General features: G+C 36.4%; 1 protein-coding gene across 1 annotated transcript; it reads right to left on the bottom strand.

The window, feature by feature from the left end:
* Positions 1 to 13936: 13936 nt before the first annotated feature.
* Positions 13937 to 91475, bottom strand: CASD1 (CAS1 domain containing 1). Its single transcript, XM_060157049.1, has 18 exons — positions 91127 to 91475; positions 83927 to 84023; positions 83259 to 83379; positions 66691 to 66735; positions 65602 to 65664; positions 61815 to 61859; positions 61265 to 61388; positions 59835 to 60049; positions 57543 to 57965; positions 56410 to 56499; positions 42076 to 42195; positions 40952 to 41108; positions 39500 to 39579; positions 37193 to 37294; positions 34409 to 34549; positions 33819 to 33896; positions 31144 to 31236; positions 13937 to 15400 (listed from the first exon to the last, which is right to left on the bottom strand). The coding sequence occupies exons 1-18, from the start codon at positions 91257 to 91259 to the stop codon at positions 15134 to 15136; spliced, it is 2394 nt and encodes a 797-aa protein (XP_060013032.1). The 5' UTR covers positions 91260 to 91475; the 3' UTR covers positions 13937 to 15133.
* Between the last annotated feature and the right edge of the window lie 44013 nt (positions 91476 to 135488).

The raw sequence follows: 135488 nt of genomic DNA, 5'->3' as shown, positions 1-135488 counted from the left end.
CAGACCTTTCCCGGACTCCCTCCCCGCTAGCCGTGGTGCACTAACCCCTTCAGGCTGTGTTCACGCAGCCAACCCCAGTCCTCTCCCTGCGCTCCGACCAAAGCCCGAGCCTCAGCTCGTAGCCCCGCCCGCCCCGGCGGGTGAGCAGACAAGCCTCTCGGGCTGGTGAGTGCCGGTCGGCACCGATCGTCTGCAGGAATCTCGCCGCTTTTCCCCCCGCACCCCTGTTGCTGTGCTCTTCTCCACGGCTCCGAAGTTCCCCCCTCCGCCACCCACAGTCTCCGCCCACAAAGGGGCTTCCTAGTGTGTGGAAACCTTTCCTCCTTCACAGCTCCCTCCCACTGGTGCAGGTCCCGTCCCTATTCTTTTGTCTGTTTTTTCTTTTTTTCTTTTGCCCTACCTAGGTACATGGGGAGTTTCTTGCCTTTTGGGAGGTCTGAGGTCTTCTGCCAGCATTCAGTAGGTGTTCTGTAGGAGTTGTTCCACGTGTAGGTGTATTTCTGGTGTATCTGTGGGGAGGAAGGTGATCTCTGCGTCTTACTCTTCCGCCATCTTCAGAACCCCCTCATTATAGTTTTGATTTGCATTTCTCTAATATTAGCGAAATTGAGCATCTTTTCATGTGCCTCTTGGCCATCTGTATGTCTTCTTTGGCAAAATGTCTTTTTAGGTCTTCTGCCCATTTTTTGATTGGGTTTTCTTGTTTAGTTTTATGAGCTGCTTGTGTGTTTTGGAAATATATCATTTGCAGATATTTTCACCCAGTCCATAGGTTGTCTTTTAGTTTTGTTTGTAGTTTCCTTTGCTGTGTAAAAGCTTATAAGTTTGATTACGTCCCATTTGTTTATTTTTACTTTTATATCTATTGCCTTTGGAGACTGACTGACCTAAGAAAACATTTATATGATTTATGTCATAATGTTTTGCCTATGTTCTCTTCTAGGAGTTTTATGGTGTCATGTCTTATATTTAAGTCTTTAAGCCATTTTGAGTTTATTTTTGTATATGGTGTGACGGTGTGTTCTAACTTCATTGATTTACATGTGGCTGTGCAGCTTTTCCAACACTTGCTGAAGAGACCCTCTTTTCTCCATTGTCTATTCTTGCCACCTTTGTTGAAGATTAGTTGATTGTAAGTGTGTTGGTTTATTTCTGGGCTCTCTGTTCTGTTCCATTGATCCATATGTCTGTTTTTGTCCAATACAACACTGTTTTGATTACTGTAGCTTTGTGCTACTGTCTGAAGTCTGAGAGGATTATGCCTCCTGCTTTGTTCTTTTTCCTCAAGATTGCTTTGGTAGTTCTGGGTCTTTTACGCTTCCATGTAAATTTTAGTATCCTAGTTCTGTGAAAAATGTCATGGGTAATTTGCTAGAGCTCACATTAAATCTGTAGATTGCTTTGGGTAGTATGGCCAATTTAACAATATTAATTCTTGCAGTCCAAAAACATGGGATATCTTTCCATTTCTTGGAATCATCTTCAGTTTCCTTACTGCTTTACAGTTCTCAGCATATAAATCTTTCACCTCTTTGGTCAGGTTTATTCCTAAGTATTTTATTTTTTTGCTGTGATTTTAAAAGGGATTTTACTTTACTTTGTTTGTTTTACTTTCCCTTTCTGATATTTCATTGTTAGTATAAAGAAATGCAACCGATTTCTGCATGTTAATCTTGTATCCTGCTACCTTGCTGAATTTGTTTATCAGTTCTAGTAGTTTTTGTGTGGAGTCGTTAGGGTTTTCTATATATAATATCATGTCATCTGCATATAATGACAATTTTACCTCTTCTCTTCCAGTTTGGATATGTTTTTATTTCTTGTCTGTCTGCTGTGACTAGGACTTCCAATACTATGTTGAATAGAAGTGATGAGAGTGGGCATCCTTGTCTTGTTCCAGATTTTAGCAAGAAGGCTTTCAGCTTTCTACCATTGAGTATTATGTTGGCTGTGGGTTTGTTATAAATGGCCTTTATTATGTTGAGATATGTTCCCTCTATAAGGAGGGAAGAGTTTTTTTTTTTTAATCATAAATGGATGTTGAATTTTATCAAATGCTTTTTCTGCATCTATTGAGATAATCATGTGCTTTTTTGTCTTTTGTTGATGTGGGGTAGCACATTGATTTATGTTGAACCATCCTTGTGGCGCTGGGATGAATCCAACTTTATAGTGGTGTATGATTTTTATGTGTTGTTGGATTTGGTTTGCTAATATTTTGTTGAGAATTTTTGCATCTATATTCATCAAAGATATTGGCTTGTAATTTTCTTTTTTTGGTATTGTCTGTCTGGTTTTTGTATCAGGGTGATGGTGGCTTCATAGAATGATTTTGGGAGTGTTCCCTCTTCAATCTTTAGGAAGAGTTCGAGAAGGCTCAAAAGAAGTTCTTTGTATGTTAAGTAGAATTCCCCAGTGAAGCCATCTGGTCCTGGACTTTTGTTTACAGGGAGTTTTTTTTTTTTTAAATTACAGATTGTATTTCACTTCTAGTGATTGATCTGTTCAAATTATCTATTTCTTTTTGATTCAGTTTTGATGAGGTGTGTGTTTCTAGAAACTTATCCATTTCTCCTAGACTGTCCAACTTCTTGGCATATAATTTTTCAAAATTTTTCATAGTATTCTGTTATTTTTTTATTTTTATTTTTTGTATTTCTGTTGTATCGGTTATTTATCCTCTTTCATTTCTTACTTTGTTTATTTGGGTCCTCTTTTCTTCTTGATGAGTCTGGCCAGAGGTTTGTTGATTTTTGTTTATCCTTTCAAGGAACTAGCTCTTGATTTTATGGATTTTTTTTCTATTTTTAAATCTCTATTTCCTCTCTGATCTTTATTCCCTTCCTTTTGTTTACTTTAGAAAAAGTGACAAAACCAAATTCTTTTAGGTGGTAGGTTAGGTTGTATATTTGAGATTTTTCTTGTTTTTTGAAGAATGCCTGCATTGCTATTAACTTCTCTCTTAGGACTGCTTTTGCTGCATCCCATAGATTTTGTATTGTTGTGTTTTCATTGTAATTTGTCTAAAGGTATTTTTAAATTTCCTCTTTGATTTCACCATTGAGCCATTGGTTTTTTCAGTAGCATGTTGTTTGGTTTCCATGTAATTATTTTTTCCCTCATTTCTCTTTCTGTGGTTGATTTCTAGTTTCATGCCATTGTGTTCAGAAAAGATGCTTGAAATAATTTCTATCCTTAAATTTGTTGAGGCTTGTTTTGTGTTCTAGTATGTGGTCAATCCTAGAGAATGTTTCATATGCATTTGAAAAGAATGTGTATATATCCAAAAAAAATCTGAAATGTCTTAATTGATATTTTTAAGTCTAACTATTCTATTGTGTAACTTAATATCTTTGTTGCCTTATGGGTTTTCTGTCTGGAAGATCTGTCCATTGATGTGAGTAGGGTGTTAAAGTCTCCTATATTATTGTATTCGTGTCAACTTCTCCCTTTATGTTTGTTAATCTTGCTGGGTAGAGTATTAATAAATATTATCATTTAGAATAGAAAGTGAGACTTTCTCAGACAAGCAAGAACTAAAAGAATATAGCAATACTAAACATATCCTAAAGGAAATAGTGAAAGGTTTTCTCTAAATAGAAAAGAAGCAAGAACCTATAGGAAAGAGAAAATAACAATTGGAAAGTAAATGACTTAAATAAGCCAGTATACAGATTTAAAAAGAAAATCAAAAAAGTTTTTGTGGAAGCAATGATAACTACAATGAAGAGCAAAAGGAAAACATGAAAATGTAAAAGAGGACAGCAAAATCACAAAATGTGGGGGAGGAGAGTAAGAAAATGTACTTTTTTTTTTAAGAATGTGTTTGAGCCTATAGGACTACCAGTCTAAAGCGAATAGATATAGTAATGGGTTAACATACTTGAAAAGCAGGGTTACCACAAATCAAAAACATACAATAGATTCACAAAAACCAAAAAGAAAACACAAGCATAATACAAAAGAAAACCATCAAACCACAAAAGGGAAAACAAAGAAAGGAACAAAGAATACAAAATCAACTGGAAAACAAGATATATATTTGCCATTTTAAATCTATCAATAATTACTTTAAATGTCAATGGACTAAATGCTCCAATCAAGAGTGGCAGATTTGATTAAAAAACGTAAAACAGAAGACTACAATATGCTGCTTACAAGAGACTCACTTTAGGGCAAAGGACACACATAGATTGAAAGTGAGGGGGTAGAAGAAGATATTTCAGGTAAACAAATGACAAGAAAGCGGGGGTAGCGGCACTCGTATCAGACAAAATAGACTTTAAAACAAAGGCCATAAAGAAAGATAAAGAAGGACACTATATAATGATAAAAGGATCAATACAAGAAGAGGATATTACATTCATTAACATATGCACCCAACATAGGAGCACCTAAATACATAAAACAAATATTAACAGAAATGCCACTCTTCTGGTAGTGGCGCTGGATTCCTGGGAGGCGAGTAACCTGAAGAGAGGTAAGCCACCACTGGGGAAGGAACAATGTGCTTACTGTAAGGAGGAAGGACATTGGATTGCCATAAGCTAAAACATAAGAATAATAAAAGACGGGAGCCTCTCATATGGTAGAAAGAGAGTGACACTGATGAATGAAGAGGCCCAGGGGCTCCCTTGGACTTGAGGCATCTAATTCCCATTTCCCGATAGGAGTCCTGGGGAATGAGTTGATTGACCTTCTGATAGATACGGGTGCAACGTAGTCTGTGGTAGACATCAAAGTGGCACAGAAAACATCTCAATCCGTCCTGGTCATGGGAGTATCTGGAGGAGTATGAAATCATTCATTCTTACAATCTCTAGAATGCCAACTAGGAGACCTCACCCTGAAACAAAAATTCTTATATATGTCAGAGTTTCCAATCCCTCTTTTGGGCCAAGATCTCCTTTGTAGAAAAGGACAAAGAGGGGGCCAAAGAATGGGGTTTCACTCTTGATCACATCTTGCTTGGCTGGAAATGTAGTGCACAAGGAATTGTTTTGATCCCTGAGACACTCTTGGACACTGTGCTGCAGCACATTCATAATAGTACCCATTATGAGAGATGCCACCTTACAATGGACTAAAAAGTATATAATGGGGTCTAACCTACAAAAGATAATCCAGCAAGTCACTCAGAATTGCATGATTTGTGTTTAAAAATAACCTGAAGACTGCTGTCAGACCTCCCCAGATGGGGACTCAACACAAAGGAACCTGCCTCACCGAGGATTGGCAAATAGACTTTACTCAAATGCCTTGAGCTGCAGGAAATTTCAGATACCTGCTAGTGTTTGGATACTTTTTCAGGATGGGTGGAGGTATATCTCACCCAGACAGAAAAAGCCTCCGAAGTGATTAAAGTCCTCCTTATGGAAATTATTCCCTGATTTAGATTCCCTAACACCCTTCAAAGTGACAATAGGACTGCTTTTGTCTCCAGTATAATCAAACAGGTATCTAAAGCATTGCAAATTAATTGGAAACTATGTTCATCCTGGAGACCACAATCAATAGGAAAAACCGAGAAAATGAATCATCCATTAAAAAAGAGCCTTGCTAAAATGTCAAGAGACTAATTTAACTTAGGATAAGGCCTTGACAGTTGCCCTGATATGGATCAGAGTGGCTCCCAGAAGCAAGCTTAAATTAAGCCCCTTTGAAATATTGTATGGTAGACCATTCCAGGTGTCTGCTGGGTGGGAGAATCTATAAATGCTCTAAAGACCTAGCAGTTGTCTATTATGTTAAAACTTTGGGCACTATACTAACCCCTGTTCATGAATTTGCCTCCAACCGGTCTGCCTATCCAACGGAAGTAGCCTTACATCCTTTCCGACCTGGAGACTGAGTCCTCCTTAAAACCTGGAGAGGACAATGGCCTGAACATCAGCTGACTGCAAGGTGGACAGGACCACACGTGGTATTACTTACCACACATTCATCTGTCAAGTTAGCAGGAGTACCGCACATTCATCTGTCAAGTTAGCTGGAGTAAAACCATGGATTTCATCACACTCAGATAAAAGCAGCACCACTATCGTCCACTACATGACCACTACTTCTCAGAAGTAGGGTCATTTTCGGATGATAGTCTTTAAACCCTTTAATCATCTTAAATATCTTTTAGTATCCGGAGTAAGAAAGGGAATTTACTGCCCCCACTCCCATAATTAAGCAGTTGTCTGAGGACCATTTAAAGACTATGTCTATCTTTCCTTAGTAATGTGAAATCAAATATTACCTTACTCTAATTGTTGGAATTAAAATGTTTTTGTTTCATATTCTGTCAATCTATATATTCTTGCATCTATCCCACACTGATAACTGTAGCTTAATGTGTCTATACATCTAATTGTACAAGTCCTACCCCTTTCATTACTCTATTTGAATTCTTTTTTGGATAGCCGTGCCCATGTATTACTTCTCTATAGTTTCCATTTTTAATTTTGTAGTCTGTAAGTGCTCCAGCTCTGTGTCCCTTGTGTACGAATGTGTTTTGAAAGTGCTGGACCCCTTGGCCTTCAACCAAATGTTTTTCCATCATTTTTTTCTCTCTTAGTGATAGTGTTCCTAGGTGGGGGTGAGATGGAAGGAGATGAGGTAGGAAAATGTGGGTTCTTAGTTCTAGTTTACTCTCTCTATACCAGAGATGGCTGTCACTATTTTTCTCCTGAATTACTTAGTTAAAACTAATCTTGCCACTCCAAACATTAATATCTAATCTAGTCTCATAGAGGAGAGTCTAATCCTTTTATTAGCAGCACCTTGACCCTATGCCTTATCAGGCAAAACAAAACAAAACAAAACATACCTAGTTATGAAAAAGCTATGGTCAAAAGTCAAGAACTTTGACTAGACAGAAAGTAGAATAAAGAAGGTTAAGAATTAAAACAAAAAATAACAAAACACAACTGCCAGATAGAGAATCAAACCTTTTTATTTTTAATGTATGAGGGTGTAAGCCTTTAATATAATATAAACATTTATAATATCGGAGATATTTTAAATTAGAAAATGGAAAATTTTTTCTTTCTTGGTTTACCTTGAATTTGGAAAAAGAATCTTGGGTACCATTCTTTACTAAGATATAAAGTGTCAGATATTTCCATTATGATGCTCAGTAAAATTTTATCTTTGAATCCTTTAAAGACAAAGTATTTCATTTTATCCTGTTTCATAGTCCCCAAAATTCTTCATAATGGATAAAATACCTGTATAATAGCTTTTATATTTTAGGACAACTATTCGTAGTATTACATAGAATTCAGGTATTCCAAAATTTTGTCATATTTAGATCCTGATACCATACTGAATGGCAGCCATATAAATTCCACTTTTTTCTCATATCTCATTTTTACTATCACTATTAACATGAAAAGGTAAAACATATAGCGCTTTTACATTTTATAAGATTTAAAACCAGAAAAAGTTTTCTAGAATTTAGTCGTCAACCCTATAATTTTGGGAATGTAGTTGCCAATCGTTCCTTCTCTGGAAACCATTTTTAGCATAAGAAAATGAACCAGAATAAATGTTGCCAAATACATTTCCTCAAATCACAATTATCCTGAGAATGAACAAATTGAGTCATATATTCAGTTTTGAATGTCTTTGCAGAAAAATATTCAAACTGGTAAGACAGATTGAACTGCCAGTCAAAATTGGCCATCTTTATTTCAGTCTTTGAAATTAGGCTAATGGTCATTTTCTCTTAAATTATGTATAAAATTGAATCTCTTTCAATAGTTCTAAAGATCTCTAAGTACAATGCCATCTAACCTCCTGTCATATAGCAGGCTCCCATATGGTACATCCAATCTATCAAACAAAACACTGACCTGTCTATAAGATAACCCACAAAACACTTCCGGTTTATGATATCAATGGCTATATCCAGAATGTATTCTATTTTTAAAATTTAGCATAAAGCCATTCCCAGGGAATGAAATAAGTGGACTTAAGTTCCATGTCCTTGCAAAACATCATTAATTTCAGTCTTATTTTGTAAGTCCATGGATCATCACAATAGCACTTTCTGTTATCATACTAATTAACTTTATTAATATTAGCCTATATCAAACTTTAAGATCTCCTCAATCAAATCAGTAAATCATTTGCTTATAATGAACATGACATAGGTATGTTTCTGAGTCTGTTACATTAGAATTCTCAGTGTAAGCAAAATATAATTAACTAGGTGGTTTGCTGATACCTGTGCTCTCAACTGCAATAGAAAATGTCACAAATTACACTTTTCATAAACTTCCTCTATAAGTTCTCAGCCACATCTTGATATACCAAGGGAGATAAGTTTTCCTAGTTAGCCTTCTATTTTCAAAAGCTTATTTTTTTGGCATGTAATTTCTGCTATATTCAATGGATATGCTTTTAAAACTTACCATCTGTTAAATGTTCTGGTACAATATTTTCACTTAATATATATCTGAATTTCACAGCATTATCATTTTAAAAATTTTCATTAAAGTCCTGTTGAAATTTCAGGTTTCCATTTAATTAATTAATCTGATTTTACTTATACTGGCACTCATATATACATTTCTAGGTACTGGCAATAGTTTTTAATATAGTTTATTTCATAACGGTTTAAGTAGTGTTTTTAAGTAGTATTTTATGACATAGTCACATTTTGTCTGAACACAGAAGAATATTTTTGACTTCCACAAAAAGCACAATCTTTTTTAAAAATACATGGCTTTCTTAGTTTATCTTTTCATTTTCCAATTTTGATAGAGATAGGATGCCAAAGAAATAATTCTCTCTACTATAACAAATAGTATAAGTACAATGACAAATTGCAGTTGACATTTTCCCCCAGCATAAAGCAAAAAAATGAAGAATGGTAGGACTCACAGCAAGTGAAAGCTTATGTTCTACCTGGTATGGCAAGCACTCAGGTCTGCAAGTAGTTTGCATCCAGGACAGAAAGACTCTTACCCTGCTGCGGAGTCACAGGTTACGTGCCATGTGACTAGTTAAACTCACTCTTTATCTGGCTGCATAAGTGGGTTAAATTTTTTATAACATTATTCAAATCAACATGCTAACAGCCAAATAAAGTATATCTGTAGCCTCCTGTCCAAATCACTAAGAAGGCAGTTGGGAAAATAATTTTCCTTTTCATCATTTGCAGGGCTGCCCACCTGCCTTGTATGGGGTTAGTACTTGACAGTTTCTGGAGCATTTATTTATTAGTTCATTCAGCAAATAATTGAGAGGTATTGTTCTAGGAGCTGCGGATACCATAGAGAGTAAAACAGAAAAATCCCTGTCCTCAGAAAGACTACATTCTAATGGGGGGAGATGGAAGATTAAAAAAATAGGAAAATAAAAAGTGTTAAGTATGTTGGAACTACAGAGAAAAATGAAGCTGACTAGTACCATAATCCAGGAAAGAGCTGGTGGACTTCTGGAACAAGGTGATCACATAGGGGATGATGAAAAGTGGTTGAATTATTGAATTATGGATATATTTTGAAGATGAAGCTGACAAGTTTTACTAAAATATAAGACAAAAAGTATGAGTCAAAAATTTTTTATTTGAGCACCTGAAGAATGTAGTTGCCATTTACTGAGAAAAAGACTGTGGGTGTTTTTGTTTGTGGCCAGTAGTGGGGAAGCTTAGTTTTGTTTTAGACTTGTTAAGTTTGAGATGTCTTTTAGATATTCAAATGGAGATGTTAAAGTACGCAGGTAGGTATCTGGATTTGAATTTTCGGGAAGAAGTTCAGACTAAAGACAAAAATTTGGTAGACATCAAAATATAGATAATGTTTAAAGCCATGTGACAATTCATACTCACTCCTTAAGTAACGTCACCTAAAGTTCTGAGAACTGACCTCTGGGAAATTGTTTAGAGACTGAGGGTGAAGAGGATCCAGTATCCAGGACTGTGAAGGAATGGCTACTGAGGTAGGGAGAAAATGGGAAATGGTGATGTCCTGGAAGCATAATGAAGGAGATGGTTGAAAAGGGAGGCATTAAATCAACTGCATCAAATACTGCCCATAGGTCAAGTAGGGTGAAAACTCAGAACTCATCAATGGATTTAGCAGTATGGAAGCTCTTGCTGATCTAGACAAGAACAGTTCAGGTCTGGAGGAGAAGATAAACGAAGCAGTAGCTTTGGGAATGCTAGAGATAGAGGAATTTTGTTTCTAAGATGGGAGAAAATAAAGCCAGAATCCGTTAGCTGATGGTCAAGCCTCTCTATACCTACTTTGTGTATAGCACCTTACTATATCCATCTTGACTCTGGAGTTACAGTCTTACTGAAGGAATGGAAGAAATGACAACATAATGGCACCAGGTAACTAATGCTAGAATAGTTTAAAAGATAAAGTATTGGTGTCACAGAAAAGGCGGAGTTTAAATTCTATGTTAAAGAAGTTGGATCTAGGTAGATGAAGAGTGGGAACAAAGGAATAGTATATTTGGGGAACAGTAAGATTGGTCTGGCTGGAATTCATATTAAAAAGACATAAACATGGAGAACTTTTACCACGTGCTAAATTCTAGTTTATTATTTTAGAAGTGGCGATTAAAAGAAAGAATCCATCTGTGGTAGCTATAGAATTTTAAAAAATTTGTTAAGTTTTATGATCCTTTTAAGTGATTTTCATTATTAAAAAATTATCTCAAATGTCTTCTATATAATAGGACCACTAGGTATTAGTGAAGTAAATGCTAATACAATCAGCTGAATTTAAATATCATAAAAGTTACTTTTAAGGATGAAGATTTTGCCTGCACATGACAAACACTTCTAGGTAAGCATAAATTTCCTTTTAAAATGTTGATCTACCCCATTTTTATGCTTTGGAATGGTATTTTAAAAAGTATTTTGTAAATAATTGTGTACAGTATCACGTCATCTGCAAACAGTGACAGTTTTACTTCTTTTTAAATTTGGATCCCTTTTATTTCTTCTTCTCTGATTGCCGTGGCTAGAACTTCCAGAACTATGTTGAATAAAAGTGACAAGAGTGAACATCCTTGTCTTGTTCCTGATCTTGGAGGGAACGCTTTCAGCTTTTCACTGAGTATGATGTTAGCTGTGGGTTTGTCATATATGGCCTTTATTATGTTGAGGTAGGTTCCCTTCATGCCCACTTTCTGGAGTTTTTCTCATAAATGGGTGTTGAATTTTCTCAAAAGCTTTTTCTGCATATATTGAGATGATCATATGGCGTTTATTCTTCAATTTGTTAATGTGGTGTATCACAGTGATTGATTTGCATATACTGAAGAATCCTTGCATGCCTGGGGTAAATCCCACTTGATCCTGGTTTATGATCCCTTTACAATGTTCTTGGATTTGGTTTGCTAGTATTTTGTTGAGGATTTTTGTTTTTATGTTCATCAGTGATACTGGCCTGTAATTTTTTTTTGTGGTGTGTTTGTCTGGTTTTGGTATCAGGGTGATGGTGGCCTCGTAGAATGAGCTTGGGAGTGTTCCTTCCCGTGCAATTTCTGGGAAGTTTCAGGATAGGTGTTACTAGAATTCGCCTGTGAAGCCATCTGGTCCTGGACTTTTGTTTGTCGGAAGTTTTTTAATCACAGAAATTTAAGTCTTATTTCTTAATGTTAGATGTATTATAGCTCATAATATGTTCATCTCTACTTTTGGAAAATAAGTCTCGTTTATACTACCTTACGGATCTTTTACGGAAGTTTTATAATTCTAATTCATATAATACAAGATGCTAGGAGGGATTTCATTAAAAGACCAATACAGATTTAAACGTGCTTTTCAAGCATGAGTATCTTAATATTTAGAATTTTTGAAGTTGTCAAGATCAATTCTGCAGGAAACTACCCAAGTTGTTGTTGATGTTTTAATCAAGGGAAACTGTTAGGTTGAGCCCTATGAAACTGCCATTTTTGTAGGTCAAAATGATAGCATATTAGTGATTTAATATTGTTCAACATAAAAATTCCAACTTGGCTCTCAAGTTTACTAGACTGCCTCTTCCCCTCTTATCAATCTAAAGGGGGAGAGGCATTCTCGTAGAAATTGCATGTTCTTTGACAAACTGTTCTTACTGAGTCTGTTTTAGGAAGGTTCTCCCCTAGGTCCTATGGTTTATTTGTTTAGGCTTAATAGTTTATATACTTTTTTTTTTTTTTTTTTTGCGGTACGCGGGCCTCTCACTGTTGTGGCCTCTCCCGTTGCGGAGCACAGGCTCCGGACGCGCAGGCTCAGCGGCCATGGCTCACAGGCCCAGCCGCTCTGCGGCATGTGGGATCTTCCCGGACTGGGGCACAAACTCGTGTGCCCTGCATCGGCAGGCGGACTCTCAACCACTGCGCCACCAGGGAAGCCCTATATACATATTTTTACAAGGTAGTAAAAAATATACATAATCAAACACAGACATGCTTATCATTAAAGTTAATTTTACCAAGCTCAAAAGCTTACTATGCTCACTAACATTTGAAATAATATTCACCCATCTTTAAAATTTTAACTGGTTAACTTATCTTACAATGGAATGGTAGGATATAAATGTTATCTTATACCAGCACCTAAAACAAATAATAGGATCCAGTTCATAGGTACAGAGAATGGTTTTAGGTGAAGGCTCTGAATTTTTAATGCTATGTTGGCTATCCATAAAAATGGGACCGTTTGACAAGGGAAACGGGGAAGGATTGGGTTAGAGTGAGTCAAGCAAGTACCTTTTGGGGCCAGATGATAGATTTTTCAACATGATTTATATTATAGAAAATTTGAGTTTTAGAGAATCTGTGGTTTTATCTAAATTTTAGCATATCTAAATATTCTGTTAAACATCTTTCTGAAGAATGGTATGATTAATGCAAATAATCACTATGTGAGTCAATGCAGAAAAAATATTAAAACATACCATAGATGCTATCATTGTGGTAACTAATACCACAATAACCTCTTATCCATAAAGACTCATTAAGAAAATCAAATATATTTTAATAACATGCATATTTTGATTTTAATTTTTATGTGCCACTGTTTTATTTTATACATATAAATTAAATGAGAACACGTGATGAAGAAATAGGGCTTACCAGTTCCAAGTTTTAGGAAAAAACTTTTTACTTGGCTATCACTATTAGAAGACATAAGTACTTTCAAAATCAAATAATGGTCATCTTTCTTTTTCAATTGTTTCATCAGGAGGAATCTTTCTCAGATGATAAAACTTACAAGCTAAATTAAAATGCACTCTACTCATTGGCAAGCCACACCAGCAAGAATAATGTGATCACAGTACTTGGAAGTTTTTGATTTATAACTATACTATTCTCTACTTATAAGCCTGCAGTCTAGGAGGCAGAGCAATGAATCATTACAATTGTCTATCTGGGAAATGTCAAAAGATTAAGTAAGGGCAGAAGAAGAGAGGAAAAAGAAAGACCACACATCTGTTTGAGAAATATTCCTCAATTAATGGAAATATATCACTAGCACATAAATCCAGTGCTAAAGAAATAAATTTTAAAAATCTTTAACATGGGGGGCTTCCCTGGTGGCGCAGTGGTTGAGAGTCCGCCTGCCGATGCAGGGCACATGGGTTTGTGCCCTGGTCTGGGAGGATCCCACATGCCGCGGAGCGGCTAGGCCGGTGAGCCATGGCTGCTGAGCCTGCGCGTTCGGAGTCTGTGCTCCGCAACGGGAGAGGCCATGACAGTGAGAGGCCCGCGTACTGCAAAAAAAAAAACCCAAAAAAAACAAAAAAAAAAACTTTAACATTACTAATAAAACAATGTTTTAACTCATGGGCAGAAAGGCAGATTATCCTCTGAAGCACTGATAACTAAATTCTTCTTTAACTGTCACAGTGACTTACCCATATATGCTAATAGATTGAAAAAGTAAATTTAAGCTGAGGAAATGAATTAGACATTTGAACCAAGCATTAATGGATCCAGCTTTAAAAAAAAAAGTTTAATTGATACTTTACAATACAAAAATAAGCATCCACAGAATGTTTATTTACTGTTTAAATTACTCCATATTTTCATATACCATGAACAAAAATATTTTACCCCATACACAGTAACAGCAAACAAATACAATCTTTCAAACATTAAAATTTATAATCAAATCTGTACAACAGATAAATAAATTTATACCTCTAACAGTTAGCTTGTAACAAAACCAAAAACATACATTGCCCAAGGTCACCGGTTTACTTAAAATTCTACTTATGGTTATACATCTCACACATAACTTGAATCTTTACTACACTGCACAAGTTTAGGTTGATAAATATTTTTTTAAAAATAGGAGGGAGTAATAGGAAATACCAAAATGGTTATAAAGAGCTTCCAAACATTGGAAATAATATACAAAATTAGATGGGGGAAAGCATATTCAATGGATCCACAGGGTAACTGGGATTACACTGGTATAGCTTAAAGAAAGGAAACAGGTGAATGTTTGGACTAGAAAGAAAAAAATGGCCTTTTTATAAAAAGCTACAACAGTATCAATGACAAAACCCTGTCATGGAGCCTAGAACAAATTTGAGACAAAGTGTACAAAGATTTTAGGCTTATATACCTGAAAACCATAGTTAGGAAGAAAACTCATGTCAGGAAACATAACAATCAGAACATGAACACAGAAGACATACTGTTTGTCATTCCACATCATTGCACATATAAGAAAACAATATTGCAGTCTTTCTTGAGTAAGAAAGTTTTCAACGAAATAGGAAGTTCCATGATGAATATAGGTGCATACAATTTTATTACCACAAATTTAGTAAATATCAAAACACTCAGTGGTGTCACTAAGCTAATTATCTGTATTTTTTACTGGAAAGGTAATTATTTCCCTGCCTTCATAGGTTAACTTAAAATCACTTATAAAAGGAAATACAGATCCAGTAGAAAAGACTTTTCACATGCAGTCCTATACAATGCACTCTGCTTCAATTTTCTTCAGTATTTCACATCATATATGTACATTTCCAAAATATACAACCACATATGTTGAACAGATGTCACTGAGCTATCTTCTTGTCACACAAATTTTTATTTACATATACATTTGTATCTTCAGATAGATGCTATTCTCCTCCAGGTAGACACAAAGTTAATCTGAAGAGTTTAAGGTTTTAGTATCCTAATGTCTTGATTTATCTTGAACAGATGATAAGATGAGGAGTCCACAAAAAAATGCAGCTATACATGCCAATCTTTTCAACAGAGATGAGTTATCTTTAGGAATAATAATCTGTGCAAGATCATTAGTGATCTGAGAAATTTCATGTGCCACACAAACAAATATGAAAGTGCTGACAATAATGTTGAGCATAGGGTTTCCAGGTATGAGTACCAAGATACCCCTTGTGTCTGCTGCCAGCCATATGTGATACTGACAAATAAATAGCTGAAAGGAAAAATATGTCAAGTCAGAAATGTTCAGAGGGTCCATGAATATATTACAGATTTTCCTAATTTAAACATGATAGCATAATTACGTCAGAAGGCTTTTCCAAAACCACTTAATTATGTTTCACTGTTGGCCTTGAAAAGTCTAGCGTCTAGTGTCCAGAACTCCTAATTGCTGAAGCACTGCTTCAAAGTCCCCAAGAAATGAACCACCAGGAACCTTGTAACTTTAAAAACATTTGTCAGCTGTCTTCTACATCATGCAATGATATATGGACTTTTGTATTCAGACGCCAAATAAAGAATTACTGTGTGTGTGTGTGTGTGTGTGTGTGTGTGTGTACACGTCTGTACTACATGTATATTTGTGAATATACTTATGTATATGTGTATATGTATGGGAAATGGCATGTTTTTTAAGATGTCCTCATGTTTGTTCTGCACCAGACAAATGTCTTGAATTGCATTTGAATGTTTCAAAAGTATATTTCAACTTCTATGTGAGTATACATATTAGAGGACACAATTACTACTTTTGATTGTGATTACAAATGTGGTTCTACCATCACACTGCTTCAAAATATCAAAGATTAGGAAAATGCTTAAGCTACTTCAACAAATATCAACATGCTGAAGAATGCTAAATTCTATACAATCTCTCTTTTAAAGGAGACTTAAAAAATAGGACATTCAGAGACAAGATGGCAGAGCAGAAGGACCTTGCTCTCAGGAGAACATCAAAAAATTAAAAAGACTGGAATCTTCCAAAACAAGATATTCTATTTCCAAAGACATAAAGAAGAAACCTGAGATAGTAGGAGGGACAGTCTCATGATATAATCAAATCCCATAGCACCTGGGTGGGAGGACCGCAAACTGGAGAATAATTGTATCACAGAAGTTTTCCCACAGGAGTGAGAGCTCTGAGCTCCACACCATGCCTAGAGGTTCAGCATTGGGAGGAGGAGCACCCACAGCAATTGGCTTTGAAGGCCAGTGGGGCTCAACTGCAGGAGCTCCACAGGATTGGGGGAAACAAAGACTTCACTCTTGGAGGATGCACACCAAGACCCAGGGCAAAAGCAGAGACTCCACAGGAGCCTGGGCCAGAATTACCTGCTGGTCTTGGAAGGTGGCAGGCATAGCGGGGACCTACGTGAACTTTGGCTAGAGGCAGCCATCTTGGGTCCTTTGACTAAGACCTGGTTGCACCCAACTGCCTATAAGCTCCAGGGCTGGAACACCTCAGGCCAAAAACCAAAAGGGCAGGAACACAGCCCCACCCACCAGCAGCCAGGCTGCCTAAAGACTTCTTGAGCCCACAGCCACCTCTAGACACGCCCCTTGACATGGCCCTGCCCACAAGAGGGCCAAGACCCGGCTCCACCCACCAAAGGAAGGCACTGGCCTCGCCCCCCCCCCCCCAGGAAGCCTGCACAAGCGTCTAGACTGGACTAACCCACCAGAGGGGAGACACCAGAAGCAAGAAAATTATGATCCAGCAGCCTGTGGAACTGAGTCCGAAAACAGGTCAGAACTACCCTGGGACCAGCTGGTCCCTGGCCCTTGGGTGACGAGAGGGGAGTGTAGTGCTGGGACATACAGGACATCCCCTATAGAGGGCCACTTCTCCAAGGTCAAGAAACATAACTAAACTACAACATATATAAAAACACAAATAGGAAATTAAAATGAGATGGCAAAGGAATATGTTCCAGATGAAGGAACAAGATAAAAGTCCCAGAATAACAACTAAGTGAAGTAGCAATAACCAGTCTACCCAAGAAAGAGTTCAGAGTAATAATGGTAAAGACGATCCAGTAACTTGGGAAAAGAATGATGTACAGAGTGAGAAGTTACAAGAAGTTTTTAGCAAAGAATTAGAAAGTATAAAGAACAACCAAACAGAATCGAAGAATACAATAACTGCAATGAAAAATACACTAGAAGGAATCAATAGTACAATAAATGAGGCAGAGGAATGAATCAGTGAGCTGGAAGACAGAGTGGTGGAAATTATTGCCATGGAACAAAATAAAGAAGAAAGAATAAAATGAGTACAGTTTAAGAAACCTCTGGGACAATGTCAAACACACCACCATTTGCATTAGAGGGGTCCCAGAAGGAGAAGAGGGAGAGAAAGGACCTGAGATAATACTTGAAGAGATAATAGCTGAAAAATTCCCAAACATGGGAAAGGAAACAGTCACCCAAGTCCAGGAAATTCACAGACCCATACAGGATTAACCCAAGGAGGAACATGGTGAGACAACAGTAATCAAATTGACAAAAATTAAAGATAATGAAAAAATATTAAAAAAAAAAGGAAAAAGCAACAAAAAACATACAAGGGAATCCCCTCAGGAGTATCAGCTGATTTTTCAGCAGAAACTCTAGGCCAGAAGGGAGTGGCACAATATAAAGTGATGAAAGGGAAAAACATACAATGAAAATTACTCTACCGAGCAAGGCCCTCAGTTCAAATTAGATGGAGAAATCAAAAGCTCCACAGACAAGCAAAAGTAAAAGAATTCAGCACCACCAAACCGGCCTCACAACAAATGCTAAAGGAACTTCTCTTGGCAGAAAAGGCCACAACTAAAACAAGAACATTATGAAATGGGAAAGCTCAGCAGTAAAGGCAAACATACAGGAAACACAGGAAATCATCTACACACGAACATGATATCTAAACCAGTAACTGTGAGAGAAGGAAACTACAGAAAAGTAATGCAGGATATTTGAAATGCATTTGATATTAAGATATCAGAAACTTAAAACAATCATGTATAGACAGGTATATCAAAACCTCATGGTAACCACAAACCAAAAAGCCATAATATACACACAAAGAAATCCAAACATAACACTATAAAAATAGGCATCAAATCACAAGAGAACAAATGAGGAAAGGAAGAAAAAAGACCTACAAAAACAAATCCAAAACAAACATAATGGCAATAAGGACATACATACTGATAATTACCTTAAATGTAAGCAGAGTAATTGCTCCAAACAAAGACATAGATTGGCTGAATGGATGCAAACACAAGACCAGTATATATGCTGTCTACAAGAGACCCATGTCAGACCTAGAGACACATACAACTGAAAGTGAGGGGATGGAAAAAGGTATTCCATACAAATGGGAATCAATAGCAATACTCATATCAGACAAAACAGACTTTAAAATAAAGACTGTTACAAGAGACAAAGAAGGACACTACAGAATGATCAAGGGATCAATCCAGGAAGAAGACAGAACAACTGTAATATGCACCCAACACAGGAGCACCTCAATATACAAGGCAAAACGTTAACAGACATAAAAGGAGAAATTGACAGTAACACAAAAATAGTGGGAGACTTTAACACCCCACTTACATCAATGGACAGATCATCCAGACAGAAAATCAATAAGGAAACACAGGCCTTAAATGACACATTAGCCCAGAAGGACTTAAATGCTATTTATAGGGTGTGCCAATCGAAAGAGCAGTAGGATACACATTCTTTTCAAGTGCACATGGAACATTCTCCAGCATAGATCACATGCTGGACCACAAAGCAAGCCTGGGTAAATTTACAAAAACTGAAATCATATCAAGCATCTTTACTGACCACAACACTATGAGATTAGAAAATCAATTACAGGAAAAAAGCTGTAAAAAACACAAACATGTGGAGGCTAAACAATATGGTACTAAACAACCAATGGATCACTGAAGAAATCAAAGAGGAAATAAATACCTAGAGGCAAATGAAAAATGAAAACACAACAATCCGAAACCTGTGGGAGGCAGACAAAGCAGTTCTAAGAGGGAAGTTTATAGGAATACAATCTTACCTCAGGAAAAAAGAAAAATCTCAAACAACCTAACTTTACACTTGAAGCAACTAGAGAAAGAACAAAACAAAACCCAAAGTTAGAAGAAAGAAAGAAATCATAAAGATCAGAGCAGAAATAAATGAAATAGAGATGAAGAAAATAATAGAAAAAAATCAATGACATAGAAGCTGGTTCTTTAAAAAGATAAACAAAAGTGATAAACCTTTAGCTAGACTCACCAAGAAAAAAGGGAGGGCTCAAATCAATAAAATTAGAAATGAGAAAGGAGAAGTTACAATGGACATCACAGAAATACAAAAGATCAGAAGAGACTACTACAAATAACTATATGCCAATAAAATGGACCACCTAGAAGAAATGGACAAATTCTTAGAAAGGTACAATTTCCTAAAACTGAACCAGGAAGAAATGGAAAATATGACCAGACAAATCACAAGCACTGAAATTGAAACTGTGATTTAAAAATTCTCAACAAATAGAAGTCCAGGACCACGTGGCTTCACAGAATTCTAGCAAACATTTAACACCTATCCTTCTGAAACTATTCCAAAAAATTGCAGAGGAAGGAACACTTCCAAACTCATTCTATGAGGCTACCATCACCCTGATACCAAAACCAGACAAAGACACCACAAAAAAAGAAAATTACAGGCCAACACAAGTGATGAACAAAGACAAAAAAATACTCAACAAAATATTACCAAATCAAATCCAGCAATACATTAAAAGGATCACAGAATCATGATCAGGTTGGGATTTATCTCAGGGAGGCGAGGAGTCTTTGATATCCGTAAATCAATCAGTGTGATATACCACATTAACAAATTGAAAAATAAAAACCATATGATCATCTCAGCAGCTGCAGAAACAGCTTTTGATAAAATTCACCATCCATTTATGATTAAAAAACTCTCCAGAAAGGGGGCATAGAGGAAATCTACCTCAACATAATAAAAGCCATATATGACAAACCCACAGCTAACCTCATTGGCAAAGGTGAAAAGCTGAAAGCATTTCCTGTAAGATCAGAAACAAGAAAAGGATGTCCACTATCAGCACTTTTATTCAACATAGTTTTGGAAGTTCTAGCCATGGCAATGAGAAGAGAAAGAAATAAGGGATCCAAATTGGTAAAGAAGAAGTAAAGCTGTCCCTGTTTGGGGAGGACATGAGAGTATACATAGAAAATCCTAAAGATGCTACCAGAAAACTACTAGAGCTCATCCATGAATTCAGTAAAGTTGCAGAATACAAAATTAATACACAGAAATCTCTTGCATTCCTATGCTCTAACAACAAAAGATGAGAAAGAGAAATTAAGGAAACTATCTCATTTACTACTGCAACAAAAAGAATAAAATAGCTAGGAATAAACCAACCTAGGGAGGCAAAACATCTGTATATTGAAAACTATAAGATGCTGATGAAAGAAATCGAAGATGACACACACAGATAGAAAGATATACTGTGTTCTTGGATTAGAAGAATCAATATTGTTAAAATGCCTATACTACCCAAGGTAATCTACAGATTCGATGCAATACCTATCAAGTTACCAATGGCATGTTTTACAGATCTAGGACAAAAAAATGTTAAAATTTGTATGGAAACACAAAGGACCTCAAATAGCGAAAGCAATCTTGAGAAAGAAAATGGAGCTGGAGGAATCAGGATCCCTGACTTCAGACTATACTATAATGCTACAGTCATAAAAACAGTATGGTACTGGCACAAAAACAGAAATACAGATCAATGGAACAGGATAAAAATCCCAGAAATAAACCCACACACCTATGGTAAATTAATCTACAACAAAGGAGGCAAGAATATACAATGGAGAAAAGACAGTCTCTTCAGTAAGTGGTGCTGGGAAAACTGGACAGCTACATGTAAAAGAATGAAATTAAAACATTCTCTAACATCATGTACAAAAACAAACCCAAAATGGATTAAAGACCTAAATGTAAGACCGTATACTATAAAACTCTTAGTGGAAAATACAGGCAGGACACTGTTTGACATATATCACAGCAAGATCTTTTTGGATCTGTCTCCTACAGTAATGGAAATAAAAATAAACAAATGGGACTGAATTAAATAAATGCTTTTGCACAGCAAAGGAAACCATACACCAAATGAAAAGACAACCTGTAGAATTGGAGAAAATATTTGCAAACAATGTGACTGACAAGTGATTAATCTCCAAAATACACAGCCAGCTCATACAGCTCAATATCAAAAAACAAAGAATGACTTCTCTAACATGGGAAACAGTCACCCAAGTCCAGGAAGCGCAGAGAGACCTGTACAGGATAAACCCAAGGGGGAACACTCCAAGACAAATATTAATCAAACTAACAAATATTAAATACAAAGAAAAAGTATTAAAAGCAACAAAGGAAAAGCAATAAATAATATACAAGGGCATCCCTATAAGGTTATCAGCTGATTTTTCGGCAGAAACTCTGCAGGCCAGAAGGGAGTGGCATGATATATTTAACGTGATGAAAGGGAAAAATCTACAACCAAGAATACTCTACCTAGCAAGGTCCTCATTCAGATTTGACAGAGAAATCGAAAGCTTTACAGACAAGCAAAAGCTAAGAGAATTCAGCATCACCAGACCAGCTTTACAACAAATGCTAAAGGAGCTTCTCAAGGCAGAAAACATAAGAGAAAAAATGAGGAAGGGAAGAAAAAAGACCAATTAAAACAAACCCAAAACAATTAAGAAAATGGAAATAGGAATGTACATATCATTATCAATAATTACCTTAAATGTAAAATAATTAAATCAATTATTACCTCAAATGTAAATGGATTAAATGCTCCAACCAAAAGACATAGAGTGGTAGAATGCATACAAAAACAAGACCCATACATATGCTACCTACAAGAGACCCACTTCAGACCTAAGGAACATACAGACTGAAAGTAAGGGGATGGAAAAAGATATGCAAATGGAAATCAAAAGAAAGCTGGAGTAGCAATACTCATATCAAAGTAGACTTCAAAGACAGTTACAAGAGACAAGGAAGGACACTACATAATGATCAAGGGATCAAGCCAAGAAGAAGATAGAACAATTCTAAATATATATGTACCCAGTATAGGACCCCTCAATATGTAAGGCAAATGCTATCAGCCATAAAAGGGGAAAATGACAGTAACACAATAATAGTGGGGGACTTTAACACCCCACTTACACCAATGGACAGATTATCCAAACAGAAAATTAATAAGGAAACACGAACCTTAAATGACACATTAGACCAGATAAATGTAATTGATATTTATAGAACATTCCATTCGAAAGCAGCAGAATACACTTCCTTCTCAAGTGCTCATGGAACATTCTCCAGGATAGATCATATCTTGGGTCACAAATCAAGCCTTGGTAAATTTAAGAAAACTGAAGTCATATCAAGCACCTTTTCTGACCACAATGCTATGAAATTAGGAATCAATTATAGGAAAAAAAACTGTAAAAAACACAAACACATGGAGGCTAAAGAATGTTACTAAATAACCAATGGATCACTGAAGAAACGAAAGAGGAAATCAAAAAATACCTAAAGACAAATGAGAACGGAAAAAGACGATCCAAAACCTATGGGATGTAGCAGTTCTAAGAGGGACGTTTAAAGCAATACAGTCTTACCTCAAGAATCAAGAAAAATCTCAAACAACCTAACCTTACACCTAAAGCAATTAGAGAAAGAAGAACAAACAAAACCCAAAGTTAGCAGAAGGAAAGAAATCATAAAGATCAGAGCAGAAATAAGTGAAATAGAGACAAAGAAAACAATAGCAAAAATCAATGAAAGTAAAAGCTGGTTCTTTGAGAAGATAAACAAAATTGATAAACTTTTAGCCAGACTCATCAAGAAAAAACAGGAGAGTACTCAAATTAGTAAAATTGGAAATGAAAAAGGAGAAATGACAACAGACACCACAGAAATACAAAGGTTCATAAGAGACTACTAAAAGCAACTATACGTCAATAAAATGGACAACCTAGAAGAAATGGAAAAATTATTAGAAAGGTACAACCTTCCAAGACTGAACCAGGAAGAAATAGAAAATATGAACAGACCAATCACAAGCACTGAAAATGTAACTGTGATTAAAAATCTTCCAACAAACAGAAGTCCAGGACCAGATGGCTTCACAGAATTCTAGCAAACATTTAGAGAAGACTTAATATCTATCCTTCTAAAACTCTTCCAAAAAATCACAGAGGAAGGTACACTCCCAAGCTCATTCTATGAGGCCACCATCACCCTGATACCAAAACCAGAAAAAGATATAACAAAGAGAAAATTACAGACCAATATTGCTGATGAACGTAGACACAAAAATCCTCAATAAAATACTAGCAAACAGAATGCAACAACACATTAAAAGGAACATACCATGATCAAGTAGGATTTATCCCAGGGATGCAAAGACTTTTCAATATCTGCAAATCACTGTGATACACCACATCAACAAACTTAGGAATAAAAACCATATGATCATCTCAATAGATACAGAAAAAGAAAAAGCTTCTGACAAAATTTAACACTGATTTATGATAAAACTCTACAGAAAGTCAGCATAGAGGGAACCTACCTCAACATAATAAAGGCTATATATGACAAACCCAAAGCAAACATCATTCTCAATGGTGAAAAACTGAAAGAATTTCCTCTAAGATCAGGAATAAGACAAGGATGTCCACTCTCACCACTATTACTCAACATAGTTTTGGAAGTCCTAGCCATGGCAATCAGAGAAGAAAAAGAAAGAAAAGGAATGCAAGTTGGAAAAGAAGTAAAACTGTCACTGTTTGCAGATGACATGATACTATACATAGAAAAACCTAAAGATGCTACCAGAAAACTACTAGAGATCATCAATAAATCTGGTAAAGTTGCAGGATGCAAAATTAATACACAGAAATCTGCTGCATTCCTATACACTAACAATGGACGATCATAAAGAGAAATCAAGGAAACAATCCCATTTACCATTGCATCAAAAAGAATAAAATTAGGACTTCCCCGGTGGCGCAGTGGTTGAGAGTCCGCCTGCCGATGCAGGGGATGCCGGTTCGTGCCCCGGTCTGGGAAGATCCCACATGCCGTGGAGTGGCTGGGCCCGTGAGCCATGGCCGCCGAGCCTGCACGTCCAGAGCCTGTGCTCCGCAACGGGAGAGGCCACAACAGTGAGAGGCCCATGTACCGCAAAAAAAAAAAATAAATAAAATAAAATAAAATATCTAGAAACAAACCTACCCAAGGAGGTAAAAGATCTGCACTTCGAAAACTCTAAGATACTGATGAAAGAAATCAAAGATGACACAAACAGATGGAGAGATATACCATATTCTTGGATTGGAAGAACAGATATTGTGAAAATGACTATACTACCCAAAGGAATCTACAGATTCAATGCAATCCCTATCAAATCACCAATGGCATTTTTCACAGAATTAGACAAATTTTACAATTTGTATGGAAACACAAAAGAACCCAAATAGTGAAAGCAATCTTGAAAAAGAAAAATGGAACTGGAGGAATCAGGCTCTGTGACTTCAGACTATACTACAAAGCTACAGTAATCAAAATGGTATGATAGGGACCTCCCTGGTGGTGCAGTGGTTAAGAATCCACCTGCCAATGCAGGGGACACGGGTTTGAGCCCTGGTCCAGGAAGATCCCACATGCTGCGGAGCAACTAAGCCCGTGCTACTGAGCCTGCATGCCACAACTATTGAAGCCTGTGTGCCTAGAGCCTGTGCTCCACAACAAAAGACACTGCAACAAGAAGCTGATGCACCGCAACAGAGTGGCCCCCGCTCGCCACAAGTAGAGAAAGCCCATGCATAGCAACAAAGACACATTGCAGCCAAAAAAAAAAAAAAAAGTCCCATAAAAAAACAGTATGACAGTGGCACAAAAATAGAAATATAGATCAATGGAACAGGATCGACAGTCCAGAGATAAACCCACATACCTATGGTCACCTAATCTATGACAAAGGAGGCAAGAATATACAATGGAGAAAAGACAGCCTCTTCAATAAGTGGTGCTGAGAAAACTGAATGGCTACATGTAAAAGAATGAAATTAGAACACTCCCTAACACCATACACAAAAATAAACTCAAGATGGATTAAAGACCTAAATGTAAGACCACATACTATAAAACTCTTAGAGGAAAACATAGGGAGAACACTCTTTGACATAAATTGCAGCAAGATCTTTTTTGACCCACCTCCTAGAGTAATTAAAATAACACCAAAAATAAACAAATGGGACCTAATGAAACTTAAAAGCTTTTGCACAGCAAAGGAAACCATAAACAAAATAAAAAGACTACCAACAGAATGGGAGAAAATATTTGCAAATGAAGCAACCAACAAGGGATTAATCTCCAAAATATACCAACAGCTCATGGAGCTCCATATCAGAAAAACAAACAATCCAATCAAAATATGGGCAGAAGATCTAAATACACATTTCTCCGAAAAAGACATACAGATGGCTAAAAAGCACATGAAAAGATGCTCAACATCATTCATTATTAAAGACCATCATCAAAAAATCTATAAACAAATGCTTAGACAGGGTGTGGAGAAAAGGTAACCCTCCTACTCTGTTGGTGGGAATGTAAACTGGTACAGCCACTATGGAGAACAGTATGAAGGTTCCTTAAAAAACTAAAAGTAGGGCTACCATATGATCCAGCAATCCCACTCCTGGGCATATATCTGCAGAAAACCATAATTCAAAAAGATACATGCACCCCAAGGTTCACTGCAGCACTATTTAGAACAGGCAGGACATGGAAGCAACCTAAATGCCCAGCAACAGAGGAATGGATAAAGAAGATGTGGTACATATATACAATGGAATATTACTCAGCCATGAAAAAGAATGAAATAATGCCACTTGCTGCAACATGGATGGACCTAGAGACTGTCATACAGAGTGAAGTAAGTCAGACAAAGACAAATATATGATATCCCTTATATGTGGAATCTAAAAAAAAGGGTACAAATGAACTTAATCTATAAAACGGAAATAGAGTTACAGATGTAGAAAACAAACTTATAGTTACCAGGGGCAAGGGAGGCATCGGGATAAATTGGAAGATTGGTGTTGACGTACACACACTACTATATATAAAATAGATAACTGATAAGGACCTACTGTATAGCACAGGGAACTCTACTCAATACTCTGTAATGGCCTGTATAGAAAAAGAATCTAAAAAAGAGTGGATATATGTATATGTATAACTGATTCACTTTGCTGTACCCCTGAAACTAACATTGTAAATCAAATATACTCCAATAAAAATTTTTAAAAAACCCATAAATGACCCAATGAAAAAATGGGAAGATCTAAATAGATGTTTCTCCAAAGAAGACTTACAGATGGCCAAAAAGCATATGAAAAGATGCTTAACATCACAATTAGAGAAATGCAAATCAAAACTGCAATGAGGTAGACCTTGGGAGAGGACTGGGGTTGGCTGCACGGAGACAGCCTGAAGGGGCTGGAGTGTGGTAAGGCTGCAGTAGTGGGTGTTCGAGGAAGATGCTTGGGCCTGCCATAGAAACAAAGGGCTATTGTTAAGTGGTGCGTGAAGGATGGGGCCACCATAGCAGCTCATGTGCTGGCCCCTGCCTCACCTTATTGGCCTCCAGGAGAGCGTGCCTCAGCCGCCGTTGCCTTGGCAGGCTCCCACACCAACCGCCACCTTGGCAGGCCCTGGGAGGAGATGTCACTGTGTTGCCCACAAGCAGAGGTGGGGCTGAAACCACAGCTGAGCCCCAGGGGCCATGCAACTCAGAAAGCAGGGCTGAAATCTCTCCCCATGGCTGTGTGAGCCATGGATTAACACCTCTGCCGCTGGCTTTGTAAGTTCAGTGCCTGCGGGACATCTGAACAGATAACAGGTGCCCTGTGGCTGGGAGGTATCTGGCCTTAGCAGCTGTGGGCTTTGTGGGTGTGTGGGCGTGAGGGCTTGGCCAGGCCAGGGTGTGAACTGCCTCCATAGCTCCCACAGTGGATTCATATGTGCGAGTACTGTGGTCCTGGGACCTAACTTCAGTCAATCTGCACTGGTGGCCTTGTGAAAACAACACCTGTGGGACACCAGGGCTGATTGCTTGTATTCCCAGCATTGAGGAGGGGCCAAGGGCAGCACCAACAACAGTTTACTCTGTGAGCCCGTACAGTAGGTGAAAGGTAACACAACAGAGCACATTCACTGGTGAACAGCTCCAGCAGCCGTGGAGGAAAACTCAGTGGCTCCTGTCCCAGTGGGAGTGCTCCAATCCTGACTATCTTGCACTGTAGCTCAGAAATGCAGGTCAGAAAAGGATCTGGGGGCTTCTACTCCCAACAACTAGGGAGTAGACCTTGTCCCAAACAGGGCTGTAGCAACCACAGAGCAAAGAGGAGGCCCACTGAATATCCAGTGCAGGCTCTGGTCACCACAACATCAGTCACACCTCCTGTCAAAGGGATAATGGCCAGCATACACTGAGGAAAGAGACAGCAGGCATCCATACTGAAAAGAGCCCTTGTACCAAAAAATATTAAACCCATGCAGGCTACAAAGGGATGTTCCCACATAAAAACAGCCCTCCAAGACCACAGCATATAATTGTTTCTCCTAAATTCATAGAGCAAGAGAAATATATGTAAAATGAAGAAGCAGAGGAACCACTCCCAATTAAAAGATCAAGAGAATTCCCCTGAAAGAACAAGCAATACAATAGACCTCTTCATTTAAACACACTCTGAGTTCAAAAAGGAGATAATGAAAATACTGAAGGAATTAAGAAAGGCTACCAACAGAAATGCAGAGTACTGTAAAAAGGAATTCGAAACTAAAAGGAGGAGACAAGGCAAATTAGAAAATTCATTTGCAGAGACAAAAGCTGAGCTAAAGGCAATGAAGAGCAGAATGAATAATGCAGAAGACAGAATAAGTGATCTGGAAGACAGAATAATGGAAATCACCCAATTAGAACAGCAGACAGAAAGCCAAATGAAAAAAAATGAAAGCAATATAAGAGACCTACGGGATAATATAAAGCATGCCAATCCACACATAATAGGGATCCCAGAAGGAGAAGAAAGAGAAAAGGGGATTGAAAATGTATTTGTATTGAATGTATTCTGAAAATTTTCAGAAATCATGGCTGAAAATTTCCCAAACGTAAAAAAGGAAGCAGATATCCAGGTACAGGAACACAAACAGTCCCGAACAAGATAAACCCAAACAGACCTACACCAAGACATGTAATTAAAACAGCAAAAGTTAAAGAGAGGATTCTAAAGGCAGTAAGAGAAAAACAAAGAGTTAATTACAAGGGAACACCCAAAAGGCTATCAGCTGATTTCTCTGCAGAAATGTTGCAGGCCAGAAGGGAGTGGCAAGGTATATTGAAAGTCCTGAAAGGGAAAAATCTGCAACCTAGGATATTCTACCCAGCAAGATCATCATTTAGAATAAAAGGAGAGATAAAGAATTTCTCAGACAAGCAAAAATGAAAAGAATACAGCAATACTATACCTATCCTAAAGGAAATATTGAAAGGTCTTCTCTAAATGGAAAAGAAGTAAGAATCTATAGGAAAGAAATAATCACAATTGGAAAGTAAATCTCTTAAATAAGCCTGTACACAGATTTAAAAAAAAATTAAAAAATTTCTGAGAAAGCGATGATAACCACAATGAGCAGCAAAAGGATGAACATGAAGATGTAAGAGAGAACATCAAAATCATAAAATGTGGTGGAGGACAGTATGAAAATGTAGACTTTTTTTTTTATAATGTGTTTGAGCCTATATGGCTACCTGTCTAAAGCAAGTAGATACAGGAAGGGGTTAACATACTTGAGAAACAGCACAATAGCAAATCAAAAACATACAACAGATTCAGAAAAAACAAAAAGAAGAGAACATAAGTATACAAAAGAAAACCATCAAACCACAAAAAGAAAAAGAACGGGACAAAGAAGAAATGTAAAACCAACAAGAAAACAAAGTTTAAAATGGCAATAAATATGTATCTATCAATAATTACCTTAAATGTTAATGGACTAAATGCTCTAATCAAGACACAGAGTGGCAGGTTGGATAAAAAAAGAAGAGCCTACAATATGCTGTCTACAAGAGACCCACTCTTGGGCAAAGGACACTCATAGATTGAAAGTGAGGGGATGGAAAAAGATATTTCATGCAAACAGAAATGAGAAGAGAGCAGGGGTTGCAATACTCATATGAGACAAAAAAGGCTTTAAAACAAAGGACATAAAGATAAAGAAAGACAGCATATAATGATAAAAGGATCAAGGAGAGGATATTACACTTGTCATATATGCACCCAATATAGGAACACTCAAATACATAAAACAAATACTAACAGACATAAAGGGAGAAATCGAAGGGAATACAATAATAGTAGGAGACTTTAACACCCCACGCATATCAATGGACAGATCTTCGAGACAAAAAATCAATAAGGCAACAGAGATCCTAAGTGATACAATAGAACACTTAGACTTAATTGATATTTTCAGGACATTACATCCCCAAAAAGCAGACTACACATTCTTTTCAAGGACCCATATGATCCTGCAATCCCACTCCTCAGCCTATATCTGCAGAAAACCAGAGAAGATACACCCACCCCAAAGTTCATTGCAGCACTGTTTGCAATAGCCAAGACATGGAAGCAACCTAAATGTCCGTCAACAGGTGAATGGATAAGAAGATGCAGTGTGTGTGTGTGTGTGTGTGTGTGTGTATGTGTATAGTGGAATATTAGTCATAAAAAAGGATGAAATAATGCCATATGCAGCAACATGGATGGACCTAGAGATTATTATACTAAGTGAAGTAAGCCAGACAGAGAAAGACAAGCATCATATATCACTTATATGTGGAATCTTAAAAAAAAAAAAAAAGAACTTATTTTCAAAACAGAAAGAGATTCACAGATATAGAAAACAAACTTATGGTTACCAAAGGGGAAAGGGGGTGGAGTGATAAATTAGGAGGTTAGGATTAGGATTAACACACTACTATATATAAAATAGATAACCAACAAGGACCTACTAAATAGCAAAAGGAGCTATACTAAATATTTTTTAATAACCTATAAGAGAAGAAAATCTGAAAAAGAATGTATGTGTGTGTGTGTGTGTATAACAATCACAGAGAAATTTTCCCAATTTTAAAGACAACTTAATAAATATTGTAACTCTAAAATGTACCTTTTATGATTATAGTATGAATTCTTCTGTTTTAAAATGTTCTATTTCAAATAATAAAACTCAGAATACTCAGAATGTATTTCATAACCTACTTTAAACGGATTCTGTAGATAATTTCGTATTAGGTATTGCACACAAAATAATGAGTTTAAAAATTTTCCCCAAACTTCCAATCGTAAGAGTGAATTTTTTTATAAGCATCAATAAACTAAATTCCAGTACTATAATATTTAATTATGAATGAACAAATCAAAATCCTCTCAACTTGATTTCATTTTTGTCTATTTACAAATTTCATTTATATCTATTTCATTTTTTTCTCTTCTGATCTCAGCATCTTGTTGTACTTGAAAGCTTAAGACAATGTAAAGAATATTTGAAAGTCATCTGTGTCTAGCCATTTAAATAAGGCTTTAAATAATGTAATGTCTAGCCATTACATTCTATAATACTGCTGTTGAAGTTCTAAATTTCTTTCCTATAATTTCATAAATAACATAGCTTTGATTAAAAAAAATGTCAGACTTACACACCTATATACTCATTCACATACACACCTGCATATAACACTTGGTTGTGTAAGACAGACCAAAATATTAATGTACCAACCTCTAGTGAAATTTTTCCAAACCAAGCAAAAAATGAACTGTAAACTGAACGGGCATATCCAGGGATATTCCTTATTAGGATGAAGGCTAAAATCTAAAGAAAAAACAGAGGCAAATATTAATAATCCACTTATTAAAATAATTTTGCTTTCTTTCAAGTAATAACTTTATTATTTGTTATTGAACTTGATACATCGACACAATGGTTTTCTTCAACAGATAAATGTTTTTTTTCAAGTTATTTTTTTTTGCGGTATGTGGGCCTCTCACTGTTGTGGCCCCTCCCATTGAGGAGCACAGGCTCCGGACACGCAGGCTCAGCGGCCATGGCTCACGGGCCCAGCCGCTCCATGGCATGTGGGATCCCCCCGGACTGGGGCACGAACCCGTGTCCCCTGCATCGGCAGGACAGGGAAGCCCCTCAAGTTATTTTTGATCCAGAGTCTACTCTAACTGGATTTCTCAGCATGTGGTCTGTATACTGCAAACAAGTGCAGGTTTTACATAGTACATGGCTGAACAGTTTTATTTTATGTATATCAGAAAAAACATAAACTCATCTTGAAGCCCTTTGTGTAGAAAATGATGTATTTATGTAGCAAAACTTAATAAAATTCCATAATACAATTTTGTATTAATGTACTAATCCATAAAGTATTTGCTTTTTTAGGAGCCGCCCACCCCCATCTTTTTGCTCTCTTCCAAAGTCTCCTTCTACTGGCAGCAATGTAAACGTGGGAAAAAAATAACTAAGGAAAGATGAGCATGTGGGGTGACTAGGAGAAGAGGTGGTAAGGCTCAGGAGTGCTCAGGAGTGCTTGTGTTAGTGTTATTCTATGTGCAGTCACTCTCTTCCTTAGCTCCCCTTATATTGTTCGGTATTAGTGCACTGTTAGTGGAACAACCCCCTTCCTTTCATGTCATTACAAAAATGACATCAGATATGATATACAAAGTGTTATATCTGGTTGTCTGCAGAAGTCATGAAAATGTTATATGAATATAGTACAATGTTTAAAATGTCATTATCAATTGTGTTTGGAGAGTCTGTCATATGCTTGGTTCTACTGACTATATAGAGGTTTAAGAGGGATAAAATAGCTTCTTCATTGAAGAGAACTTAAAACCTAAAACAAGATCCTCCAGAAATCCTCCCTGTTCCTCTTTGTTGAACTACTCATTTTTTAGGCCTCGGCTTAGACATACTTTCTCCAAGAACCCTGCCCTGGTATCAAGATGGGTTATGAAGAAATCCCATGTGTTTCCAAAGTATCCTGTACTTGACCATCACTACACTAATCACAATACCTTATGATTACCTGCAACCAGAGGTATCTCTGTAAAAGGTAAATCTGATTTGGGTTGCCCCTAGCCTCTGCCCACCTCCTAGGCACTGCGACATACTTCTCTCGACCCTGGGTCTCTGAGCCCTAGCCCCAATGGCCTTCATTAAGTTCCTGGAATGTGAATATGCTCTTTTCTACCACAGGGCCTAAGTTCTCACTGCCTGCCTTCATTCCTCCATTCTCAGCCTAATTTTATGAGGGAAATCATCTCTGAACCCTAACTACCTTCACTCCAACTCTAACTAGATCATATCCTGTATTATATTCCCTTGTAGCATCATGTACTTCTATTTATAATTACATGGTGATTATATGATTACTATCTCTAACAGAAGAATATAGGCTCTGTGAGGGCAGGGACCATGTCTGATTTGGTCACCACTATATCCCCCAGCATAATATCTAGCACATAGTAAGTATCAAATATTTGTTAAATGAATTTTAAAAATTGTTAAATGGGGCTTCCCTGGTGGCGCAGTGGTTGAGAGTCCGCCTGCCGATGCAGGGGACATGAATTCGTGCCCCGGTCCGGGAAGATCCCACATGCCGTGGAGCGGCTGGGCCCGTGAGCCATGGCCACTGAGCCTGCGCGTCCGGAGCCTGTGCTCTGCAACGGGAGAGGCTACAACAGTGAGAGGCCCGTGTACCACAAAAAAAAAAAAAAAAAAATTGTTGAATGAATGAATGAATGTTTACTGATCCATATGTCTATTAGACTGTAAGTTCTGTGAGGGCAGGAGCTACATGTACTTTTTACATGTAGCATGGTTCTTTTTTTTTTTTTTTTTTGCAGTACGCGGGTCTCTCACTGTTGTGGCCTCTCCCGTTGCGGAGCACAGGCTCCAGATGCGCAGGCTCAGTGGCCATGGCTCACGGGCCCAGCCGCTACACGGCATGTGGGATTTTCCCAGACCGGGGCACGAACCTGTGTCCCTTGCATCGGCAGGCGGACTCTCAACCACTGCGCCACCAGGGAAGCCCAGTTAGCATGGTCCTTAACACATAGTCTCATAGTTTTTAATGATCTTCTAAGTAAAAAAGTAAATGAAGAAATTTGAATAAATAAATGATGAAAAAGCAAACAGGAGAAAAGAATTAACACTTTCTGAGTGCTTATTAAGCAACAGACACTGATCATTTCCATACATTTAATAACCACCCTTTAAAAGAGATTTTTAATATCTCTGTTACAGTAGAGGAAGGTAGGCCTTAGGAAGATTAAGTAATATACCTACATTTAATAGAGTTTAATCTCAAATCTCGCTGCCTCTAAAGACTCTGTTCTTATCAAAAATTAAGAAGAAAACTTTCTCTAAATAAAGATAATTACCTGTACCACAGAAACAGATGGGTGGAGTTCATTGCACTCTGCTTTGTTTTTACAACTGCTAGCCCAGATGGAATAGGTCTAAAATAAAAAATATATGCATCAGTTCACAAAAATATATATGCCTTAAAGAGGAAGCACTCAACTTTAAAAATAGTTTTATTTATAACATTATACTTCATTATGCTATTAAAAAAGCTTCAGTAAAAACTGTCCACAGGTTTGCTCATCACTCTTTTTGGTGTGCTCAAATATCAGAAAGTAGAAAGAGGGGAACATAAGTCTGTGATTTTCTGGAAGTAGTGATCATAAGGCAGTGATGGCTCTTCCTGTCAAACACCTTATGTTATATTTTTTCCCAAACTTATTACAACTTTTAAAATTCTATTTCACTGAGATCTCAGTTATTCTTCATATTTAACATATATATATTCTCTTTAGAATTTATGTTCAATTAAAAAATAAGGAGAAAAAGAATTTCAAAAGTAAAGATTTTATTTACTAAAAACAAATGATTAAACTCCTATCTCTTAGAAGTTAATTTTCTGTACTGTGGATTTGGGAAATTTAGAAAATTACATTTTGAAACTTACCAAGAAAGAAACTACTGAAATAAATAATAGAAAATTTGAAACTTTGTTTGAAAAAAGAGGTTCACCCTTTCCTTCAGAAAGTACTTGGCGCTTCTGTAAAGCCAGATAAATGAAAGCAAACAACATCCCATGAAAGACTACCTAAAAAATAAGGAGAGAAAACCTGTTTTAAACAGCTACTTTTCAATAAATAGCAAATGTAATTGGTAAAGGAGAACAGTATGTATAAAAGTATGTAGGTAAAAAGCTTAAAGGTCCAAAGTTTCTATGAAGAACTTAAACTTCAAGAAATGAAGTCAATGATTGTTGGAAACAATTTGCAATAGACAAGCAAACATCTCTTGCAATGACACAGATAAGCTGGTTTACTCCAAGCAGTCTCAGCAGCAAGTGAAGAAATAAAGACAATTTATATATCTGGAGAAAACCATAATTCGAAAAGATACATGCACCCCAACGTTCATGCAGCATTATTTACAATAGCCAGGACATGGAAGCAACCATCAACGGGTGAATGGATGATGAAGATGTGGTACATATATACTGTGGAATATTACCCAGCCATAAAAAAAGAACAAAATAATGCCACTTGCAGCAACATAGATGGACCTAGAGATTGTCATACTGAGTGAACTAAGTCAGACAGAGAAAGACAAATATCATATGATATCACTTATACATGGAATCTAAAAAAATGGTACAAATGAACTTATTTACAAAACAGAAATAGAGTCACAGATATAGAAAACAAATTTATGGTTACCATGGGGGAAGCGGGGGAGGGAAAAATTGGGAGATTGGGATTGACATATATACACTACCATATATAAAATAGATATCTGGGACTTCCCTGGTGGTGCAGTGGTTAAGAAGCCACCTGCCAATGCAGGGGACACGGGTTCGAGCCCTAGTCCGGGAAGATCCCACATGCCATGGAGCAACTAAGCCTGTGCGCCACAACTACTGAGCTTGTGCTCTAGAGCCTGTGAGCCACAACCACTGAAGCCCACGTGCCTAGAGCCCATGCTCCGCAGCAAGAGAAGCCACTGCAATGAGAAGCCTGCGTACCGCAACGAAGAGTAGCCCCCACTCGCCGCAACTAGAGAAAGCCCACGTGCAGCAATGAAGACCCAACGCAGCCAAAAATAAAATAAATTAAATAAATTTTTAAAAATAATAAAATAAAATAGATAAATAATAAGAACCTACTGTATAGCACAGGGAACTCTACCCAATACTCTGTAATGACCTATATGGGGAAAAAAATCTAAAAAAGAGTGGATATATGTATATCTGATTCACTTTGCTGTACAGCAGAAACTAACACAACACTGTAAACCAACTATACTTCAATAAAAATGAAAAAATGATAAAAACTATTCTGAAGACACATGATAAAATTCAAATGTACTCAACCAAGATAAAATATATTCTATATTGGTACTTTCAAGCAAATAAACAGTAACATTACCAAGAGCATACTTTGAAAAAGCAGTATATGCACATAAGAATGAAAAAAAATGGTGGATCAGAAAGCACAATAGCTTTCTTTTCTTTTTTTAAAAAATTATTTATTTTTGGCCACGCTGGGTCTTCATTGCAATGTGCAGGCTTTCTCTAATTGCAGCAAGCGGGGGCTACTCTTCATTGCAGTGCACGGGCTTCTCATTGTGGTGGCTTCTCTTGTTGTGGAGCATGGGTTCTAGGCACACAGGCTTCAGTAGTTGTGGCACACAGGCCTGTGTGGCATGTGGGATCCCGTGGCATGTGGGATCTTCCCAGACCAGGGATGGAACCCATGTCCCCTGCACTGGCAGGCGGATTCTTAACCACTGCGCCACCAGGGAAGTTCCAGCTTTCTTTTTTAAATAAACACTTAGCATGAGCTATCGTAGTAGACTGCCCTAATGAGAAAGTTGAGAATTAAAAATTATTTTATGGCAAGGCTTTAACATAGCTTTTTATTCACATATGGTTTTGAAATGCAATGTACGATTAGAAAAATAAAAATAATTTTAAAAGTAAATATTTTATTTATTAAGAATAACTGGAAAGTGCATAGGTATTAGAAACCAGGAATAGCACAGAAAAGGCACTAAGAAAATATTTGTTGAATGAAAAAAGGGAAGAGTAAAAAATGGAAGTTAAAGGGAAAGAGTGAAGAGGGGTAATTAATATTTATTCAGTGTCTATTATTTTCCAAATGCTGTGCTAGATGTTTCATATTTTCTTGGCCAATTAAGTCCTAACCAGCCTTCAAGATAAAATTCATGGAATAATCCATGACATTGCTCTCTTTTCTTTGCACACTTCTATTACAAAATCCATACTGCAGAGTTTAGCACTAATTATAAGCAGTAATCCAGAGTTTTTGGGGTTTTTTTAGTAATCCAGAGTTTTAAACTAGATTATAAGGTTTGGAAGCCTGGTGGTATGTCTTCTTTCTCTAAAATATATCCCTCATAACACCAACATCTAGAGCATATATTGGAGCTTAATAAGTATTGTGTTGAATGGCTGAAGCATATATATGAGATCATCTCTAAGTCAAAATTATGACTCAAATAAAGGTCACTTTATAGATAACATTTTTATAGTATTTTCCTACTGATATATGTACACATGCATACCCTTTCTCCACTATAAAAACAGGGGAGGGCTGGACTGCTTTGATTTACCAAATCAACATGTTTCCTTATTCCAAAACTAAATAGATTAAAATTTTCCAAATAATTTTTAAAAGTATAATTTGAAATAGCAAAAGATCACAAGGTAAATACATACGTAACGATCTAACCTCCATCTGAACCACCATTCATATACATTGCCTTTCAGTTCGAAACACTTGGACAATGGCCAAAGAGAAAAGATCTTCTCAAATGCACCCTGAGAAGAGGAATCCAGAAAATAAATTAAGATGGTACAAGTTAATACTTGCCTTGCAATTCTATTACAAACTGTCATTTTCTAAAGTTAAAATTATATAAGGGTCATTCACAATTTTAAAATTCTACTTAAATATTTCATTTGAAAATGCCATTTCATTTGAAAATAAATATATTCTACTAAAGGCTATGAAAGATGATTTAAAACATTTTTGTTAACTTACTTTCACTGCATATGAAAGGCTACTGAGACTGAAAAATAAGACAAACAAACAAACAAACCAAGCTGGTAATTGGAAAATTATTCCATTTAAGGTTTTTAATCTAGTATACAAAAGAGTTAATATTTACTGATCAAAACACAAAAATACAAAATACTTCAGCCAACACAGTATCAATAACCTAAAGGATGATGGTTAAAGTTATAGTTTTTCTTTATCTAAATGTCCTTAATAATCTATAATTAACCATTTGAGTTAAAAGAATCCTCTGAATTAGTCACCTTACTCAATCAACCATACCCAAATTCCATTACTAGCCTTTGAAACGAAGTTTACAATTTTACTCTGGTCGAGTTAGTGAATGTACCCCCTTATTAATCTGACAGCCTGGAAAATCTGGGAATGAAGGGGCAGAAGTCTTGGGTACATTCCTGCACATTAATGAAGTCTTTCAAAAAAAAGAGAACAAAAACCTCAATCTCCAGACTAAAGAATGAAGACAAACTCTATTAAGGAAACTCCATTATTAGACATAATGCCACAGCATAAAAAAATGTTTAACATCACAACTTTTAAAAAGGCTAATAAAAATCAAAGCAAAATATGAAAATAGTATATTTTAGGTAATACCAAATCTTTAGGTCAGAAGAACTTTATTAACAAAATACAATATTCTCCATTTAACCGCAGAATTTAAAATGCTAATAGCTTATAAAAATAGGTTCTATTAAAGCTTTTGCCTCAGAAAATTAACGATGATTATTACCAAGACTTGCAATGTAAGGTATATACCTATTATATCATATTTCTATATTTTATCTATATATATTAGAGATACATGGCCCTGTAGATCATATATCACATAATGATGTATTTATAATTTAAAAATGTATTTCTCATTAAAAATTATTTTTTGATTAATAATCAAGTATTTAATGAGCACCCATTTTGTGAAAGACACTGGGCTATGTACTTTTTTTTCTTGTCCAGTGGTCAATACTGATCCTAAGCTGGAGAAATCTTCTTAATTCTTTCTATCGAACTGTTGGTCCGTGTTCCTTTCTCTCCCTCAGATGAACCAGGGGGTGTTGGGAATTTTAATGAATAATTATCAAGTAATGTGGCAGTTACCTGGCTATTTCTTTATACATTTGCCTATTGCTTATTATTTTATATATTTCCTGCAAAAAACCTTGTAAATCAGGCAGAAATAAATATGCTTTATTTCTAAGTATAAAAATAAGTAGGAAAGCCTATAACACAAACAAAAAAAACAGCTTTATAGGACTACACACACACACACACACACACACAGTGTTGGAGATGGGAGTAAACTACAGAGTATCTCACAACTATAGGCATTCAAATTACAATATTTTGTTATAAATATCATGCTGACCAAACAATATGTCTGTCTGAAGGACTGACCAGCAGGTAGCAATTTGCCATCCTGCTAAAATAGCTGAGAAAAACCTCAACCATCATAATAGGGGGACAAAAGTTTAGAGATAAGAAAATGACCAAAAGTTTTATTAAGTTAAATGTACTACATATATACAAACCCTTCACTCTGAAGCTGGTTTTATTAACAGCCAAAATTTTACTCTATGCAGTTATGGAAAAATCAAGTTAAATTTTGGTGCCATGAATAATGCACAAACCAAGTTGCAAATTCTCTCAAGAGAATTTTGATCTTCACTTAGTGTCTTATAAGAGGCATTCAATAAAAATTTGATTGATCAAAGTCAACTAAAATGGATTTTGAACAATTGCCAGAGGAAGAGCTTTAAATTGCTCTTACAACAATAACAGTGGTAACAAAAGTAGATAGGTCTCAAAAGAACCACACTGAGTAGTCAGCTACAGAGTGACACTTTTATTACAGTCATTAAAAAATGAGGCTTAAAAAAAGCTCTGACTCGTCTCTCATACTTTAATAGATTTGAAATTTACAATAAAATATAAACCGAAAAGACTATACAAACCTGAGAATATGCCAAAAAACATATACATAACAGCAAGAAGGCTAGTTTCAACAGTAAGCCAAAATGCCAGAAACAATTTCCTAAGAGAGAAAATGTTTAATTTACTAAGAAATGTAAATTTACATTAGAAAACACATTAAATATCTCTATTTAACATATTAATACCCTGCATAGCTCTTAAAAATAATTTAAGGCTGCCTACAGGATACAAAAAATATATCTAAGTAGTATAAATTACAAGTAGGACACGAAGAAAAGGTGGAGGGTCCTTACTAGGAATGAGGCTACAACATTAACCTGATACCCCATATACCTGCTATTTATCCACTATTTTCAATATATTTGAAAATACCTCCTAGATTCAATTATACTATTCATTATTGAAAGTTACAACAAAATTTGGAACAATAGGTTCAATGTAACTCTAACAAACACTCACGTTTAATATAACTTAGATAATACTGCTTAAACATTAAAGTTCTAAGGAGAGAGCTTAAGAACTCCCTAGTGGACTAATTTAACCATAAGATGTATTTTAACATATGCATATTTTAAATTATGTGTTCACAGTTTATACATACTGATTATCATTTTATTAATATGCTGGGTTTGTGTTGAGGAATGAAACTACAGAGCCTGTCCAAAGACACAAATGGACTTTATTGAACCCTTTCCTGAAGAATTATTTGATATTATAATAAAGTCAACAGAAAATGTTTTTTGATATACAATAGTTGATTGAAAGAGTTAAGTTAAATACATTATTAAAGATAAAAAATTTCTTTTTCTAAAAAAGGGAGGCTTTTATTTTAATGACATGATCTTGAGGGGAAAAAGCATTAAGATAAACGACTGTGACCTCACTTTGAACATTATCAGACCTGGCTATGTGAAATCTGAAGATGACACCTTCTGGGTACTTAGGTTTCCTTAAACAAAAAACAGGTTTATAATAACTGCTTAAAGGGTTGTCTAGAATATAAACTATATTAGTGATTTTTAAGCTTGTTTGACATAGTGTTTACTCAAAATCTCAATATATATATAAGAAATCAAATAAAGCAGAACTGCCAAGATTGAAGCAGGATGTATGGCCCTGGAGCCCTGTTTGGCTTTCCTCTCTTCTGGCTCTCTCCATTCTGACTCCATACAAGATAGTTTGAAAACGGCTGCACTAGTAGATATGTAAAATGGCTTTGAAAATTTAACTTTAAAAAAGAGAAAACACATACAATATAAATGCAAACTATTGTTCTGCACTGTTATACTACTTGAACTACTTAACTGTAAAATTTTAAAAACATAATTTAAGAACAAAATTTCAAAACGTCAATGCTACACATAAATTTAACCTGTCAACATGTCTCAATAAAAATAATAGCCCCTAGCAACTGAAAAGGAACTTACATTGAAAGAATATATTTATTAACATTAGTAAGAGAGTATATTTACCGTTTGCTTTCTTTTGGATTATCTGTGGCCATAGTGCTAAAGTAACATATATGACCATGAACCATACAGTGACCAAGGGGACAAAGTAATAGAATTGATAAGGCCGATCCATTACTATACATAACACCACTACCAGGAAATTGAGACGAAATAAGACCTATTAAAAAGGAGAAGAAAATGGTTTTCATTCCAGGTATGCATGAAAAGCAGACAGATTCTGACAGAGTATAAATGTTTATTTAAGACTAAAATAACTGTACAAGTATGTTTTACTAATCCCTAAAATCACATTTGTTTTAAAATCATTGTAAAGAGTTGAATATAAAATATTTATGCATCATTATATTAACTGAATCCCAGCAAAGCACCAACCTGAGCTGTCCTTTGGCTACAACTGCCATCTTGTTAAATGCAGCAAAAGAATTATAAACCTCCTTCCTAGAGCTGCAGTTCATAAACAGAGATTAGATTACCTCAACAAAAGGGTGTCCATTTCATCTCTGTCTGATGTTGATTTACCTCATTTGGTATTAAATTGAACATTTTAATAGGTACAAAATAATATTACTCAAATTAAAAATTGTCTTTGAAAAACAAAAGTTATCTTTGGGACTTTTGTAACAGTCATTTCAGACAATGTGATGTCAAAGAACACAGAATTTGAGCAGATTAATATTAGAGCTTTATCACTTACAGTGTGACCTTAGGCAAATTATTTAACCTCTCTGAGCCTCAGTGTCTTTGTCTGTAAACATAAAGATCACAACTCAGGGTTGTAATGAAGGGTAAATAAAATAATGTTTACAAACTTCCTAGCACAAGGTAGAAACAAAAAATATTAATCCTCTTCTTAGAGAAAACATAGCATGTTTTAACAATCCCATGTAACTGTACATTTCTATAAAACTAAAGTGAATCAGCAATGTTCTCCCTTTTGCTTTTATTATACATTCATCTAAACTCTATTTTTTCATCCCTCAGTAATGGAAATAACAAAACTTTAAAGTGCTATTTCATAAATTCAAATTATCCATGGCCTTAAAATGGACATATTTATAGTTTCTCCACAGTTAGGTACAAAAGCATGTTGAAATGAAAGAAAACAGATAACCGTGCATTCCTACCTGACATACTCTATGGATTCCAAAGTCTCCTTTGATCCAAAAGTATGAGAAATGCCCATACCCTGTCTGAAATAGATACGCAGCAACCAGAACCCGAATGTGCATGTACACAGGCAAAAACTGTTGACAAAAATAAACAGGTGAAATACATGCTGATACTAACTATACCTAAATTACCATAACCAGTAAATTTAACCAAGATAATGGAGCATCATTATTACTCAGCACTGGCGCAATGAAAAGATTTATTCTCGAAAATTAAGCCTTGTAGCAGGGGTTAAAAAAAGTAGACTTTGGAATTAGAGACCTAGATTCAAATTCTGGTTCTGCCACTCATTAGCTATGTGACTTTAAACTTAAATTTGAGTTTCTAAACTGCAAAATGAGACTATCTTCTCCTTCCTCAAAGGGTCTTGTGAGGAATGAATGAGTTAATAAATGTGAGGCGCTTTGTACATTTCATCCAATTTGAATTAAATATATTATATCCATAATTATTAATCACCATATATATGCTGAATACAAGGTCACTCAGGAGTTCACATTTTCTCAAGAAGATAAAAAACAAAACAAAGGGCTTCCCTGGTGGCGCAGTGGTTAAGAATCCGCCTGCCAATGCAGGGGACGTGGGTTCAAGCCCTGGTCCGGGAAGATCCCACATGCCACAGAGCAACTAAGCCTGTGCACCACAACTACTGAGCCTACACTCTAGAGCCCACAAGCCATAACTACTGGGCCCGCGAGCCACAACTATTGAAGTCCTCATGCCTAGAGCCTGTGCTCTGCAACAAGAGAAGCCACCACAATGAAAAGCCCGCACACCACAACGAAGAGTAGCCCCCGCTCGCCACAACTAGAGAAAGCCTGCGTGCAGCAACAAAGACCCAGTGCAGCCAAAAATAAATTTTAAAAAAAATCCTAAATAATTGAAAAAAAACAACACCCCCCAAAATCCTACATTCTTGGCCCCACTAAATATACAGAATTTAGACTTGTAAATAAAATCATCACATGACTACTTAAAATATTTGATTATTCAGCAAAAATTACATTTAAAAAACATGCACGCTTAATTCAGAAATATTATTTCCCTTCTAATCTTATTTTATAAAACAATTTTATTTTACACTCCTGCATGTGTTTCATCTTCACCATGAGTTTTCAGAGCATCACATCTTCACTTCTATCTAAGCTGAAAGAAATACAACATATTTCTAATCTATATTTTATGGGAGTCACTGGAAATATTATTTACAAGTCCTAACTCTCCTAACCTTAGAACACTGTCATGTGTTCTCCCCACCACCTATTAGTCCTTTAGGTGTATAGTCACGATCTCTACAACACAGGCAGTGTACTGCTTTTTAAAATGATCTTTAACAGGCTTGTTTAGTGACATCCAACCTTTGTAATTATAAAGCCATTCTTTTAGGAATAATTACTAAATCTATGTAAACATTTTTTTGGCTTCTATTTTATAGACTTATCTGATCACCTCTGTAATTATCCAGCATTAACACTGGTTATGGCCATTTTAGTTTAACATGTCTTCCCTAAGTGATACTTTGTAGGATAAAATAATTGAGCAGACGCCTTAAACTGACTTTATAAGGCCTCGAACATATGCATCTTCTGTATATATCCTCGAATGCATTCTTGAACACATCTTTTTATTTTCTGAGGGATAACATTTTTTTCTGGAAGGAAAACCCCCTGAATTATAATGTCATAAATTCTTCAACATAGTCTCCACTCTAGCCAAACTGTTAGATTCTCTGTCTCCTAAACTGGTCTTTCTTGTACTTTCCTGTCACCTCTCCTTTGTTTATCTGTTCTTTATACCCTGGAATGTTCCCCTAACCACATTTTGTTTATACAAATACTATCCTTCTTTAGAGCCCTGGTCAAATTTTCCATTCTTTTACTCTCAGATGAAAGTCATTTCTCCTTTTGAGTTCCTTTAAGCACCAACAATCTATATATTAGAGTTTATATTTATTGCTTTTCATCATTAGTTCTTTTTAAATGTCTTATCTCATCATTAGATCAGAAATTTTCAATGAAGGTGTAACATATTAGAATCACTGGGATGAAAGTGGGAATACAGTATTGAAATAGCCTCAAAACTTATCTAACCTAAACCTGTATCTTTACCTCATTCTTGAATGCACTCTAAAATATTCCCTTCAAGGGCTTCCCTGGTGGCACAGTGGTTGAGAGTCTGCCTGCCGATGCAGGGGACACATGCAGCAGAGTGGCTGGGCCAGTGAGCCATGGCCGCTGGGCCTGCGCGCCCGGAGCCTGTGCTCCGCAACGGGAGCAACAGGAGAGGCCACAACAGTGAGAGGCCCGCGTACCATTAAAAAAACCAAACCAAAACAAAAATTCCCTTCAAGTATTTGAGCACCTTTTAATAGCAGAAAACACACAAATTCCCAAGGCAATCCATACCATTTTCAGATGGTCATTAATTGCTATAAAGTTCCTTTTCATGAAAAGTTGAAATCAAACTCTACGTAAAAGCTACCAAATTAAGCTGTCTAGGGCAGTGCTGTGTGATGAAAATAAAATGTGAGCCACATGGTAAATTTTTAATGTGGCTGCCAGACATTTAAACAGTTAAAAGAAATAAGTGACTGCCAGGTTCCTGGGATCCAGGGACAACTTCCCCCGGAGAACGCACAGCGAGCCTCAGGCTGGTGTAACGTCATGCTGGCCTCTGCCGCCGCAGGCTCACACCACACTCTGCGCCCCTCCCTCCCCCCGGCCTGAGTGAGCCAGAGCCCCCAAATCAGCGGCTCCTTTATCCCTGTCCTGTCTGAGCAAAAAACAGATGCCCTCCAGCGACCTACATGCAGAGGCGGGGCCAAATCCAAAGCTGAGCCCCTGGGAGCTGTGAAAACAAAGAAGAGAAAGGGAAATCTCTCCCAGCAGCCTCAGAAGCAGTGGATTAAAGCTCCACAATCAACTTGATGTCTGTGGAATACATGAATAGACAACGAATCATCCCAAATTGAGGAGGTGGACTTTGAGAGCAAGATTTATGATTTTTTCCCCTTTTCCTCTTTTTGTGAGTGTGTATATATATGCTTCTGTGTGAGATTTTGTCTGTATAGCTTTGCTTCCACCATTTGTCCTAGGGTTCTATCCGTCCTTTTTTTTTCCTTAAATTTTTTTTCTTAATAATTTTAATAACTCTATTTTATTTTACTTTATCTTCTTTCTTTCTTTCTTTCCTTCCTTCCCTCCTTTAGACAACGAATCATCCCAAATTGAGGAGGTGGACTTTGAGAGCAAGATTTCTTCCCCTTTTCCTCTTCTTGTGAGTGTGTATGTGTATGCTTCTGTGTGAGATTTTGTCTGTATAGCTTTGCTTCCACCATTTGTCCTAAGGTTCTATCCGTCTATTGTTTTCTTTTACTTTTTTTCTTAATAATTATTTCTTAATTTAATAACTTTATTTTATCTTACCTTATCTTCTTTCTTTTTTTCCTTCCTTCCCTCCTTCCTTCCTCCCACCGTCCCTCCCTCCCTCCTTTCTTTCTTTCTTTCCTTCTTTCCTTCTTTCTTTCTTTCTTCCTTCCTTCCTTCCCGCCTTTCTTTCTTTCTTTCTTCCTACTTCTACTAATTCTTTCTACTTTTTCTCCCTTTTATTCTGAGCCGTGTGCAGGAAAGGCTCTTGGTGCTGCAGCCAGGAGTCAGTGCTGTGCCTCTGAGGTGGGAGAGACAACTTCAGGACACTGGTCCACAAGAGACCTCCCAGCTCCACATAATATCAAACGGCGAAAATCTCCCAGAGATCTCTATCTCAACACCAGCATCCAGCTTCATTCAACGACCAGCAAGCTACAGTGCTGGACACCCTATGCCAAACAACTAGCAAGACAGGAACACAACCCCACCCATTAACAGAGAGGCTGCCTAAAATCATAATAAGTCTACAGACACCCCAAAACACGCCACCAGACGTGGACCTGCCCACCAGAGAGACAAGATCCAGCCTCATCCACCGGAACACAGGCACTAGTCCCCTCCACCAGGAAGTCTACACAACCCAATGAACCAACCATAGCCACTGGGAAAGGACACCAAAAACAACGGGAACTACGAACCTGCAGCCTGCAAAAAGGAGACCCCAAACACAGTAAGAAAGCAAAATGAGAAGACAGAAAAACACACAGCAGATTAAAGAGCAAGATAAAAATGCACCAGACCTAACAAATGAAGAGGAAATAGGCAGTCTACCTGAAAAAGAATTCAGAATAATGATAGTAAAGATGATCCAAAATCCTGGAAATAGAATAGACAAAATGCAAGAAACATTTAACAAGGAAGTAGAGGAACTAAAGATGAAACAAACAATGATGAACAACACAAAAAATGAAATGAAAAATACTCTAGATGGGATCAATAGCAGAATAACTGAGGCAGAAGAATGGATAAGTGACCTGGAAGATAAAATAGTGGAAATAACTACTGCACAGCAGAATAAAGAAAAAAGAATGAAAAGAACTGAGGACAGTCTCAGAGACCTCTGGGACAACATTAAACGCACCAACATTCGAATTATAGGGGTTCCAGAATTAGAAGAGAAAAAGAAAGGGACTGAGAAGATATTTGAAGAGATTATAGTTGAAAACTTCCCTAATATGGGAAAGGAAATAGTTAATCAAGTCCAGGAAGCACAGAGAGTCCCATACAGGATAAAACCAAGGAGAAATATGCCAAGACACATATTAATCAAACTGTCAAAAATTAAATACAAAGAAAGCATATTAAAAGCAGCAAGGGAAAAACAACAAATAACACACAAGGGAATCCCCATAAGGTTAACAGCTGATCTCTCAGCAGAAACTCTGTAAGCCAGAAGTGAGTGGCAGGACATACTGAAAGTGATGAAGGAGAAAAACCTGCAACCAAGATTACTCTACCCAGCAAGGATCTCATTCAGATTTGATGGAGAAATTAAGACCTTTACAGACAAGCAAAAGCTGAGAGAGTTCAGCACCACCAAACCAGCTTTACAACAAATACTAAAGGAACTTCTCTAGGCAAGAAACACAAGAGAAGGAAAAGACGTACAATAACGAACCCAAAACAATTTAGAAAATGGGAATAGGAACATACATATCAATAATTACCTTAAATGTAAATGGACTAAATGCTCCCACCAAAAGACAGAGATTGGCTGAATGGATACAAAAACAAAACCGATATATATGCTGTCTACAAGAGACCCACTTCAGACCTAGAGACACATACAGACTGAAAGTAAAGGGATGGAAAAAGATATTCCATGTAAAAGAAAACCAAAAGAAAGCTGGAGTAGCAATTCTCACATCAGACAAAATAGACTTTAAAATAAAGACTATTAGACAAAGAAGGACACTACATAATGATCAAGGGATCGACCGAGAAGAAGATATAACAATTGTAAATATTTATGCACCCAACATAGGAGCACCTCAATACATAAGGCAAATACTAACAGCCTTAAAAGGGGAAATCGACAGTAACACATTCATAGTAGGGGACTTTAACACCCCACTATCACCAATGGAAAGATCATCCAAAATGAAAATAAATAAGGAAACACAAGCTTTAAATGATACATTAAACAAGATGGACTTAATGGATATGTATAGGACACTCCATCCAAAAACAACAGAATACACATTTTTCTCAAGTGCTCATGGAACATTCTCCAGGATAGATCATATCTTGGGTCACAAATCAAGCCTTGGTAAATTTAAGAAAACTGAAATGCTATCAAGTTTCTTTTCCGACCACAACGCCATAAGACCAGATATCAATTACAGGAAAAGATCTGTAAAAAATACAAACACATGGAGGCTAAACAATACACTACTTAATAACGAAGTGATCACTGAAGAAATCAAAGAGGAAATAAAAAACTACCTAGAAACAGATGACAATGGAGACACGACGACCCAAAACCTATGGGATGCAGCAAAAGCAGTTCTAAGAGGGAAGTTTATAGCAATACAAGCCCACCTTAAGAAACAGGAAACGTCTCGAATAAACAACCTAACCTTGCACCTAAAGCAATTAGAGAAAGGAGAACAAAAGCCCCCAAAGTTAGCAGAAGGAAAAAAATCATGAAAATCAGATCAGAAATAAATGAAAAAGAAATGAAGGAAAGAATAGCAAAGATCAATAAAACTAAAAGCTGGTTCTTTAAGATAAACAAAATTGATAAACCATTAGCCAGACTCATCAAGAAAAAAAGGGAGAAGACACCAATCAATAGAATTAGAAATGAAAAAGGAGAAGTAACAACTGACACTGCAGAAATACCAAAGATCATGAGAGATTACTACAAGCAACTCTATGCCAATAAAATGGACAACCTGGAAGAAATGGACAAATTCTTAGAAAGGCACAACCTGCCAAGACTGAATCAGGAAGAAATAGAAAATATGAACAGATCAATCACAAGCACTGAAATTGAAACTGTGATTAAAAATCTTCCAACAAACAAAAGCCCAGTACCAGATGGCTTCACAGGCCAATTCTATCAAACATTTAGAGAAGAGCTAATACCTATCCTTCTCAAACTCTTCCAAAATATAGCAGAGGGAGGAACACTCCCAAACTCATTCTGTGAGGCCACCATCACCTTGATACCAAAACCAGACAAGGATGTCACAAAGAAAGAAAACTACAGGCCAATATCACTGATGAACATAGATGCAAAAATCCTCAACAAAATACTAGCAAACAGAATCCAACAGCACATTAAAAGTATCATACACCATGTTCAAGTGGGGTTTATTCCAGGAATGCAAGGATCCTTCAATATATGGAAATCAATCAATGTGATAAACCATATTAACAAATTGAAGGAGAAAAACCATATGATCATCTCAATAGATGCAGAGAAAGCTTTCAACAAAATTCAACACCCATTTATGATAAAAATCCTGCAGAAAGTAGGCATAGAGGGAACTTACCTCAACATGATAAAGGCCATATATGACAAACCCACACCCAATATCATCCTCAATGGTGAAAAACTGGAAGCATTTCCACTAAGATCAGGAACAAGACAAGGCTGCCCACTCTCACCACTTTTATTCAACATAGTTCTGGAAGTTTTAGCCACAGCAATCAGAGAAGAAAAGGAAATAAAAGGAATCCAAATCAGAAAAGAAGTAAAGTTGTCACTGTTTGCAGACAACATGATACTATACACAGAGAATCCTAAAGATGCTACCAGAAAACTACTAGAGCTAATCAATGAATTTGGTAAAGTAGCAGGATACAAAATTAATGCACAGAAATCTCTGGCATTCCTATACACTAATGATGAAAAATCTGAAAGTGAAATCAGGAAAACACTCCCATTTACCATTGCAACAAAAAGAATAAAATATCTAAGAATAAACCTACCTAAGGAGACAAAAGACCTGTATGCAGAAAATTATAAGACAGTGATGAAAGAAATTAAAGATGATACAAATAGATGGAGAGATATACCATGTTCTTGGATGGGAAGAATCAACATTGTGAAAATGACTCTACTACCCAAAGCAATCTACAGATTCAATGCAATCCCTATCAAACTACCACTGGCATTTTTCACAGAACTAGAACAAAAAATTTCACAATTTGTATGGAAACACAAAAGACCCCGAATAGCCAAAGCAATCTTGAGAACGAAAAACGGAGCTGCAGGAATCAGGCTCCCTGACTTCAGACTATACTACAAAGCTACAGTAATCAAGACAGTATGGTACTGGCACAAAAACAGAAAGATAGATCAATGGAACAGGATAGAAAGCCCAGAGATAAACCCACACACATATGGTCACCTAATCTTTGATAAAGGAGGCAGGAATGTACAGTGGAGAAAGGAGAGCCTCTTCAATAAGCGGTGCTGGGAAAACTGGACAGGTACATGTAAAAGTATGAGATTAGATCACTCCCTAACACCACACAAAAATAAGCTCAAAATGGATTAAAGACCTAAATATAAGGCCAGAAACTATCAAACTCTTAGAGGAAAACATAGGCAGAACACTGTATGACATAAATCACAGCAAGATCCTTTTTGACCCACCTCCAAGAGAAATGGAAATAAAAATAGATAAATGGGACCTAATGAAACTTCAAAGCTTTTGCACAACAAAGGAAACCATAAACAAGACCAAAAGACAACCCTCAGAATGGGAGAAAATATTTGCAAATGAAGCAACTGACAAAGGATTAATTTCCAAAATTTACAAGCAGCTCATGCAGCTCAATAACAAAAAAACAAACAACCCAATCCAAAAATGGGCAGAAGACCTAAATAGACGTTTCTTCAAAGAAGATATACAGACTGCCAACAAACACATGAAAGAATGTTCAACATCATTAATCATTAGAGAAATGCAAATCAAAACTACAATGAGATATCATCTCACACCAGTCAGAATGGCCATCATCAAAATATCTAGAAACAATAAATGCTGGAGAGGGTGTGGAGAAAAGGGAACACTCTTGCACTGCTGGTGGGAATGTGAATTGGTTCAGCCACTATGGAGAACAGTATGGAGGTTCCTTAAAAAGCTACAAATAGAACTACCATATGACCCAGCAATCCCACTACTGGGCATATACCCTGAGAAAACCATAATTCAAAAAGAGTCATGTACCAAAATGTTCATTGCAGCTCTATTTACAATAGCCCAGAGATGGAAACAACCTAAGTGTCCATCATCGGATGAATGGATAAAGAAGATGTGGCACATATATACAATGGAATATTACTCAGCCATAAAGAGAGATGAAATTGAGCTATTTGTAATGAGGTGGATAGACCTAGAGTGTGTCATACAGAGTGAAGTAAGTCAGAAAGAGAGAGACAAATACCGTATGCTAACACATATATATGGAATTTAAGAAAAAAAAATGTCATGAAAAACCTAGGGGTGAAACAGGAATAAAGACACAGACTTACTAGAGAATAGACTTGAGGCTATGGGGAGGGGGAAGGGTAAACGGTGACAAAGCGATAAAGAGGCATGGACATATATACACTACCAAACGTAAGGTAGATAGCTAGTGGGAAGCAGCCGCATAGCACAGGGAGATCAGCTCGGTGCTTTGTGACCGCCTGGAGGGGTGGGATAGGGAGCGTGGGAGGGAGGGAGATGCAAGCGGGAAGAGATATGGGAACATATGTATATATATAACTGATTCATTTTGTTGTGAAACTGAAACTAACATACCATTGTAAAGCAATTATACTCCAATAAAAAAAAATAAAATAAAATTGAAAAAGAGTCATGTACCAAAATGTTCATTGTAGCTCTATTTACAATAGCCCGGAGATGGAAACAACCTAAGTGCCCGTCATCGAATGAATGGATAAAGAAGATGTGGCACATATATACAATGGAATATTACTCAGCCATAAAAAGAAATGAAATTGAGCAATTTGTAATGAGGTGGATAGAGCCAGAGTGTGTCATACAGAGTGAAGTAAGTCAGAAAGAGGAAGACAAATACCGTATGCTAACACATATATATGGAATTTAAGAAAAAAAATGTCACGAAGAACCTAGGGGTAAGACAGGAATAAAGAGACAGAGCTACTGGAGAACGGACTTGAGGATATGGGGAGAGGGAAGGGTGAGCTGTGACAGGGCGAGGGAGAGTCATGGACATATACACACTAACAAACGTAAGGTATATAGCTAGTGGGAAGCAGCCGCATAGTACGGGGATATCAGCTCGGTGCTTTGTGACCGCTTGGAAGGGTGGGATAGGGAGGGTGGGAGGGAGGGAGACGCAAGAGGGAAGTGATATGGGATAATATGTATATGTATAACTGATTCACTCTGTTATAAAGCAGAAACTAACACACCATTGTAAAGCAATTATACCCCAATAAAGATGTTAAAAAGGAAAAAAAAACAAAATAAACAAACAACCCAATCCAAAAATGGGCAGGAGACCTAAATAGACATTTCTCCAAAGAAGATATACAGACTGCCAACAAACATGTGAAAGAATGCTCAACATCATTAATCATTAGGGAAATGCAAATCAAAACTACAGTGAGATATTATCTCACACCAGTCAGAATGGCCATCATCAAAATATCTAGAAACAATAAATGCTGGAGAGGGTGTGGAGAAAAGGGAACGCTCCTGCACTGCTGGTGGGAATGTGAATTGGTTCAGCCACTATGGAGAACAGTATGGAGGTTCCTTAAAAAACTACTAATAGAACTACCATATGACCCAGCGATCCCACTACTGGGCATATACCCTGAGAAAACCATAATTCAAAAAGTGTCATGTACCAAAATGTTCATTGCAGCTCTATTACAATAGCCTGGAGATGGAAACAACCTAAGTGCCCATCATCAGATGAATGGATAAAGAAGATGTGGCACATATATACAATGGAATATTACTCAGCCATAAAAAGAAACGAAATTGAGCTCTTTGTAATGAGGTGGATAGACCTAGAGTGTGTCATACAGAGTGAAGTAAGTCAGAAAGAGAAAGAGAAATACCGTATGCTAACACATATATATGGAATTTAAGAAGAAAAAATGTCATGAAGAACTTAGGGGTAAGACAGGAATAAAGACACAGACCTACTGGAGAACGGACTTGAGGATATGGGGAGGGGGAAGGGTGAGCTGTGACAAAGTGAGAGAGAGGCATGGACACACATACACTACCAAACGTAAAATAGATAGCTAGTGGGAAGCAGCCGCATAGCACAGGGAGATCAGCTCGGTGCTTTGTGACCGCCTGGAGGGGTGGGATAGGGAGGGTGGGAGGGAGAGAGATGCAAGAGGGAAGAGATATGGGAACATATGTATATGTATAACTGATTCACTTTGTTATAAAGCAGAAACTAACACACCACTGTAAAGCAATTATACCCCAATAAAGATGTTAAAAAAATAAAATAAAATGCCTATATGAAAAAAAAGAAATAAGTGAAATTAATTTTAATAAACACATTTAATTTAATTCAATATATCCATAATATTATCATTCTGACATATACCATGATATTTCATATTCTTTCATACTAAGCTTTTGAACTTTGTATGCATTTACCATAATTAATCATACTTAATCTCATATATATTTCACATTTATAGCACATCTGAATTCTGACTAGCTACATTTCAAGTGCTCAATGGCCACATGTGGTTAGTGGCCACCAAAATGGACAGTCTAACTCTAGAGCCATATGCACGCAGTTAATCACTTTTACATCTGATAGTTCTATGAACAGCTGAAAACAGATGTCAACCGAGGCTAACCATTCCCAATTACTTGAACCACTCTCCATAACGCATGCTTTCGAGCCCCTTCAAGACTGGGTCTGGGCCTACAATGTTGAGACTTGGTTATATTTAAACAGTAAATACAACAATTTAAATTGAATTTAAACACTATCAGAACAATTTGCCAAGTTTCTACCAATGTTGGATTATTACAAATTTCATGTAATACTTCTCCCAAGTTTTTAAGGTATTTTAAACCAAGAGAAAAGTTGCAAGAATAGTACAACGAACAACTATTTACCATGCTGAACTATTTAAAAGTATTTGCAGACCATGTGTCTGCAAATTTAGACCATCATCCCTAAATATCTTAGCAAGTATCACCTAAGAAGAAAGAATAGTTTCTTGTATAGTTCTTATATTATCATTATAATACCCATGAAATTAAATATAAATAAAATAGTATCTACTGTATAATCCATATATGAATTTCCTTGATTGTCCCAGTGATATCCTTTATGATTAAAAAAAAATTTTTCTGATTTAGGAACCTTGAACCAAGAATCACACATTGCATTTAGTTTTCATTCCGCTTTAGTCTCCTTTAATTCGAATTGTTTTCCTTTTTGTCTTTCAGGAGTCAAGTATTACTTACAACAAAATTTTAGTATTAGAAGTGTATTGAGAATCCAATTTCATTAGAATTAATAGGCTGACTGCTGGTTCTCTTCTTTTTCTAGCCCCACATATTTTCCCTTAAGCCCTTTTACTTAGGTCCCTTCATGGAAGTTATTTACAAACTCTCAAAGGAGAAAAAGCCACAATGGAACACAAAATCATCTACTGTATATACCTAACTTGCTGCACTCTCTGTATTTAATTCACAATATTTTATTCATATCTGATATAAATTATGTTTAAAAGAATGTTTACACCAACAATTGCAATCTACCAGACCATCTGGATTATTTTAATAATTCTCTGTAATTTTTGACATAGTTTTTTTTGACATAGTTTTTATTTTACTATAAAAACATGGCACAACTAAAGTCTGACATATTTTACTCAAAATAAAAAAGCATTAAGATTAGGTAATTAAAATAATCATGACCATTAAAACGTTTTTAATGAGGGTAATCCCACAAATATCCAAGAATGAAGTCCTCAAATACATTATAACCCATGCTAATAATGCTTTGCCAGTGTAGATACAGGTAATTTTTAACCACAAAATTCTATATAAACGAACAGGGATATGTTAATTAATCATAACTGATCTGTTAATGAAAAGTATGTCCTTCCAGAATATAGATGTTTTTAAACTGTAACTTAGAATGTATTGGGATATAGTCTAAGATGTATTAGAATGCTAGCTTGAGAAATAATTATAATAGAATGCCAAATTGCTTTCATCCTTCTATGATCCAAATCTTTTCTGGAATCAATGAGTTAAAGAACTGAATCTGCCATTAATTCTTTCTGATTTTTTTTTTTTACACAGTACTATTACCCTTTATATGTCAGCAATTAATTATGTCTTAAGTGGCATTCTCTTAAAACAAAACCCTCTCCCCACCCCCCTTCAAATTAAACTAATCTTTCTTCATATGTCAGAGATATTTCTATGATTCAATATTCATCTTTACTTTTTAGAAAATCTGCTAAATTTATCCTACAAATTCTGAACTGGGCTTATGAACTAATTCTTACTATCTTCATCTCTCCTTGCTTTGGATCTCTTTTATTGTCTTGGTTCTTCCACAGTTACCTGAATTAACTAGGTTCCCTTCAGCTGCAGTGTCACAGGAGTTTTACTGTTGTCACAAATATACATATCATAGCCATACAATTTCAGTAAAAATTATACCTCTTCCTCTGCCTTTTGCCCTTCAAACGAGCCATCCATGAAATCAGCAGTAATTTTTGAAAATAATAAAGAGACTTAATGAAGAATAACGTTAGTATTTTCTAATTGTTAGAGATATCTGAAAAACCCTAGTATTACTCATCTTCTTAACTGCTGCAATGGAAATTTCAAAATACTCCTTTCTGGGCAACACTCCCCTATTATCTCAACATTGACTCAATGTTAAATGGAATCACTGATTCTATGTTAAGTTACTGTTTACAGATGTGTGCTTTATATAAGCAAATAAAGCAATAAAAACCAGTTCAGTAGTTCCCAAATTATGAAAGAACTTGTTAAATTTTTAAAACATATTTTATAGAAATCAGTTTGTACCTTCCCTATAAATAAACTTGTGTGAAAGTGGTTATTAGATATCTAGGTTTACTCTTAAAAGCTTGTTTTAAATGTATGTAGCTGTATGTTACAATTCTGAACACATTTTTTCTACCCCTACCAAATCCAAGATGTCCCCAAATCATGAGAATCCAAAGCCTAAAAGACATAAAAAGACACCTACGGCTAAGGGAAAAATGATTTTGTCTAGGTACAGAGGGCACTAGGTGAGCAAAGGAAGGGTCCTCCATCTCATGGAAGTGGTAATACTTATGAAGTATGGCACATAATACATGGTCAACAACAGCAGACCATGGGTATCTGAGTACTCTGAATACTGGGGCAAAAGAGTTCTAAGTTTTTAAACTTTAAAAATATAAAAATGGTTGGTCAAACTTCCTAACATACAGTGAAGGATAGAATATAAAATATAATCATCTAATTTGATTTCTTTTAATAGTAACTTGCCTATTCTAAATCCTTTGCAATTAAGTATCATCTAGAAAGTTTCTTGATAACTTTAGTTGTTCAGAAGGACATGAAACAATACCCTTAGATTATCAGCTGTTCCTACTACCTTAAAATTAAGGCAAAGTAAATACAAATTATTGCTTTATCTTTTAAAAAATAATTATTTTGCTTTTAAGACTAGACATTCTCAAAGAGTCAGATGGTAGGAGAAAAATGGGAAGACAGAAAAACTGGGTGGGAAATAAGAAGGGTCTCCAAATGGTAGAGAATATAAAACACAAAAGAATTGGTGCCCTTAAGGAAACATTAAAGTGACATTATTTCCTATATTTTCAGAACTTAAATTCAAAATACTTACTGTACTTGCTCCAGAGATATGATAAATCAAAATCACAAGTTGCATCCAGCCTTTCCATTCATCTGTTTGTTCTCTATTTAACACTTTAGTCTGGGTAAAAGAATCAAAATTTGCTTTAAAATTCATCATGAAGCTATTATTTGGACAGTATACATTAAATATGTTAACATTTTTCTCATAGGATATAAAGCTAATGCTTCTTTCAAAAGAACGTTGGGGGAAAATCAGTTAAAGATTGTCATTTTATTTCTTGATAAAAGAGATAATAAAACTATTTAAAGTATAATATGAATTTGAAAATGAACATAAAAGAGACTTTAAATATTTAAGTTGATACTTATGGTTTTATATTAAGATTACTTTTAAACTATGACAGATATGTTTGTAAATCTAAAAAAATGGCATTTAATAATTTTCTTTAAGAGAATCTTAGAATTTCAGTTAGAAAAGATCTTATAGTTCTTTTATACTTTATTGTGGAAAAAAAGCTCCTTTATTATACTTGATTTTCTCTAGAATATTCCCACTGGAAATGAAGAACTGATTAATCATCCTCATCTGAAAGTTATGTCTTACAATATAATTTATTAATTCAAATAAATGACTTATAAAGCAGTTATATTAATATTCTGAGCAATTACAGTAATACTAAAATAGGAATTCAGAATATTGTGAACAGTGCCCACATTATTATGTAAGTTCTAATTTGTGTGTACATGTCTGACTATATAAACATATAAATATAAAAAGTGTTTATTAGTATAATTATATGTTTTTAACTTATAAATGATAATAGTATCTCATGTTTGAAGACCATTACAAAATTGGGAGCACCTCAACTTTCTCCATCCTCAAGCAGGCAAAATGACACCAAGTCATGATATCTTTTTCACAGGTCATTATTTTCCAACTCTTCAACAATCTTTATGAAACTATGAACTTTCTCCAAATTGTTTCAAAAAAGCAACAGTTAAGAGTCCACTAAGTGAAGTACAGCTGCAATATTCCTTCATCCTCTTCTATATATGTAAATGTTTGTATATTATGGCGTGATAAATGATATTATTTTGTTAATCTACACTTTGTAATGAGATGAAAAGGATAACATGAACTAAAAAGAAAATGACTCTTACCTCCTTAGTATTTTCATTGTAAAATACTCCCAAAACCAAGATGTAGATAATTGGAATAAAGAAAGTTGAATGTGTATAAAATTTGTTTTCCTTCATAAATAGATTTGCACGGTCACACATATAGAAATAAGCCATGATCAGGCCAAGTTTGCAGAAAGACTGTAAAAGTATTCCTAATGGAGACACAGGGGGATTGATAATATTTTTCTTTTCTTCTCCACTTTCCAAATCAGTACAAGGCTTATTCTTCCGATGAGCGTTATGATGAATTATATAAAAAATTAAATATCCAATAATAGATAAAGTGAAAAAACAAGCAGCTAGCTTCTGTAGGAGAGTAAGAGGAGGCCGAGGTTGACAACAGGAACCATCTACAGGCTTCAAAATCCTATTGCAATACACGTTCATAAGAATCATTGCACTCTGTGAAAAAATCAAGTTATTTCATTATTATCTTGTCAGTAATGTATTTCCCATTAGATTTTCTCCTGTGAATACTACCGTTTCAGCACTAAAACCAAAATGCTTTTGTACTTTTTGCTACCATTTCCCAAACACTGATGTAAATAATGGTATTCCTTCAATCTGTAAATAACTAGTTCAGGGTTTTTCCAACTTCTTGGGTTATTAACTGTAATGAAAAATTCATTTTATAATGTGACTCAGAACACATATATGGGAAACAATACCTATCCTTACTACTTGGAATGCATCTGACTTTTTTCCATTCTATTCTTTAAAAAAAGAAAAAAAATGCTGATTTCATGGCTGTTAATGGGCCTTGACCTTTGGTTACAAAAATACTGACAGATGTCAAGGACCAAAGAAATTTAATTAGCAGATTTTCAATACAAAAGATACCAAGATACTTAAGATAGAGTCCCAGTCTTTAGATGTGAAAAAAGAATATAAAATAACTGCCACCAAAAATAATTAATTCTTAGCTGACAGTATTTATAATATGCCCTTCATTTGGTTTACAGTTTATGGACCACTTAGGATTCAACAGTTTTAAGATTTCTAATTTTAAATGAGGTGTAGAATCTTCAACATGGTTTCATTATAATAAAAATATTCTAGGCAAGCTGTTAAGTATTTCTAGGTGAAGGTTCAGTCAAATCTAGTTTATGAAAACTGTATAGTTTAGGTACCCCTAGAACTCTTAAGATGATTATATTATTTAAGCCTAAAACATTCAAAGTACTCAGTTATTTAGAAAATCTCATTCTCTTAGCTCTGAGACTTCAGGAGACTCTGAGCCTGGAACTCTTGCAGATACTAGCCTACAAACTCCATCCCAAGGTTCTTAACCAGTTCCAGGGAGTCCACAAAGCCCTGAAAAAATATGGAGGTGTGTGTGTGTGTGTGTGTGTGTGTGTGTGTGTGTGTGTGTGTGTGTGTGTGTGTGTGTGTGTGTGTGTGTGTGTGTGTGTGTGTGTCAGATACAGGGTTATGTGATCCTCAAAAAGGTTAAGAACAACTAGAACAACTGCTTTATAAGAAAACAATAACTCTAAGTAACATCTATTGTACTATGTGTGAAAATTTATAATTATGCAGCTCTCTTTTGTACTTAACCTAAAATCCTTTTCCACTCATCAATCTGGATTTGTTCAGTATCTACTTTGTACATTGAATCATGTTTAGGGTATCAGAACTAGAAGGAAATAATAAAGATCATTCTACATATTAAAAAAATGTGCTCTTCACAGAAGTTTTTTTTTTTTTTTTTTTAACGGTACACGGGCCTCTCACTGCTGTGGCCTCTCCCGTTGCGGAGCACAAGCTCCGGACGCGCAGGCTCAGCGGCCATGGCTCACGGGCCCAGCCGCTCCGCGGCATGTGGGATCTTCCCGGACCGGCGCACAAACCCGTGTCCCCTGCATCGGCAGGCGGACTCTCAACCACTGCGCCACCAGAGAAGCCCTTCACAGAAGTTTAATCTTGTAAATTTAAGGTTCAAGGCTAAGAGAATATAAAGCAGTAGTTTTCAAACACGAGTGTGCTGAGAACTTATAAGCTTTATATGAAACAAGGGATATTAAAAGAGTAACTAGCACTCACTAAATGAAGTCGCATTTCCTCCCTTCCGTAACTTTCTCCCTTATACTAAAACTCTCACTGATATATTCAGCTAAGTGATGGAAAGCAAAATTATTTCTAGATCTATGTTTAGACAGAGTAACTGCAACTAATTAAGACTGCAATTAAATTATTTGTTACATTACAGTGACATACAGCTATAACCAATTAGATATTACAGTCTGTACTGACAGATACAAGAATTCTTACAGTTTCTCTGCTTGATTCAGGAAGATGTAAGCCATCCAAAGATTCCATGATGGTTTCTTGAGCAATTAATTTGGAAACACTGAACATCTTAACATTCGATTTAGAATTTCTGGTGCTGCTATTCAAAATACTGATTGCAGCTTCATTGTAGGCATCTATCTTCTCATTAGTGATCATTTTCCTATTTTCACTTAATAGATCTTCATAAACAGGATCTGCACATGAAACATATTTTTTAAAATACCCTTAAAAATCCCTACTGGTAGAAATTATAATCATGCAAGTTAGTTAACTGCATTTCATATTTTGTTGTTAAAGTTCAGAGAATTCCAAGCACTTAATAATTCATTTTAAAATAAAGTTGGCCAAGGTTTGCAATAGATTTCCTATCCTGTATTCAATTTTTGAATCAATCCATAACCCTCTTAAGGTTAAAGAACTTTTATACCTCTTCTCTCTTAGGTACATAGCTTTCAGGAAACATTTTTATGTTCTAGCATGTCTTAAGAGTTTAAAAATTTTGGATGCTGGGTTATAGCAGGTAACCAGAGTTTAAAACTGGATTATGGAAGATGGCCTAATTAAGAATAGCAGCCAATCTTTTTTTCCTCCTGTTGCTGATTCATTTTGCAAACTTTGTTCACACAATTAGGAGGTAATGTTATTAAGGATCGAGGTCTTTTATCACTTACCATAAATCATTTAAATTTAACTTTTTCCTCACTTTAGTAATAGAAAGGTTAACAATGGGTCTGTAAATGAAATAGGGATTTTGGAAGAGATTATCACCACCGTGTTGTTTCTCTCAGCTTGACATTAAACTTGGAAACAGTCATAAGAGTTTCTGACAAACAACTTGAATTGCTAAAATACCCAAGGCATTTCATATTGTGCTAGGCATTAAATAATGGACATTCAATAAACTCCTGAAATGACTTGATCTAATGTCAACTTTCTCTTAAAGAATTTCATTACCAAGTATAAACTAGCTGGTTTGAATTTAAATATATTGTCGATTCCAAAGAATATTTACTTCCAATGAACCTAATATTATGAACCAGACAATTTTTTCTCTATTTCCCAATCACAATAAGTATACTTGGTAAGAAATTAAAAAATCAGAGGCAAACATCTTATTTGCCTTTAGGACTTATTCTCTTTGTTATACTCTGCAGCTGTTCTACCTGCTAAGGTTCCTTGGAGAATCTCTTTATTTATTATTAATTTTTTTTTTACTTATTGTATTTATTAGTCTGTCTATTCCTTAAGTTCAAAACAGGAAAGCAAATAGCTCAAATTTATTCTAATTTTTCAAACCTTATTTCAAAATTTATTCTCATAAAGTAGTAATTCTGCTTCTTGAAATAGAAAATAGAAACCTATACCTCAAAATATATACAAAATGACATTTTTCATTACTTATCCCTTACCTTGTAAGACCCAATACACATCACTAGTCTTTGCCAATTTTTCTAAAAGTGGTGCTATGGAGGTAATGTTCATTTTATATTGGGAAAGTGCTTCGTTGCTGCCATTGTGAATTTTAATAGACCACTAAGAGGAAGTAAAAATTAAACATTAATTATTTGTCACAGAAAAATTAAAGTATATAATTTCCTCTGTTGTAACAAAGGTTATTTTAAGATAATTCCCATTCTTATTCAATATTAGAATAAAGTATGGTCAAATTATTTCATGAAATATATGAAGGCAGTTATAAAAAGCTGATATAAAATTAGACTTTCAATGTATAACGTTCAAGAAGAATGTAATTTTAGATATAAAATAGTATTGACATTTACCATCAAATTTCCTAAGTTCATTCAGATCTTTTAAAAAAATTATCCATCTAATTAATAGAAATAGGAATTAAAATATAAGTATAATCAAGAATTCTATATAACATAAGTTAATTTTTTCTTAGCATGTTCTTAAGTATGAAACAAAAATCATTATGTAAGAATACAGATAATAACTTACTGTGGCAGCTCCTGCTACAACCACATGGGGCTTTGCAACAGAATCCTGAAGAAAGAAAAATCTTTATAATAGTGTTATATTCAGTTCAGGAAATTAACGCAAGTAATATCCCTTAATTTTTTCCCTTAAATTTAAGTTCTTCTTCCATTTAAATGCATTTTAATTTTCTAGGGTTCCTTATCAGATTCTTGTTACAACAAGATGGACACCCCATGCCTAAAACCTTACATGGTTATATGACTATACAGGATGGCATGAGGCTTGTATGGCTAATTCTTTGGTGTTCTTTAAAACAAAGACAAAAAAACACTACTGAAATCTAACACAGTCTGAATTCTGAGTAAACTGTGTAAAGCTCTAGTATATTATGTCAGCCAATTAAAAAGTATTCTTGGAAGCCTAAAGGGTATACAGTTTAAGTGTTAAATAAAATGCAGTGCTCTAAAGAAACATGATCTTTTGGGAAAGCCAATCTAGTATGTATTTAACAGTAAACTGATAATTATTATAGACCATAATGTGGAAAAAAATGAGAAATTTGGTAGAGATCCTCACCTAGTGCAAATTATACTATTAATAATACTATCAGTTATATAGTACTTAGTAATTTACTAAGTATTTCTCTTAAATTAGCTCATTTTAATATAGATTCTTGCCACTTGTTAGATAGGCAGGAAGATATTATACATATCTTATAAAAAAAAGGCGATAGACTCAGAAAGGCTTATAGCTATTGCTGAGGCCTGGCAGGAACAAAGACAGAACTTAAGTCTTCCGACCACTGGGTTCAATGCACCTTCCACAACAAAGAAGATCTGATAATACAATCATGTGCACAAGAAACAATTAAAAACAAGAAATCAGAAAAAGTCCAGCCCATATATAAAAATAGAAATGACAGTTACTGTCTCATTATGAAGGTAAAACATGCTCAGTGGAGAAAACTATGAAAGCAGAGAAAATAACAAAATTAATCTATTTCTCGTCAGAGATATTCCAGTTTCCAGTCTAGCATGCTCCATTTTACATTGCTACTTTAGTGAAACTTTCCTCATCTGTAGGTGGCTCCCTTCCTCACCCTTCACAGTGGTTATCCCAAATCATTTTTTCCTTACACAGGTCCCTCCTGTCCTCCTCACTTTTGGCATAAAGCTTAATTCTCGAACTTCACAGAGAAAACAGAATTCATCTGGCTTGTGTGCTCTTGCCTTCCTTCCTCCATTCTTACAACTTTGTCCATATGCTCACCCAGTCTACCTTCCTCTGACAGGAGAGTAAACAAAATATGTTCCTATTCTGCTTAATGGCTAACCCATTGCTCTGCATTTATATCTCCTCCCTTTTTACTTCTGGAGCTATATCCATAAGTTATCTCCTCAGACTCCTGAATTATCCATTTCATCCTTCTCTACTCTTCTTTCTTCCTTCAATCCACAAAATGTTAAATCATCTTTATCCTCAAAAAATGCTCCTTCAATCTCGTCTCACTCTCAAATTTTTCCCGTTCACACTCTTGACCAACAGATTACTTGGAAGAGCATTCCACTTTCACTATGCTAATTTCTATCTCTCTCATTTATGCCTCAACTTACCATGTTTTGATTTTGAATTAACCATTCATTAAAACTGCCCTCAGAGCCCATTAATGAACTCTGAATTGCCAAGTCCTGTAGTTTCATTCTACTCTATATAGTTCCTAAAGTGACACTATCCACTTTTTAAAACTCTTTCCTTCTCTGTGTGTGATATTAGTTATTCTTCTTCTGCTTTTCCTCTTACCCCTTTTACTACCTCCTCTCATAATCTTTTTTATAGTTCCATTCCTACACTCTCTTCTTTAATCTATACTTGCTGCCTATTCAATTATTTCTATTCAAGTCACCTCAAATATCAACTCACTCCATACAAAGACTCCCCAAATCCATCTAAGTAGCTCAGACTTAATGACTACTGTTCACCTACAGAATTAAATCTAAATTGCTGGTTTCCTTAATTACCTATATCTGCCACTCACCTAGAAGCTCTTTGAGGAGAGGAACTCTGTTATGTTAACTAGGGTATCAACGGTGTTTAGCCTGGTGCCTAAAATATGGCAGCTGATTTATAAATATCTGTTGGATAACAGTAGAGTTGTTTAAATTCAACTTTGCTTTTATGCCTGTAAGTCTATTTCAGTTCGTAAGTATATCTTTCTAATCCACTGTTCTTCTAGAAATATTATCTCCTCTGTAAAGCTTTCTTAGATCCTCACTACTCTAAACCACCCTCATCCTAAGTGCCTCTATCCATGGTGCTTTCGTAGTTCTTTGTGCTCAGTTCTATTGTTACCCTTCATATTATCATACCTTTATTCATAAGAAAGTCACTATCTACTAGATTGCACATTCCTCAAGGCCTGAGACTGGGGCTAATTCCCAGCCACATTCCTAATACCTAGACTAAAGCTAGTAATAGTATATACATAATAAAAATATACAACTTTGTATTCTCAGGATCTAGCAGCTTATTATGGAAATATTAAAACATAAATATATAAATACATCCATACTCTTTGATTGAAACCAATGAACTAATCAATCTCAGGTAACTACATGGCCATCTATCCAAATAAGTTGAATCTTTCCTCTCCCCCAATAATCATAAGGAGTTTTACAACAGAATCTAAAGCTCCAAAAACTAGTGTTAGCAAATTATAAGAACAGAAGATCTGAATATGCAATATATCTCCAGGTTAGTAAATAACAAAGGCTTTTTGTAATCTTGCCTGACTTATAAATTATATTACACTGATGTTTGTTTAACTGTGAATTTCTACTACTTTAATGGATATACTTTCAGGTCCAGTACAAAGGTAAAACACATGTTTAAATCATCTGAAATATACTCATAACATTATACTTCTGGACATTTAAAAACACATCAATAAAAACAAAATTATGTGAGATCCCAATTTTCCAGAAAGTTGAATTCTAGAGTTGTCTGCATGTTTGTTTTTTGAAAACTTAAAACATTTTCTTAAAGAAACAAAGTTAAAAATGTTGACTAGGTTCTCACTGGATCCTACCAAAGTCTATTTGGTTGCTGTACTAAACACATATTGGGAAAAGAAGCAAAGAAAAATATCATTGCAACACAAGTAATTAAGCAAAACAAGGTCAACAAAATTGAATATTGTTTTACCCATCCCAAATGCAAATACCTCTGGAAAAGAATACAGGTTTAAATAAAGGACTGATAAGGAGCTATATGGAGAGACTGTGGAAGTTCTAAAGTGGACTTGTGAGAAGTTAGGGGTTTTCTGAGGTTAACAGCATACTTGCCTTATATCTAATTTAACTCCAAACATTACGAGCCAAAACAAATTAGGCTCGACTTTTAGGTCACAAATATAATGATAAAAGGGAAGAAAACAGGATATTAAAAAAAAAAAAGTTTCCTGAAGTTATCAGGACATGAGTTTGCAGAACAAAGTGGACAAATGCTCAAGAGAATGTATATAGTGCTAGAAAGATGATCTGAGTTTGAATTAACTGAGCTACAACAGTAACAGAAAGTTTTAAATCAGTGAAGTGTGGTATAAGCATAATCACCATAGGGTTAGAATGGTGATAACAGAGGCATTGGATCAAAACTTCGTTCTCTCAGTGAAGTGATAATCAACCCAGCATGGTCGAAATCAAAAAGGCTGGTATAAAGTACAGGAGAGTGGGACAGGTGAGCATGGGAGAATGAGTTTTTAAAATGTGATTGCTCAAAACCAGCAAGGCCTATATTTTCAAATACAGACCTCAGTCCACACTTTGATACACTGTTTCATAGAACCATTAACCTCTGGATGCCACAGAAAATCCTAAAAGAGAAATGTAAGAAAAGAAGTCAAAGAAAATATTGTATGCACCATTCAAAATAAACTTTAACATATCTCTTATAGAGTACTTAAAAGTAAAACACTACCTTATCTACAATATCTTCATCTCTCATCCCATTTTGGTAAGAGTCTCACAATAGTTCTCCTTATGTCCACTTTCGCTTTTCTCTAAAATATTCCCCACATTTTAGTCAAGAGTAATGTTTTAAATTTTTAAATCTGATCTTGCCACACCCCTGCTTAAGTATTCAAGGACTTTCAATCAGCTGCCCTGAGAATAAATTCCAAAGTCCTTAAAATTCCTAAGAAGTTGCAGGATCTGGCCTCTGCCTAGACATTCTGTCTTTTCTCCTGCCATTTTCCCCCTTGCTAAGTGTCCTTTTGGTTCTCATTCAGCTCCTGCAATGCTCTATGTGCTCCTTTTTCTCCAGGGCTTTGTTCCTGTTCCTTCTGCCTATAATGCTCATAAATTCTCCCCCTAAGCCTAACTAGCTTGAGGCCTCAGTTAAAACATTATTTCCTCAAGGAGAAAAACTACTTTTAATAATTCCTTGTTCTATACATTTCTAATGCCCCACTTTTTCCTTTTTGCTATCCTTATCCCATGTTTAATTGCACGTAAAAAACTATAATCACTCATACACTCCATTAGATCTAGGACATTGTTGTCTTGATCCCCATCTGTATTCTCAGTATCTAGAAGTCACCTGTGACTGGGAATTCAAGAAATTAATATATGTTCTTTTATGAACTTTGATCCTAAATACACACTGGTTTCAAATTAACGTACAAGATTATTTTTTCCTGGATAAAAATCTGAGAGACCAAATTTTCTATGTTATTACACAAGATAGTGCACACATTTATGAAATTATCTTACTCTACTTATCTACTCCCAATACACTGAAACACATTTAGCACGTTCAAAGCATTAGCTGATCTGCAAATAAATTAACCAATGAATAGTTTCAACATTATAACATTTAGCTTACTGTTATATGAACTTACCACTTTAACTGATGCAGTCTTGTCTTCAAAAGGAATGTTTTCATGCTGCCATAAAAAAGGGGGAGAGACAACAGAGAAATATTAATGTGTAGATTAACTGTATGTAAATAATTCCTCCTTTAGCTGCTTTTGTTGACTCATTTATACACCATATCCCAATTAACTGCATTCAACCTGAAGGGGAAAAGACCTGCATAGATTGCCAAAAAATAAGTGATATTAAACTGTTTATATGTGATCTTCAACATCTAAGATGTAAAGATAAAACTCCAACTATGAATAAGCAGGTATGTGAACATGCCTATGTAAATTATCTTTTTGCCAAGCTTCCCATGATTCAAATTTAATCCTAGTATTATTATCTATGGTAGAGACTGACCGCTGCCAATGTAATATGGCTAGATGTAATATGGGTCATTTCCAGGCTGAAGTTCGCAGGGAAATTCTAGTCTCTGCCTTAACCTGATACAGAGACTGATGAGGCTGAATGTCCCAAATGGTACAACTAGAAAATAGTAAAAATTCCAATAGCAAAAATCGCTGAATGACTGCATGGAGCAAAGCCCCTTGCCAAACCACCTAGGACAAGCAGTGCTAAGTATTAAGATTGTAGCATGGTTTGCTGCTGCAGCAACATCCAGTCTATTCTCACCAATATACTAGTACAGGCCCTGTCTAAACAGGAATGGACATATATGACTCTAGTTTATTGTAGATTTCACTTAGAAGACAGTAAATAGTCCAGTTGTAGAAAAAAATTAAAATCCAGAGACTACAACTTCTTGTAACTAAGTGTTCCATAAAAAGAATAAAAATCCTTTCATAGTTAAATATCTGGGCTGCAACAGGGGTGGTTAATAAGAAGCTAATTCTCTTCCTAAAACCAAGGTTGAAATGTTTTCATTAATTTAACCAGACAGTATTTGTTTTTAAAATGAAATAAAGTTTGCTTTTATCAACAAGCTAAATTTTAAAATTCTTATTAGTCCTGCTTAAGTATCTTTTCCCAAAATGATTTTTAAAAAAATTTTTATTGGAGTATAGTTGAATTATAATGTTGTGTTAGTTTCAGGTGTACAGCAGTGAATCAGTTATACATATACATATATCCATTCTTTTCCCATATAGGCCATTACAGAGTACTGAGTAGAGTTCCCTGTGCTATACAGCAGGTTCTTATTAGTTATCTATTTTATATATAGTAGTGTGTATATGTCAATCCCAATCTCCCAATTTATCCCTCCCCACCCTATTCCCTGGTAACCATAAGTTTGTTTTCTACATCCGTGACTCTACTTCTGTTTTGTAAATAAGTTCATTTGTACCCTTTTTCCCCAAAAGGACTCTTGAGGCCATTAATTCAACAGAACTTTAAGGTATGATATATGAAAAGAGCTTTCTTGGTCAAATAAGTCTGGGAAACACTGGGGCAGAGAAAAATCATATAGGTGTTCTCCTCCTACTCCATCTTAACCTTTAACAAATTCTTAAAGAAATAGTGTGTCATGAAATTTCTTTTTCCTTTTTGCATAGCACAGTTAATTCAATCAATTCAATCTTTGTTTCCTTTATTATTTTAATATAACATTTGCTATATACAAAATAATATATCACATATATGTAAGTCACAAGGCACACTAAAAATAAATAAGCACTTGCGAACCCATGGCACAAATCAGAATGCTACCAACACATGGAATGACCTATATGGCCCTCTCCCTCTCAAATTCCGTGCTTTGCCCAAAGAGAACAACCATCTTGAATTTTATTTTGCTTTCTTTTTTATTATACAGTTTTGTCACATGTATATGCATCTTCAAACGATATACTGTTCCGCTGTGTTGGCTTTCACTTCAACTTTTAATTTTGAAAAATTTCAGACTTCTTAGAGCAAAGTTAATACCCTTTACCAATGGTTAATATTTTCTACACTAGCTTCACGTGTCTCTACGCACCACATGTATTGGGTGGGCCAAAAGGTTAGTTCAGTTTTTTCCGTTAGGTGGCTCTAGTAGCACTTAGTTGTCTTTAACTTCATTCGAAACAATTTTGTTTAGATTCTATGTGACAGCTATCATATCAGCGTGCATTTAAAAAAAGACATCTAAATTGGTGATATTTTGTGTAGCCATTTTTTTTTTTTTTTTTTGCGGTACTCGGGCCTCTCACTGTTGTGGCCACTCCCGTTGCGGAGCACAGGCTCTGGACGTGCAGGCTCAGCGGCCATGGCTCAAGGGCCCAGCCACTCGGCAGCATGTGGGATCTTCCCGGCCCGGGGCACGAACCCGTGTCCCCTGCATTAGCAGGAGGACTCTCAACCACTGTGCCACCAGGGAAGCCCCTTGTGTAGCCATTTTAACACTGAAGATGAAGAAAAAAAGGCGACGTTTTTGGCATATTATGTTTCATTATTTCAAAAAGCAAGTGAAATGCAAAAAAAGATTTGTGCAGCGTATGGAGAAGGTGTTGTGACTGATCAAACATGTCAAAAGTGGTTTGTGAAGTTTCATGCTGGAGATTTCTTGCTGGACGATGCTCCATGGTCAGGTAGACGAGTTGAAGTTGATAGCAATCAAATCAAAACAGTAATTGAGAACAATCAGTGTTATACCACACAGGAGATAGCTGATATACTCAACATATCCAAATCAAACTTTGGAAATCATTTGCACCAGCCTGGTTGTATGAATCACTCTGATGTTTAGGTTCCATGTAAGTTAAGAGAAAAAGACCTTCTTTACCATATCTCCGCATGCAATTCTCTATTGAAATGTAATGAAAATGTTCTGTTTTTAAAACAAATTGTGACGGGCGATGAAAAGTGGATACTGTACAAAATGTGGAATGGAAGAGATCGTGCGGCAAGCGAAATGAACCACCACCAACCACACCAAAGGCCGGTCTTCATCCAAAGAAGGTGATATTGTGTATATGGTGGGATTGGAAGGGAGTTCTCTATGATGAGCTCCTTCGGGAAAACCAAATGATTAATTCCAACAAGTACTGCTCCCAATTAGACCAACTGAAAGTGGCACTTGACGAAAAGTGTCCAGAATTAGTCAACAGAAAAATGCATAATCTTCCATCAGGATAACACAAGATCACGTTTCTTTGATGACCTGGCAAAAACTGTTACAGCTTGGCTAGGAAGTTCTGATTCATCTGCCGTATTCACCAGACATTGCACCTTTGGATTTCCATTTATTTAGGTCTTTACAAATTCTCTTAATGGAAAAAAATTCAATTCCCGAGAAGCCTGTAAAAGGCACCTGGAACAGTTCTTTGCTCGGAAAGATAAAAAGTTTTGGGAAGATGGAATTATGAAGTTGCCTGAAAAATCGCAGAAGGTACTGGAACAAAAGAGTGAACACACTGTTCAATAACATTCTTGGTGAAAATGAAAAATGTGTCTTTTATTTTTACTTAAAAAACCGAAGGCAGTTTTTGGCCCACTCTATACATAGTTTTTCTCCTTTGCTGAGCCATATGAAAGTAAACTGCAGACATAATAACAATTTCACCCTTAAACACACATCTCCAAAGAATATGTACATTCTCTTACATAACTGCAATACTACAGTCCCACCTAAGAATTTGACATTGATATTATCTAATTTAATATACAGTGCATGTTCAACTTTCCCTAATTGCCCAATAATGTCTTCTCTATAGTTCTTATATTTTAATCTAGAATTCAATTAAAACCAGGTATTGTGCACCCGATTGGAGACAAGATGGTGGAGAAAAAGGACCTTGAGCCCACCTCCTCTCACAAGAACATCAAAATCACAACTAACTGCTGAACAACCATGGATTAAAAAAAGACTGGAACCTACCAAAAAAGATATTCTACACCCAAAAACATAAAGAAGAAACCCAACAAGACAGTAGGAGAGGCACAGTCATGATATAATCAGATTCCATATCCTGGGTGGGTGACCCACAAGGAGAATAATTATATCACAGAAGTTCTCCCACAGGAATGAGAGTTCTGAGCTCCATGTCAGGCCCCCAGCCTGGGGGTCCAGCATCGAGAGGAGGAACGCCCAGAGCATTTAGCTTTGAAGGCCAGCGGGGCTTGACTGCAGTAGCTCCACAGGAATGGGGGAAACAGGGCACACACAAGGTCTTGTGAGGGCATACTTAGAGGGCACACATAAGGCCTTGTGAGCACCAGGACCCAGGGCAAAAACAGTGACTTCATAAGAGACTGGACTGGACCTACCTGCTGGTCTTAGAGGGTCTCCTGGGAGGCTTGGGCATCTGTAGCTCTCTCTGGGGTCATAAAAGCTGGTGGTGTAATATCGGGGAGTGTTCCTCTACTTGAACTCTTGCTGGAGACAGACATCTTTCTTGGGTAATTAGCATCAAGACCAGGTCCCACCTAACAGCCTGTAGGCTCCAAGACTGGAACACCTCAGGCCAAACAATCAACAGGCTGGGAACACAGCCCAACTCATCAGCAGACAGGCTGCCTAAAGACTTCCTAAGCCCATAGTCACCTCTAGACATGCCCCTTGACATAGCCCTGCCCACCAGAGGGCCAAGACCCAGCTCCATTTACCAGTGTGCAAGCACCAGCCTCTCCCACCAGAAGTCTGCACAAACATCTAGACCAGATTAACCCACCATAAGGCAGACACCAGAAGCAAGAAAACTACGATCTGGCAGCCTGTGGAACCAAGTCTGCAAACGCAGGTCAGAACCTACCCTGAGACCAGCTGGTCACTGGACCTTGGGTAATGAGAGGGAAAGTGTACTGCTGGGACACATAGGACATCCCCTATAGGGGGCCACTTCTCCAAGGTCGAGAAACATAACTAAACTTCCCCATAAAAATACAAATAGAAATTTAGACAAAATATGATGGCAGAGGAATATGTTCCAGATGAAGGAAAAAGAAAAAAACCCAGAAGAACTAAGTGATGCAGAGATAGGCAATCTACCTGAGAAAGAGTTAAGAGTAATGATTGTAAAGATCATCCAAGAAATCAGGAAAAGCATGGATATACAGAGCAAGAAGGTACAAGAAGTTTATAGCAAAGAGGCAGAAAAATATAAAGAGCAACCAAACAGAGATGAAGAATACAGTAATTGAAATGAAAAATACACTAGAAAGAATCAACAGCAGAATAAAAGAGGCAGAAGAATGGATAATTAGGTAAGTGAGCTGGAAGACAGAGTGCTGGAAATCACTGCTGTGGAAAAGAAAAAAGAATGAAAAAAAAACCAAGGACAGTTTAAGAGACCTCTGGGACAATGTCAAATGCACCAACATTCACATGATAGGGGTCCCAGAAGAAGAAGAGAGAGAGAAAGGTCCTGAGAAAATATTTGAAGATATAACAGCTGAAAATTTCCCTTAACATGGGAAAGGAAACAGTCACCCAAGTCCAGGAAGCACAGAGAGTCCCATATAAGATTAACCCAAGGAGGAACATGCCCAGAAACACAGTAATCAAACTGACAGAAATTAAAAACAAAGAGAAAATATTAAAAGCAACAAGGGAAAAACAACAAATAACATACAAGGGAATCCCCATAAGACTATCGGCTGATTTTTCAGCAGAAACTGTACAGGCCAGAAGGGAATGGCATGATATATTTAAAGTGATGAAAGGGAAACACCTGCAATGAAGAACACTCTACCCAGCAAAGCTCTCATTCAGATTTGATGGAGAAATCAAAAACTTTACAGACAAGCAAAAACTAAAAGAATTCAGCACCACTCAACCAGCTTTACAACAAATGCTAAAGGAATTTCTTTAGATGGAAAGAAAAGGCAACAATTAGAAACAATAAAATTATGAAATGGGAAAACTCACCAGTTAAGGCAAACATAGAGTAAAGGTAGCAAAACACCCACATGCAAATATAACACCAAAACCAGTAACTGTGAGAGAAGGAAAGTACAAATACAGGTTATTTAAAATGCATTTGAAATTAAGATATCAGCAACTTAAAACAATCATGTATATATACAGACTGCTATCAAAACCTCATGATAACCACAAACCAAAAAACTATAATAGATATACATAGAAAAAAGAAAAAGGAATCCAAGCACAACACTAAGGATAGTCATCAAATCAGAAAAGGAGAGAACAAAAGAGGGAAGGAAGAAAATAGACCTATAAACACAAATCCAAAACAATGGCAATAAGAACATACATATCGATAATTACCTTAAATGTAAACAGAGTAACTGCTCCAACCAAAAGACGCAGACTGGTTGAATGGATACAAAAACAAGACCCGTATATAGGCTGTCTGAAAGAGACCCACTTCAGATCTAGAGACACATACAGAAGGAAAGTGAGGGGATGGAAAAAGGTATTCCAAACAAATGGAAATTAAAAGAAAGCTGGAGTAGCAATACTCACATCAAAGAAGATAGACTTTAAAATAAAGAATGTTACAAGAGACAAAGAAGGACACTACAGAACGATCAAGGGATCAATCCAGGAAGAAAAGATAACAATTGTAAATGTATATGCACCCAACACAGGAGCACCTCAATACACAAGGCAAATGTTGACATAAAGGGAGAAATTGACAGTAACACAGTAATGGGGGGACTTTTAACACCCCACGTATGTCAATGGAAAAATCATCCAGACAGAAAGTTAATAAGGAAACACAGGCCTTAAATGACACACAGACCATTGGATTTAATTGATATTTATAGAGCATCCCATCTGAAAGCAGAAGAATGCACATTCATTTCAAGTGAACATGGAACATTCTCCAGGAGAGGTCACATACTGGGCCACAAATCAAGCCTGGGTAAATGTAAGAAAACTGAAATCATAACAAGCATCTTTTCCAACCACAATGCTATGAGATTAGAAATCAACTAACAAGAAAAAAAGTATAAAAAACACAAACACGTGGAGGCTAAACAATATGCTACAAAACAACCAATGGATCACTGAAGAAAACAAAGCGGAAATCAAAAAATACCTAGAGACAAATGAAAATGAAACCACGACGATCCAAAACCTATAGGATGCAGCAAATGCAGTTCTAAGAGGGAAGTTTATAGCAATACAAGCTTACCTCAGGAAACAAGAAAGATCTCAAATGAACAACCTAACCTTATACCTAAAGCAACTAGAGAAAGAAGAATAAACAAAACACAAAGTTAGCAGAAGGAAAGAAATCATAAAGATCAGATCAGAAATAAATGAAATAGAGATGAAAACAATAGAAAAGATCAATGAAACTAAAAGCTGGTTCTTTGAAAAGATAAACAAAATTGATAAATCTTTAGCCAGGCTCATCAAGAAAAAAAGGGAGAGGGCGCAAATCGATAAAATTAGAAATGAAAAAGGATAAGTTACAATGGACACCACAGAAATATAAAGGATCATAAAAGACTACTGAAAGCAACTATATGCCAATAAAATGGACAACCTAGAAGAAAATGGACAAATTCTTAGAAAGGTACAATTTCCCAAAGCTGAACCAGGAAGAAATGGAAAATATGAACAGACCAATCACAAGCACTGAAACTGAAACTGTGACTAAAAACTCCCAACAAAATCCAGGACCAGATGGCTTCACAGGTGAATTCTATCAAACAGTTAGAGAAGAGTTAATACCTATTCTTCTGCAACTCTTCCAAAAATTGCAGAGGAAGGAACACTCCCAAAATCATTCTATGAGACCACGATCACCCTGACACCAAAACCAGACAAAGATATCACAAAAAAAGAAAATTACAGGCCAATATCACTGATGAACATAGACGCAAAAATACTTAACAAAATGCTAGCAAACTGAATCCAACAATACATTAAAAGGATCATACACCATGATCCAGTGATATTTATCCCAGGGATGCACAGACTGTCCAATATCTGCAAATCAATCAGTGTGACACACCACATCAACAAATTTAGGAATAAAAACCATATGGTCATCTCAATAGATGCAGAAAAAGCTTTTGATAAAATTCAACACCCATTTATGATAAAAACTCTACCGAAAATAGGCATAGACAGAACCTACCTCAACATAATAAAGGCCTTATATGACAAACGCACAGCTAACATCATACTCAAAGCTGAAAGCATTTCCTCTAAGATCAGCAAACAAGACAAGGATGTCCACTCTTGCCACTTTTATTCAACATAGTTCTGGAAGTCCTAGCCATGGCAATCAGAGAAGAAAAAGAAACAAAAGGGATCCAAATTTTTAAAAAGGCAGTAAAACTGACACCATTTGCAAATGATGTGATACTACACATAGAAAATCCTAAAGATGCTACCAGAAAACTACTAGAGCTCATCCATGAATTTGGTAAAGTTGCAGGATACAAAATTAATACACAGAAATCTCTTGCATTCCTGTGCACTAACAACAAAAGATCCGAAAGAGAAATTAAGGAAACAATCCCATTTACCATCACATCAGAAAGAATAAACCTACCTAAGGAGGCAAAAGATCTGTACTTCGAAAACTGTAAGATGCTGATGAAAGAAATCGAAGATGACACTAACAGATGGAAAGATATATTGTACCATGTTCTGGGATGGGAAGAATCAACATCTTCAAAATGACTATAATACCCAAGGTAATCTACAGATTCAATGCAACCCCTATGAAATTACCATAGGCATTTTTTGCAGATCTAGAACAAAAAAATCTTAATATTTGTATGGAAACACAAACGACCCCGAATAGCCAAAGCAATCTTGTGAAAGAAAAATGGAGTGGGAGGAATCAGGCTCCCTGATTTCAGACTATACAACAAAACTACAGTTATCAAACAGCATGGTACTGCCACAAAACAGAAATACAGATCAATGGAACAGGCTGGAAAGCCCAGAAATAAATGCAGCATCCATGGTCAATTAATCTACGACAAAGGTGGCAAGGATATACGATGGAAAAAAGACAGTCTCTTCAGTAAGTGCTGCTAGGAAAACTGGACAGCTACATGTTAAAGAATGAAATTAGCACATTCTCTAACACCAAACACAAAAGTAAACTTAAAGTGGATTAAAGAACTAAATGTAAGACCGGATACTAATAGGTCTCAGAGGAAAACATAGGCAGAACACTCTTTGACATAAAGTGCAGCAATATCTTTTGGATTTATCTCCTAGAGTAATGAAAACAAAAATAAACAAATGGGACCTAATTAAACTTAAATGCTTTTGCACAGCAAAGGAAACCATAAACAAAATAAAAAGACAACACACAGAATGGGAGAAAATATTTGCAAATGATGCAACGGACAAGGAATGAACCTCCAAAATATACAAACAGCTCATGCACCTCAATATAAAAAAAAAAAACCCAATCAAAAAATGGGCAGAGGATCTAAATAGACATTTCTCCAAAGATATATGGACAGCCAAAAAGCACATGAAAAGATGCTCAACATTGCTAATTGTTAGAGAAGTGCAAATCAAAACTACAATGAGGTATCACCTCACAACCGTCAGAATAGCCATCATCAAAAACTTTACAAACAATAAATGCTGGAGAACGTGTGGAGAAAATGGAACCCTCTTATACTGTTGGTGGGAATGTAATTTGGTACAGCCACTATGGAGAACAGTATGGAGGTTCCTTAAAAAACTAAAAATAGAGCTACCATATGATCCAGCAATCCCACTCCTGGGCATATATCCGGAGAAAACCTACATGCACCCAGTGTTCATTGTAGCACTATTTACAATAGCCAAGACATGGAAGCAACCTAAATGTTCACTGACAAAGCAGTAGATAAAGAAGATGTGGTACATATATTCAATGGAATATTACTCAGCCGTAAAAAAGAATGAAATAATGCCATTTACAGCGACATGGATGGACCTAGAGATTAGTATTCTAAGTGATGTGAACCAAAGACAAATATCATACGATATCACTTATATGTGGAATTAAAAAAGTGATACAAATGAACTTATATACAAAACAGAAATAGACCCACAGGCATAGAAAACAGACTTAATGTTACCAAAGGAAAAAGTGGGGGGAGGGATAAATTAGGAGTTTGGGATTAACATATACACAGTACTATATATAAAATAGATAACCAACAAGAACCTACTGTATAGCACAGAGAACTATACGCAGTATTGTTTAATAACCTATAACGTAAAAGAATTCTAAAAAAGAATATATATATATTCACTTTGCTATACACCTGAAACTTACACAACATTGTAAATCAACTATATTTCAATAAAAAAGAAAAAACAACACGTATTGCATTTAGTTGTCACGTCTCTTTAGTTTCATTTTATATATCAATTTATTTTATCAATACACATCAAATATTATATTCGTTATTTTTTTTAGAATCTAGGTTAATTGATACAATGCACCAAATCTAGATTATAAACAGCACTGATAGTTACCCTCTTGAACATCTCTTTACATGAGTCACTTTCTGTAATAGTTCTAAATGTTCACAGACTATACAAATGTTCACCTCACATAATAATGCAAATTATTTTTTGAAGTGTTTGTAACAATGTACCCTCACTAGTGGTTTGAGACACCGACTCTCTAATACATCTTGTTAGGCTTCATATTTTTTGCCATTGTCAAACTTAATTTTGCCACTAAAGTAGGTATAAAATGCTATCTCACTATGGTCTTAATTTGCATTTCCCCTATTACCAATGAGGTTAAACATCTTTTAGATTTACACTGGGATTTATATTTCCTCTTCTGTGAAATGCCTGATCATGCCTTTCCTCTTTTTATTCTACTGGGTTGTCTTTTTTATTAATTGGTTCCTTTTATCTCTTGGATATATGCAACAAATATCGTCTCCCAGTTTATAGTTGTCTTTTCCCTTTAAGGTATCTTTTTTTTTTTTTTTTTTTTTTTTTTTGCGGTACGCAGGCCTCTCACTGTTGTGGTCTCTCCCGTTGCGGAATACAGGTTCTGGACGCGCAGGCTCAGTGGCCATGGCTCACGGGCCCAGCCGCTCTGCGGCATGTGGGATCTTCCCGGACAGGGGCACGAACCCGTGTCCCCCGCATCGGCAGGTGGACTCTCAACCACTGCGCCACCAGGGAAGCCCTAAGGTATCTTTTGATGAACACATAATCTTAAAGAATGTGAATCCCGCATTCATCTTTTATTTTACGGTTAGCATTTTTTGTTTCTTATGTACGAAACTTATCCCTACCTGAGGTACCAAAGATATTCTATATTTTTTTCTAAAGGTTTCAAAGTTTTGACTTTCACATTTAAGTCTAAATTCACCTAGAAATGATTATACTTGATGGTGTGAGGTAAGGGTCCAATTTCACTTTTTTCCATTATATAACCAATTGACTCAGCATCATTAATTGAAAGACTTTCCTATCCCTATGGATCTTCAATGGCATATCTGTTAAGTTTTTTTTGTATATGATTGTGTCTATTTTAGAGTCGTATATTCTGCTCCATTGGTTTCTTTGTTTAGGTCTCCCGATACCACATTTTCTTAATTAAAAGATGTCTAGTTAAAATAGGTCTTGATATTGGAGAAGTCCTTTCTACCTTGTTCTTTAGATCTCTTGCAGTTATTTTTGGTCCACTGCCCTCCATATAAAATTTGGAATGAACTGGTAAAGTTCTATAACAAATCCTGTTAGAATTTTTTTTTTTTTTTTTTTTTTGCGGTACGCGGGCCTCTCACTGCTGTGCCTCTCCCGCTGCAGAGCACAGGCTCCGGACACGCAGGCCCAGCGGCCACGGCTCACGGGCCCAGCCGCTCCACAGCACGTGGGATCCTCCCGGACCAGGGCACGAACCCGCATCCCCTGCATCGGCAGGCAGACTCCCAATCACTGCGCCACCAGGGAAGTCCCTGTTAGAATTTTTTGAACCTATAGATTAATTGGAGAATAACTGACATGTTTACAATATTGAGTCTTCCCATTCCAGAATACAGTACATAACTTCCATTTAATTATATTTAAATTGCCTTTTAATAAAATTTCATGAGTTTTCTGCATATACACCTTCCTTAGTTACTATGTTTATTCCTATGTACTATGTGCTTTGTTATTATTGCACACAGTATATTTTAAATACCATTTTTGAACTCTATATTCCTGACAAGTAGATATGCAATTAATTTTTAACAGCTTTATTGAATTACAATTAATTTTCATATATTTACCTTATAATCAGCTATATTATTAAAATTTTTATTACATCTAGTAAATTTTCTATAGATTCTTTGGGATTTTCTGTGTAGATAACTATTATAAAATATCAAGTTTATTTCTTTCTAATCCTTACATCTTTATCTTTCTTTGGCTAAGGATCTCTAATACAATATTGAACTGAAGCAGCAATAATGGACTTCCTTGTTTTCTTCCTGAGTTTAATGGAAATGTGTCTAGCATTTTACCATTGGAACATTTACTGTAGGATTCTAGAATTTTTATCAGAATAAGTTAGAATACAAAGGAACTTACCTAACAGAGAGAGAATGATACCAATTCTCTGATATTGTCAGGACTTGGTTAATGGCCCAATATGTGATCAAAAAGATTTCATGTGTGCTTTGAAAAAATATATTCTCTGATATGTTAGTGTATGCTTTAAGTATTGAACTATAAGTTCATAAAATCAGCATATTAAGTCTACTCTATGTTTACTTATTTGCTTGCACTATTATTAATTGCATGAGCAGTGAGTAATTCTCCCACTGTGGTAGAAAATCTGTCAACTTCTCACTGTAATCATGTTAACTTTTGCTTTATATATTTTAGGGCTAATTTATTAAATGCCTACAATTCAAAATCTTCCTAATGATTTGAATCTTTTGTCACTAAAAAGTATCCCCAATAATGCTTTTGCCTCTTAATCTATTTTGTCTTATATTAATACAACTTATCTTTTTTGATAAATATTTGTCTGGTAAATCTCTTCTCATTTTAAATTAAATCCTTCCTATGTCCTTTTGTTTTAGGTATCTTTTTAAGCAGCAGAAAATTCTTTTTAAAATCAATCTGAAAATCTGTGTTTAGCTGACAAGTTTAGACTACTTACATTTATTTTGATTATAAATGTTTCTATTATCTTACTTTTTGATTTCTAGCTCCCTAACACATACACATATTTTTATATACATATGAAAAGTAAACACTGATTTTTACATGCACATATAAATGTTCATATATATATGTATGTGTGTGTATCGGAGTATACATATGCATGTGTGCATGTGTATGTACATGTGTGCATTATATTTGGTATGAGATGAGTTTGGTTTTAATTTTTTTCTTCTTCTGGTTTGGAATTACCCACCTTAATTCTATCCTTTTAGTCCTTGCCCTTGGACTAAAGGGCATCATTAACTTAAGTTCTAAAGTAAGATAATACCTGGGGACTTCCCTGGTGGTCCAGTGGTAAAGAATCCGTCTTCCAATGCAGGGGATGCGGGTTGGATCCCTGGTCAGGGAACTAAGATCCCACATGACATAGGGCAAGTAAGCCTGCGTGCCACAACTACTGAGCCCATGTGCTCTGGAGCCCGTGCGCCACAACTAGAGAGAAGCCCGCGCACCACAACTAGAGAAAAGCCCATGTGTTACAAGGAAGAGCCCGTGCACCACAAGGAAGAGCCTGTGCATCCCAAAAAAAGATCCTGCATCCTGCAATGAAGATCCCACACACCACAATGAAGACCTGATGCAGCCAAAAATAAAAAAATAAAATAAAATAAACATTAAAGTGTATTGTGTAGTTTGTTGATGAATTAAAAAAGTAAAATAATACCTTAAAGAGTAAAGAGGACATTAGAACACTTTAATTGTGGTCATCTCTCTCTGATTTATATGCTATTGTACTTTTTGTAAAGTGTAAAAAGACATTATTATTTTACACAGACACTGTTTAGATTTATATACAAGTTTACTATTTTCTTTAACCATTGTTTCAGATCATTTTTTTTTCTGAATTATTTCTCTCCTTCTTGAAGTTTATTCTTTAGAAAACCCTTTAATATAAGTTTAATGTGGCAGTAAACCCTCATAGTTTTTGTTTATCTGAAAAATGTCCAATATTTCAAGAACAGAGGAATCTGTATGCTAGGGATACAATTCTAGGTTGAAACTTACTTTCTATCAGAACTTTAAAGTTATTAGTCTACTGTCCTCTGGCTCCCAATATTACTATTGATAAATATGCTGGCTCAAAGCTTAGTTTTCTACATATAGGGTATTGCAGCCACTGGCATCTGTCTTTAGGGCAACCTGAATCTCTATTGCACGCCTACTGTTATTGTTCCCATCTCTGGTTTTGCCTCACAGTTTGTTCCTTTTTGGGGGTGTGTCTCCCATTTAGAAATACATCAACAAGTATTTTTTTAATCTAGGATTTAGTTGGTTTGAAGTGGAAGAGGCCCCCAGAGTATCTACCTTGCCCTCTGGCTGGAAGTAACACAAACAGGTTTCTTTACAGCAAGACTTTTCAAGTTTTTAATATCCTAGCCTAAATTAAAACCATCTAAGAGGGGGATATGATATCTGGCTCTGCCCAAACTTATCTGACCAGAGCTTCGTACAGAACTAGTCTTCCACAAAATATAATTTGAAAAAAGAAAATCCTGCTCTAAAGCTTCCTTTTTAAAAAATTTGCCCCAATACAGAAAAGAAATAAATTCAAAAAAATATTATCTTCAATACTCCTATTCCACCCAAAGAATCCCATTACCAAGGCTAAAAAAAAAAAAAAAAAAAATTAACTTGACAACATGCCAGGCACAAGAAACATATTCAAAAAATAATGGTACACAATCTCTGTCCTCAAGGTGTTCAGAGACAAGAGAATAAGTAAAATACAATTTGGCAAATGTTCCACTAGCAGTTTAATCTAAATAGTTTCACAATAACTGTCTCTTTAAGACTGTGACAAACTGTCTTTGTTTCTTTTTAAAATGCATATAAAATAACATGTATCTTGTCTGATAATTGTGGGATAACTAGGAACCGTTAGGAAATAAAAATTGGAAATGTAGAGCTCAGAAACAACGTACCGTATTGTACCTACTTTTGGCTATAGACTAAACCATTACAGATTTTTTTCAACTAACTGTTGCCAAATACATTATTCCAATTTTCAAGAGTCACACTATTCTAGGCCTAGAAATACTAAAAATGTTTTTTTAAATCAGACATCTGTTTTTTAAATGTTTACTAAGTTTTTTACTTTAAACTGTAAGAATCTCAGGTCATTAAATAGTTTCAACTCTTCTGTATAATTTTGTATGTATAAATACAAGTGGAAAATACATTTATAGATACCAAATAAAATGAAAGGTTGACTTTGTTATGTTCTATTATTCAGCTTTAAAATCTATACTAGCTTTTCCTGGTAGACAAAATCTCTAATAGCCTATAGACTCTTCTCACAAGGAGTAGTTCCTAAAGAGTTAGTATCCATTACCATCATCACTGTGAAACTAGCTACTTAAGCTGTTAAGTCCCTGATTTTTCAACTCCTTGCCGCTGGGCAAGTTGATGTGTACAGGTAGATTTTCATCATAAATTCATGAGATATTACCCCAACAATTCTGAACTTTTTGTACTTTACTCTTTTCTTCTTGCCATTACCCACTCCCAACCACATGCAACTGAAGGCAGGGATTAGAACCTTAGATCACTTAAAAATGTACAAACAGAAAGATATGATAATTCCCCCCAAATTAACTAATTAACAAGTTGATTAACAGAAAGATGTTCCTCCTTGTTAGCTTTTAAAAAAGGACATATTTTTAAAATGAGAAATTAAGAAGAGCAGAAATTTGTTACACTGTCATTTTAACTATATAGCATGAATGCCTAGTGCCAGAAAGGTTACAGAAAATTAGGTCCCAATGTACATTGCTACTTACAGTATAGATTGAAACAGTTTAACAATATAATCAATAATTTTAAAAGCATTTATATTCTTTAAACTAGTATTTGCATTGTAAAGATTCCGTCCTAAGGAAATAATTTAAAAAGCAAAGTTTTCACACAAAAATGTAATAAAAATGTCCGTTTTTAAATTGTAAAATTAAAAAAATTAGAAAACTACAAAAAGTTAAGAAAGGGAAGATTATATAAAATCACATTATATCCATTCAATAATATGTTGCCATTATGAAGATGCGTACATTGACTGTATAATATGGTAAACTGTGATAAGTGGTGGGGATAGAAGCAAGATATAAAATTGTACATGCTAAACTATTACAATTTTGTTTCCAAAAGAGTCTGAAAAGAAATATGTCAAAATATTAAAAGGAGGATAAGGGATATTTCTTCTTTGTTCTTTCTACAATTTTTTAAAAAGTTTTCCATGGAAAGGATTTTAGTATTTCTGAAAATGAAAAGTTTAAGTCAATGAAAAGCTTGCCAATACCTTACCCACCACTTCTTTTTCTTATGTTCCCCATTATGGCAAATTGTCCCTGTTTTCCCCCTCCACCTTTCCTAAAACCAAAGTAAAATTTTATAGTTCCTTTTGTTAATGTGAAAGGGCACATTCCTCCTATAACTATTCAGTTGGCTAACTTCTAAAACAATACGCTAATGAAATGAATAGACAAAATTTACCTTATTTCCTTCTTCTTTAAATTGGGGATTAATTATTTTTACAAAAGAGTAAAACAATTGACGAATTCTGGAATCTCCAATAAATGCAATATGTTTATCTACAAGGCAGTTCTTTGCTTCACTGAAATCAACAAAGACATCAATTAGAATAAGGAAAATCAGCATACTAGCACTTTTCAAAGCACATAATTTGTGAAGAAAGTAGTACAGCATTATTACATACACAGTTATGTTGCTTTAGAAATAGGTGGCCAGGTTTGTTTAACCTACCAGTCCGTGTATGATCGACTAACTCTCTATAATAACAGCCCTCATCTAATAAGTGTTTCAGATGTACTCTAACCATAGTAAGTGCTTTATATCCATTGTCTCAGAATAACTCCATGAGGTAGCTATCCAAGTCCCAAAGCAAGAGTCCTTCATTCACGGGCAATTGCCCTGGGCCTGGTTATCTCTCACCTGAGATAAAGCAGATTGGTCCAAAGCTTTCCCTAATGCTTTAGAGTGAGAATATTCCTTTGGACTCACCTCTAACTCCTACCCTGTCAGCAATTCTCTACCATCACATAGAGAGGTACCATCTATCACTTTCCCTGATTCACCAACACTTTTCTACCAGATATTAAGACCCATCTTAGAAAAGAAAACAAACAAAATGAAGAAACTACCTGATTTTGTACTTATGCATCATACAGCTGTGAGGTTGCCAAACTTTCTCTCCAAGAAATCTGCCACTTGAGAGAAGGTATTCACATGAATCATTTCCTATAGTAATTAAACACAATAATGTTGTAAACAATAGTTAAATTCTTATATGTTGGTTATTTGACCCCATTTAAGCCTTTGAGATGAGGGAGTACAGAGTTTTCTATACTTCACTATACCCTCTAGGTACATATCACTCATCCATGAGAAGCAAATATTAATATATTAATATTCAAGAGGATAAGAGCCACTAATGACAGATTCTTTACCTAGAAAATACTTCATCCCCAAAGCTACATTCACTGCTTTGGTAGTTCCTTCTGCTTCAGGTTTTCCTTCCAAGGACATCACCTTGCCTCAAACTAGCCTTTATATCTGTTTATCACTCCTACTTCTAGTTGGGAAAGAAGAGTTTAAGGGATAAAAGAGAAGAATTTGGAAATGACTTCCTATTCGACTATTATAGTACTCAGTGCATTAGCATATCCGGAAACCTAGTAAATACTGAAGTATTTTATAAATCTACTCCCTAATTTTCACAGCCTCCCTGGAAGTGGGGTATCCCTATTCTGTAAATGTGCCAAGGAAGACTTATGCAAGAACTTCTGAAAAAGCTCAATAAAATTTCATCCTTTTGCAATCTCACGAAGATAAGACTTAAAACTATGTTAGTCAAATGGTGGCTGAAGATACACATGATCAGTACCAGTAATGAATGCTGTTGTTAATATTTAGCCCCTCCACTTCTCTCGATTGTCTCTTGCCTCCGTTAGGATGACCAACCAACTCCTCCCAGTGCGGTTGGGACTGCCACAGTTTTAAACAGAAAATTCCACATCTGCAAAACCCCTCAGTCCTGTGTAAACTGGGACAGATGGCTACCCTGCTTCCTTTGGCCATTTTACCGTACATTAGCTTAATGTACATGGTCAATGTACGTGGTTAAAAAGGGGATTGGAGACATTAAAAAAGTTCAAATATGTCAAATGGATGAGGGAAAAACGAGATGTGTACATTAACTGTGGGGTTATGATAAAATACATGTGTTTTTAAATTTGATCTCTAGTTCTTTATTAACAGTCAACAGCGATCTCTATTTGTTTTACAAATAGTTAAGGTCAGGATAGGGCATCTGGTAAAAACACTACAGAACAAAATGGTGGGGATAGGGAAGACCCAAAGATATTTAAAGTAGAAGAACACATCTCTTTTCTCAATCCAGTTATCCATTTATCTGGTCAACATACAGATAACGGTGATACAAATACAAGACAGGTATGTATAAATAATGAAAGTGTTGATACCACAGTGTCATAAATTCTAAAACAGAACAGGAAGGAAAAGTGAAAATACTGCATTATTCTGTTGGTGAAAAACTGGATAAGGAAAGTAGAATACCAATTATTACATTTTTGCAGTTACATATGTGGCCTGAGCAGTTTTTTCTGTATTTGAAAGATTTTTTAATAACATCTAAGGAAACTATAAATAATCAGTTAATTCTTTCCAATTCTTAAAAACTAATTCTAGTTCTAAAAAATTACGCTATATAATCAAGGAGGAGTAAAAAAAAAGGACTAAAGGAACACACAATTATTTCCTAAAAACAGCACTCCTGCTGCATTCTTTTGTAATGGCCATATAATAAAATCCTATTAAAAATCTAGTAAATGTTTAAAATTTGGATGAAAATTCCATATTTATAGCACCTCTACCTCTTTAAATACATCTATTAAACTAAGTGAAAAGTTAGTAACCCATCTATTTTCTAAAAGTTATATGAAATTGTAAATAACTGGTATTAATTCTGTGAAGTTTTTCTTCCTTTTCTTTCTTCTTTATCCCTTTTTTTTTTTGGTGGTGTTGTTACTTGATTTTTGTTTTTTAATAGAAGCCTAAACAGGAACACACGTTGATCAGTCTTCAGTGTGTGGGACTATACTCTTTGTTAACCATGTCTATGGATTATCAATATGATTTTGTGGAGACTGAAGTACCATACCAACATCTTAAAATAACCAATTTTCTCCACCAAAAAATGTGTTTTAAAATGCCAAACTCTTCTTCCTCTCTTCAATATTACTACTCAGACATTATTTTTCAGTAGTTCAGCTAGTAGAAAACAAAAGCTCTAATCTCAAGAACCCACATTAGAAAAAGCTCATAGCAAAACAGATTTGAAGTTGTCACTAACCAGAAGACACTATAAACACAGTACTGTAGAGACTACTAGTCTTTCCAGGGAAGAAGTTCTTAACCTGGTAGTGAATGCTAGTTAATGGTTACTCTTCATAATATATTTTATATTGCAAATTAAAAAAAAAAATCCTTGTATCTGAAATTAATAGTCTCTGTATCACATCAGTTAAGGACCATTCAAAAGACAGAAACTACACCAGCTATTTTAATAGAGAGAATGTAATATGACGAACTGTTAGGAAAGTAAAAGAATTGCTAATTAGATAACTGACAAGGCAAGAGGAGACTGGCTTTTATATATCTGTCAGCAAAATAATGGAAGTAGTAGTAATAATAAATACTATTATTATCTGATTTTAAAAAATTAACCGGATCTAAAAAAGAAAACTCCACAAAATTCCATACTCTAAAACTAGTTCTCTTTTCCTGGGAGGGAAATATTTTTAAAATCAAATCACTAAATGTAAATCTAAATGTTAAAATAAGTTAATGTGCCACATTTTTATTATGTATACTAACTACATGTAAACATCTGCTGGCACATTATTTTCCTTTCAAAATTTACCCAGAAGCACCCCAAACGAAAGAAAAAAAAAACAAAACACAGTCATTGTTTTCAATTGCTTCATATAATTTTGATAGCTACTTTAATACAACCAGCGTGAAATGAAAGTTGCCAAGTGCTCAGATAAATCAAGCTAGGAACACAATTAAAAAAAAAAAAAGCAACTAAAGGGATAGAATTATCTACTTCAACTATCTCCAATACAAAGATTATCTAGATGAATAGCTGTCTTCCTCTTCATTCTGTTATCTTAAGCATAAGCATTCTGGTTTGTCAACCTAAAGTCTGAGGTTTTCATGCATGATTTTTCTATAATAGAAAAATACTAAGAGCAAACAAAATAAGTAAAAAGACAAACAAGTTTTAAAAAAACTGAAAAACAAAATAGAACTAAAGAAAACATCTGATGTGCTAAATAAACCGTAGCTTTTATTTTCCTTTGAATAGAATACCTCTGGCACATTGAAACTTTAGACTTAATCATCCTGCCAAGGCTGTGCGTTTCTTACTATCCACCATGAAAATACCAGATCATAGAGTTTTACAATATGATCTGCAGAATATTTTATTTGCCTAAAATTCAGCAAGTTATACTTTCGTCTGTGCTGAAAAATCACAATTTACATTTTTCTTTAGATAAGCTAGGAGTGCCTCATTACAAGTTGTGTCATGTAGATCAGGATCTTTCTAGCAGTCAAAGAAAGAAAAGGCTGAGAGACCTAGAGCTACTTCTTTCTTGCTTTAACTTCTGAAGTTTTGAACTTATTTTTCTCCAAAACATGCAATAATATTTAACATTTAACATTTAATATCCCTAGTGATAGAAAGGAATTAGATTAGAATTAGATTTCAACAAAATTAAGACGTTTGAAGCAAGTTAACTTTATTAAAAAATTCCAATTCATCTAGGTTGGAACTACCCTTAAGGCTACAGATACTGGCTTCTTGTCAGAGAAATGATGTTTTTAGTCTGTAATCACAGTATTAATGGACATTTTGTGATTCAGTAATGTTAAAATTTAGAAAAAATAAAATTAAAAGAATATTTTTTAAAAGGTCATTCTATTATATTTTGTGAAAATAATATTAAGAATGCAACCCCCCCCCACAAAACTCTACCTTCTAAAGTTGAGATCAGAACATGCTATTAGAACACGAAATTAAATTAAAACCAAAAGAACGAAATGCAAGGAGGAAAAGAGAAGGAAATGAGGACTTTGAAAATCTATTTCTTCAATAAGTGTTTATGGAGTTCCTACCGTGTGTTATGCTCTGATGATTTAAAAGATGAATAAAATACCCTTGGAAGCTCAAAGTTTGTGTGGGGCTGTCAGATACAAATTATTATAATACAAAATGATAAGGATGTACTAGTTACTGTAGAAACACTGAATTCCTAATTCCTACTTCTGTGCTGGTGACATCCGAACCAGGACTTGAAAGAAAAATCTGTACTTTCTTTCAAAGAGAGAGACAGGTCATTGCAGGCAGAGAAAATCAGATATCTGTGAGATATGCAAAAGGGCAAAGCATATTTGGACTGTGAGCCTGGAGTTCCGGAAGAAGGAAGAAAGATAAACATAGGTAATAAAAAGTAAGCTTTACACACGCAACTTTTAGAAAATCACCATTTACTGGAAAAAGGATAAGAAAACTCTTGTCTGGCACTGTGAGGCTGAATTGGTATTTTTAAATGGTTTAACCCATGTCCCGCTGGAAAATGCTTTCTCACTCCACCTTTTATACATCACCACTGTCTAAGAGGCTCTGAGAAAGGCAGAATATAACATAATGACATGAGGCAGACTAACTGGGTTTTAAATCCTAGCTCAGTCAGACTAACTGTGTATCTTTAGGCAACTTAACCTCTCATGCCTCATTTTTAAAATGTAAAAAAAAAGGTTAAAATGTAAATAATACTGTAATTAGCTGAATCTAAGACCACTGATTATAAAATACACCATTATTTTAGATAACAGTAGGAAAAAATGTAATCAATTAAACTTTGACATGCAATCAAAGTTTTAAAAACTCATCTTGATTACAGAGATACTAAAAAAGGTGGGGGAAAGAAGAGGGGAGGATGAAATCTGGTAATTGTATCTACCTCATTGACTGGTTGTAAAGACAAAATGAGTTAAAAGATGTAAACCTTTAGTAGAAGAGCACCTGGCATATAATAAGTGCTCAATGATAGCATGTGGTTTTGCCAAGCCTTACTTCCTGTAGTGTGTAATGTTTTACTTTCTGTAGTTCGTAAAGCAAGAGATACTGAATATGTGTATTCCAACTGCATTCAGGCTACCTTGCCTGAGGCAAACTCATAAACATGCATTGAAGATTTTAATATATAGCCTAAACCTCTATATCTAATATAAGGTCCTTTCTTATTCTAAAGATTTATGATACTATGATTCAAGCGTATGGTTATCCTTGTGTGAAAGGCACTGCATCTGACTCAGTTTCACACTGCCAAAGCATGAGGTTGGCTAAAAAGTGCCTGGTAAGATCGTTATTTTCCCCAAACTGTCTCTGGCTCAAGTTCTTGACATTCAGTATGGGCATGTACACACACCAGGTGTACTGCTTCACACTCAAGACACTAAAGCACCTACGAAAGCTGATGACTAGCTTCTGGAGGAGGCTTTATAAACAATCCCAGATTGCTACACTGACTCATAAGTTTCCATCTGACATTCTATTTTCCCTGCTAATGAGAGAACTTGAAAGGATGAAACATATAATCTAAATACAATAATTAGGGTCCAAGCTTATCAAAAGATAAAAGCACAGTTTTAAAAAGGGAGGTGAGGGGCACTAGATGTTTACATTTAGGACCATAGCATCACAGTTATAAAATTTATCTCCACTACCACATACATAAAATTGAGTTAGATTACTGTCGTCTTATACCAAAATAGCATAAAATGATAGCAGTCAGAAAATTTTCTTTAAAATTACCACAAATTAATGCATCAAATTGCTAGTTTTATTTTGTGTATATAAGTGTTGGACTTGTTACAGCAACTGCAGATGAAACAGTCTTACCAGGTCATGTGGCGGTGATCTATAGGAGGCTGGAGGAGAAAGGCCAAAAGGGTATAAATAATTTATCTTTTTCAATCGATTTAGTGTATTTATATAAAGGGCTATTCATCCAGTATGGTACTAGAGTATAAGAATTTTAATTCTCAAGCATTGCAGAAACAAAACAGCAGAATCGATCAAAATGTCCTTCACTTTGAAAGATTCCCTAAAATGAGGAGAGTTCAGATTCCAGTGGCCTCTTTACTGGATATTTTGCCAAAGTACGTGTGAAGTTAAACTGGAAATGCGTTAAATGCGCACCTGTTACATATTACATCTTGACCAATTAATCTCACAATCACCAAGAGCTTTCCAGATAATGGCTTCGATAATACTAAGAGCCACAAATAAAAGATCCTATCGTTATTGATTTCCCTCAGCCTGTCAAACTCTAACCTAGTAGCATTTTTACAGAGAAAATGAAAAAAAAAATCAATCAACAAGGACAAGTAAATGCCCCTTATGACTGAAGAATAATTCGTTCTGAAACAAGGAGGTCGTATTTCCTTTTCCTCTTTACACCAGTCTCAAAACCCACACCGAAGACCTCCTCTCAAACTGCTTCCAACTTGTTTTCATAGCCCAACTCAACTCCTGTCAACCTGTAACTTCTTTTCAAATATCTGCCCCAGTGGCTTTACTTTTTAAAAAGTGTGCAACCAGAACGCTTTAAACGTTTCTGAATCACAAAGCCTGGGTGACACCTCCTCCACTTGGCCAAGAGCATCTTTTGCCAGCTGTCACCCGGCGGCAAAGGAAAATGGGGCGGCCCATGCCGCTGTCAAACAGCTTGGCCCCGCTGTTCCAGGGCAGAGGCCGGATAAAACATAAGCTAAAGAGCTGATCCCCTAGGGAGCAGAATGGGTGACCCTACTTGGGGCGGAGGTGCCCCATTGCAGGGCGGCCTTGGCCTTCACGCGCCCGGGGGTGGCCCCGGAGGGCCGCCTGCACGCCTCCTGCACGCGAGCCCCGGGCCTGGCGCGTCTCCCCCGGCGCAACCCGCGCAGGACCCGGGACCCCAGCAGCCACTGGGCCAGGCCCGGGTAAGCGCCCCCGTCCGCAGCGCAGGCTGCTCGTGGGGCGCAGGACCATGGGCTCTCTACCCGTGGCCGCCTGTACTGGGGTCCGCTCGGTCGGTCGGGGGCGCCTGGCCCGCCGCCCGGGCCACCTGGGGGCACCTCCTCCCCCGCGGGCTGGGCGCGCCGGCGGGCGGCCGCGTGAGCGTGGGCGTGTGTCGGGCGAGGGGGGCTGCCTCCAGCCTCCGCGTCGCCTCCTCCCCCAGCCGGCCCGGACAGGGGGAGGGCCCGCTCACCTCGGTAGCGGCGGGAGGCGAGGTGGCACAGTGCGAGCAGCAGCACGGCCACCAGCGCCAGCACCTTGGCGCTCCTCACGCTGAAGTAGTGGTTGATCTCCCGCTTGCCCAGGTTGTAGGCCAGAGCCGCCATCTTGGTTCCTCCATGACAACAGCGCGCGGCGGAGCGGGGAAGGGGCGCCGCACAGGGGCAGCACTGGAGCTGCCGCCGCCACAGCAGCCAGGCGAGGAGCGGCCGCCAGTCCCCGCGGCCGCCACCCGCGCCGCCCGCCTGGGAGCCTGACCCCGCGGTGCCCCCGGCCTCTACCTGCCCCTCCTCGGCCGCGACCGCTTCAGCGGCCTCCCCCCAGCCCCGCCGCCGCTGCTCCGCCGTGCCGTTTCCCCAGGCGCCCTGGACGCCTGTCTCCTCCCCTTCCTCCTCCTCCCCTTTAGCCTCCTGTCTTAATAGCGGCTGCGCCTGCGAGGGGTGTCCGGATGCCGGGTGCTCCGGGGTCACGGGCCCCAGACGGACCTCCGGGGTCACCGGGTCACGGGCGGCGGCAGGCGGCGGCAGTAGCGGCAGAGACATGGGGATGTAAGGAGAGGGGAGCAGGGTTCCACCCCGACCCGAGCGCGAGCCTGGGGCTTCAATTAGCTTACTGGCCGCTACCTGAGCCCAGGTGGGGCAATGTAAGTACTGTTCCGGAAGACAAGTACACATCACTTCACTGCCTCCTTCCGCAACACACCTTTTCGTGAACTTTCTACTTCCCGAACCTGCCCAGCAGGATGCGAAGGCCACCCCAATGTCACCGGGGCTTATCGTCAGGCTATCTGGTCAGTCTGGCTGCCCCCCAGGCTTGCCAAGTGTAGAGACTGCTGATAGCCTTAGCACCCAACCCACGGGTAAGACCAGTCTTAACTCTTAACTCGTTGCTTTGAAGCCCATTTCTCTTGCAACTTGAAAAAAGTCCTCGGTTTGCCCAGTTCCAGTGGGTGAAACTCTACCAAAGTACAGAGTAGAAGGTACAAAGAGTACAGAGTAGAAGCTTAGCTTAGTGTAGGTGTTGGTGAGAAAAGAACCCCACTCTTAATTTTTGTTTACACAAGGGTTGGCTAGTATGGGCCAAACATGAAAAAGCGTCTCAGGATAGTCATTCCTGCTCCCGGAGTTGGTTAATGTTCCGTGGTTTTCAAAACAGGCAGCACACCTTTGCCTTGGTTAAGAGCTTGTTATTCCCTCATGTTTTGTTTTCTCCTTTTGGTTTCTCCCTTGCTGCCTTCCAGGTGGGAATGGTTATTTACATTGCTTCCCTTTCTACTTGTTTAGAGTGAGTTATTGATTAGTTAGGGTGTTTTCAGGTGTTCTTTGCAACTGTCCCATTTAGCCATTCCTGAACTTGTGTTTATAGGCCCCTCTTAAAATGATAGAATGTTAGATATGAAGGGACTGTACAGATCTTGTCATCCCAATTTTTTCATCTAAGGACTCTTTTTATTATGTTTTTATCCGTGGACCCCATATCTTGAAAGATTTTGTCACTTAAATGAAATCACATACATCACTGTCATGGATGTAATGCTAATAAGCAATAAAGCTAAATAAGTGTACAAACACTAGGCACTGTTCCTTGGAAATGGTCGCTTAATTTTGGCTGTCATTCTTCTGATCCAAGGTTCCACATGCTGGAAGAATTAAATCTGATATTGTAAAAAACAGATAAATAACTCTGCTAACAGTATATGGTCTACCAATCACATCCTAGAAATTTCTATGATGTCATCAACAGCAAATTAGAATTTCTGATTAGCGTACGATAACCAATGTTAGCCTGCAGGGTTGATTTAATGCCTGCCAAAAGTAAAGAAACTTGACATTTTATTTAATTGGAATTTCCAGAAGGTTTTCTGAAATGTTGTAAATAGCTTGTGGACCTCCTTCCTTCCCACTAGTTTAAAGCTAATCCCTCTCCTCTGCTCTGAATCTCTTTCTGTCCCCCTTTCTTGGGGGTGTTGATGACTCCATCAGTTATCCCCATGTCAATCATCCTCTCTCTGTGTCTTCCTTAAACTTTCCTTTCTCTTGGATGTTTCCCTTCCACCAATAATTTTATCTTGTTAGTGAAGCTCATCCATGGACTGTGTTTCTGTGTGTTTACCTCTCCATCTCTTTCCTTCTCTGACAAGTTCTAGAAAGAATAGTGTTGTCTTTTCAGCCTTCACTTGTTCCACTTCTATTCTCTCTTCTAAATAACTCTCAAATCTGTTGCCTCCTCTCCATTCCCTGGTTGTTGCCTTGGTGAAGGCATGATTTCTTGCCTGAATTTTTTACCCCTTAAAATCATCTTCCTCAGGTTTGGCTCAAAAATTCAATCTTACAGCTCCCTGCCATTCTCTAACCAGATGGAACTTTCTTAAACTCAAATGTGATGATGCTAAAAACTAGTTAGTGGCTCCATGTTTATTTGTCTATCCCTAAACCGTCCAGAATGTTAACTAATGCTCAGCAGGTTACGTCAACCCTAATAATCTGAGAAAAAGAGAAACCATTTTATAGGAAGTCTTTCAACCATGCATTACTTAAAACAAAGCAAAACAAAAACAGACAAAACAAACAAAAAAACCTGACTACACCTTATTCCTTCCCTTCTTCTTCTTTTTTTTTATTAACCAAACATCTATTTCCTATTGTACCACAGGAGGTCATGGGGATAAAGAAGACAGGAAAAAGGACTGAAAAGGACCAGCCAGCACAATAGGAGGAGCTCAGTTTTGAGGTGAGAATCTTTTGGTATAAACTGTTCCTGCTCCACTGTGTCCATTTCATTACTGTTTATACTGATGGGATTTTAAAATTTGGGTATAACTGACATATAACATTACATCAATTTCAGGTGTACAGTGTGATTTGATATTTGTATATATTGCAAAATGATCACCACAGTAACTCTAGTTAACATTGGTCACCATGCATATATACCTAGTTACAGAATTTTTTTTCTTATGATGAGAACTTTTAAAATCTACTCTCTTAGCAGCTTTTGAATAAGCAATACAGTATAATTAACTATAGTTCATTTCTGACTTGAAAAATTCTTCCTCTTCTTTCCCAAAGCTGTCTCTTTCATCTGTGTCCTTGATTGTGTCAGTAAAATTTCATTTGAGAACCTGGTATCATAAGTTTCCCTTCTTTATTTCTACCTTCGATTTCTCCCTCTTCACTGTTTGCCCAACACGTAAGCTCAAATGCTTCCTATTTAAAGCACCTTCCTTAATTCACCACACAATCTGTCTTCTCCTTTAACTATCAGACTTCTTGGAGGAACAGTCTATGGTTACTGTTCCGATTTTTTTTGGTTACTTATTGGTTCTTTAAATACTTGAAAACTGACTTCTGCTCCTATTCCGTTACCTAAACCACTGTTTCAAATGTCAACCACATCCTAAATTACCATATCCAATGTCTTTATCTTAGCTTTATCCTTCATGACTGTGCAGCATTGTTGACATATTTGCTTTCTTAAAATCTTCTCTTTTGACTTCCATACCACTACACCCTCTGGCTCTCTTTTTTTCTTTCCCATGCATCTCCAAGAAGAGTCAGTCCTCTTGCTTTTTCAAACCCTTATATGAAAGTGTTTGCCTGCTTTTCTTCTTGGGAAACCTGCACTACAGCTACCACGCTGCATCCATGCATGTAACCTGGATTCCTGTTACGTGCTCCAGACCTCTTTCACGTACCTCAGAAACTGCTTCATTGAGTGTCTTGTGGTACCTCACACTCAATGTGTCGGAAACCAGTTTTATTTTCCTTCCAAAACCATTCATCTTGTTATGTTTACCATTTCATTCCTTGCCACCACTATCCTTCAAGTCATTTCTACTACTCTGACTCATCTTCTTTCTCCTCTGCCATATCTAAAGTATGGGTTTCAGTGGGGAGGTGTGTTCATAAGGTAAGCCAGTGGATAGTGAGAACAAATTACCAAAGCTTCTATTTATAGTTAATTCCTGTTAAAAAATGATTAAAGAAGACATTTTAGGTGATACAAACTTTATTTAACACTTCATGAAGTGGATAGTCTCCTTTCAGAGAACAGTAAAATGGGGTGGAAGCTTTTATAGGGTAAAGAATAAAGAAAAAGGAAGAGAAAAATAGAAAATATCTGGTTGGCTGAGGCCACATAGTCATCCTTGTTTGGGATGAGAAGAAACAAGGAAATAAGGATAGAGCTTAGAGTTGGCTTGCTGTTTGGGGGTTGGCTGACTGGATATACTGCATTTCTGCTCAAGCAGAGCATTTATAGAGATATGAAAGTTTTCTAAGTTTTGGTTTGCTGACATGGCATGACTAAGCAGGAGCAGATCCATCATGAGCCCAGCAAGTTATTTCAGCATTCCTAGATACAATAAAATAAGGCTTCATTAATATTTAATATAAGGACCTCCCCTGGTACTCTGACTTGGTCTATATGTAGAGTCATGTCAAGTGCACTTGAAGAGGAATTCTGAGGGGAGAGTGGGAATTCACACATGGGGGAGAGAGATGAACAAGAGCTCCCTTATTTGTTGACTTTCAGCACACTGTGCCTATGAGCCTATCAAATGGATTCACAGATTGTATTATCTACTCTTACTTCAACTCACAAAATGGAAAGTGGCTTTAAAAATCCCCATGGGGGATGTGAATTGAAGATTTTCTAACCATATAAGCACTATCAAACAAGAAGAATATACAGCATGGAATCTTCTCTTAAAATAAACTCTTCATCAGCTGCATGGTTAAAAAAAAGAAGTATGTGTGTATATCATAATATATACCTGACACAGATTATATGCAGATTATATAACATACAAATATCATCCCTGACATACATATATGAACAACGTAAATCTGTAATAAATCAGGAAAAATTACGAAATTATCGAGATTAGTTGAAATAAGAATTTACATCCACTCATTGTAAACTATGGATCTTGCTTGTAAATGTATAGTGCTTTGAGATGAGAGTTACTACAGATATGAAGCCATCAAAATTAACAAGCCATTTATAAATTAAGCATCTGAACATGAATTAAACCTCTCTCTTTGAGAGAAAAAAATTTGTGAATATGTATGACTGTTTCAGATTACATGGATTAGTTCATTGGTAGAGCAGTGCATATTTTATAACTAAATAAATATGCTCTAATTTTTAACTGATATGAATGCACAGTCAAAAGCCTAGAATCACTTAGTGAATAACTGTATTCTGTTCGTTAACTCTTTCCTCAAAACTCTTTCCTTCTGCCCAGAATGCTCTGGTTTAGGCTCCAACCTGATCATTGCAACATATTTCTACTGTCCTCCTTACCTTTAACTTCTCACTTTTTCAATCCCTTATTAACCAATTGCCTCTAGAATTATTTGTCTAAGGCTTTATTTGATCTTATCATTTCCCTCCTTGAAAACTTTGGTGGTTCTCTACTGCAACAAAATGAATTCCCAGCCTCTTAATACGTGTAAGGTTGTCTGTGATTTGGCCTAAGTCTCCATTCCTTCTCTTTAGTTCTCATTTTATCCAACCATGCTAGAGTACAAGCCAGGAACGTTATATATCTGTTGCTTTTTTTCTTACTATTCCCTTAGCTTGAATACTTTCCCCCCTGTACCTCATATGCTACTTATTTAAAATCTTTCTTCTTTTTTTCCCCCCTTCAGCCTTAATAAGGTATAATTGACAAATAAATTGTTTATAGTGTACAACGTGATGATTTTTCACCTATCCCCATACTTTGTGAAATGGTTACCACGATCAGAAAAACTTTCTCCTTTAAAGACCTGCTACATTTTGCCTCTTCCATGAACTAAGCCCCATGGCTCCTTGTGGGAATGTAACTCTTTCCCTCCTCTAATTTGTCACAGTACTTTGTTTCTGTCTATGCTAAGTATGCCTTCAGCACAAGGCAGCACCCAATCAGAACAGATACCTTCCTTCCTTGTGCATATTGTGTGTATTGGGAAACTATCAGTTCTTTTGGGACATATCCCACTGTGCCTTGTAATCTACTCAGTTATTATGTTTATCTTCCTCTTCTTCATTCCTCTCCCTCCAGATTTTATGCATTGGGGCACAGGGAATTAATACTTTTTGTATTATTTGTAGGGAAAACTTGTGAAAGACTTAGAAATAGACCAAGGTATTATGGTTGTCTTCAGTGGGAAACTGGGCATTGTCCAGATTATCAGATTCTATCGGGTCTCTGAATCTTTTATTGTCTTTGAGTTATTTTACATTGCTGTAAGTTATATAATACTTATAGTAATGCAAATGATTCTTGTCCATAGAAATGCAAATTGTATCTCATTGGGATTCAGTTGATTATTGCTCTATGGATACTGAGCAGTTTTGAAGTTTTACATTTGTTAAGCAAATTTATTTCACCATTCCCAATGCCCATATATATGTGATTCTTTGAATTCTCCTTTGAACCAATTGTAATATCTTTCTGGTTCCCTCATTAATTAATGAATTAAATAAAAGCTTTGACACATGTTCATTTTATATCTGTATGAAAGTCATGCCATATACTCTTCTAAAAATTATCTTTTAATACATGAATATGCCTTGAACTGAATAAATATTAATATTTCTTAGGTTCAGATTAAAGATCATTTAATGAAAAACACTGGAGAAAATTGAGACACTTTTCTTCCTAGAATTTTTAAGATTGTGGGATAGAGAAATATTTTCCAAAGTGAATTTGACTTGTTTGAACAAGTGAACAGTTTCCTCTACAAGACTGAAAAAACTTGTTTTTATTACCATGAATTTGAATATTGGCCTTTGGATTTTTTGATCAAGTATACCCAAAACAAAACAAAACAAAACCCAAATATCTGATTTGTATGTACTCAAATGTCAAAAAAACTGATACAAAAGAGTAAGAAATTATAAGGTATTACTCAGTTATTTTATTATATGCTTTTAGTTTAGTTTTTTTTTTTTAATCTGGAAGATTTCACCTTAAAACATGATACAGAAATCTCAGTAATCATTTGGAAGTTATATAAAGTAAAAGTTTATACATGATATTATAGTCTTCAGTATAAGAAACACATCCTGAATTCACAGTCTGTTCACACCTGTCCTTCTTGTCTTCAGATTGGGAAACACTTGGGAGTCAACCTTAGGTCTCTGGTCCTTTCTGTCTAAATTCTCTGCTTATCCCAATTGTATTCTGCTTCTCCCACCTTTTCAGCTTCTCTTCTATCTCCTTTCCTTCTGCTACCAATTGTAGTTTTTCCCAAGTATCTGTACTTTTGAGAAAGCTCTTCACTCCCTACCCTCATTCACTTTACTGTTTGGACAAAGGTGAAAGCAGAAGAGATGGAGAAAAAAGTGGACCGATTAGAGACAGATTTTAGTAATAAAATGGACAGAATATGCTGATGGAGTTGCATGTGAGAAGATAAGGGAGAAGGAGAATCAAGGGTGACTTCTGTTTCTGGCTTGAGCAACTGGTGGCTTCAGGGACAGCTTACTGACATGGGAAAGACTGGAGTGGGGGTAAAGCTTGGGAAAGATTATCCTAACAGTTCTTCAGTTTCTTCTTGTTTACATCAAAATATGTTTAAAAATTAAAGCCCAGACAATCTAATACCTATTTAATTTTCACATGTGAAATTCTGCCCCACCCTGCCACCCTCAGTACCCTTTCTCCAAGACAGAAAAATGCATCTTCCACTTTATTCCCAAATTACACGGGTTTTTTTCAGGTGAAATCAACATTTCCTATCAACAGTTAACAAATCAAGGGGGGAAAGGGATAATAGTATAGCAATTATTTTGCCCTGGGTCTTCCTCAACGGCTGAAACAAATTCTCCTTTCTGTAGAATAGTTGTTTTAAATTAGCTGGAAATTCACAGTTCACAGCTTTGAAAAAACCCCTTAAGGAAGGCAAATATGAATATCTCCCATTGTTTCTAAGGTGAAGGATGTTAACGGTTGATCAGATCAGAGTTGCGCAACTTGAAGGGGAGAAAAAAATTCTAAATGACCTGTCTGGTTTCACGCAGCCCTCTGGCCCAAATGGTACTGACATTTTCATTAAACAGGTTAAGGAAAACAATAGAGGTTAATTGACTTAGTGGTGTTTCAGCTGAAATGGCCAAAACTGCCCAAGGCCTCAGGTAAGTCTAATGTTGTTAGCAGCATCTTGGCCTTCCACTTTATACTCTGTCACCTTTGAACGATCTAAACAAATTAGTATCGCTTTTTGTATAACACTGTGTATCTCACAGGGATGTGTGAAAATGTATTAGGTAATGTCTGTAAAGCACTTTAAATGATTTATTCTTTAGCCAGTTTTTCCTGAGGGATACTTTGTCTCACACGCTTCTAATTGCCATCTAGCTAGATGATAAAGAGCAATCTTCAACTGAACACTTAGTGGGTTGCAGGAGGTGACTCACAGATCTTTTACTCTATGCACACAGAACATACATTTCCCATCATGAAATTCTGCCTTTCTAACTAGCATATTTTTGGGGGGTGACATTTAGATATCATTTTCGGTTTGCAGAAGTGGCAGGTATAGCTTTGTGGTCATTAGTAAAAAGTTTTTACTACGGGGGTAGAATAATGTAGTAAAAAAAAGCGTAGGCTTTGAAAGAACATTCTGGGTTTGACACTGGGCTCCACCATTTACTAACTAAATAATGTGGCAAATCGTTTCACCTGTTGAACTTCAGCTTTACTTTTTTTTTTTTTTTTTTGCGGTACGCGGGCCTCTCATTGTTGTGGCCTCTCCTGTTGCGGAGCACAGGCTCCGGATGCGCAGGCTCAGCGGCCATGGCTCATGGGCCCAGATGCTCCGCCGCATGTGGGATCTTTCCAGACCGGGGCATGAACCCCTGTCCCCTGCATTGGCAGACGGACTCTCAACCACTGCGCCACCAGGGCAGCCCCAGCTTTCTTACTTGTAAAATGAGGATAATAAGACCTATCACTCAAGGTTGTTTTTATGACTAAATGAGTAATGTATAGTTTTTGACACTTAGGTGATGCTTAATAAAAGATTCTTTTTTCCTTCGGAGTTCACTGTCACTGGTAAATTCACCAGAAGTTTTCCTAAATTTCCTCTCTACTGGTTAATATGTGTGTCATGGAGACTGGGTGTTTAATTAATAGAAAATAGCCAAGTCAAACATAGATACATTCCTTTAGATAATTAAATAATCCTTGGTTTAGTCTGTTAAACAATACTCTGGTATGATATTGAAATGTCCTGTCATCCACCTTTTGCCTTATTTACAAGTTTTAAATAATTTTGCTTAACAGTCCATTCTTTTGATGGTAAATAATCTCTAGAGATTTATTTATTTATTTGTTTGTTTAAATTTTTAAAATTCTTGGCTGTGCTGGGTCTTCATTGCGGTGCGTGGGCTTCTCATTGCGGTGGCTTCTCTTGTTGCGGAGCACGAGCTATAGGCGCACGGGCTTCAGTAGTTGTGGCTTGAAGGCTCTAGAGCGCAGGCTCAGTAGTTGTGGCGCACAGGCTTAGTTGCTCCACAGCATGTGGGATCTTCCTGGACCAGGGCTCAAACCCGTGTCTCCTGCATTGGCAGGTGGATTCTTAACCACTGCGCCACCAAGGAAGCCCCTCTAGAGATTTATTTTTGATCACACACACAAAAGGCTGGTTTCATTATGCTTTGGAGTGATTATTTACACAGTTTAGCAAAAGTTATTAACCGTCCGGGTATGCCTCCTTGAACGTTCAGTACTGAGCAACTGTAGAGCCCAAAGAATTAAATTCTTCTGAGTATTGTCATTAAGAAGTATAAGATTCAATAATGTAAAAGGATCTATTATTTTTTTTCTATCCCAAGATTAGGAAACCAAGCCCAAGAAAATCTATGCACCAGGATTTCATCTCATTTCTTATAGATTCTGGTGAACTCCTTTTCACTTCAAGTCCCCAGTATGCTGAGGTTCCTGGCCAGCCAGTAAGTGATGTTGCTTTTGACCTGTGAGGCTTTAACCATAAAACAGGTACCAGGCTAGTTTTTTCAGGTGGGATTTGTAGGCATTGCTTTCACATATAAAATACAACACTTACTTGTTAATGATGGGATTTCCTTATCTGATTAAATGTCCTTTATTTTCCAATATGACTCCCAGGTGTAACCTTTTATGACGATGTCAAAATCTTCTCTGTTGGGGTGCAATACACAGTTTTCTAAATAAGAATTCGACACATGGTGAAATGAAGACAGCTTCTTTTTAACCCTATGCAAGTAACTTTGGAGACTCATTAAAGATATTTGGTTATAAATTCTGAAGGAGACACTGAGAGTTAGGAGCCATTTTTTTAAATGTTTCATTCGTTGTTGAGAGTTACATTTGATGTTGAGAGTTAGAGATAAATTACCAAGTAGAGGACTTCTTCATCAAGCATCAGAAAATAGACAGTTCACAAATAAATGCCATCAGTATTCCAAACCAAATAACTATAATTAAAATTTCCTTATCAATTTATTTATTTATTTATTTATTTACTTTTGGCTGTGCACGGGCTTTCTCTAATTGCGGCGAGTGGGGGCTACTCATTGTGGTGGCCTCTCTTGTTGCAGAGCATGGGCTCTAGGCACGCAGGCTTCAGTAGTTGTGGCTTGCAGGCTCTGGAGTGCAGGCTCAGGGGTTGTGGCGCACAGGCTTAGCTGCACGCAGGATCTTCCCGGACCAGGGCTCGAACCGGTGTCCCCTGCATTGGCAGGCGGATTCTTAACCACTGCACCACCAGGGAGGTCCCTATTTAGTTTTATGTATTTATTTCTTGTTCTACTGCATCTTGGGTCATCAGCCTTCTTTCACGAAGTCATCTCCTTCTGAACTAAGAAGAGTCCTGAAAATCCCAAGTCATTCCCAAATATATCTGACAATTGTGCAAGCAATGTTATCTTTATGCTCCAAAGTTGTTACTCATGAGGCTATTCATTGAACTATCAACAATTAAGAGTATACGGTATGGTCCTTTCCATGAAATTCTGAGATCTTCCTTTGTAGAAGATTAAAATTTTAACCTGTGAGCCTTTTGACAAGCACTAAATGATTAATATATTGTGGTAACTAACAATGTCAAACCTGAAGACAGTAAAGTTCTCTATTGAATGCAGTACATAATTTTTTGTAAGAATTTGATCAGTGTTTTTCCTGAGAGTAAGAACATATTATGGACAAGAGCACTGACAAATCTCCAGGGCCTTCCAATTCATTTTATAATGTGTACAATCTCCAAAACGTATATGTAAATAATATTTTATCTATAAAATTTACCCTTTAATTTGACCACTCTTTTGATCAGTGCTTACACTAGAGTTGAGCTAATCTAGAAATATAAAACATGTCAAGAAAACAGTTATTTGGGGTATCACCTCTTTTATAAGGCAAGAGAACAAATCTTCATGAATTTCCAGGGACCTTAAGGGAATTTCAAAGAAGTTTTATGTGTAAAGAAAATCCTGAAAATTTTATTTTTCTGAATGTAAGATATGATTGTAGAAAAGCAAAATCAAGAGAGTTACTTTAGATCATTTATTAAGACAGGATCAGGTGTGCCTGAGAAACAGTAAATTGTATACCTGTTAATCAAAGTGACAATACAGTATTCTAAATAAGAAGAAGGTAACACAATTGAAAGGAATTTTAGCTTTTTCAGAAATGAGGAACTTTATGTTTTTGTTGCTTAATAATAAAGTGCTTGACAAAGTTGTCACAAAACACAGAAAACAGTTTTGTTAGGATATGGAATCCAACATGCAAACAGATCACACAGAATGTAAAAGAATAACTATTTACTACCCCTTGTTAAGAGAAGACAAAAGAGTTCAAGATAAACTGTCATTTTAATATATAGAAAACCAAATTCGAGATTTGCATTAATATCACATTTAGCAGTAAAGGGTTCATGAGCTCCCTGCCCTACTTTTTAAATTATCTTATAAATAAACCCATCAAAACGGAGTGAACTTTGTCAAAATTTGAGTCCATCTCATTGCTTCTTTTCAGGCTTATTATTTATAGCTTGAGGCAAATACAATTTTTCCTGCCAATCTATAATTTTCTATATTTATTCAAGATTTGTCTTACACAATCCTTTTTCACATTCAGGAAAAACCAGAATCTTTAAGAAAAGACTACTCTCCTTTCCTTGAAAACAAAAATACATTCCATTATCTTGCATTCATCATTGTACTTTTCTGCTACTATTGCTTTAGCAGTCTTTGAGTACCGGTATGATTAATAACTTTCAGTCAAATTAATTAACTTCTATTTCATAGAGGAAACTAGAAAGGAGTGTAGAAGAATCTGTCATACACAGTAAAACAACAAAACTCATACATACACACATAAAACCTTCTATGGTCACATACATCCATTTTTCACCTTTTTAAGTGAGCAAAATGAACACAATCATTATCATGACCAATAAATATATCCACGATAAGAAACACACATGCACACATACACACACATATACACACATATATAAAATATGTTGGGTGACCACATTTCAGATTTATATTTCACTTAGAAATCATCTAGGTATCCAAGGTTCTGCATTAAATAACTTGATTTAAGAATAGTCCAAGGTTTTACTACTAGAGCTAACCAATGAATTTGGTAAAGCTGCCAGATACAAAATTCATACACAGAAATCTCTTCCATTCCTATACACTAACAATGAAAAATCAGAAAGAGAAATTAAAGAAACAATCCCATTTACCATTGCAACAAAAAGAATAAAATACCTAGGAATAAACCTACCTAAGGAGGCAAAAGACCTGTACTCAGAAAACTATCAGATCCTGGTGAAAGAAATCAAAGATGACACAAACAGATGGAGAGATATACCATGTTCTTGGATTGGAAGAATCAACATTGAGAAAATAACTACACTACCCAAAGCAATCTACAGATCCAGTGTAATCCCTATCAAATTACAATGGCATTTTTCACAGAATTAGAACAAAACATATTACAATTTGTATGGAAACACAAAAGACCCTGATTACCCAAAGCAATCTTGAAAAAGAGAAATAAAGCTGGAGGAATCAGGCTCCCTGACCTCAGACTATACTATGAAGCTACAGTCATCAAGACAGTATGGTATTGGCAGAAAAACAGAAATATAGATCAATGGAACAGGGTAGAAAGCCCAGAGATAAACCCACGTACATATGGTCACCTTATCTTTGATAAAGGAGGCAAAAATATACAATGGAGAAAAGATGGCCTCTTCAATAAGTGGTGCTGGGAAAACTGGACAGCTACATATAAAAGAATGAAATTAGAACACTTCCTAACATCATACACAAAAATAAACTCAAAATGGATTAAATACCTAAATGTAAGGCCAGGCACTGTAAAACTCTTACAGGAAAACATAGGACACTCTTTGACATAAATCGTAGCAAGATCTTTTTTGACCCACCTCCTAGAGAAATGGAAATAAAAACAAAATCAACAAATGGGACCTAATGAAACTTAAAAGCTTTTGCACAGCAAAGGCAACCATAAACAAGATGAAGAGACAGCCTTCAGAATGGGAGAAAATATTTGCAAATGAAGCAACTGACAAGGGATTAATCTCCAAAATATACAAACAGCTCATGCAGCTCAATATCAAAAAAACAAACAACCCAATCCAAATATAGGTCGAAGAACTAAATAGATATTTCTCCAAAGAAGAAATACAGCTGGCCAACAAACACATGAAAAGATACTCAACATTGCTAATTATTAGAGAAATGCAAATCAAAACTACAGTGAGGTATCACCTCACACCAGTCAGAATGACTATTATCAAAAAATCTACAAACAATAAATGCTGGAGGGCTTCCCTGGTGGCGCAGTGGTTGAGAGTCTGCCTGCGATGCAGGGGACATGGGTTCGTGCCCCGGTCCAGGAAGATCCCACATGCTGCGGAGCGGCTGGGCCCGTGAGCCATGGCCGCTGAGCCTGCGTGTCCAGAGCCTGTGCTCCGCAACGGGAGAGGCCACAACAGTGAGAGGCCAGCGTACCGCAAAAAAAATAAATAAATAAAAATGCTGTCTCGAGAGGGTGTGGAGAAAAGGGAACCCTCATATGCTGTTGGTGGGAATGTAAATTGATACAGCCACTATGGAAAACAGTATGGAGGTTCTTTAAAAAACTAAAAATAGAACTACCATATGACCCAGAAATCCCATTACTGGGCATATACCCTGAGAAAACCATAATTCAAAAAGACACATGCAGCCCAATGTTCATAGCAGCACTATTTACAATAGCCAGGGTATGGAAGCAACCTAAATGTCCATCAACAGAGGAATGGGTAAAGAAGATGTGGTATATATATATATGCAATGGAATATTACTCAGCCATAAAAAGGAATGAAATTGGGTCATGTGTAGAGATGTGGATGGACCTAGAGACTATCATACACAGTGAAGTAAGTCAGAAAGAGAAAAACAAATATCATATATTAACGCATACACGTGGAATCTAGAAAAATGGTAGAGATGACCTTATTTGCAAAGCAGAAATAGAGACACAGACATAGAGAAAAGTATAATATTGCTTATATGTGGAATCTAGAAAAATCATACAGATGAGCTTATTTACAAAGCAGAAATAGAGACACAGACATAGAGAACAAATGTATGGATACCAAGGGGGAAGGGGGGTGGTAATAATTGGGAGATTGGGATTGACATATATACACTACTATGTATAAAATAGATAACTAATGAGAAACTACTGTATAGCATAGGGAACTCTACTCAGTGCTCTGTGGTGACCCTTATGGGAAGGAAATCTAAAAAAGAGAGGATATATATATATACGTATAGCTGATTCACTTTGCTGTACAGCAGAAACTAACACAACATTGTAAAGCAGCTATACTCCAATAAAAATTAATTAAAAAAAAAAGACTAGTCCAAGGTTTTAAAGTTAAATAAGGATCTTGGTTAAGTTGACATATAACAACTTAGAAAATCATTTTATCAGAATTATAATTTAAGAATTTATTTAGACCATTTGTATTCACATAGCTTAATTATTGGGACTGAGAACTGAAATTCCCTGTATGAATTTGACTTAATATTTGTTCCAGGAAATTCTTGCCCAGGAATATAAAACTGTAGCCAATCAACAATTTCACTATTTGCTTCAGGAAATTCCTGAAAAGCAATTTATCCATATAGTTTGTCCTTCTGGCCAAACAGCTCTATCTCCTGTCAGGATAATAGATTGTTAACTTCACCAAATAGGTAGCTCATTAAAAAATTTACTTATCAAGACTCATGTCAAGAAGCTGACTTTTCTTTGTCCCTCAATCCTCAACTATTATGTCAAGGACTGTCCCCCATCACAATTAGTTTTCTTATCTTGACAAACCTACCTTCAGCCACTTAAGCCCAGATCCCCAAGCCCTTCCCCAATCTCCCCATTTGAGACATTAGTAGAATCTCTCAAGGTAGTGTTCTCCCTTAACTGCAGTAGGCCTAATAAAAGTAGCTTTGATTGATCAACAGAAACTCTGAGTTAATAAATGTGTATTGCTTTAAGCTGAGAAGTTTGTGCAATTATTGTTATGCAGCAATAGTAAACTAATAGGACCACATTGATAAAACCAGGGAACAATTATTGCTGTCTTCAGACCAAAAGTTATTAAGCCAGCCTAGTTTGTAAAAGATTAAACTTTATTACATGAACTTACGTTTCATACTGACCTGCTTCTGATCCTGAGCTTATGTTTGATTTCTTTATTTCCTGAGAAATTTGGGAATATTAGAGTTATATAAGTGCTTATTTTTCTTTATGAATCAATTAGAATGGAGCTATTTGGATTTGAGAAACTATTTTATTTTATTTATTTATTTATTTATTTTGGCTGCGTCAAGTCTTAGCTGCAGCACGTGGGATCTTCATTGAGGCATGCGGGATATTTTGTTGTGGTGCGTGGGCTCTTCGTTGCGGTGCAGGGGCTTCTCTCTAGTTGTGGTGTGTGGGTTTTCCCTCTCTAGTTGTGGCACGTGGGCTCCAGAGTGCTAGGGCTCTGTAGTTTGCAGCATGCGGGCTCTCTCGTTGAGGCCTATGAGCTCCTTAGTTGTGGGGCGCAGGCTTAGTTGCCCCGTAGCATGTGGGATCTTAGTTCCCAGAACAGGGATCAAACCCACATCCCCTGCATTGGAAGGCAGATTCTTTGCCACTGGACCACCAGGAAAGTCCCAGATTTGAGAGACTTTATAATTTAATTAATTTATATATTCTAGAGATAGGAAAACATCAAACACAATGAGAGGTAAATATTTTTCTCAATTACAGATAAACAGACTTGCTAAGAGCTTGCAGCTTTAGTTCTACAACCTCAATCATAGATTAACATTAAATGCAGAACCATAAACACTCACTAAAGCAGATCTCAAGGGATGTTGTACTTTCAGTGAGCATAAAGTGTTTTCTTGACTGAGTTGTGTTTACATATAGTCAAACAAAGGCTAACAAACCAGATTCTTTATCATCTCTCACCTAACTAATCCCCATTATATTCTGACAGAGATCACCTAATGATTAGATCATAAAACCAAATTCCCAAATAGTCCTGTCACCAATGAGGAAAAAATTGTTGATTGTGCATAAATATACACAAGATGCCTTCCTGACTATGAAATCAAGACTGTCCCAGTGGTCCAGTGTATCCACTGGTCCATGGGTCCAGCTGTGGAGTTAGACAAGACATGAATAGATGAATAGACTTGGCGAAGAACCAGAAAAAAGAAACAAAAGCTTCTATGGTTTACTCAGAGAACAATGATTTAGCCTGTTTTGGTATCAAAGAGTGGGGAGTAGGATGGCCAAAGGGGCTATATTAACTGATGACCTTGAATGTTAAAAAGTGCCATTGTGGGGAGGACCTTCAAGATGGGGGAGGAGTAAGACATGGGGATCACCTTCCTCTGCACAAATACATCGATAATACATCTACACGTGCAACAACTCCTACAGAACACCTACTGAACGCTGGCAGAAGACCTCAGACTTCCCAAAAGGCAAGAAACTGCCCACATACCTGGGTAGGGCAAACGAAAAAAGAAAACACAGAGACAAAAGAATAGGGGAGGGACCTGCACTTCTGGGAGGGAGCTGTGAAGGAGGAAAAATTTCCACACACTAGGAAGCCCCTTCACTGGTGGAAACGGGAGGTGGGCAGGGGGGAAGCTTCAGAGCCACGGAGGAGAGTGCAGAAACGGGTGCAGAGGGCAAAGCGGAGAGATTCCCTCGCAGAGGATCGGTGCCGACCAGCACTCACCAGCCCAAGAGGCTTGTCTGCTCACCTGCCCCAGGTGACTGGGGGCTGGGAGCTGAGGCTTGGGCTTCGGAGGTCAGATCCCAGGGAGAGGACTGGGGTTGGCTGTGCGAACACAGCCTGAAGGGGGCCAATGCGCCACAGTTAACCGAGAGGGAGTCTGGGAAAAAGTTTGGAACTACTTAAGAGTCAAGAGACCATTGTTTTGGGGTGCGCAAGGGGAGGATATTTAGAACACCGCCTAAATGAGCTTCAGAGATGGGCACGAGCCGCGACTGTCAGCGTGGACCCCAGAGACGGGCATGAACCACTAAGGCTGCTGCTGCCGCCACCAAGAAGCCTGTGTGCGAGCACAGGTCACTCTCCACACCTCCCCTCCCGGGAACCTGTGCAGCCTGCCACTGCCAGGGTCCAGTGATCCAGGGACAAGTTCCCCGGGAGAACACACGGAATGCCTTAGGCTGTTGCAATGTCATGCTGGCCTCTGCTGCTGCGGGCTTGCCCACATTCTGTACCCCTCCCTACCCCTGGCCTGAGTGAGCTGGAGCCCCCAATCAGCTGCTCCTTTAACCCCATCTTGTCTGGGCAAATAACAGACACTAGAGGGCGACCTACATGCAGAGGCAGGGCCAAATCCAAAGCTGAACCCCAGGAGCTGTTCAAACAAAGAAGAGAAAGGGAAATTGCTCCATGCAGCCTCAGGAGCAGTGGATTAAATCCCCACAGTCAACTTGATGTACCTGCATCTGTGGAATACCTGAATAGACAATGAATCATCCCAAAATCGAGGGGGTGGACTCTGGGAGCAACTATAGACATGGGATTTGCTGTATGCGACTGACTAGTTTCTGATTTTTATGTTTATCTTAGTATAGTTTTTAGCACTTGTTATCATTGGTGGATTTGTTTATTGGTTTGGTTATACTCTTTGTTTTTAATAACAATTTTTTAAATTTTTATGATATATATATTTTTTATTTTAATTATTTTATTTTATTCTTGCTTTCTTTTTTTCTCCATTTTCTTCTGAGCCGTGTAGCTGACTGAGTGTTGGTGCTCCGGCCAGGTGTCAGGCTTGAGCCTCTGAGGTGTTGCTCATGGCATGTGGGATCTTCCCACATGGCATAGTTGCTCCACGGCATGTGGGATCTTCCCGGACCAGGGCTTGAACCCGTGTCCCCTGCATTGGCAGGCGGATTCTTAACCACTGCACCACCAGGGAAGCCCACTATAATTCTTTTTAAAAAGGTAACATTACAACTTAATACGAATATAAAAATGAATAGATGTTAAAGATTTAATTTAACTCATTAATGAGGAAACTGGTGAGGTATTACAAGTTCAAGGGAAAATTTAAAAAAAAAGATATTTGCAAATCAGGAATATTGAAATAAATGTGCAAATCAAAGTAATACTGGCCTCAGGGGTGGCGGGTGGGAAGGAAGAAAAGTTAATTGACTCTCTACCAAGCAGAACTTACACATTTATAGACAATAATTGTTGTGCATTGTTATCAGTTACAACTTACAGAGCTGTAAAGTAACTCAAGAATAATGAAAGAGTAGAATCAGATAGTTGGAAAGGTGTGATCGAAATAATACATATTCTTTTACACTGAAGTGTAATTTTTTCTCTACAGTGCACTTGACTGGCTTAATAGTGGGAAAGAGGCAGGGCAGATTTGAGAACTGCTTTAGGCTTAAAAACTGTGCAACTGTTAGTTGTTCAGATGTCGTGAGTGGGAAGGAGAGGTCAAAGGTCATTGATTACACGTGTGGTGTTTGCCATAGTGTTTAGTGGTTGCTTCATGTGGGCCAGAATAATAACCTGCAGGGTGTTGGGGGCAATGAAGGGAAAAGTGAGGAAATATTTTAAGAAGGGATCATTTTAGAAACTCAAGCTTTGTGATGGTAAAAAGGGGTCTTTTGGTGGTGAGGGGGAGGGTTGCCATACACTGAATTATCATTAGACCCCCCCCTTTTAAGGTCACATCAAATAATCATGCAACCTAAGTGAAAATGGTGTGCTTACTCTGCGTGAAAGCTCCTGGGTAAGTCCTTTGGTTTTCTCTTTGGGGATTAGAGTATATTGCCTTTTTTGGTGCACTTGATCAGGAATCATTTGTGGACCTACAGAAAAGCTTCAAGAGGGAATTTAGGAAAGTCCTAAAGGGAACCATGGGAGACATTGCTCAGTACTTTTCTTTTTCCCCAGCGTGAATTTGATAAGAGAATATTCTGACTAAGGAAAAAAAAGTGGGAGGAGGAACTGAAGAAATATTACCCTTTCTTCTAAAAGTTTGACCAGGAATCTTTTTCATATTTAAAATATGAAGAACACTAGGTTCTTTGTTTATAGCTATATTACTGTTTGCTTAGCTTAAGGTCCTTTGAAACACAGTTTTATATCCAAGATCTGCTCTAAACTAGTCAACTTGCTGTTCTGGTTTCCCAACATTTTAAAATTTCACCTTAAATTAATATATCTTTTCTGTTTACCCTATGTATGAATATGAGGTACTACATATTTTTGTTCCATGTTTAAGGAAGGAAGGAAGGGAGGGAGGGAGCAAGGACAGTAATGGAGGAAGAAGGGAAGAAAGAGAGAGAGAATAAAAAGGAAAAGTTGGGGGGAACCCTGACTCTCTTGGCAGTTTGATCACTAGCTTGTTACAGTAGAGTTAGTCTGGTCACTATTGTAGATCTAGGATCTCCTTTTCTTGTTTTGAGCACTGAGAAGTAGTAAAACCCCCAAACCACAACTTTCCTTAAACTTCATTATTTTTGCATTTATACCATCAATCAATCAATATTATTCAGTGCCTCATATGTACCAAGTCATATACTGGAGGCTGGGGATATGGTAGTGAATTAGGACATCCTTGCCCTGTTCAGTGTTTTGCTGTCATGGGAGGAACTAAAAAATAAATACACATAAGTAAAATAAAGTTTAGTACAGGATGCTAAGTAAAAGAGACCTTTTTTGTTACTCATATATTGATGACTTAGGAGCTAAATCTGAGGTTAAAAAATGTGTTGAGTGCTTCAGATTCTAAAGACAACAGCAAAGAATTGGGGACAAACATCCCATGGAGGCTTGGCCAGCTCCCCTTTCTTCATTTCCGTTCAGTCTCTCTTAGAGGGCAGTAGAGAGGGACGGAGAGAGAAAAAGCGAATCAGCTCTCTAAAGTGAGAGTGCTTGGCATTTTCTCCTCTTCTACTTGGTGGAGTTGAGGAGGTGTCTCCTAAAAGTCAAGTGAGTGTTTGTTAACTCCAAAAGCTAAGTGAGAGAAGCTGCAAGAAAGCCACCCATAGAGGTTGGGTGTATCTTCAAGAAAGTGAGACTGTATCTTATTTTCTATTGGATCATCAGCTTATGCGTGTACTTGCTGATCAGCCTCTATGCCATTTTAACATAGAGGGAAAAAAACCTGGAAACAAATGACAGAACAGAGAGAGGAAGTGGCCTGTCCTTGAAACTTTGCATGGCAAGGATATGAGAGTTCTGCAGTTCGAGTAGACACTATAAACTGTAGATGGACTTGAGCTGACCTTCTCTTACCTCACCTGGTGAGTAGGTTTTGACACTGAGAGCTTTGTGGTGTACCACTAGGGCAGGTGCTGTGGGAAGGTTGGAAGACATGAGCCAGGGTGAGACTGTCTAAGTGAAGGATCTCTCTGGGTTTTCTGAAGAATCAGCAGTTGGAGGCTTGCTGCAAGCAGAACATGAAAGGCCGGGGGGTCTTGCCCAGAGAAGGCTCAGTGACCAAGAGAGAACCGTTGACAGGCACCTGGTTATGTAAGATCTTGGCTATTTTTCCTATTTTTTCCCTTTTCATCCCCAATTCCGGAAGCCCTAATATTGGTAGGCATGGAGAGGAATTGAGAAGGAACATGCTGAGAAAGAGAATGAGACTGAGGTTTAAAAATGAACTAGACTAATTTTTAATAACTGAAAGTGACCAAACATCTTTGAGAGCTGCCTGAGTTATTGTTAAGAGGCAGGAAAGGAAAATTGAACTGTGCAAGGTTGAAGCCAGTGATTGGAAAAAAATAAAACTGTTTCATGCTCATTCCTCCATAGATTTCAAACTATAAATAAACTGATTACAAATAAGTGGGATAATTTTATTTGGTATTAGTGCTGTGAAGGGAATAGAGTAATAAGTAGAAAGTCATTATGAAGATGGGAGTGGGTAGGAGGCTACTTTAGCTGTGGTGGTCTAGGAAGCCTCTTTGGGTTGAGAATTTCCATGATGAGAGAGAGCCACTCATTCCAAACTCTGGGGCAAAAGTGTAAAATGACCCAAGGTAAGATCAAGAAAAATGGTCAGTACGGCTGGAGTTTAGTTAGTTAGATAGGCAGTGATAGAAGATACTTCTGGTAAAACGGGCAGAAAGCCAAGTAACAGAAGGCCTTGTAGGCCATGGTAAAATATTTTGATAGCAATTTTGCTTTCCTCAAAAAATTTTCAGTTTCTTGGCCCTTCCCTCTTTGCAGAAGACTCTGAATTTGTTAATATAATTTTATTTAATGGGTCACACATATCATATAATTCTAAATACTTCTGGTCTCAGAGGTAAGAAACTATTAAGATATCTTACATTTGTTCTCTTGTGACCACAATGCTACTCCTATATCAAGCTAGTTATACAAAATTCATTTATGCTATTTGATTTTTCATCTCATGCAACTCTGCATTCCTGAGGATTAAATTCTTGCCCATCACGGGAGTGCACATACTTAAGGAGTTATAACTGACGTCTAGATTCTAGATGGTATATCTGTTTGCTCTAAGACTGAAATGATGGGTCCAAGTGTTGTTATAAATAATTCATATTAATCATGCCCAAAGAAAGAAGAACAAACTATTAATTTGCTAGCAAATAGAAAATGTGTGGAAAATTATGAAAGCATGGCAGCTAAAAGTTCTGCTCTTTGATATTTATGTTTTAACTCCCAGAAGAGTAAACCTTTCCTCTTGGACTTAGCTATAAACTCCAGAGATGGAAATCTCTGGCAGGAGCAGTGCGTGTTGTCTCTCATTAGAGCCAGTTCTTCCATAACCACGTTAAAGAATGCATAGACTGCAAGGGACGTGTGCTCAGCCCTCTAGCAGCAATGTTCCTCGCTTCTTCTTTAATATGAATTACACCATCTCTCAGTATAATCCTTAAACTTCTAGCTCCTACACTTATGCAAATAGTTACTCTGAATCCAACATGATACCTTTTCGTTAATCCTGGATCATTAAGTACTGCAGCTGTTTCATGGAAGAAACTGAGAGAAAAATTTCTGTTCAGTATGGAAATAACTCTATAAAGCTCATGACAAAGGAAGACTTGTGAATAGTATATCAGTTATTTCAGTCATCATTATAGCAGTATATTTCCTTGGGTTCTTATGGGAAATTACTTTCTTTGGCACATTCTTGGGAATTATTTCCTGTGTTCCGTTAGCTCCGTGGGATGATGTCCTAAAATGACGGATGCAGTTCTATTGTTTTGTTAGAGTGCTCTATAACTGCTCTTAGGGCATGTTATATTCTCTTTGTCTATTATCAGAGAATATGATTCATAGTTTAGTATTAATGTTTTCAAAAAAAAACCACTTAATGAACAAGAGGGAAGCTTGTTCTGGTGGAAAGAGTAATAAAGAGCAGAGCAGGTAATCCTTGTTCTAGTTGGTGATTCCACTGCTAAGTATATGACCCGTGGCAAGTTACTTTAGCTATAGTGTCTGTTTCTTTATAACTTATTTAAAAAATCTTCTTTAGTTTATGTTTTCTATTATTGTAAGATTTTTCAGCATTTAGTAAATATTAACTCTGTAACTAAAAATCCTGTTGGGGAGACAAAATTGAAGTACAGAAATTATGGAAAATATATAATCAATTACTGACATGTATGTTAATAAGGGATATAGGTTGCAAGCAACAGAAGTCCACTGACTAAGCAAAAACTGAAGTTGTTTCAAAAGCTATCAGGGACTCTCACAATCAGTTGGAGGCTAGGTAGGAGACCAGGCTTGCGAATGGGGAGGATTTCAGGTAGCTCTGAAGAGCAAAGAAGCAGGATGTACAGCCTTGTCAGGATTCTGCTGTTATGTTGACACCCTGTATATGATTATCAACCATTTGTTTCGTTCTTGCCTCACTTGTTCATAGTGTAGGATGAAAGCATTCAATGGGCTGATGTGCCTACCCTCAGGCAGTATTTAGAGATGGGAGCCTGACAGGCCCCAACAGTTATTCTCCAACTGTGATAATACACAAAGAAGGGAAATCATTTCCTAAAAGGACGTTAGAGTGCTATTAAGAAGTAGAATGGCTAATGACAAATGTCCCCTATGTATTAAATTGCAGAGGCTAGAGAAACTAGTTCAGTTTACACTGGAATGATTGAGAGACTTCGTGAAAAAGGCTGGATAAATAGAAGTTGAGATGAAGGCCATAAAGGGAGATTAAAAATTCTTCACCAAAGAAAGCAACAAACAAACAAAACAAAGAAAAACATATGAAAGCCACCAAATTCAGTCTGTGAGACTTTCAGTATTGTTTCTAGTCAGCTACATTGCATCTTTTAGTTCTCAGAGGGGCTTTATGGCTGGTCACTCATGGGAAACACAACAGCCTAACCGCTTGCATTCTCTAAACCTAGCAAAATTGTATCTTCACATCAGAGATCACTCTCACTCATTTTCCAAAGCGATCCTAAAAATGCATAGTTACATTCCCCAGGGCACTCAGCCTCCTCACCCATTCGGAGGAGATGTCATCCCCTACATTATTAAAACAATAAGCACAGAAGTATATTTAAAAAGAGCTAATACAAGAGGTCAGAAATCATATACGTTTGTTGTGGTTATCATTTATTATTGTGTAACATTTTTTCTTCTCCCTTTTTACCAAGACTTTGTTGATTAATTAGAATAGGGTGGTTTATATCATAACATTGCTTGTCGTTTCTAGGGACAGAAGCATACATAACTCTTTCCACAAGACTCCATTGTTGTGCATGGCAGCAGCCATCCCTTGATTAACCAGTCTCAAAGACTGTTAATGACCAATAGGACTACACCTAAGACTTCTGTGGCTAAGGTGTTTAAGTTAAATTTTAACTCTCCTTTGACTGTAATATGGTTAGATCTTATTTCATTTTTCACAGAGAAAAATGCAACTTTTTATGGTAGCAACATGAGAACAAGTGAAGACCCCACTTGTCCCTGTCTCCTAAAACCTATTTCAAATATAACATTTTCGTGACTATAAACTTGGGGATACCTCTGTGCTGGGCACACAATTAGGGACTCAATAAGTATCGGTTGATTTAATTCAAATTTACACCTGGAAACCGATAGAGAAGTGCTTCTTCCTGTTGGCTGTCATGAAATTACATTACGGTTGTTTTTGATAGTCCTGTAAAGTAGAGCTCCCACTTTTCCCCAGAAATAGTCAGAAAAGCAAACAACTCTCTAGATAACATGGGTAAACATGAATAAAATATATTCACAGTATCCTACCTTGATGATGGATGTGCAAATCTGTCTGCTCTTAGATGTTCAAGAAAGAGAAAAAACCCTTGTATTTCCTTATCAAAACTGGTGAAAGTAAACAAGCAACCATGTAAATTGGAAAAAGTCTGTAAGTCTGGAATATTTTTTAAAAATATCTTTTATGTATTAGCTTGTTGTTCTTGGTGGCAAGAGGATGGCAGTGATTATTGACTTTCCCTTGTTTAATTTCGTTTTTCTTGCTGAAAGTGATAATTGACAGTTGACACAAGTGGATGAGAAAGCAACGGAAGTGCATTTCCTCCCAATTAGATGTGAAGAATATGTGCTGTTTGTGGTAAATTTCTGCCCATAAGGCTGGCTAGGATGCCAGGAGTTAGTGGGATGTTATGGTTAACACTGGTGCACAGAAGGAATAGAAATGTGAAGACAGACCCAGTCTGTGAGAGGTGTGTTGTCAGGGCCAAGCCAGCAGCTGGCTTCGTAGACACCTCACAGAACCCTGTGAGGGGGCTTTATTTTGGTGAATTTATCACAGTAAGTGATTTGGCCCTGACTTGTCTAGGCTTGAAGCCCTGAAGCTTTAGTCAGCTCAAGAAATGGATGCATTTCTCAGTGCTGGTTTCATGTAAACCATGTTTACAAGGTTGATATCCAAAATTTAGTGCCAATTTATTAATTTTTAATGAGAAGTACAGTTGTCACACTAGTCAGAAAACCATAGTCTGTGATCGGTCCATTCTTTTTCTGTAGATAATTGAACATGAGATGTAAAATTATAACCTGAAACTTACTTGATGAATGTGAAATCAGAACTAAGGGAATTGGTTAGATAAACATTTCTTAACTGTTAATGCATTCAGAACACAGTCAACTTAACTGACCTGAGAGCTTTTCTTCTCTCTTTTATATCTCTTGTTATCAGTCATTGTGTCCTAAGCTTAACCACTTAAGGTTCATATTCCCTCATTTCCCAGTCTCAGGGAAAAACTGTGATCCTTCATGTACTGACTTCAGGGGAGTTTTACTTTAAACTTTTACTGTAACTGGTTATCATTTATAAAGTATAAATTAAGATTACAAGTGCAGTTTTTAAAATGTATATATGGGCAGCACATAGAAATCACAAGCATTCTCAGAATACCTGAGAGTTTAACAAAGTTGAGTAATACTGAGAAAATGAGTTGACTGTTATCCACTGTTAAAGAAAGCTAGGAAGGGATTTGTCCAATTGCAGACTAGAGGAGAAACAGCAGATCTGAAGGACAGAAAAATTCTGGTTTCTAAAGAAGTGTTCTGTGGTGAGAATACCTTGTCATGCCTTTTTATGACCTGGACAAAATAGCCATTACACCGTCCATGTAACTCTCCTTGGAGTCTACCTCCCCACCCCCCCCACCCCCCACCCTGCCATATACATTATTTTGGCCTCAAAACTGTTAGGAAAGTCATATTTAATATGCAGTTTCAAACCTTTTACCCCACACTCACCTTAATTTTCCCTTACCTGTTCAGTAAGGTCTGGTATGAAGACAAAGAAAGTAAAGGAAAGAACTTGAGGATTGCTCAATGTCCATTTCCACATTTCCCATCCCCGGATTCAGAGATCCTTGTGGGACAAAATCCCCTGAAGAGGCCTGTAGTCTAGGCCTTCACTAGCACTTGGGTATACGAGTATCGTCGTTTTTTTTTTTTTTTTTTTTTTTTTGCGGTACGCAGGCCTCTCACTGCTGTGGCCTCTCCTGTTGCGGAGCACAGGCTGCGGACGCGCAGGCTCAGCGGCCATGGCTCATGGGCCTAGCAGCTCCGCGGCATGTGGGATCTTCCCGGACCGGGGCACGAACCCATGTCCCCTGCATCGGCAGGCAGACTCTCAACCACTGCGCCACCAGGGAAGGGAAGGGCACATATTTTGAAGTCACACAGCCTTATATTTGAATCCCATCTTATCCCTTACCAATAGAGTAATGGTGGACAAGTTACCCAGCTTTTCTGCTTTAGTCTCATCAGTATAATGAGGGAAGAAGACATCTAGGTTACAGTATTTATTATGACATCAAATGAGATCACATGAACAAAGTTCCTAGACCACTGTGGTGTTCAAATGCTAGTTTCCTTCTTCTTCTTAACCCATGATGTTTAATTGTAACCAAGTGAAAAAAGAGGACTTCTGGGATAATAACCTTTTCATTCTAGTTGATTGAAAGTTTCTCTTCCCTTAATGTGATTGCCCTGGTAAAACCTAGAGAAGAGCTCTTTCACGCCTTGTCTGCAGACATCCCTGCCGGCAATCTCTTTTCCTGATTCGCTTAGTGTACTTACCCTCGCTATGATCACCCATAAGAGAGGAGATTGGTTCAATTTGGCAATGAGGAGGATATTTCACTGTCCCTCAGTGGCAGTAATGACCCTTCTGCCCTTGGGGAGAGAGATAATAGGGGCTACTGAGTTGTTTGAAAGTTTCATCTGTATAGTTTTGTCCTTTTCCACTTTTGCCCATTTGATCTAAAGCTTCTTCTTTTTTTCTTTCTTTTTTAATACTTGATGACATCCAAGGCTGGGGTCTGGAAGTGGTTCATTTCATATATTGTTATATTCTCATTTGTTTTTTGGATCTTTCAAGTTGGGTCCAGTTATCGTAGCTTTTTCATTTTTTTTTAGAAGTAAGCAACTTGTGGACCCTTTGGTTCTTAGACTTCTTCACCTTCTGTGTGTACTCTAAACACCATAAATACAATATTATAGTGAATCAACATTTTCACCAAGGAGAACCAAATCTAATCTCACTAAAATTGTTATTCAAATGTGAGAGCCAACACTATGATTACCTGTGGGCCCAGGGCATGAAATGAGAATAGGAAAACAAGAGTATAAAATAAGGCAGATTGTTTTCCAACAGGAATATAGACATATAATTTAAATGGTTTTCAACTTGCAGACACAGCCTAGATTTGACTATATCTGGGTTGGCAAGGGACACAATGAATGCCTTGTTTCTTTGACTAACAATGAAAACATTTCATTAAAAAAGTACATTTTCAACAGTGATGTCCTAGACTGCAAATCCAATCACCTAAACAGAAGATATTTGGACAGAATATGGTTACTAGGTACCTATAAAGAAATCTAATTTGGAAAATGCTGATTACTTGATTTTCTGCAGTTACTAAGGAGACCTCAAAGAATATATGTTTGTAGTTGAATTTAAGTTGCAGAAAATTCTGGTAAAGTTTTTCAAGTTGTTTTTAGTACATTGAGTGAATCAGAGGTGAGAAATGTTCTAAATCAATAACCAGCGTTCGAATGTGACTTTTATATAATTTCTCAAGAGGAATTCTAGGAGACCCAAGGCATTGTAACTTCTAGTCAAGCCCAGACAACTTGCCACCTTGTTCTCTTAAGAGATGGCTGAACACATGGGAATGACAAAAGGCTACCCGCTTGGGAGTCTATTGATTTTCACATGTTATTTTCCCTTCTGCTTGCCTCTCCGACTAATTTCTCACCCCCTGCTATTTCCTTCACTGCCAGCATGGCAGAGAAAAAGAAAATGTGGTTATTGGTACACATTGGTGGGTATTGTACATATTGGAACGTTGAGTAAGATTTTCTATTTCCATTTAGAGTGCAAGAGTGCATACAGAGCAAGGGCGTTCTTCTACAGTGCTAATGGTCTCTGGCCAGAAAATGACTGATATCCAGGTGAATTTAGAAATTGTTATTTAGAATGACCTTTAAATGTGTTGCTTTACAGGTAATTAGAACTTAAATTAGATTTCAGAAAGCCAGCAAAGCGAGGTGGTAAAGGAATAAGCTCTGGAACAGAATCCTGATTCTACATCTCATTAGGTATATAACTTTGGGTAAACTACTTAACTTCTTTGTGCCTTAGTTTCTTCATTTGCATAATGAGGCTAATCCTAGTATCTACCAGGTAGGCTTGTTGTGGATCAAATATATTGATATATAAAGCATTGAGAACATGCTTGGATCATGATAAATACAGTTTAAGTGTTTGCTATCACAGGTCCACAATCCCTTATTTGCAATTCTAAAATTGAAAACCTGAGAAAAATTGACGCATATTGTAGCAAACTCATTAAGTGGTTAAGATCTGACTGAAAATTATCTGTAGCAATTTATAGGCTCACTTTACCCCACTTTGTGTAAATACAGTTGTCCCTTGGTATCTGCAGGGTATTGGTTTCAGGCCCCCCTGCAGATACCAAAATTCCTAGATGCTTAAGTCTCTAATATAAAATGGTGTAGTACTTGCATATAACCTACACATATCCTCCCATATACTTAAAATCATCTCTAGATTACTTATAGTACCTAACACAATGTAAATGCTATGTAAATAGTTACCAGCCTGCGGCAAATTCAAGTTTTTTTTTTGGAACTTTCTGGAATTTTCTTTTTTTACGAATATTTTTAGTCCGTGGTTGGTTGAATCCCCAGATGCAGAACCCGTGGATATGGAGGGCCTATGTATTAATGAATCATTAATTAATGATTCTTTATTAATACATAGTAATTATGTATTAAAGTCATGACATAGTCATGACTTTCTTAAATCCAAGACATTCTGAATGAACTTTCCTTTTCCATGTCATCAGAGGAGACCTATCTGACATAGAGAACAATTTGGTTGCTTCCTCTTACCCTATGACAATAATATCCTACTTGTTTCTATTCTCTAATTCAGTATATTAGATATTTAACAAAAATACCATATTTTTTGACTAAAGCATACCTTTTTCATACTTTGTGTACCAAGAAACTTTGATGAATAAGTTGTGATGCTATTGTCCATACATAGACAAACATCCAAGTAAAGGAGTTTGTCATCGAGTTGTGATTCTGTTTCTTGCAATGATGTCACACACTACACTGTTACACATAGACTTAAATTCAGATTTCAAATATTCACTTAACTTGCTTTCAAAATGATTACATTATGGGGCTTCCCTAGCTTAATTACATACTTATCAAAGAATTTATTCTCTTTAACTCAGTCCTTTCAAATATATTTGAGATAATACGCTTTATTTTGATAAACGATTCATACACACCTGAAAAGAATGTGAATTCTATTGTGTTGGATGGAGTTTTCTATGTAGTTCAATCAGGTCAATTGTGATAACTGTGCTGTTCAATTCTTCTATATATCCTTACTGATATCTTTGTCTGCATTGATCGTTACCAAAATTTTGTTAATATCTCCAACCATAATTGTGTATTAACTATTTATCCATTTAGCTCTGTCCAGTTTAGCTCTTAAAGCAATACATATGTAAAGCAATATGTATTGCTTTACATATTTTGATGTTCTGTTACTAGGTACATACAAATATAGATTATTATAAAACACTTTTGAATTGACTATTTTTTAAAATCATATTTTCACATCTCTTTATTTCTAGTTATTAATTTTTGCCTTAAAGTTTTCTTTATCTTATCTATCTATAGTTACAACCCCCCTCTTTTGGTTAGTGTTTGCATATAATCTCTTTTTCCATACATTTCTTTCAACTTTTGTTTCCTAACATTTAAGGTCTTGTAAGCAGTATATAGATTTAAAAAAAATCTATTTGAATAATTTTGTCCTTCAATTGAAGGATATAGTCCATTTATATTTGATATGATTACTATTGTATTTGTGTTTAAATTTACTATATTAGGCTTGATTTTATTTTATTTCTCCTTGTGTTTGTTTCTTCCTTTTTCTTTTATCCTAACTTACTTTGAATTAATAAGTATATTTTATTATTCTCTTCTACTTCTATGCCTGATAGTAATGAATCTAAAATATTCCTTTGTGGCTAATATAGAAATTACGTCATGCATTCTTGAATTATAACTATCTATATTAAGTTAGAATCTACCTTGAATTAATGTTTTTACTCCTTTCTGGACAAAGTAAGGATCTCATAAACATTCTCCATTAACTCTCACTTTTTATGCTGTTGTTGTTATATGTCTTAGTTTCCATATATTTTAAATCACATAAGTTACTTTAAAAACATCAACTAATATTAATTTAAATTTACTTACATTTTGAACTTCTGGTGCTTTTCCTTAATTCCTATATCACAAGATTTCCAGCTGGATCATTTTCCTTCTAACTGAAGAACTCTTGCTAGTATGTCTTTTAGCATATATTTACACATATATTTACATTGAATTCTCTCAGTTTTGTTTTTGTTTTCAAATTTTAACTTAATTTATAACAGCTTTATTGATATGTAATTTACATACCATAAAATGCATCCTTTTAGAGTATGACAATTCAGTGTTTTTTAAACTATATTTATAGAGTTGTAAATATACTGTCTAATTTTATATTTACAGAGTTGTAAATATTGTCTAATTTTAGAATATTTTCATCACTCCTGAAGAAACCCTGTACCCATTATCAGTCCCTATTCCATTTTCTCCCTAGTCCTTGGCAGCTGATAATCTACTTTCTGTCTCTATAAGTTTGCCTATTTTGGACATTTCATATAAATAGAATCACAAAAATATCACCTTTGTGTGGCTTCTTTCACTTAGCATAATATTTTCAAGGTTTATCTATATGAGCATGTATAAGTACTTCATTCTTTCTTATAGCCAAATGCTAGTCTATTGTACGGATATACCACATTTAATATTTTTAAAATAATTTTTACTGGAGTATAGTTTATTTACAATGTTGTGTTAGTTTCAGGTGTACAGCAAGGTGAACCAAGTTATACGTATACATATATCTACTCTTTTTTAGATTATTTTCCCATATAGGTCCCACATTTAATATTGATTCATCACTTGATGGACATTTGGATTGTTTCTGCTTTTTGGCTATTATAAATAATGCTGCTCTGAACATTCATATACACATTTTGCTACGGACATATGTTTTCAATTCTCTTGGGTACATACCTAGGAGTGGAATTGCTGGGTCATGTATTAATACTATGTTTGACTTTTTGAAGAACTGTCAAACATTTTCCCTAAAGTGGCTGGAAGATTTTATAATCCCATCAGAAATGTATGAGGGTTCCAATTTCTCCACAAACTCACCAACACTTGTTCTTGTCTTTTTCTTTTAGCAATTTTAATGGCTTGGAGCTGGTTTCTCATTGTAGTTTTGTATTTGACTAATGATTTTGAACATTGGGAGCTTATTGGGTATTTGTATATTTCTTTTGGAGAAATACATTTTGAAATCCTTCACCAGTTTTAAAATTGAGGTATTTGTCTTTTTATTGCTGAGTTGTAAGAGTTCTTTATGTATTCTTTATATATATCAAATACATGATTTGTAGATATTTTCTTCCATTCTTTGAGGTTTTTTTTTTTTCATTTTCTTGGTGGTGTCCTTTGAAGTGAAGATGTTTTAATTTGATGAAATCCAATTTATGTATTTTTTTTCTTTTTGTAACTTTTTTGTCACTTGTGCTTTTCGTGGCATGCCTAAGAAACCATTGCTAAATCTAGGTCTTGAAGATTTATGTTTTCTTCTAAAAGTTTTATGACTTTAGCTTTACTTTTAGGGCTACAATCCATTTTGAGTTAATTTTGTATATGTTTCAACTTTATTCTTTTGCACGTGCATTTGAGGTTGTCCCAGTGCCACTTTTAAAAAGATTGTTCTTTTTCCATTGAATTGGCCCCATTGAATTTTCTTTCTGACTTTTCATGTGGATGTTTCCTAGTTATTCTCTTTCAGTTTACTAATCTTTACTTTGCCTTATCTGCTATTAAGCTCATGTATTGGATTATTAATTTCAATTATTATCTTTTTCATTTATACAATTTCTGCTTGATTCTATTTAGTAGATAACTGTTTTCTTGAAAATTTTCTATCCTTTTCTCTGTTTTAAAGAATACATTATCTAATGATAACTCCAGTATCTAAAATCTAAAAAATTTTCAACTCCAAAACAGACATCAAATCTCAAGTGGTTTCTAAAGGGACTGTAGACTGGTACAGTATTTCTTCTGTATTCTGAACCTAAGAAAAAGCATAATGAAGGGAGCTTGTCAGCTCTAATATCTATTTTTCCACCTCCTAAATGCATCCCAATCAAATATTTTTCTGTGGCAAGACTCCAATTTTATGACTATTATAATATACAAACTATTTAAGTTTTCTTTCTTTCCTTTCATGCGGAGAATAATGGAATGCAAATATTTTCCCTTGCCTAGAGGCAGGGTTTAAATATTAAGAAAGAGAACTAATATTTTGATTGTTAATGATTCAGCCTCTAAGGGTAATGAGCCATCAAAATTTATTGAGAAAGAAAAAGAGAAGAACTAAATTTGAGGAAAGAAAAAGTGCCTGTGAAGGAAGTCTGAATAGATTTCCCTCCACCTTCCCCCTATCCCTGGCAAAAAGGAAGTTGGAAAGAGGTGAGTAAATGAAAGGGGGTACCAGAAGGACCCTGGGAGCTTTGGAGCCCAAGAGAGCTTGCTACCTGGGAAGAAACAAGTAGGTAGACCTAATTAAGGACCACTGCCAAGAGCACTATTCAAGTGCTCAGATGATGAATGGAAGCTGAGAAAGCAGGAGGCTTCACGAGTGAGAATCCAGTTGATCCTCTCTTTAGCAACAAGACTTTAGGGCCCAGTGGTTCACCTACTGATTTTGAGCAGTGATGATGCCTTCTGGGGTATAGGATTTTACTGTTTGAATAACCCATGGAGGAAATCCTCCTGACTATAATATTTTAGGCCCTCTCAAACCCAATATAGGAGAGATGAAATCCTGGACAATTAGTGTAGTAGTAATGATGGGGAAATCACTCCTTGCATTTCTGTTGCCGGTGACGGGGTACAGAAATGAACAAGATTTTATTTTGTAAGTGGCCTAAGAGACTGTCCTACATCTGAATGATTTGTAAATATATAATAATTCATGTTCCTCTTTATTGGTAGTTATTATTAGAAGTGTAGGCAGTTTTAGTTACTGAACCAATCTTTGAAGTAAAGAAGTAAACCAGACTTTGAAATAAAGAGTACAACCAAAAATCATATTAAAAATTGCAGTGTATGTAACAGATCTGATGCAAAAATAGATTTTGTATAGGCGCTACTAAAGTAAACAAACTACAACAACAACAAAACCCTGAGAAATCTCTGTAATCTTAAAGACCGATTTCCTGTGTTGAGTGGGTTTATATCTCAAGCCTGGAGAAAGAAGCAAGCTCTTGTCTTTCACACTTTCATTGACCATCATTATGCCCATTCAAATCTGCCTAAATTCCATCCACACATGAATTCATCTCTCCCTTAAGAGGTTCCATAAATGACAAGCCCAAGGGAGCATTAGGTTAGATGATAATTTTCAAAAGAAGATAAAATGTCTCTCATATAAATATAAAATTAACACATGTCAAAGATGTTATTTAACTCATTAATTAAATGAGGGACCCATTTCGGTGGGTTTAAAAGGGGACCTCCAAGAAGACATACTTTTGAGTCTGTAATACTGAGATGAATTTGCAAAACTGGTTTTCCCATAGGAGGAAAAATGTTTTCCTTCCATTAGACAGAATTTTTTTTGCATGTCTACAGACAAGAATTATTTGCGTTGTTATACATTTTCTACAACTTAACTTCACTCTGTACAGAGTTGTAAAATAGCTTAGTTAGAGACAAAGTTGCATATCCCTAAAGGTTCGGATAATCCCCAAAGGCTCTAATGTTACATTGAATATATAGACAGTAATCTCCTTTGCTTATCCTGAAGTCATAAATTTCCCCATTACAAATATTACTTGAATACAATTTTTTAAATGTCACAGCTATTTCCTCAATTCTCCAAGTCAAGCTGAAGATTCTGTTTTAAAGGAAATGTTCATCATTCTTGTGGATTACAATAAAATGTCAAGAGTTTTGATAATTGTCAAAGTATCAATGACAGTGCGTAGGCAGAAATGATTAGCTCCTATTCTGATACTTAATAGATATACTTACAGTTTGCAAAAACTTATGCAAGGATAGAGAGAAAAATACTTTGTCAATCATTACTTTAAAAATAATATTCAGCAGAAGAAACATCTTGATAGTCATCAAAAGCAATATCAATAAATATATTTATTTGTACTGTAATATTTCTGGGTAGAACTAAGATCAATAGAAGGATTCTGTTAATTCTCAAAAAAAGGTTATTGAGAGAAAATATAGCAAGTAGCTCAAATTTTATTAAAGACATTTTAAAGAGACTTGGGCCACTCAAATTGTCATTCTTGAAATATGCTTTACACTCTAAGACAAACAAAAATACAGTGAATTAAATGCTAAGGATAACTGACATATTAACTATGGATCAAAATATTGGTATAAAAAGGTTTTCTTTAACCTATTACACATTACATATGTTGAAGTCTCTTATATATAACACAAAGAACCCCAGCCTGCTTTTATAAATTTTGAATTATCATATCTCTGTGTAAATGTTGTAGCACTCATATATAATTTTAGGGCACTCTCCTTAGGATTTATTTAATGCCAAGGCTTTCAATCACAAATAAAATCCTGAATTATAACACCAGGAAAGTGTCTGATTTTTTAAAGAATATTACTTGCTGATGTGACAGAACTATATTACAGTAAAAAGTAGGAATTTTCCGTGTATATTTTTCCAAAGAAAGCTGGGAAAACTCTGCTCCCAGCTATTATAGAAAATTATATATCAGAATAATTCTCTTGCCAAAATTAATCATACAATGCATAAAACAACAGTTTGACACATTAGAAAATACTGATGGCAGGCAGAACTTGAGAAGCAGCAGTCCTGGAGAGAAGGCAAGCACACTGAGGTGAGCCTCTGCACTGTGTTTTTCCTCAAGACACCTGCAGATTGGCAGCAGAGAAACAGAGGCTAAACACAAAGACAAACCTTGCTTGTAACACTCTCACTGGCCTGAAGAGACAGAATTCAGAGTTGAGGGTAGCTAATGCGGTTAAGACTTGAGGAAAATGAGAAAGCACATAAAAAGAGATATGGGAACATATGTATATGTATAACTGATTCACTTTGTTATAAAGCAGAAACTAACACACCATTGTAAAGCAATTATACTCCAATAAAGATGTTAAAAAAAAAGAAAATATAGATGACAAATAAGCACATGAAAAAAAAAAAGTGTACCTGAAATTCTGCATGCAACTTCCCTGCAAAGAGTTTTCCAGCTCTGAAACCGCACATACACAAAGCAAGACTCCCAGAAACCTAGCCAAAATTAGTAGTATGCCAGATAGCTAAGCAAAGATCTTGGCAGTATGGTAGTACTGAGAACATGTAGAACATAATTCAGGGCTCAAAAAGTAGAGGGGATGTAGGAAAAACCCTCATGATTGCACTAGAGACCATAGAAAAGGTATACCCTAGAAATAAGGACTGTGTCCTGAGAATGAAGACAAATTAGGACAAAACCAATCCAATCAGAGTAGAGAATCCACCTTCATTCAGCTAGATCAAGATGATCTGCCATATCTCTCTCTTCCTGTCAAAATTAAATTAAATTATCTTGGGGAAAGACATCATCACCTAGGACCCCTGTAATTTTTCATTCAGGATATCAATATTCCATCAAATATTACTAGAGAAAACAAGAAATTGGAACATATAAAAATAGGAAAAATTTGAGAATAGAACCAAAGATGATGCAGATACTGGAGTTATCATTAGATAATGTATTCTTTAAAACAGAGAAAAGGATAGAAAATTTTCAAGAAAACAGTTATCTACTAAATAGAATCAAGCAGAAATTGTATAAATGAAAAAGATAATAATTGAAATTAATAATCCAATACATGAGCTTAATAGCAGATAAGGCAAAGTAAAGATTAGTAAACTGAAAGAGAATAACTAGGAAACATCCACATGAAAAGTCAGAAAGAAAATTCAATGGGGCCAATTCAATGGAAAAAGAACAATCTTTTTAAAAGTGGCACTGGGACAACCTCAAATGCACGTGCAAAAGAATAAAGTTGAAACATATACAAAATTAACTCAAAATGGATTGTAGCCCTAAAAGTAAAGCTAAAGTCATAAAACTTTTAGAAGAAAACATAAATCTTCAAGACCTAGATTTAGCAATGGTTTCTTAGGCATGCCACGAAAAGCACAAGTGACAAAAAAGTTACAAAAAGAAAAAAAATACATAAATTGGATTTCATCAAATTAAAACATCTTCACTTCAAAGGACACCACCAAGAAAATGAAAAAAAAAAAACCTCAAAGAATGGAAGAAAATATCTACAAATCATGTATTTGATATATATAAAGAATACATAAAGAACTCTTACAACTCAGCAATAAAAAGACAAATACCTCAATTTTAAAACTGGTGAAGGATTTCAAAATGTATTTCTCCAAAAGAAATATACAAATACCCAATAAGCTCCCAATGTTCAAAATCATTAGTCAAATACAAAACTACAATGAGAAACCAGCTCCAAGCCATTAAAATTGCTAAAAGAAAAAGACAAGAACAAGTGTTGGTGAGTTTGTGGAGAAATTGGAACCCTCATACATTTCTGATGGGATTATAAAATCTTCCAGCCACTTTAGGGAAAATGTTTGACAGTTCTTCAAAAAGTCAAACATAGTATTAATACATGACCCAGCAATTCCACTCCTAGGTATGTACCCAAGAGAATTGAAAACATATGTCCGTAGCAAAATGTGTATATGAATGTTCAGAGCAGCATTATTTATAATAGCCAAAAAGCAGAAACAATCCAAATGTCCATCAAGTGAACATGAACTCATATGAATTTATTATGTAACTTCTTCCAGAGGGGCCTGGGGCAGTACTGATTACTCAGAAATTTTTTTTTTTTTTGCCACCAACATATGAATATTCACACTCTGTAGAATATAGTCTTTAAATGGTCTCCTGTCAATTCAGAACAGCTTTTCCTATAAAAAATTTCAGATTAGATTATGTTTTGATGCCAAACAAATTAAAAAATTACTTCAGATTTTTCAGAGCTTTCTGGATTTTGCAATTTTGAATAAAAGATTTGGGCTTGTATTTCTTCAATTTTAAGGTGCCATCAATTTAAAATGCACTATCCATTTAATGATAGTTTTGAAAGCCAAAAAATAAACGCTCTATTTACTATTATTTCATGTGTTTTTACTTTTCTTTTTTGCTTTCTTAGTTATATATCCCTAATTTTATTGTATTGTGGGTAGTGAGCATGGTATGCATAATATTAGTTTTTTGGTTTTGTGTGTGTGTTTGTTGAAACTTCCTTTGTGGGTAGCTTGTGGTTATTTATCATAAATTTCTTATTTATAGTAGAAAAGAATGTTTATTCTCTGAGTGTGTGTGTATATGTATTCATATAGATGTATACATATATATACTACACTGATGTATATGTATGTATGTGTATGTATATAAGTGTATAAGTAGATACACATGTATATATTTATATTTATTAGCAAATGTGAAGTTATATTATTCAGACATTGTCCATACTTATTTTGAATCTGCTTGATCTATTGCTATCTGAAACAGGCATCTTAAAAATTCCTACTATTCTTATAAATCTGTTAGTTTCTCTTTCAAGTTCTGAGTATGTTTTCTTCATTCTGATACATGTTATGTTGATTGCGGTTTTATATTTTATGGCTTTTGTATGAATGACATCGTTCCCTCATTTCTTAATGACTTTTGCCTTCAATTCTTTTTTTTTTTTTAATCAGGCACTATCAGGTTTCTTTTTATTATAACTAGCCTGGTATTTTGTTGTTGCTGTTTATAGAACTTGATTAGTTTAAATCTATTTTTGAGAATTTAATCCATTCATATTTATTATAATTACTGATATGTTTAGAATTATTTCTGCACTCATATATTGAATTTTCAATTTATTATGATTCTTGTTTCTTTTCCCCCCCATTTCCTCTTATGTTACATTAAATAAGGGGTTTCCCATTTTTTTCTTCCTGTTACATTTTCTTCCCCAAACTGAGAAATAAGGCAGAAGGGAATGAAGCTTATCCTTTCATGTCATACTAGGAGATACCAAGGACCGTCCATAGATTATTTAATAATATATAGGAGTGTACCAGTGCTTAACTTTGCTCTTTACTATTTGATTAGAGTCTGGACACTTTGAAGTCTTGTTAATTTGTAGATATCCTTCCATTAGAAATGATAACTCTACCCATTTTTTTTTGTCCTGTAGGACACTTTGTATTGCTAAACTTTACTTTTCAAAAAGGTAAAATTATGTCTCACATAAAAATGGTTACACATCAAAGATTTTATTCAACTTATTTATTAATGAGGGACCCAAGAAGATATCAAAACAAGTTCAAAAAACATTTAAGGAGATGTGTATTTATACCTTTTTAATAAAATGTTGTTAGAATAAAATTTCTGGGTTATATATAAAACTGGTTAATGTTCTACAGTGCAACAAACCATACCTTTGAGCTTATGTTTTCTAACAAAAGAAATTATTTACCTTTCCACTTGGGGGGAAAAATGGGTTAATATGTAAATTCACTGATCTGGAACCTTTAATCAATAATAGTGAGTCAAACAAAGTATATTTCTCTAGATTAGGGCTTGATAAACTACAGCCTGCCAGGCAAATCCAGCTCACTATGAGCCAAATTCAGCCATTAGTTAATGTATTGACGGGGCGGTATCTGTGGCTGCTTTAGTGTGACAACAAAACGGTTGAGTAGTTGTGACAGACACCCTGTGGCTTGCAAGATCAGGAATATATACTCTTCAGTACCTTACAGAAAAAAATCGCAGAACTCTGTCTTAAATAATCCTTGGGTAGATCTTTGCACTTTAATAACATTGAAAGATGTGCTGCCTTATTTCCAAGTTCTGAATGATTTTTCTTAATATTGCCTAAAGTAAAAATTTTTCTAACATTTTTTGATTACTTACAAATAAACAGTTTATAAATCTTTGATGTGTGTTCTTTCTGTATTTCTATGAAAGTCATGTTTTTAACTTTTTAAAAATAAATTTATTTATTTATTCATTTATTTAATTTTTGTCTGCATTGGGTCTTCGCTGCTGCACACGGGTTTTCTCTAGTTGCTGAGAGCGGGGGCTACTCTTTGTTGCAGTGCGCGAGCTTCTCATTGCTGTGGCTTCTCTTGTTGTGGAGTACAGGCTCTCGGCGCGCAGGCTTCAGTAGTTGTGGCACATGGGCTTCAGTAGTTGTGGCACACGGACTTAGTTGCATGTGGGATCTTCCCAGACCAGGGCTCGAACCCGTGTCCCCTGCATTGGCAGGTGGATTCTTAACCACTGCACCACCAGAGAAGCCCTGTTTTTAACTTTTTGATGTTGACCCTGATCACGTTGGTCTCCACAATATTTCTCCATTATAAAGTCTTCATTTTCCCCTTTGTAATTGTTAGGTAGTTTGGAGGAAGATACTAGATTATACCAATATCCTGTTCTTCATCAAACCCAGAAGCCTTAGTATCCATTGACTACCCCCACCTGAATCAATTACCACTACGATTGTTGCCATATGGTAATTTTCTATTTCTGTTTTTCAGCATCTGTTAACAGGAATTCTCCTATGAAAGAGTTTTCGTCTTATCGCCCCTTTTATGTATGTGTATATGTATCAACTCAGAGATTTCTGTTTTATTCACTGGGTTTCAGTCAATTTCTATCATTATTTTAATGCTCAAATTGTTTAAGATTTGGCCAGTATGAGCTTCTTCAAAGCCGGCACTTATGACTTTTGACATGCCCAGTTATTCTTCTGATCTGTAACCAGACACGTTATCCATTGTGCAACTGGCCCATGCCCTGCCCAGTTATTCTTTAAGTACCTTCTTATATTCTGGCACACCAAGATATTCCAGGGTCATCTTGTACTTTTCTTGCGCCCATCCTGGAATCAGTTTTTTCCCCAAGGACCTTGAGTTCCTTTAGAGGAAGATGGAATCTTGAAACTAAAATCTGGGCACTCACTTATGCTCATTGTTAGTTACTAGGGTGTCATTGCTTCTAGACTCTCTCAATAGAAGGTACAAAATATACACGTGTGTATGAACATGTACACACATATTATGATATATACATATCTATGTCTACATGTACACACATATTACGATATATACATATCTATGTCTTTATATATCTACCCATAGAAATATATAAAACAAACATGAGTTCACATTGATATCTCTAATTCCAATTTAACAGCTCAGGCCTCTTTCTAGCCTTCCTCCTTTTCATATTTGTAACTCACTTCTCCAACACTGAAAAATCTAGCTCCCATTGTCTTTAATATAGTTACTTCTTTTCTCAGTCCTTCTGTGTATAACTAATCTCCTGACCACAGGAGCCATATGTTTGGCCTTTAGCTCCATCATCAGCTCTTCCTCACTCCCCTTTCCATCCTCCCCCGTCACGCCTACTTGGCCCTTGTCTCCATTGCCACCTCCTTGAATCTGTTGCTTGCTGCATGGCCCAACCACCTCTTCAGCTCCAGGCCCACTACTGCCTCCTGTGCCTTCTGCCATGCTACCATCACCAAAGAAAGAGAAGTGGAAGAAAGGAAACCAATTAGGTAGAGGAAGAAGAGGAGAAATAGAGAATTTTCTTCTTATCCTTCATGGTCTGAAATTTACTCTGATGTTTCTAGACCTGGATTTTTTCTGGTAGCATTTGATGAACTCTTTTGACAAAAGAATCCTGTCACTTAGTTCTTAGAAATTCTTTGCCTCTATTTCTCCAACCATAGCTCTTCCTTTTTGTCTTTCTTCTCCTCTTAGGGAAATTCTTCGTCAGATATTAGAATTTCTGAATCTATTTTCCTTGTCTCTTAAAATTTTCTCCAGAGTTTACGTCTCATTACCTCTGTATTATGTTCTGGAAGAATTCCTCAGCAATACATTCCAGCTCAGCAATTTACTCTGCAGTAGATCCAATATGTTATTTAGTCTATTTATTAAGTTGTATATATTAATGAGTATATTTTTCATTTTAAAAACTTTTAACTGATTATTACTATTCTTATTTCATAACCACTTGTTTTTATGTATTTTATTGAATTTCCTGTTTTATTTCTCCTATAGTATTAAGTATTCTTTGAAATCCTTTCTGTTAACTCATCTCCTTAGGTCAAAGTTCTTTCTTGTGAGTTTAAAGACTGAGCTTGTTGACAATTTTTCGTGGTGTTGCCATGGGATTAGTAAATCTTATTTGGACATTTATCTTCTGTGACAGAATTCTTCTGCATATATGCCAAGCAGTGGCAGTCTCCTATGTGGTGTCCAAATTGACTTCCAGTGGGGATGATGTGTAAGTCTCCTGATACTGCATGACATGGCTATAGCAAGGGCAGTATTTTCTTTCAGGATGGCTGTCTTGACTTCTTAGCTCAGCAGCTGTGACATGCTCCAGATATAAAGGCCCCAAAGATTTCCTGCCTATGATGACTTCCAATTGCGATGGCTTCCCACACAATGGATGCCTCTTAAACTTAGGCCTGTGATTTTGGCTCACTGCTATGGCTGCCAGTCTTTCTTTCAGTGACACCTCACAGTTTCAGGGCCACCAGGAGTTCCCTTTCTTAATAAGAATCAATTTCTTTCTTTTCTCTCTTCCTTCCTTCCTTTCTTTCTTCTTTCCTTTTTACCTTTCTTCCTCCCTCCCTTTCTGCCTCCCTTCTCCCTCCCCACTTCTCCTACTCCTTCTCCTTCTTCTTCTTCTCCTCTCTCTTTCTTTCTTTCTCTTATTCTCTGGTTTTGTTTGTTAGTCTGCATCTTAGACCAGAATCTGTAAATGAAGTTTAGTACCTTTATGTTAATGAATGTATGTAAACAGTGACATTTTATGTCTTTTGCTTCATAAAGTCTGAGTATAACACTTCTTCGTATTCAGAGTCTAAAGGCTTTTCTGAATCGTTCTCATCAATGGGCACTCATATGTAGCACCATATGGAAAAGACACTTCCTAGGATAGTAACTTCTTTAGTATACTTAGGATTGATACACTGATACTATAACATGCAAGAGCACTGGGATTTTGTCTGTATTTCCTGTTTGATTAAACTCATATTTTCTTTTTATCTTTAATTGACTTAAGTATTTCTAGAAGTTAAATAGCTTCTCTTGAAAGTCAGTCAAAGATTTTTGACAGAGAGCTATTTGGGGGCCTGACTGTGGTTCTTTCTAAGGATGTATTGTTTGCACCAATCTCTCCTGGCTTTGAAAATTTGATGATCTATTGAAAAGATTTGGCAATTTCCAACACCTTTAACTGCATCACTTAAGTTCTGCCAGGTATCTTTACCTTCTTCTATCACAATACTACTTCATTTCAGTGGTGTTTCATAATGTAATCTTTTTTTTTTTTTTTGTGGTACACGGGCCTCTCACTGTTGTGGCCTCTCCCGTTGTGGGGCACAGGGTCCGGACGCACAGGCTCCCCGGCCATGGCTCACAGGCCTAGCCGCTCCGCGGCATGTGGGATCCTCCTGGACCGGGGCACGAACCCATGTCTCCTACCTCAGCAGGCGGACTCTCAACCACTGCGCCACCAGGGAAGCCCCATAAAGTAATCATTTTGAAAGCAAGTTAAGTGAATATTTGAAATCTGAATTTAAGTCTATGTGTAACAGTGTAGTGTGTGACATCATTGCAAGAAACAGAATCACAACTCGATGACAAACTCCTTTACTTGGATGTTTGTCTATGTACAGACAATAGCATCACAACTTATTCATCAAAGTTTCTTGGTACACAAAGTATGAAAAAGGTATGCTTTAGTCAAAAAATATGGTATTTTTGTTAAATATCTAATATACTGAATTAGAGAATAGAAACAAGTAGGATATAATAGTCATAGGGTAAGAGGAAGCAACCAAATTGGTCTCTATGTCAGATAGGTCTCCTCTGATGACGTGGAAAAGGAAAGTTAATTCTAAATAGCTTAAGAAAAAGAATCTATTGACTCATGTAACAGAAAATCTAGGGGTTTGATACAGGACTTAAATAATATCATGACCTGGTTTTGCCATACTGTATCTCTTCATTCTGCTATCCCCTGTGTTTTCTTCATTCTCAGGCTGGCTCTAGGCCTAACTCCTCCAATGTTCAAGTCCAGAGGAAATGGGAGAAAGTGTCTTCTCTGGCAATTTCCACATAAATCCTGGGAGCCACTGTAGTGGGACCAATTTGGATCATATGGTCCCTGACCTAATCTCCTGGGGGATCTTTTGCTCTGATTGACTAGGGATCAGAATGGCATGCCACCCAAAAGGCACAGCTTGAGACTTGGAGGGTAGATAAATAGTTGCCAAGGAAAACTGTGCAGTTTAACTTAAAGCAGCATGAGATGGATATCGGGTAGTTAAGAACAACAGCAAAATGTCTTACAGGTGTGGTTGGATATTGAAGACAGAGAAAATAGGAGAATAGGCTAAAAACGCCCACTTTTAGCAAGTAAAGGTGTCTGTGAGTTTCTATTTGATTACAGAATTTATCAAATTATAAAGATTTTTAACGGTCTCTAGTATTCTGTCAT

Source organism: Lagenorhynchus albirostris, chromosome 8, assembly GCF_949774975.1.
Source record: "Lagenorhynchus albirostris chromosome 8, mLagAlb1.1, whole genome shotgun sequence".
Taxonomy (NCBI): Eukaryota; Metazoa; Chordata; class Mammalia; order Artiodactyla; family Delphinidae; genus Lagenorhynchus; species Lagenorhynchus albirostris.
Note: the sequence above shows the minus strand (reverse complement) of the source record. Positions and strands in the feature narration are given on the sequence as shown.

Bases quoted from the DNA above. Each gene is read 5' to 3' on its own strand.
- CASD1 (XM_060157049.1), bottom strand. From the start codon at position 91,259: ATGGCGGCTCTGGCCTACAACCTGGGCAAGCGGGAGATCAACCACTAC. The intron at 65,665-66,690 runs GTAAGTTCATAT...TTTCTCTTTTAG, and splicing joins AGACTGCATCAGTTAAAGTG to GATTTTCTGTGGCATCCAGA. The intron at 41,109-42,075 runs GTAGGAATGCAC...CCTTTTTAATAG, and splicing joins GAATCCATAGAGTATGTCAG to GTCTTATTTCGTCTCAATTT.